We start from the raw sequence: 144,179 nt of genomic DNA, 5'->3' as shown, positions 1-144,179 counted from the left end.
GATCCTCTTGATTCATCTTGCAGTTAATAACTCTAAGTTACTGTTACAGTAAGTGACTGTAGCACCAGACTCTCAAGGTACAGGTTAGCTTGTGATATTTGTTTTGTCTTTGCGGAACATTTCACAAACAAACACACACACACACACTCACACTCTATTCTCCTTGTGATGCTGTTCTTTGGAGCAGTCCCCCAGTCCCAGCACGCTACTGCTGATAAAGGGGAGAGCATGTTTAGCAAACAAGGAACACCTAGGTGTAATCAAACTCCACTTCCCCAATCCCTCCTCCTGCAGCCAGCGCTGATCACACCCCACTACCACAAACTCCTCACATGTTCAGTGCAGATGTCAACAGTCCTTCTTGCCAGTCAAAGCAGAGAGAGGCTTCGACGCGCTGTGACCTCAGCTACAGCAGCCGGGTACTCTGTCTTTTGTCAGATGGCACATTTGAAGGCCTCAAGCTGACGTCAATCTGCCGCAAGTTATTTCTTCTTTTTATTTTGCATGGTTTCCATGGTGCGCAGTTGTTGTGAGGGCTTACTGCTTAATGAACTAACATGAAAAAGGCACCGGGAGCACAAGGATAGGAAATTCTATTTCACTCCTTGACATATGCTGCCGTATATACACAGACCGGGGGATGCAGTTCCTATTAATACTTTGACACCAAATGTGAAACGTGGCTACTAAGAGCACTGATACTGGCTCTCCGTCTGTGTGTATGACCACTGGGCTCCAACCTTTGAATGGGCTCGATGTGCAGTTGTATAGTTAAAGGCTTAGCGTGGTGCATTAAGGTTGCATGACTAAAAATAGTGTCTCAGTCAGTTCCCAGAGCAGCAGATACGCTGCGGAGCCACAGATCGGTTGAGCCACATTTATGCAGAGACACAGTATGGCCTCTCTGTTTTCTCCTCATCAGAACTGTAGATACTCTTAAGTTATTGGCTCTTGTGCTCATCTTGAAAACATTTTCAGAGGAATCCTTTGGATTTGTTTTTTCCAACACTGTGAAGCTGAGAAATGTGCGCTTGTATGTGGAATCAATGATGCCTTTAGGCTCAGTCGTGGGAGACACAAGCTCATCACTTGACCCTTTGACTTGTTAACGCACGGCCCGGTTTCCAGGGATTTGGACACAGATGAGCCACGTCGTCCGCCTTTTGGCATTTCTCGAGGTGGGAAATGGAATCCACATCCCCTCAGTGCAGCTACAGTCTGGGATGCATTTATTTCTTTGAAGAGTGGCTGACAATCTGTGTGACTAAAGCACTCACTGCGCAATGCATCCCCCTCACCCAAGACCCTTTTTTCACAGCGAGATGGGATAATAGCCAAACGGCATCAGAGCTAACTAATGTGACTGCATAATAAACAGATGAGTCAGGGAGTATTCATTTGCATATCAGCCAAACCTTATCCGAGTGTCTATACGGTGAATATCCTGCGATTGCCGGATACAAGCTGCACATCGTCTGCAGCGTCCAAACGGCTGCAGCCCGGTGTTGAAATGGTCGTACTTCTCCAGAGTAGCTGTAAAGTTGTCTCATAGTTGTTAGAAATACCAGCAGCACCCTCCTGTAGCACTTGTGCTGAATGTAATTACTGGGAACGTGTGCTAGAGGGAGCTAACTAATAAGGCATTTGTGAGGGAAAGAGGCTCTTTGAATACAGCTTAGCTATCGTTTTACTTACAATGGAGAGCTACTTGGAATTAAAGCAGAGTAAGTGGATAATTATGCTAATGGCTCAATTTGGATTTAAGATATGGTGGCAGGCTTTATTTCCAACATGATCGCTGCTGCTGCGTTACAGCTTCTCTCACACGGCTTCTCTGGGCATATGTGGGCTTGTATTTTCATATTATCTCACTGGAGATGTCAGATGTTTTGTCCTGAGGCCCCATCTAATACGTCTGTGCATGAGTCCGTGTGTGTGTGTGTGTGTGTGTGTGTGTGTCTCTTCTCCGACCAACTTTTTTCTTATTTTTTACCTCCTGTACAATGAAACAAGAACTCCGGGCAAACTGGCTGAGGACTTCTGCTTCTTGTGACGTTTGCATTCTCTCGTCTTTCCTCCTTGAGCCCCATGGCTATGATCTGTTTAATGAGACAATTTTCATTATCTCATTGCTTGTTAACGCTGCTCACTTACCCTCCCAGGACAGTGTAAGAGTGTTTGTTCTCCCTGACATCAAAACAGCAGGTCTTCCTCTCTAATTGCTGTTTGGACTAGTCGTCTTTCTGCAGAATGCCCTGCAGGATCGAGCAGCTCCAGCAAACACACCGCCCTGCCTTTGCCCCCTAGAAGCTCACCGCCGAGCACCAAAGTTGCCTCAGCCAACATAGGTCTATGTATGTTATGTAAGGCCTCCCTATAAATAGGTTCACCCGCGATCTTTTGTCTTTACCTGATTCGCTCTGAGCCCAACAGTTTTTTATTTCTGGAGAGAGCTGTGGAAGCTAGTGCAATGTAGAGCCGGCCGTTTCCATAGTTACTTTTGTTAGCTGCAAGCTCTTAACATTCTTCATCTGTTTCCTCACATGTCTGCTGTAAGCTAGGCTATTTGTCTGTTGTGCGTCGCATGTCCCCGTTAATGGCTGCATGTGCATCGACAAAGCAGCCGTGGAAACAATGCGCTCTGAATTTTTAACATTCACATCTTTTCATGCACGTCGTGGTGTCACTGGATGGAAGAAAGAGCAACAAATAGAAATCAGTGTGGGTGCAGATGAGTCAGAGACTAGAGTATGTAGACCTATTACCTTCTGTTGGTCAAAAGTACATGCAATTAGTCCCATGTTGCATGATAATGATTTTGTTTAGTGGAAGTTATTGAGTTAAAGTCTAAGGGGATTGTTATTGTATCTGGTGAAGCAAACACTCTAGATTTTTGCTTTTTAACACTTAAATTAATCAAAACATTATTTTTAAATCGGTTACGGTGCAATTTAAAGAAATAATGAAAACCCACTGCCCCTGCTTCATGCATGTCTTTTGAAAATGTACCAGCAGTTAGGTAACAGCAGGTACCAGCAGCTGGAACGCGCCCAAGAATCGGACTGTCAGAGCGCTGCGAGCACAGATCCAACAGAGAAGAGGGCAAGGTGGGAGCCGGGCGATGTGCAGTGTGTGTGTGTGGAGGAGTCTGGGGGCATGGTTAGAGAATCACTGGGGCATTCCGCAATCACGATTGGAGAGCTGAATGTGATTCTTACCCATCCCTGTTGTAGAAGCAAAGAGTACAGGCGGCTGGGGACCAAAGTGGGCGAGTGAGAAAGTATTTTTGGCTCGCATGGGAAACCTGCCACACCAACAGCAGCAGCAGCATCGGGGCCTGGTACCGGGCTTCCCTAACCCACTCCCACTCTCAGAGGAAGAGCAGGAGAGAGAGATGCTCCTTCAAAAGAAGAACCACGCTTCCGCTGCTTTTATTTTTCTTATTTGTGCTGCTCTTCCGTCAATTGCCCGGTGTTTGAGTGTTGATGTAGTATATATAACTATGCAGAGCCCAACATGACAGAGCGGGAGAGGGAAAGAGAGAGAGAGGGAGAGGAAAATAACGAACTTGGCAGCTGAGGCGAGTATCTTGTATTTATAGAAAGTCGTGTTTCCGGCAGAGGTTTCTGCGTTTTTAGCACTCCCAATCCATTTTGCGGTGTCTTTACAGGCCCCATTGTATCCAGGTTTAGATTTAAGATGTTCCCTCATCCAGCGCCTTGGGGGGAGATTTGACTGTGAGACCTGTCAGAGTGTGATTTGGGGGAGGTAGATGGATTTCACCAGCTCTTGTGCAACCCTAGCTTTCGTAGGATTGCTGCAACCAATCTGCTCTGCGTCGACAAACTTTATAAAAAGGCGTTCGTCGAAAGTACCGAGCAGCACTTGAATCCGAATGCAAATGTGTGTGCTTTACGGTTTATCTGCATTTCATCGTCACATGCATGCAGACAAAGCTGTAGCCTACCTTGTTTGTTTTGTATGGCTCTCATAGGTTTGGTCCAGTGTTTCCTGCACAGCCTCTCCAGATCATGACAGGTTTAAGTGCTTTTTTGTATATTTCAAACAACGACAGCCTCTGCATCTCAGTGGATTTCCTGGTATTGATCAGGCTCTTCTGTAATTTACTTTCAAACAATGTGGGTTGTTTAGTTGGTTCAAGTGAGCTAGTATTTTTATTTTGAAGTAAGATTTACAGGCGCAAAAATGAACGTCTTTAAAGCTTGGGAGTAGAAATGAAGATGTGACACCAGAAGCATTTGTCTGAAAACTTGGTCTGAAAAGAATCTAAAGACAGTAGAGTTGTAGCCCACTGTACGCTCAATGGTCATTCCCATTGGAAATCCATGGACAAGAAACTGGCTAGTGATTTTCAATAAACAGTGAAAGTCCCCAGCTCATTCTGATTCTAACCAGAATTATAAATTCCCTTTCAGAACAGAGGGAACAATGATATCCTGAAGAAAAACAAACGATAATGGCTTTTGCAGACAATATGATGAAGGGTGAACCTCACCTCTGGACTCTAGCTGAGACTTGAGTCAAGGTCTCACACCCATGAAGAGTTTAAAAAACTCTAAACTCTAAAACTAGTTTATACAGAATGCATATTAGCTCTAATATGAGACATTGACGTGAGTTTAATTCTGGTCAATAGCTCGACCGTTGCACAGTTTTGCAAAACTCAACGCTGTCAGAATTCCAGCCCCCTGTATTATTACAAGGCCAAAGAACCGTATTAAAATCACAATAAGAAGATATAGAGCAAACGTTCCTGTCCAACCTCTCCCTCATCTCTCAGAGGGCAGTCACTCCTCACTGCCTCTTCAACTCTCGCCGGCTCCCACCTGCAAGCAACCTCCCACACCCTGTCCAGGAGTGAGGCCCAAAATAACACAGCCAGGGTTTACATATGCAATATTTAATTTATATATAAAGTATTTACCTTTCCATGTGGCAAAGGGCTTTCACTTTACTTATGAAAGTCATATTAAATATTGCATGTAAAGCAGGATTGTTTGACAGTTGCAACTGTGCATGTGTCTATAGCTCTTTATATACAGTCTATGGTCTGTGGTTATTTTGATATCTACAAGATGATAATAAAATGATGATATAAGATCATAAGAAGATTTATGCAGACATTGATGCTCCCTGGATGATGAATCCTCATGGCTTCCGTGATCCACTGACTTTTCCTGTATAGCACCACCATCAGGCTTCTGGGGGGTTTGCCTGGATGTTTTGCAACATATTCAAACACTCCATAGAATACCTCATCCTCACTTCATGTAGTGTCACCCTGGTGTTAAAACTGCAAAACTTTGAATTACATTCAAAACAAGTGACATATGTCTCATCCTCTGCTTCACTTTCTGTTTAATGCTAATAAGCATGTTAGCATAGGGCCTAGCTTATCCAAGATGGTGAACCTGGCAAAGTAATTTAACCTTCTCAATGATAGCTGGACAGAATTGACATTGTGAACATGTTAGGCTGCTGAAATAAGCATTAAGCACTTAAGCACAACATAGCATAGCCATAGACTCTAAGACTTGTTTAAAAATGCATTCAGATGCGTGTGCAATAAAGTCAGTGTGTAATTGGATGCTTTTTAATAGCACTTTGTTATTATCAAGTAATTAACTGGAATAGATGGGTGGAAAGATAAGTAGATGTCTGGATTGATTCCTCTTAATCTAAATGAGATAGAAACACCACAGGTTGAGCCTATTAGGTCAGGTTGTTTTAAAGCTTGTTTAACTTTTGCTTTATTCACTTTCCATTCCGTGGAAGTGCCAGGACATCCTTTCATTACAGAAATGTTTCATCTCCTTCCCATAACCACTCTTTGAACCTCTTTTGAAGTCAATGTCCTTTGTTAAAACATGGAGGTAACTTTGTATCGCTCCACTTTCTGTCCCCGCCAACCAAGAGACAAAAGCATTTAGTTGCACTTTTGCTCAAATGTGGGGGAAAAAAAACAAAGGCTTCCATTTAACTTCCAAAGGTATATGGAGTTACCCCTGCGCTATAATGTCAGTAAGTGCTAACATTATATAAATCCATTACTTAGTCCCTGTTCTGTGGCATTTTATGGAGGAGAGAGGTTAGCCACACTGCAGTTATCATAACAGCATCCCGTGATCTGAACTCTGTGTGATCAGATTGGTTTTAATAGACTCTGGATTACTTGGAGGCAGAACCTCAAAGCTAAACATCTCCGGGCCTGGAATTAGAGTGCACATCTGAGGTGAAAACAATTTGTTCCGGAGAATGTCACTGCTGCAAGCAAAGAGCTTATATGCTATTATCATACACTAACATAAAAAGATGACAGGGAAGCGACTCAGAGATCCTTTGATTCTTTGTCCACCGCTCAGCATTGACGGAGATAACACCAAATTTGAGTAGTCTGGTATAACCAGGCTGTTTATTATGTCTGATGGGCACTTTGCATTTGTGCTGCAGCAGACAGAGCACACTTGGTTCCACATAGACAATAAGCTGTCTCACCTTCAGTTAATGTTACCTAGAACAAAGCATACATGGATATTATTCATATGTCCTGATATGTGAGTTAACAGGAGTGGTAGTTATTGGTCAAATGCTGTCAGTATTCATGTGATATGATTTTCTGCTCTACTTTTTTCCCCCTTAGCATATATAACATTTTTACTGGTGTACAGTCATGTGCACTGGTGAAATCAGAATGATTTCACCAGTGCAGTTAGAATCAGAATGAGCTGGGGACTTTCACTGAAATGAAAGCACAATGAATTATTGGCAACAAAATGTACTTTCAATTATCAAAAATGTAAACAATACATTTATGTTGTTCATATTAGTAATAGTGACTGTTGCTCTCCAATTAATATAGCTCAATAAAAGGTACAATTTATTTCCTTATAAATGTAGTGTATACCACTACAGTATTAAATTAATGCCAGAAAGAATACTCAAGTATTCTCCAAGAGGCATATATCTTAATTAGGTCCAGGGTATACATAAGTGTACGTTGTTACTTTGTATTATTGAGAATCACTAATAGTTCACATCACTGATAAAATATTGATCTGGGGCTAACAAGCGCTTGCAGGGTTTGCATAACTCAAGTTATCCCATAAATGTGATACTTGTACATTACTTGTGCAGTATAATGTCATATCTTTGAAACTGCATGACCCCTTCTCATGTTTGCAAAAGGATCTTTGTGATTATCTTGACCGCTGCTTGTGTAAAAAGAAATGCGGCCCAGGTTTGCGGTAAAGTCATGCCAAGCCCAAGATTCCCATGAACATGGAACCGCAGGAACCATTCAGTGCAATGTAACAAGTAAAAAAGTGTTTTATCTGTTGCCGGTTCATGTGTGATTACACAGCTGAATGCTGCACCGTAGCTATCCGTGGTCCTGAACCTCCAACCGGGGCCAGAGGTCTGCTGCAGACGGCAACGTCCTATGAAAGAGTATTGACTTTTCTGTAATAGGAAGTGTAACCACGGAGTGCACCCAGCAACAGATGCGAAACTGGGAAAAAATGCTTTGGGGTTGAAATGTCATGTGAACAGTTGGGTTCAACCACTGAACACCTCAGGGGTGTTATCGACTCCCTTCAATGCTTTTAAAGGCCAGGGGTTCATTTAGACGGGGCTCTGCAGTTATTCATCCTGATGGTGTGAGTGACCATAATATCCAGCAGCCGCATGAGACGAAGGGATTTTGTGAAATTGAATTTCCTGGAAGAGGTTTTTCGGTTTAACGGCTGAAAACTTCTTGTTTTTTTGTGCGATCTGGCCAAAACTGAGGCGAGTAGGGACAGAAGTGTCAGGACACAAATCTGTTGATCTGGACAACAGGTTGTACTTGTATTTATCTCATAGTTTAGTAAGTCACTGCTAAATTGCAGAGATAGATCGATTCCTGTGGATTTGTATTACATCTTTTGATTAATCTTCCTTTGTCATGTTGCTTTTTATTCTTCACTTCAATATATCACAGCCACAGATTAACAATGTGTGGTGTCAGATCTACATACAACCACTAGTTCTGGTCCGGCAACAAAATAAACCTATATATAAATCTTTTAGAGATTTTTAGGAAAAAGAAAATAGATTAATTTTATAACCTAAATCTTCAATGATGACTCTTTAGTATCAAGGGATATATTTGCATTTTACATTATGTTCTTTGTGTATGTTTCCTTGTGTTTAGCATCCTTAATAATGTTCTTCTTTTGAATATCTGTCCTTTATTACTTAGTTTCTTGCTAATACTTTTTAATCATTACCATGTCTTACGTTATTTGTCCAACTTTTTTATACACAAACCTTTATATATGTATGACATTATTCATACCAAGCCTAAAGTTTTGATATGATTGGTGGAACACCTGAACTTGCTGTTTAGTGAAACTCTAACCAATAAATCTGTGCCATTATTTAGATATTTGCTCTTAAATGTTAAATTAGGTTCCCAGGAAGTATATAGCCTTCGTATAATAATAAGGTATAAAGAAATCAAATTCTCTTTTAGTTGACAATGAACCAAAAAAATAAGAAATTTCTTATTACCCAATTTTGATTTTAATTTGAGAGATGTGAGGCAGAGGGGTGTTACAAGGATATGCCTTCATAGTTGTACTTTAATATTCTATTTAATTGAAATGATGAATCGTCAAAGTGCCTAATAAAAAAAATCCACCATTAAACAGTGTTTAGCACTAACCGCTCGTCGCCACTTGTTGAAACGTCAGACTCCATCTCCCCAGTATGGAGCACGGGGAGGGCTGGAGGGGAGGAGACGAGGGGGGGTGGGGGGGACTCCGTCACATCCTCTGTCCTTATATGGGCATGAAGTTTACACGCAGCGGGGAATCCTCTCACTGGAGCTGATGAATGGGGAGGAGGGCCGAGGGAGCTGCCAAAGTGTATATAAGGAGAGAGAGGGGAAGTCGCTGATGTGAAATCCACAGCAAGCAAATACCGACCGAGGAGCAGAGATATAGGAAGCAAAGGAATATACCTCTTTTTTTTACACCTTTTGCCTCTGACCACTTTGGATCATTTGTTGAAAACCATCAAAGGGGGGGTTGAAAGACCAGCAATCATCTGCATAATCTCTTTTACATTTCCCCCCCCTCCTTTTAAAGAAAAGAAGCCTTTTTCCCTGGGAGAGACGGACTTCTCTAAGTGGCATCACTATGTTGAACAATATGGATTTGAATGCGAAAGATTCCTTTTATCCTCAGTTTGAGAATTGCAACAGTTCTTCGCTAGGAATGGAAAACAGCGTGCGCAAAGATAACCAGGAGGTGTACGTCGATGCAGAGCGGGGGGTACCTGCCCAGTTTGGCCACGGTGAGTTCGCATCTTTTGCACGGTCGATTAAAATGTGCATGCATGAGAATTTAATCGTGTATATTGTGAGCACAACAGGGATTAGATAACACGCACTTGTATACATGAAGGCACCGTAAAGGAATTCCTGTGCCAAAATACGCACGAATGTTTATGTAACCCAGATTTTTCTCCATCGCTTAATCTGCACTGATTCCCAAATATATAAACACTCGCGGTGACAAAGTTTTTTCTCTCATTGTGATCCATACAGAAGGAACACCTGCGACCCTCAAAACCGAAGCTTCCAACTCGGAATTTGCTTTTAACCCCTGCGAGTGCCCAAAAGACACCTACACCCTTTCCTCGCTCGCCTACTCCGGCAGTTTCTATGTTGAGGCATCTCAGGGAGCGCCGTGCAGCACCGAAACACTGCTCAACATGATCACCGAGATCGTGGGTATATCCACGCTGCCAATTTCAGAAGTGCAACAGAGCGGCAGCAGTCGCGGAACTTATCCGTCGCCTGCGCCGATGGACAGCAGCAGCGGCAATTTTGGAGACCCCGGCGTAAAGAGGCAAACCTACAGCGGCTCCGGACCCTCTCCTCCGGTGTACTCTCCGGACCAGACGTGCCAGAGGTATTCCGATGACCAGGCCGGCAGCCAGGCACAAGACCCGTCCACTTCCCTGCTCACCTTCGGCTCCCCAAGAGCTCCACACCTTAAGAATGCTGAGCCAAAGTCCGAGGCCGCGTCTTTCCCCGTCGTGGTCAAGAATGAGTTTGATAGCAGCTGCTACGAGTGGGGGGCATTTAACAAGACCGACTGTTTGGAGACGACTTTCCAGACGGAAACCTTCCCCATGTCCAGCGACTTCCCCCCCGATCAGCAGATGGATGTTAAGGAACTTTTGGACACGTTCCCCGCGATTTGTCCCAACCCAGAGATGGAGTTTAAAGTGGAGGGGGGCATCAAGCAGGAGCCGTGTTTCTCTGACACCTGTTCCCAGAGCTACTCCAGCCCCCTGTACAATAATTACCTCCCTCCCCCACCGCCGATGGGCCTCTCCTCCAACTTGAAACCCTTCCCCGAGCCCCCACAGCCATCTAATCCGTGTGACTCCTTATACACATCGCCAGCTTTACCAAGCACCATAGACTCCATCCTGTATTCTTCCTTGTTGCCAGATTCTTTCGCCCAAAGTTACACGACCCGGGTGACCAAGTCCCCCAGGGCCAGAAAGAGCCCCGCCGCCTCCCATGGCCCAGCCAAAGAGAAGCCCTTCACCTGCCCCATGGAGAGCTGCGACCGGCGCTTCTCTCGCTCGGACGAGCTCAACCGGCACATCCGCATCCACACGGGCCACAAACCCTTCCAGTGCCGCATCTGTTTGCGCAGCTTCAGCCGTAGCGACCACCTCACCACCCACACCAGGACTCACACCGGGGAGAAGCCGTTCTCCTGCGACGTGTGCGGCAAACGCTTCGCCCGCAGCGACGAGAGGAAGCGGCACGGGCGCGTACACCTGAAACAGAAGGAGAAAATGGAACTAAAGCCTCAGGTGACCGCCGCCGCGTGGCCGTTCACTCTCCCCGAGGGGATTTGAAGACAAGGCCACGTTCCCCCTCACTCGCACATGCAACATTAGGATCTTTCCGTCTTGGAAGATGAGCCCGCTGACCGCAACTTACCGTCTGAGTTGGTCTGACATGGCGAGTCCGGAGGTTTTGCGCATATTCGCTGTTTTTGTGGAGCAGAGAGGGAGTGAAGAAGTTGTGCTTCGCCTTTTTTTGCCTGCTGTGGATGTGGCTGACTCCAGGCAAAGGTGCATTATAAAAGTAAACAGCTCATCAGTGACTGGCTGCTGTTTGTGTCAGAGCCGAACCTCTCTGCTTCGACATTGCATGACTGCTGTTCAGCACCTCTTCATGTGGACAGCTCCATCCTCCATCCGCCTCCGGGCCTGGATGGTTTGCACTTACAGATTATTAACTAACGCCATTTAAGATTCTTATTTTTGGCTTTTAGCATTCTTAGAGCAATGGTTTGGACGATGTTCCTTAAGATGCATGTTTATGTCAGTGTTTCCTTTTCCTTTAACAACCACTGTCAAGCTTCTCTGTCACTGCACAGTGAGGGCAACTGACATGAATGTAGGCGAACACATTTATGGCTTCGACCATAAAGCTGTCCATCTTTGATCAAATTTAAAAACTTCTTTATCATTTAGATGTCAGTGTTTTTTGTCATTGGTCTTTGTGTTGTGTTACAATTGTTTGGATTATTACAGTTGTGAAAGATATATCATAAATGGGAAATAAATATATTTGTATTACTGTACTTCTTTGTATTTTTATAGCTAACTGTATATTTGACATTTATCACATTTGAGTGTCATTTCTAAGGTGAAATGTATTATAATGAATAATGTCTTGGTTTTTTGAGGGCTACTGTTTAGTAACACAATATTTTAAATGTTACAATTTGATATCAGAAACATTTTTGCACTTCATGCCAGTGTTGGTAGGATGAGTGCTGTTTCTTTGAACTGCTGATGTGGATTTAAAAGGGAGCAGAATGTACACTAGTTATGATGTGGCTTTTCAACCAACACATCATTTGGCAGTATGTACAGAACTGTGTTTAATCAAGTTAGACATGATGAACAAATCATATAATCATTGCTTTTGAGTAAATCAGGTAGCACACATTGCTGCAAGTTTCTGTGGACTAAACCTTGATGATGAGAAGGGTTTGACGGATGATATCTTTTACCGGAAATGAATGCTGAAATGTTCACTTTAGCAAAAATACAAAAAATACAAAATAAGATGAAAAAAATAGTATAAAACTATGTTGAGGGTTTGGTGAAATTGTCACCAACAGGGTATTGCAAAAAAGTAATTTAAATCGCCTTAAGTTATATTAACTGTTCAAGTAAAGATTTTGTACATACATAGTTTCTACAATACTTTAAATTAATATTGATGTTGTTATTTTTATGAAAAGTTTATGAACAAAATAAACATTTTCTGGAAGCAGCAAGTTTCTTGTGCATGGTTCCGATTCATCGACCAACACTTATTTCCTCTCACGCTTTGTCCAATCTGTTTCACACAGTGCAGAGACCCCCCATCGGAGAATTCACATGAGTGTATCTCTTCCCGAAATATACATTCAAACAGGCCACCTGTGGCACCACACTGCAGCCCGAGCATTAGACAGCACAGCTCTGCCCTGTGACTCACGCAGCTTTTGACTCAAGCACATTAAAGTGAATACCCCATCGCTCAGTGCTGTGGTTCTGGAACCACTCGACTTCAAATATCACTTTTCTCATGATGTAAATGCAGAGACGCACACTGAGGACGCCACGATAATCTCTACAGGAAACCTGTTAAACAGGACATTTTCTTACCCTGTCAGTGAGATGATCTGATGCTGTCGGTTTATTCATTTCTTTGTTCAGTCACTCATCGATTTTTGCAATAAAAATATAAATTTCCACTCATTTGCTGGATGCAATTATGGTCTATTATCATGTATTTTTTTTCTTCTCTTGTCAAAACTGCCTGTGCCTTCTTGTAGAAATCTCTCTCTAAAATGAGTAGAAAGACAAGGCAGTGGTGAAAGCCAATACTGCTTCTGTTGTCAATTTCTTCAAAGCAACACAATTTGTACGTGACTATATCAAGGACAGACCCCACTGGCAGTGTATTTTCATATAGTGCAAAAAATCTCACACTTTAAAGCTTAGGTCAAGTAGTGTTTTGAGTAAGTAAATGTGAATATAGTGGAAAGTATACATGAGATTTGGGGAAGAAGGTTGTTGTTTCTAATCATAAAGCACTAAACCCATGCAAACCTAGAAGGCATGTATTACCAGTGTCTCTGTGGCGGTGTACATAGGACATGCATGTGCCCATGACGCAGTCGACTTGCAGAACACAGCCCAGCTTGCCCACGGCAGTGCGTAAGTGGCTGCGTTGTCTGTAGCTGACAAACATACTGGAGCAGTGTGAAAATAAGGGCCGCCACATGGAGCACTGTGAATAGCACGTACCCGTCCTTTGCTTTCCATCACTCATCCTCACGTACAATAGCACATGGTCCGACATCAACATGCCTTCCCTCACCCGTGTTGTTTCAGTGGCAAACACTGTGCAGTGGTGGATGGTTGAGGTTTTGAATTGCAGTGATGTGCAGTCACAGTGACCATTATTCACACACTTGAAGACTGAAGAGTTATTGAACTCTGGCCATTGATGGAATTTCTGCATTTGGAAGCTGAAAATTCACATTTGCATACTGTAGATGGTCCTTGATTTATCTGCAGCATGTGAGCAGGAGAGTTTCAGCTCGTCGTTATCAAATGTGTTGACCATAAAACCTTCCTTTAGGTCTAAAGGCGTAAATCTGATCTTTATCATTGACTGACAGTTTTTTTTCTCTCCTGTAGAAACGTGTAAATTGCCGAAGCTATTAGGTAATTGTGCGGAGAGGTCACATGACATCCAGGTCTCCTCAGAACCTCTGCTCAGAGTGGCACCACAACGAGCACATTAAATCCTTACCATGGTGTCACTAATGCAAACATGTTAACATTAGCGCCGTTGCATCGTGGGGGGGGGTTATCCAAAGTAGTGCTTCTGTGTGACTAATGCATTCCATATGTGACTGAAGAGGAAAACCATGAGCGGATGTGATTTCACTTCTATATTGTCTCATCCAATTAATCACTTGATGGCGGATTGCTTCTGGATAAGTCAATAGGACTATTTATCTGCTCCACCAAACGAACATTTTGGCTCAGGATTAAATAAAAGACAGATCATCCCTAAAAATGACGGTGAAGGATTAGATGAGCACGAAGAATGAGGATAAGTGTCACTGCCGAATGATTTGTACTTACGTGTGCATTACTTCATTACTCTTCTGAATGGCCCAAAAACATAACCTATTTATTTTTGCATCATACACAAGCAAAGGTTTACCTCCAGTACATCTGTATTATATTTTACAGGTTTATATCCGGAGCACGCTGCCCTCCTCGTGGTGAAGCCCATCCACGTCTGTGTCGCCACACCGAGCTTAAGAGGGACTCGTACGGCCCCAGTTCTCTCTGAAGGGGCCCGACACCCCTTTTATCCACGCTTGAACTCCAAACAATCCTACCTCTACAACAATAATCCAATAATGACTTTCAGAGCGTATAAAAAAAATGAATTTATTAGCTTACATGAAGGATCCGAGGCAGTTTCCGTGATTCAAGCTTCAGGTATCAGGTCACCTCAAGTGCCTATTAATAATCACAGTACTACTTGAGACGGCCTATATGGCCACACGGTCTCATTCGCCTGTGGATTGATCCATTGTGGGGTAATCACCGTGTAATTTTATGCGCACCGTTAAAATGTGCACCGTGGCGCGTCATTGTCCTTGGGGTGGACTCAGTAATCAAGGTGCATAATCGCATGGCGGTAATGGCAATCAGCCTCAGCAGATTAATTCCTCGGATCATGCATCAACCCTTCGGTCCCTGTATCTGATCATGAAGAAGGGTGTAGGTGGTCTGGAGAGCGCAGGTGATTAAAAAGAGGAGAACCAAGAAGGACCTCGTTATGCAAACATTTTGGAGTGCCTAATTCCTTCCATTGTTACGGCTCCCAAATTTCTTCATCTGTATTACTGATCAGGTAGTACAGATGTAGAAAAGAAGTTTTCCCCCTTGCTCCTTCGTAAATCACAAGTCAACTCCAAGGTCAAGGCCCCCGGGCTGCCACTTTCATCTGGCGAACAACATCTCTATGGTAACTATGTCAAAGGACTTACAGTGTGTGCTGTACCTTAAGTGAATGGAAAGCAGTGAACATACCCAGCCGGCTGACTGCCTTTGTGGCAATTCAATTACATGGGAAAATGTACAGCTGCCCTTGGAACATTCCAGGTATGAGGCCTGTCTGTGTTGCCACAGCAGCCTGATGCAGCTGTGTGTGTGTGGCAACCTGTGGGACTCAGGAAAATCCATGGAACCATAATTCCAGTCCATATTTGTTTCTGTTTGACCCACTGGTCTGAAATCCCAGTGGGTTGGGTGCTCGTCGCTTCCAGTTTGTGCGGAAACACAGAGCTTTTTCACCGTTTCATAACACAACAAGTACAGACCTCAGCCAAGGGCCCGACAGTCTCCTTAAATTAAATCAAGCTGCCCCACATTTCACACACTCACAGATAACAGATCCCTGAATGAGCCCTGATGTTTTTAATCAAGATCCATGCATACAACGCTCAAACCGAGATGATAGCCAGAAGTTAGCCAGCACTTTACAGAAAACTCATCTTCCAGCAGTTGGAAGACTGTGTGGTTCTTTGACGGGAGGACCAGTGGGAAGGAGTGGGACATATCAGTTGCATATTTCCAGTGTAGCCTGCTCTTGCCGCTTTTCCGGGATTACCAACCCCGGCTTTAAATACCATCTACGAGTGTTTTGAACGACGGCCAGTGCTGAGGCCTGAGGAGAAGCCGGCTTCACGTGTTCACCGGAGCACCCAGTTTAGAACAGCCACGAGCAATAACACATCTCTGCCCACGTACTGGCTGTATGTGGATCGACAATGCAAACACATTGACACTTCACACACAGCTCATCCTCACTGCATCACGTGTGCGTGTACCTGTACGTTCATGCGGTCAAGCCCTGACTGATTGCAAATCAATGACCAACAACACATTGAAATGCAAGCTGTAAATGAGATGGTGCAGATGAACCCATAGAGCTTATAGAACACAGAGTTATCACCTGTGTCTCTATTTCCCCTCAGCACGAAAGGAGCTGGACTGTTTCGCTCGCACAGACCTGATTAGCTTCCTTTCACCTCCTCCCATGACATTCCCTCCCTGACTGGGGCCCAGCCCATGCAGTGCCGAGGGGCCGTGACAGCGGCTTGTTGTGACATACAGGATGACATGTTAACCATTAACCCGATCAGCTGGTGGTAGAGTACTACAGCTTCCTCTGACACTGAAGGATCACCGGAATCAATCATGATACATGTCCGCGGCTAAATCCCCACCTACATGCTCTCATCACATTTCTTCTTCAAACAAAAGAAGCACAAACAGTGAACTGACCGGCTCCTATATGCTCTGACATACAGTATGTGGAGGGAAGATCTTTAGATGCACACACACACACAGACACACACACACACACAAACACACACACACACACACAGATAGAGAGAATTGCACAGTTAAAACCTGCTGCACAGACTGTAATGACTCTGAAGGAAGTTTCTGCTCCTGTATAAAAAAAACAAAAAAAAAAAACGTCCATCATGATATTACCTCCTGCAAACATCCACAGAACCCGGCGTCACATTGGCATGCGGCCGTTTCACAAAGTAGAACCAAAGAAGAAATGTGTTTAAAAAAAAAAGAATGAACCCATCTGCATAACATCACTCTGTACACGCACGACTGTTAACCCCTCTCCCCATAAAATAAATTACGGCGTGACCGTGTGTCCAGTCGAGGTGTGAGTGATTACTTTAGTGCTTTGACATTTGCAGCAGCAGTAATGAGGCATGTCTGTGACAGGCGTGTCACCGCCGGCAGCCCGCGTCTGTGCTGCTCCGTTCGGCGCCGGGGAGGAGGCGCACTGTGGCCAAACACTGGCACTTTCTGGAGATAATGACGGCTCAGCCACAGAGAGACGCACGGGGGGAACGCGTTGAAGTCTGAGGCGCCTGTGCGCATGTGTGCTCCGCCGAGAGAACGAAGGGAGCGAGGGAGGCCGATCCGGAGTGTGTGTGTGAAGTGTATTAGCGCGGGTGCATGTGTGTGTGCATGTGCGTGTGTGTGTGCATGTGTGTGTGTGTGTGTGTGTACATATCTGTCATTGCCAAGATGGAATCAGAGACTGGGAGAGAGGAGGCCGCTGCTGGGACATAAAGACTAGTAGTATGAAAATGAGTGGGCTGAACACGCGCTGCTCGCACCGTGCACCCCCCCCCATCAAGCAGGGCGACGATTTGCATGTTGCACACCAGCCTCAGCGCCAGCTACAGTATGTATTCTGCATCCAAATGAAGCGCCAGAGCCAAAGCGCCGCGCTCCTCCGAGCTCCATGAAATCTATGCAAAATGTAGATACTTGAGCATTAGCAGCAGCAGCAGCCGCAACAGTTGTTTTAGTGCCCGCGGAATTTGTGACACTCGTGATTCGGAGCCATTAGCAAAAGAACAGCCGACAACAGAGAGGCTCATTCCGGTCTGGACAGGAACACGACTGACCTAAGAGGGAGTCACACAGTGGCTGGTTTTAATGGTTTCAAATCACTTCATTTGTCTGTGAGAGCTACTACTTTTCTTTCTTTTTTTATTGCATTTGCTTTAGAATAAATAGGACAGTTGGTTTATACTGAATTATTGTATCTTGTATTCTGTTATGGTTCATTCTATTAAAGTATCTTCTGTACTATATTTGTTCTGTTCTAAATCTATTGTGTGTTATTCTGGTCATTTCTATTCTATGTTGGGTGTCTCTATTCTATTCTATTCTTTTCTATGCTATTCTAAGAGTTGTTGTGTGTTTCTTTTCTATTCTGTTGTATTCTATTTAATTCTATTTTTTTTACAGATATTATTGCAGGTCCTGATACATTTCTATGAATAATAATCCCATCTAGATTTCACAGTGGAGTGATTGCCTTTTAAATGTGGACGGAATATGAATATTTATATGATCACGTCATGTTACAATGGCGGCACTTTACATCATAACGTTGCTTCTGTACTTCAGTCGCAGTACTTGAGTAAATATTATGACCTCAACGTGTTTCTCTCACTCTAAATACTACTGACAAAAGAACAATTCCACTTCAACCCCTCGTGTGAAGTAACTTTTCTTAAATTAAAATCCTGTTGGACCTGATCACTCACATTAAGAAGCCAGTTATAAAAAAATGGGTTTTCATCCAAGTGCCTCAACAGAACATCCACGTTCCCCAGACCGGGCGTCTTTCTTCTCGTCTTCACTCGCCCAGCTCTGGTGAACCAGGATCTGCTGCAGCCTCAGGTTCCTGTTCTGGTCACTGGGTGAATTCGTTTTTTTGCATCATAGACTGGTTTGCAGTGAAGAATTAAGGTATTGGAGTTAACAAAACCGGTCCCCCCCCCCCCCCCCCCCCATCGATGAGGTTAGGTTTTCATCTGCTTTTGTTTGTTTGTGAGCAGGACTATGCAAAGATTACTCAACCTATTTCCGTGAAATTTTGTGTAGGGGTATTGCATCACCCGAGGAAGAACCCATTACCTTCTGGAACAGATCCGGAAATGCAATGTTTTTCCCCCCACTTTATTTAACATTTGAGTGTTTTTATCCAAATTTTCAGGATTTCTCAGAGAATATTTCATAGATCATGATGAAAAAATCGGACGTGTTTAGGTGCAGATCAAAACAACCGTCGGGCCTTGATGGAGGTTTGCACTTTCTGTAATGCAGCACGTTACGGTATAATGTCACAGATTTGTACTTAAAAGTACCAAGTTGCTCTCCACCACTCTGGGTTCGTGGGATGACGCTGCTCAGCACAAATTAAAAGTATTGTCTCTCCATTAAAGACGTGGCTGCTCCCCCCCCCCCCCCCCCCCTCCCAGGTTGGCGGCATAGCAGAGCTGTAGCATCACACACTCCCCTCCCTCATCCCTCACTGTTCCCTCCCCTCGACAGTGCATAATGGCCCCGCTCTGCCCCCCCCCCCCCCCCAGTGGCTTTTAGCTGGTGATGGACTGTCACTTTCACCGGGGGTGGGTGCGCAGAGAGTGACGTCTCCCCTTGTCTGGGTGTATAGGAGCCATGCTGGGGTCACACAGGGACGTATACGCTACAGTATGTTTCCCATGAGCCTAAAAGCACCGACCGTAAATCAGACGGAAGCCGCCTCTGATCTCAAACCTGTAGAGTGTTGGAAACCCAAAGAGACCCGTTTGTGTCCCCCTCCTGTGATTCTTGGAGCTTTAAAAGGGGGCCTTTCATATGTATGAGTCAGATCAGCAGTACACATTTAAAAAATCGCTTTCTCTCACTGCAGGTCCCCCAACTCCCTTGTCTCGTGTTGTAAGCAATCACCATGTGCATTAACAATGTGATTTTACATTGTAGTTTTTGTAATTGCTTTTGCAGCTTTGGAGGATGGTATGGAGGATATGAGCAGTGCTTGAAAGAGTGAACACCTCAGCACTGGAAAAGGGTTTTAAATACATTTATATACATGTTATCTATCTAACTTTTGTCAACCTCGGATTCTGACGTGCATAGTGTTTTCCATTTTATACCAAAAAATCTGTTTTCTTGAATCAAGCCATTTTAAATGATGCTAATTTCAGCGTTGAAGACTCATCAGCACAAATGCCTTGTGTGGAAACAGAAGAGGGTTTCTTGTTAGTCATCCGTGAACCTGTCACTCAGTGCCGTGGCGGCATAGGGTCGGCTTCCTGTTAACAAGATTTGTTTACGGCATCAGCGTTGGTCTCCCACCGTCTGTGTGTGTCTGTGCATTTACACTCCGCGTCGCTCCTCAGGATTGATGCCTCCACCTGTCGGTTAACTATTAACTGGCCAGGAACTGGGGAGACAGATAGGGTCCGGGTCCCCGCTCCTCCACAAGACTCAGAGGCTGAGGCAGGCCCTTCCTTTTGTTATGGAGCCAAAATGGTGCCCAGTGGCAGGATGCTGCGTCTAACCATTAACTAGACCCTCGGCACTGGAGCTCACCAGTGAAGTGACAATTCACCATGTTCCCCCGGAACTGAGCCTGGAGAATATTAACCCTGACTCAGCTGGGGCTCTTCCTCTGTCGTCCTGCGGATAAATGAATAGATGCCGATCCTTCCATCACCATCAGCTTCTCCTTCCTCCTACTCATCCACTCTGTGTGTCTCTTTTGGCACCACCGACAGTGGCGTCTTGTGAAGAGATTGATATGACGAGAGGTGGATGTGCCGCTTCCTGCCTCTGGACGTTAAAAAGATAATTTATGGATCCATCACTTTGCGAGTCGTGAAAACAGTGTTTTTTTTTTTTTTTAGAATAACCCCTCAAAGAAATTATCATTATGAACGAATACAGAAGCGTGATTGAAGTTGAACAATCACTTAAACAGTGGCAGGGCTTTTACAATCAAGGGCTTTAATTTATGTAGCAGATTCTCTTCATTTGCCATGTCCTGCGGTACCTGTGCCGCGGAAAGTCTCTTTTAATTTGAGCGTGTTTCTGTTCATGTGGCTCATTCGCCATGCCCTCAGATGTTGCAGGTCTCCCCATGTTTAACACCTCTGAAATATATTCTCCCTCCTCTCACCAGAAGTTAAAAGGACGACAGATTTAGCAGTTGCCGCCATCATTAAATTCCTGTGGCCCTTCATACAGTCGGCAGACCTCCGATGGTGTCTCGGTCCCGCTCCGTAATGGCCGCTCATGGTCCAAATGAACTGGAGAGCTTTCATGTGTCCCGAACAGTGTACTCGTCTCATTACGGCCCATAGTGGCTCCACATCAAACATCCTCATTATTTTCAATGAGGGAGGAAATCGCAAAAGTACGGGACGAGCCGGAGCTACAAAGTGACTACCAGGTTCAAATAACATCTGCCCCTTTTTTGGTTATGCTATGCAAGCAAAATGGTGAGGAGAGAAGAGAACTGTGTGTCTCCAGCGACTTCAAGTCTCCGCTGTCGGTCGTATTTACACAGGATTCGGGGGAAAGGATGTGAAACCAGGAGCTTTTAAGGTTTTAATGTGAACACTCCAGCAACAAAACTGCAGGAGTAGACCTCATGCACGCTGATCCATCGCGGTGATACATTTAGAATATACTGTGATCCTGATGAATGAGATTACACCATCCAACATCAGATCCTTGGAATATCCAGTATCATGCTGCAGCCTCAGGTTCCTGTTCTCGGCTGACAGGAGAGGAACCTGCTGTCGCTGCTCATCCCTCTGAGGGTTCAATGTGTCCTGCTTTCTGAGATTTCCTTTTTGATCCTCACAATTGTCTATTAGAGTGTTTATATCCAGTAAATATCTGAGTTAACACAGTCTCTCTGTCAGCTTCAACCACAAGCATTCTCCTCTGACACCAACTAAAATCTGTCTGTGCTCTGCCGGTCACTGGGTGAATTCGTTTTTTGCATCATAGACTGGTTTGCAGTGAAGAATTAAGGTAGTGGAGTTAACAAAACTGCCCCCCCCCCCTCAATCGAGGAGGCTAGGTTTTCATTTGCTTTTGTTTGTTTGTGAGCACGACCTACTCAACCTATTTCCATGACATTTTTTGTGTAGGGGTATTGCATCACCCGAGGAAGAACCCATTGCATTCTGGAGCAGATCTGGAAATGCAACCCCCCCCCCCCCACACACACACACACACACACTTTATTTAACATTTGAGTGTTTTTATCCAAATTTTCAGGATTTCTCAGAGAATATTTCATAGATCATGATGAAAAAATCGGACGTGTTTAGGTGCAGATCAAAACAACCGTCTGGCCTTGATGGAGGTTTGCACTTTCTGTAATGCAGCACGTTACAGTATAATGTCACATGAATTGCTTTAAACAATCTGGTCGTTGAAGCACAGCAAAGAATGTTTCGATATCACACAGACCATCATACGAGCTCTGAGTGATGCCTATTTATAGTTTCAAAGCATTTCACATCATTTACATAAAAGGCCTCTATTAGAAGCCTAATTTAATATCAGCTGACAACAATTTGACGAGGAGGGGTCAGAGGTTAAAATAACGCACGGCGCCTGTTAACTCCATTAACATGGAAATGAATGCAACAACTCCACAGCCTGTTGTCATACCTACAGTGAACAGCCTAAATAAGTTGCAATGGAAAAAAATCGCAAGGGCTGTACTTGATAAGACATACTCGTGTTACTATGGCAACATCCATGGCTCAAGCTAGGAATGCAGAGATGTGGATAATCGTTGTCATTGTGATACACGGGGCTTTTTGCAATAAGACCCATTACCATGTTGGGACATTAATACGTTTGCACTCCGCAAGATCCGTTTCCATTCAGAAATCACCAGCAATGGCTTTACATGCACTGGGCTGTCTGCAACACAAACCCCAGTGTCTGTCATTACAACATTAATGCACTCTGTGTGAGCCTTGGTGCAGAAACATGTGCACGTGGATTCTACTTTGCACTAACTGTTTGCACAAATGATGAATTATTTAAAACAGACTCTGCTTTTCCAAGTTTTTTGGGACACAAGACGTAACACTTGTTTATTAGTCTGCAGAAACACAGCATTCACTAGAATGAATACACAGGGCGCAGTATTCACCGACCTAATAATACCCTTTTTTTTTTTGTATAAAGTAGATGTACCAGAAAACAGCTATTTATTGTAGTAATTAATGTAAACAGATCTTTACAAAGTTAAAAATACCTACAAATTATTGTATATGCACTATATCAAATGACTGGCAATGCAAATACATTTTCAATATTTTAATATTTTAATATTTAAATGTTGAATTCTTAAAGTCTAAAGATAGATTCCTGATATTGGAGAAGATTAGACTATAGTTTCTTAGTGTCAGTTTTTTTTCTCGGTCATAGTATTTCTGCAGAACACTGATGCATTTTTAAGCACCAACTGTAAGTAACAGCAGGACAGTTTTTTCTCTCTATTATTATTAAGACGATCTCCAAATGTTTTATATCTTCCCCAGTGTGTGTGTGTGCGTGTGTGTGTGTGTGTGTGTGTGTGTGTGTGTGTGTGTTCTCATCTGTCGTTGCCGGACAGCTCGATGATTAACTGTACAGTTAACAGTCGAGCTGCTGCATTGTCGTGAAGTGAATGTGATGAATATTCTCGAGCTGTAAACAGTCAGTTTCACAATTTTATCCTTTTGGCGAGCACGCCACTTGATGCACTTGTGTTGGCTGAAGTCAGCCTGCGTGTAGTTCCATTGTGTTGCCCTGTGAGTGTTAACAGACGGCAAAAGCCCGTTTGACGAGGTGATGTAACATGAATTCCTCGTGCCTGCAGGAGGCTGACTGTCCTTCATGCTCAGTGTGTGGTCTCCGATCAGGATATTGATCTCCCCAATGATAACACAGGAATAATATGGCAGATGAAGCCTTTACTCAACATGTATTCATTTATTATATTCTCTTAATTATGTTGCTTCTGATAATGAGAGAATAATCACCCTAATGTTTATTGTAATCATGCTCTGAGAACTATGTCGCTCAGAAACTGTCATGTACATCAGCTCATCCTGGCATATTACTGGTGCCCCCTGCTGTTTAAAGCTTTAACTGCTTTCTAGACCCTTTTTTTTATTGAGATATTGATGTTGCTCCATCACAGAGCCATGACTTATTGATGTGTTGTGTGACTAACGCGACCTATTGAATTAAATTGACTTTAAGGTCAGATAGACACAATAACATACTGTGGGATGCTTGTAGGGATATAGTTCCAAAGATAATAATGTAGAATGCAACATGCTTCTTCTGTCTCCTCCACTAAGTTCCCATTTGATGTTGACATGACTATAAAGACAAGTGTTACACAATTTACCAAATGTAAATGTTTAGCTTCGAACATAAACATAACATGAGAAGGGGCCTCCATCTTGTCTCTTCTCCTTTATCACCTTTTCACAGCCTCGCTGCCAAAGTGAAATAAACTCCGGGCGAAAAACACTTTAATTGTACCAAAAAAAAAAATGTCAGACATGTGTTGTGGTTGCTAAGCAAACAGCGCCTAATAATATCTACATGGGAGAGGTTTGCATTAGTGCAGCAAGCCAAAGCACGGCAGTTCTCAGTCTCCACCAATCTAAAGAGAATGAAGGTTCACCACACTGTAATTACCCAACAATGAGTTTGTCAGTCACTGCTCATAAATATGAATAAGGAGGGATGGATAAAGGTGTTCAGTCTAAATTTGCCACGATTTTTGACGCGAGAGCGAGAGAACGGCCCCGGCCTCACATTCATCCTATCAAAGTCTCCTGAGGGAGAGAGTTTTTAAGCTTTTGTGTGTCAGTCTTTCCCTGACAGGACTGGATGAGTGCAGCATGCGGAGGGCGGAGAGCGATAGAGATTGATGTAACAGGTTTTGGGCTTTTACTTTCTAAATTCTGATGGGGTTTTGTTTTATTTTAGAAACCCCATGAAGGTGTCAGCTGTTACTGTGAAATACAGGACGCTCTTATGGACGGACAGCGTGTCTCTGTACAACAGAAAGATTAATTTGATTTATTCATTTAAATGTTAATGTGCTGTATGGAAATCACCTCTTATACTGACGCACATTTCACTTAACATCCATGCAGGGCACTTCGTGTTGATGCATTTTGAAGACTTTCACAGTGGTTTTGTACGTTTTATTACAAGATCCATGCATTAAATATAATTTGTGTATTATACTGTAGAAGACAAAAAGAGCCCTGAATTTTTTGGGTTCATTTCATACTCAGCTAGGACTGCGCAGCACATCCTTAAAACATCTTTAATGCATTTGAGTCAGTCCATTGTTCAGCCGGACACATGACAATAAAAAAAGGTTATTTTTGTTATAGGTGACAAATTGCACTTATATTGTTATTTTTATCATAGTGTACTTCTCTTATCTGACCAGTAAGTGGTGCTTGAGCTCCTAAATGGATCTCTCTCTCTCTCTCTCTCTCTCTCTCTCTCTCTCTCTCTCTCTCTCTCTCTCTCTGTCTCTCTCTCTCTCTCTCTCTCTCTATCTCACAAACGTTATCATATGTCATGTTTGGGGACAGTATATCCTTGCAAATCTATTTTCCTGCATTAACTGCATTCAAATATTATAAATATTGCTAGTTGGTTCACATAGAAAATATTTAAATCTTCGCCGTGACCACTCATTTTTACTTGCAGGTTCTGTACCCTTTCTTTCGAGTCTTGGCTCACAAAGAGGAGAGTTGTTTTACGTGCTTACCCTTTAATGTAGCCTCACTGTTGCAGTCCTCCAGTCCAGCCAGGATCAATCAAGACTGAATTTGGTCGTATCATTTTGAGAGTAGAAAAAGGTTTATCGAAATACTAGAATACCTGCAGAAAGTACACAAACATTTTGGAGTCGCTGGTGCAGAGAACTTCCCCAGGCAGTGATACATGAGACCTAAACATCACCTGGATCATAAAACTCTGAGGGCGGACTTCTTGTTGTGTAGCCTCGTTTCTGTTTTATTTTCTTTCACCACAGAGCAACTTGCTGTAGGATTAGTTGAAAGAGCAATGACCCTGACACATAAACACTGTGTTCTTCTCAAGCTTTGAGGTATCGAGGACGCACGGTGAAACAAACAGCACGCAGCTGAGACCGTGTTTTGCAGTTCAAATGAATAGAAGATGTAATACTACAGTTTTTGAAACAACATACAAGTTGTCGTAAACACATTAAAATGACCTGTAAGTGTTGAACTGTATTTGAGATTTAAAAACCCAACAAGGAGCAGCAGCTGATACACTGTTAATCTGTATGTAACAGTGTTAAACAAACATACAAACAAACTAATCTTTAGCTTATAAGGGAAACACCAATTACTCAAGCTGATGCCACCACGATCAACAGTGACACTAGAGCAATATTTAGGAAATTAGAAATACTGATGCCAGGTTTCAAAGTCCCCCCCCCGCCACACTTTTTTGACAACCAACCCAAAAGAGTCACTAAAAAATTATTCTTCATTAATAAATGAACCTGAAGCAGCAGATGGTTTGTTACACAAATCCATCTGGGAAGGCTTCGGTGGAAACAGCTTGGAGGAGGGCAGGTGCTTTCAAATTATCCTTGGCAGCTGATAGGATGAAACCATCTGTCTATCACTGCCTGTCACACTTGCAAAAGCCAATGGAGAGAAAAGCCAAAACATCTTCTTCATCAAGAGAAGCCTTTGCTCTCCATCTCTGATCGTCTTTCAACCGAGAAATACTCGACAGTTCAGATATAACTGATGCTACTGCAGCGTCTATGCTAACCTCTTTGCGAGCTTCCTCTAGCTGTCGTCAAACCAAAGACGCTGATACTCCCTCATGAGACACTGGTTTGTTTGACTTGGGACTATGTGCTGGGTATAAAATGGAAGTAAACTGCAAGTCCTGAAAGTGAAGCCATTGCAGAAGTGCCTGAAGCCTGTATTCTCTTGAATGACCAGCAGAGGGTGACTCTACAAAACAAACCAAAAAAGAATGTACTTGTCACTTAATTTATAAACTAAACATTTTACCAATGGTTGTATGTTCTAAATTTCTGTCTTCCTCAATACAGCATGATGCTCATTTTGTGATTTATGGTCCCATTTAGACTCAAATAGACGATTGAGCACTATGTGAATTAGGGTGTGGGTATGGTGTAAATGACAGCTAGAACTAGCCAATAGCTGCAGGTGGCAGGTGGAGGTGACTGTGCACAGTGTCCTAAACCTCTCGGACAGGCTCCACCCTCTGTTCCTCCAAATATAATTACTTCTGGCTTCAAAATACCAAGATGGCACTGGACAAAATCCAGAAGTCGAGGCTTCAAAATGGCAGTTTACAAATGAATAGGCGACGTCATGATGGGTGCCAGTTGGTTAGGACACAAATAGCCCGGAGCCTGGCAAGATAGATTGTGACTTGGAAGAAATCTAGCTGCTATTCAAGAATTAGTGTTAATTCAAATGTCCAATATTTTCTTACATCGTCTAAATTCTGCTTCTAAATCCACCATGCAGCAGAAATATTAGGGAATGATGCATGTATTCTTTAGCCTAAAACATTTAAATTCAATACACAAGTACTATAAAATGTCTTAATCAGTCTTTGCTGCACCAACTTTCTCACCCTCATAGATATCAGTCCCTCAAATGTGCCAGATCAATCTTAAAGAAAGACATAACAGATTCCTGGTTCTGCCTCCTGGATCCACACCACATGTAATGTGTTCTTCCCTGACCCACACCACATCCCTCGCACCAAGTTTCGTGGAAACCCGTTCAGTAGTTTATTGTGTAATCTTGCTTCCAAACAAACCGACCAACAAACAAACAGGCAGGGGTGAAAACATAAAGGTAATGAAATGGGAGCAGGATCGATACTGTGCAAGCAGTTTATTAACTCAAAAGTGAACTTCAAGTTAAGTTCCTGCTTTCTTCAAAACAAATGTAATATTATTGTAGCAAACATCTGAGCGTCCCCAAGAAGAAATCCAGCCGGTGCCGCTGAAATGCTGGACTCCTTATGGTCCTCCTTTGTATCAAAGACTGTCTGAGAAAGAAACTGGATGTTCGGTAAGATGTGAGGTATAAAGCCCTGACTCCTGGATGTTTTGGAAGGTATGAACACACGCACATCCAAACTTGATTAGAAGACAAGAAATGTCCAAACACCAGTTGAGGCTACCATAACATTTGTATTACCCTCCCAGGTAATGGTTCTTTTGTGCCTGAAATCTTTCTTAGTCGGAGCCTCAATTAGTGTGTGGACATTATTTTGTCATCTGGATAACAATGATCTGATGTTGATCGACTCTCAGAACCAAGCAGCAGCTGTCCGGACCAGCTTGTGTGAGAGGGATGAATTTTGTGGGTCTGTCCCTCCTGCTTCAGTCTGTTATCTTTGTCCATAGTCCCGGCAGAAGCAGGTGGTGTCCTGAAGATGGGACGGCGTTAATCTCTATTGTACTTTTTTATCCACCTCCCAGGTCACGATTCAGGCTCAGAGGAAGGGGCCTGTGCCGAAATGTTACCTGGAGGGTAAATCAAAAGTTGTTGGGAGTCTCAACTGGCGTGCAGACATGTTTATGATCCTCAGAGCCAAGCAGCAGCTGGCAGGACCCGGCTGCAATTGTGAGAGGGATGAATGGGGATGAATGGGGATGTGTTGTGGGTCTGCACACACCCACAACCTCAGCACACACATACACAGTAATCTGACCTCAATCAGAAGACGGGACGGATTGTTTGTTTTATTCATGATTCATATTTCTGCACACCTCTCCCTCAAACCTCCCAGGGGACACGGGCCCTCCTTTCTTGTTCCGTACATGGGATGTAATCAGCGGAGCCTCAACTGATGGAGGATTCCTCACAATCCCCTGAAGTTGATTGATTCTCAGGGACAACCAGCAGCTGGCAGGACCTGGATGTGTAGTGGCTGTGTCCCTCCTGCTTCCTCCTCAGCCTCAGCAGACACACGGACAGTCATCTGTGCTCAGCCAGGACACCGGAGGTTGTTGATGATGTGCGTTTCTTTTTTTTTATTCATGATTCAGGTTTTTGCACATCTCTTCTCCTCCCTCCTCCTCCTCCCTTCTCCTCCGCCTCCCTGCTCGTCCTCTGCAGGCCTGCTCCTCTCCATGCTGCAGAGAGGAGCTGCGTGACGTCACTGGAGGCTGGAGCGGTCCCTCGCTCGGAGAGAGGGAGAGAGAAAGAGAGGGAGAGAGAGAGAGGAGGAAAAAAATGGGGAGAGGACTGCGAGGTGAGTGAGACGCACATTTCTGTCCTTTCTTTTAAGCCCCGCGCGTCTTACGAGCATATTTGTGTCGTCGTGCATGCGCAAGGGGGAGGCGTGCGTGCGCGTGATTGCTTGCTTGAGTGTGCGTGTGTGTGTGTGTGTGTGCCATGCATGTTTTCCTTGACAGCTCCATTGACGCCGCTGCTCCTGTGCAGAGGATTTTAAACGCAGCGTCGTGGAGCTCGGTCCAGCGACGATGACAAGCTTTGGAAAAACCTGAGCGAAAATCGGGTTCGTGTTCCAGCTGTCGCCACCTCCTCCTCCTCCTCCGGGAGCCTCGGCACCACTGCCACCAGCTCCAGGCCTGTGTGTGCACATATACAATCCTCCCAGTCCTCAGTGGATTTCATCGCATGTGAGATGACATTTGCTGATGGTCCACACCCACATTGATATGCAGCTTGTGATTGATCCATGTGCAGGTATCACGAGTCGTTTGTACGCGTGCGTGTGTGTGTGCGTGTGTGTGTGTGTGTGTTCCTTCTTCTCCAGAGCTGGAGGTGTCAATGTTTGCAGTAACCGTTCGTCATGACTGTTTGAATCAGCGTTTCAGGGCCACAGGAGACTTTGATGGGCCCGTTTGGCCTGAATGTTCCTACCTGCTGCTCCTGCGTGTAGAGATGTGGACAGGAGATGCATTGCAAGTTAAAGCAGTCTGTGTATTTGAAGGGATAGCTCATGCACAAATGAAAAATGCACTCATTATCTACTATGCAGATGGAGTTGGTGGGTGAAAGGTTTTGAGTCCACAAAACACTTCTGGAGTTTCAGGGGTAAACAGTTGTTGCAGCCAAATCCAATGCAATTGAAGTAACTGGGTACTACAAGAACATAGAATGCCTCCATACAGCTCCTGTGGTGTCATCCAAGTGTCCGGAAGCTCCGACATTCATATTGTAGTCGAAACAAGGTCACCACAGGAGCCGTATGAATGTATTATCTGTTTTTTAGTCTGATATATTTTTACTTTTGAAGAATCTGTCACCATTTACTTCAATGTATTGGATTTGGTTGCAACGTTGTTTACCCCTGAAACTCCAGAAGTGTTTTGTGGACTCAAACACTTTCACCCAACACCTCCATCTGCATGGTGGCGAGTAGATAATGAGTGAATATTCATATTTGGGTGAACTACCCCTTTAACGCACAAAAAGCTGCAACCTGTGCATTTCTATTTACGTGGCTACAGATTCATGTTTCTTTTAATTTTTCTCTGAGTGCACTTTTGACTGAAGTGTGAGTGGAAATCAAAACTCTGTGATTTTCGCAATCGAAACCTCATGATATTCCCACAGGACTCCTCTAGCTCTCTTGGTGGGGAAGTGTCATGTGACTGGAGTGCATGAGAGTCAGTGGGCCTCAGCCGGATGTGTTTGTAAAATCAGCATGTGACCAAAGTTTGGAGCAGCCATGCTGGAAAAAAAAAGATGACAAGATTAATACGGACTTGCTTCTTCTTCTGCATGATGAGATTAGCGGTAAGTCCCTGACTGCTCTTGTGTATCTGCACTGCAGCAGTATACAACATGTATTCCATGCCTCTGTGCCGTGCACCCTGACCGGCGCCCTCACTCACTCGTCCGACACCGTTTTTTTGATAGTGGAAGCTACCTGCAGTTTCCAGCACGTGTGCATGAACATCACTGCAGACAGATGGTTTCCCGGCAATCACATGTCAGCAGCAATTCACACAGATGCAGAATCTGTTGATATGTGTATTGAACAGGCTTCAGCATTGAATATTCCCACTGGGGAGTGTGTAGTGTTTTGTTACTGAGTGTTTTCAGTCGGTTTGAGTGTGTGTGTGTGTGTGTGTTGGTGTGTGTGTGGAGCTTAAAATTCCAGTCGTGAATCCCATGTCAATGAAGTATTTGTGCTAGTCTGGGAACATGCTGCTGTTTACATTTCTGGGACACAGAGTCAGAGTAAGATGTCCTGATACTGTCAGTCAGTTCATGCACACAAGCCACAGACACACATTGAAAGTCAAATATCAGATTTAAATGTAGGTCAATGTTAGAAACCTAGGAAGCATATTTATTGGTCAAACCTGGAGATATTCTGTAGTTTTGTTATTGTCCTACAAATTCCATGAAAAGACCAAAACTAACATATAAACACTCTCTGATCCGAGACCCTTTTCCTATTTGCAGTTATGAAGACAAATCTTGAATAGAAAGGAATTCCCTGAAACTCCTGAGCTGTGTTGTTAGCTCCGAATACTCGGACAGGAGTAAATCTTTGTATTTCTATATTTTATACCAAGATGGTGTATGAAGGATCAATGGTAAATAAACTACGGCACTTCTGTTATTTATTACAATGAAAAGAACAGTTTGACTGATGTGGTAATGGAGGTATATAGCATTAATATTTGCACAGATCCCTTTCCTTTTGTCTGTCCAAGGGTCGGAGTTATTTAGATGATGAAACAAACAAACAGTAAATCCTCACATTGGTGGAAATGACAGTCTTTGCCCAAAGCTAGTCAACTAATCAATTGATTTCCTAAACCTTTGAAGTTAATTGATCAATCATTCCAGTAAACATCAGCAGCCTTATCTTTGAAAACAAGAACACTCTGACCTCTGACAAATCTGCTCAAGTTTACAGTTTGATTCCTGATGTGAAGCTTCATCGTTGTCCAGTGGCCTGCTGTATTTGATCTCTCTCCTGTGGTCAAACTTATAATTAATGTACAACTTATTCTCAATATTCAATTCTATTATTGTTTTGCCCGCCTTCAAAATGATGTCCAGCCAACCATCACTTAGAGATCAAGGATCAACCTTGTGATTCTGGCCTCGGGGCGTTCAAACTTTTCTGACACACTGTTAAATGCTCTCTCATGCTCTCTCATTTGAAACCCTCCCTGCTTATCAAACAGAGTGCCATGTCTGCTCCATTCAAATATGAAATATTTAATCTTCATATTTCCTCACTCGACCAGCAGCAATGTGAATATCGTGGCACCACAGGCTCAGGATTAATGAGTATAAGAGGACCTCAGAGACGGGGGAAATGCAGCTACAAATCATAGAGGCCATTTTCTGCATCATTTCCCACACACGTCCTCCGTAGAAGCTCCATCCCCAATCTTGTTTAGGTTAGCACAGTGAGCTTCATGTAAACACACGAGAACCTTTCTAATCCTGAGGAAGGAGAGGTTTCTGATCCAGCTCCGATTGGATAAGAAGCTGTAGAACTCAACTCAACTATCTGCACAGCCAACACTAGCTGAGATTGTTGCCACTTAATGCTCATTATGACTTATTAATGGTTCTTATTACTTGTCAAAAGCACTGCAAGATCGATTAGGTTGTTATAGTCCTTCATTAACAAGTCAGCCTTAGGTTGTGGGATTTAAAAAGTAAATCACAACTCGCACTGTCCAGAGTAAATCGTCTCAGATGAAAAGCCAAATTTCACGAATACGTGCTCACAGTGTACAGACTCATTGTAAAGACGCATCCTGAATGCTTATACTGTACGTGCTCATTGCCACCTCTCGAGAGGTCTGGCTATTTTCATTTAGATTTCTATCAGGAAGTCACAGTTTGTTTGCTTTCGCTAACAAGGGAGAAACGGGCTACCTTGATCATGTGAGCCTGACAACACGTCAAATGAAACGCAGAGATACCTCTTGAAAGGACCACGATATTTTCTGTCCAAATGACCCATTTTGTTGCAATGTCCTGGTTTCGTTTTCATAGTTTTTATGTTTCCTGTAGGTGTCGTGAGAACAGAAGGCTCTGAACTTGGGGAATCGACCCGTGACTATAGTTTAACTGTACAAGAGCCTGAAGATGGCCGACCATAATTTCTCTAAAATCAGTCGTAGGTGTTCAGAAATTGGTGTACGCCCAGCTTTGGTGTGGGGACATTAACATAGCATACCATATGGATTTGTCCACATTCACAGTGAGAACAGCAGGGACCAGAGCCGTTAGCGTGTTTAACAACATCTTCCTGCCGTGCACATGTTGAAGGACAACCGTTCCACTGAGCAGCCGTCTGGATCAATAGTACACAGTGGCTGTCCATCAGCTCGCATCGGTGAAAGTCCTTCCAGCTCCTTCCCTCGCCCAGCCTCATCCTGACCTGAGCTCCTGTAATGATGCTGATTGAGGGTGTCACTGCAGTGAGAGCTTCAGCTTTCTTTCTCTGCTCGGTCTCCCTATGGTCCCTGAATGTTAATACTGCCTCAGTGGGTGCCGGCTGCGGCTCCTTCATAAAATATGAAAGAGCATTAACACGGTGTCTTCTTTGCCCTTGCGTTAATGAAGTAATGGCAGAATGATAGTTAGCATACAGTAGACGTTAAACAGTTACTAAGTGCTGTTTTTTCTGGACGGAAACAAGGCTGAAAAAGTGGGGTGATTTAAAAATATATTGTTACATTCGTTTTACTCTTTGAATGGAGTGATTACTGGGCCTTGAATTACAGAAACGATCTGTTACCTTGAACCTGCTGTTGATATCACAAACAGTTGTTTATTTACATATCCAGCTGTTATCGAGCTGACAGTTGTTTGTCCAATCATAACTTGTGTGTTAGCTCTGTTTTTCGTCCCCTCCAATCAGCTGGACCTTTAACTCTTATATGCTACACCACATTGACTAGCTAGTTGCTTTAGGAGCCTGTCTGCCATTTGATGCTGACCAGTGTCCAGTGGGATTTCTTTTATTTTTCAATAAAAAACATCTGCTGAACATCTGCTTGCTAAAGCTAAAAACAAATAATAAAGGTTGGACAGGTCAACGATTGGCTGAAGCAAAGCCACAAGCAGCTGCGGATAAAGGTGATAATTCTCTATTCAATGAGCAACTTCTGTCACAATGTGGTTAATAATAAATCTGATGAACAACTTTCCCGAAGTATTGCATCAGGATGTTTGTAGCCTCATTTTACAAAAGCTCAACAATAATACAACAGAGTCGCCTGTCAAACTGCCAGGGAACACTAATAGAATTAAGTCAACGCCAAGCAGATGTAAAACCTTAGGATGGTTTATTATATTTATGTTTAACCATTAAGAAATGACTTCAACCACAAGGACAAACTAGTGAGTTCTACAAATGTATGAAGACAGATTGCCTCAACTCCAACTAAGAGCAGGACATAGTGGTTATGGTGAAAACTGCTAGAAGGCAGCTCGATGCTTTGTAAACGGTCACACAACTCAGTCCACTGGCTAATAAAGATCCTTTACGTGATTTTTAGTGGTTGTGTTGTTTTAAGTGATTAGTGGTTAGCACATCAAGAGGGTTCCTGGCTCACTTTCCATGTTTCTCCTCTTGTCAGTGAGTACTTTCCTCTGACAGACCAAAGGCATGCACATTGGATTTAGGTTAATTGACCGTAGATGTGAATGTGAGTTGTCCCCGTGATGGGCTTGTGATAGAGAATGTCTGAATCGATGGTAAATATAGTATCTCTGCCAGGTGCTATCCAAAATCAGATGCTGCAAAATAGTGTTGGTGTAAAGCTGTCACAGAAGATGACAGGTTTCATTCTGGTCTTCTTCCGAAGGGGGCGGTGCTTTGTGTAATTCAGTGAGCTGAATATCTTCTGACGTGCAGTAAGTGGTCAGATTTGCCCTTTGCTGTCAGGTGAGGAGCCCCAGGCTGTGAGGTTGTTCTGTCATGGGAGTCCCATGTCTTATTCATGACTGACACATTTTGACATGTTCCTATAGGAGGCTTGAAGACACCAGATGCTTTCACTAAGCATTTTATCTTTCACTTTAGGGAACAGTCTCTCGTCTGTTGTGTAGCCTGTTCTGGGAACAGGCTTGGCGGCTGTCAGGATGCTTCCAGTCTTTAATACATTTTACAATGATGCTATCTTAAAGAGAAAATTGAGGTTGAGCAAAGCTATTCTTTTTCTTGCGATGTTTTTGTTTTCTTGACTTTCTTGTAAAGTTTTATTCTGGCGTTGGCGGTCAAAAAAGAGATAACACTGGAGTGGGAGGAGCACATTTTTCTCATGAGACACACCAGCAGTGATGACAGCTCCATTGTAGGATGTTGCTCGTGTCACACCTCGCACACAGACCTGGCCCCCTCAGATCCATGCACAGCGCATTGCTAACAGCCAGTTTGAGCTCAGTGCTGCAGCATCTCTGGGTGGAGCTGTGCAGAGGACTGGCAAAACAAATCTTTATCAGAGGGCACAGGCACACAGGAATACATCTCACCTGACTGAGATAGAGCCCCACAGCTGGGCCTGCTGAACCAAGATTGTGTGAAAGTGAGTTGCTTTTTGTTTGTAACTGATGAGTATTATGATTTGTGAATGGGTTCAGAACATTTGGATAGTTGTTTGTTCAATCATAATCAGCTGGACCTTTAACTCTTATATGCTACACCACATTGACTAGCTAGTTGCTTTAAGAGACTGTCTGCCATTTGATGCTGACCAGTGTCCAGTGGGATTTTTTCAATAAAAACATCTGATCATCATCTGCTTGCTTAAGCTCAAAAACTAATAATAAAGGTTGGACAGGTCAACAACTGGCTGAAGCAAAGCCACAATCAGCTGCGGATTCAGGTGATGCTTGAACAGGCACATTAGTGAAGCCTGAGGTCAGCTGAGCTGATGCTTTATGCACATGGTGCAGAGTTGAAGAATTCTGCTTGCGATGACTGCGACACAGGCGACAGCAGAGGTCTGGTCCCATGACCTGGATACCAGTCATACATACTTATTCAAATTAACAACATCTTAAAAGTTTTGTGAATTGACTTAGACTTGAAAATACTTGTTACATTTCACTGTGCCTTAAGAATAAAAAGTTGATCTGTTCATTCCCAACAATCCCCAGATCCACCACAGCATCCTATCAATTTGCATTAGAGAACTGATGTAAACACATACATAAAAGCACTTTTAATCACAGATTAACAACATATACAGAACATTTAACATTATGAAGTGATAGCAAAACATTGATGGAAAGACTATCAGCTCAGTAATAGTAAGTGTACTGTCAGGTTATAATGGTATCACTGAACACCATTCAAGTTAATTATACTTACTTGGCCTTATATCTTACATATACATAAATAGGATTTAACAATGGATGGAAAAACATGCATTGATGCAATAAATCCTCAGTGAATCACAAAAGGATACATTATTATGATTATTGTTATAAAGTATTAAGGAGCACAGAACAAAGTGGATTAGACCTGCACTGTCCAGCTTTTGACCATGTGTGGAGAAAGACAAAAACTTTAAGTCCATGTAAGTAGAAGAAAATGACCTTGAGTCAACGAGGGATGAACCTGAGAGACGGTTGAGCTTGTGGTGATGAAATATTAATACATCTATTAGCATGGATCTGCAAAGCTTGTGGCTTGATACCAATGCTACCGGTCGCTGGCCTCTTTCTTCTACTGTTCAGTATGTTAAATGCTGCTGCGCTCAACACAGCAGCACAGCCGGTGCAGTGAGGAGGTTTATATCCAGAGCTGCAATAGAGTGTCCCATCCCCTCTATAATTAAAAGGGCTTTGTGTACACAAAGTGTTCACCAGTGACCACTGACCCGTAGTGCTTGGATTTTAAAGTAGGAGGCATCTAGGGAGAAAGTGACAATACACTGTACAATATACAGTTTGTATATGATTTAATTCAGCTGTTGTCAACACTGCTCTGACTCTGAAGCTGGAGGTACAAGGTTTTCATAGCTGTTTTTAAAAGGTTTTCAAAGTTTTCATAGCTGTCTGTTGTCATCTGTCTGTTAGCACTTTTCCATAAAATAACCACTGAATTGATTTTCTTGAAACCTGGTGGAAGGCTGGGGTATTGGCCAAGGACGGGATTCGTGTAAGGATTTATTTTTCTCTCTTTCTTTATTATTGCGAGATTGGGGCGTTTCCCAGGGAATAATTCATATCCTTCAATGAAAAAAAAAACCTCTGGCAAATTTCAGGGACTGATATCTATGAGTTTGCTGCAGCTTGATTGAATTTGATGGGGCTTTGGGGCTTTGGAGGAGATATGCGCTCTGCTGATTGTCATTCCGGGTTAGTGCTAACTGAAGCCATGCTTGAACCACACCAGAGACCAAATCCCCGTCCCTCTCAGTACAGCGCTTGGTACGTTCCACCATCCAGCCCACCAGCCACATCCTGGAGTCTCTGACAATAAATGTAGCATCTCTTTGATTCTGAACATAAACCAGTCAGTCATTACATTTGCCACCAGAAAGCAATGCTGTTATATATAATGTATTAATTGAATTTGTAGAAGATCAGAATCAGAATCAGAATTATTTTATTTGCCAAGTATGTTTGCTCATACAGGAAATTGCTTTGGTGTTGTTTGTTGGTGCACTCAAGATAAAACAACATAATGAAAACAACAATATAGAACAAAATATATACAGTAACAGAGTTGAAGACAGGAACAGCTTCTTCTTAGCCACAGTCATTCAATTAATACCGTGATATTAAAGTTTTTACTTTGAAATACAGGCTCTACTGACAGTAATGATGTCATTGATTCAAACAACATGGAGATACTGAGTCTAGCTGTTCAACACCGTAAACTTTTACCACCTGGCAGTGTAGCAGTGACTTTTCCTCTCACACCTTCACCTGAATATGATGGATTTTTTGACTCTTTTCTGTAAAAAGTCAGAAGGTTATCTTTTTTTCCCAGATGTGAGTCAGACAGACCTGGAAGGATCTGGTCTCTGATCTGTTCGGTTATTGGTCTCAATAGTTGGCTCGCATGTTTGGCCTTTTACATTCCTCTCTTGCTACAACTGCTTGCCTTTCACTTCTGATCTTGTAAAAAAACAAATCCGACTTCCTGTGAATAAGGGGATGTACCGTGTATTTTCGAAATGTGTAATTTCAACATCTAAAATTTAATTATCAAGCTCTCTTTGTATATTTTAACACATTTAGTTGTTATCAACATAGCTAGTCACTCCACCAAACCTTTTCAACCCTGGTTCTAACATCGCATTCCTATGCCTTTATTCTGTGTGTGTGTGTGTGTGTGACCTCTCTCCTGTGACTCCGCCCTGACTTCATGTTCAATAATCCTTTTTTTCCCATTTTCTGATAGAATGGACTCTAGGCCTCTGCAGCGTCTGTAAACAAGCCTCAGGTTACTGCCCTGTTGTAACCAGCAATAGAAATGGAAGCTTTATGTCCTGATAACGTCTGTCTCACCCGTGACCTTGTTGAAACAGAAGCAGGAAAGCAGAAATTGAAGCACTCCTCCGTTTAATGTGAACCTGTAGACACAGAGATCGGACTTGAACGTCTCATTTGAGCATCACGACGAGAGCAAGGCTGTTATAGTTTCCCAGCAAAGAGCCTTTCAAGCATAGCTTTCAATTATACTCCTACAGAGTTGGGGTTTCTTATTAAATAGAAATAAAGCTATCAATTAGGCTGATGTCAAACAGGATATGTCTTTTAGCGGTAATAGTACTTAGATCTCTACTAATGCCTCTGTGTTCCCGTCAGCCATCACATATACAGTCCACACAAGAGATACTGGAGGAAGGATATACTTCATCTCTTAATGCAAAATCATGTGCTGTATCATTAAATTGCTAATCCTCAGAATCTGACAATATCTGTATGTTGTTTTGCACCGTGACACAAAATGTGGCCTTGAGATTATGGTAGCTTTTCCTCTGATTGGTGCGGGAATAATAATAAAATGCATTTGGTGGTTATATTTTAGAGGTGTTTGGGTATTCGGATACAAAATAATATTATACAACAAATATTCGATTCATCATAAACATCTCCGGGTCTTGAAAATAAGGGCAGCCCTCGTTTCTTGAGTAAATTTGATGCGTGACAAAACCCAACTTGCAGTGAAGCCCCTCAGAATGTTTATGTCCTGCAGTAGAAAGTAAACAGACAATTTGGGAAATATAAAAAACATAAAACCACTGTAACCATAAAGAGTGCTTCTATAATTGGATTTTCCTGGATCCCTAGTTATTGTAAATGTGGTGCATGGCAGAGATGAGGTCTCCTGGTGCTGTTCGGTTCTGGTAAAAAAGAAGTTAAGTGAAACGACGAGTGAGTGTGTGTCTTGTGTATGATTCACCCATTCTTCACTGGTGCACATTAAACACAGTCCTCTGCGACGTCTCCACTGAGCTTCACTGGCAGGATGTGACATGTGGCAACCAAGCAGCCTCACTTCCTTCCATTTCCTGCCTGGTTAAATACCCCTCGTAGTAATTTTAAGCAGATGGGAACGCCGGCTGTGTGCCGTGTTGCGACTGCGTCTGTGGAACCCTCCTTCTTTAATAAGTGGCCATGACTTGCCAGTACACTCCCCGATCCAGCCTCACCAGACTCCTAATAACAGTCTCCGTGACTTCTGGGGATTTTCCAGTGTTTGAGCCCTCTGTGAGGAACGGCCTATGATTTGTGATTACTCTGCCGCTGTCTGTGCCTACAGCTTCACTCATTACCGCTTCTATAGAATGTTGTGAGAGAGAGAGAGACACACAAAGTCTGTCCTGAACAGTCTTAGCTTGGCGCACACCATCACGTAAAAGTCCAAATGTGTTGATATATAGATTGTACACACTGCAGTTGATGTGCAGACCATGTGTACTCCTTTTGTATAAATTACAGTAATGAGGAAGAGGTGATACGTTCAGCATTTATCAGTGCTTGACAGTCAGGTTCTTTTTTTTATTGGAGGAACAACTCTGAACGTGATGTATGATGTGTTTAGCAGAGCCGTAAGGATTTATTAACACGCTCTTAACATCGAAATGGATAACGACACACAACCACAACCATCTTAACTGTTCATTTTTTGTCTTTAATCTCCTTTAATTTTGTTTTTGTAGAGCGGATGGATTTATCCGTTAGCCAATAAAAATCTGCCGTTATGAGCCTTATGAGACATTATCTGTATCTGCTGTAAAATATCAAGCGCAATTACATGTCTATATCGTCAGGGTTTGATAACAACATCTCAGAATCTATTGCATTGCTTTACAGCATTTATATTGGCCGATATAAAGGTGTTATATTTTATTTACTATGTTTTAAACTCTGACCCACCTGGTTTTTTACATCAACTTCTTTCTTGTTAAAGGAGAATAATAACTCTAATAAAGAAACGTTAAAAAAAATAGTGACCATAATTGAACCGATAATAGATGGAGCAGTTTCTATCCTGTGTGTTTCTTTCCTTTCTCTGTTGGTTACTGGAGCGCTTAATGAAGGACTGTGGGACTGAGGAGACATGTCCAGTCCGACATCGTAGACTTTCCCCTGACAAGCTCCCTCACTAATGGACCCATTTCCATATCTCCAGCCTTCCTCTCCTTTGTGTCACTGTCAAGTTGTGCTGCATGAAGAAAAACATAAAATATCCAATCAACAGCTGTGGGAGGCCTGCAAGAAGCGCAAGAACATGGAGTGATTACTTTGCAGAAAAAGGCTCCCATGCACCGGTCCACTCGAAATTATCATTGGTTTCCTACCTGCGATTTTTTTAATACTCAATAAAGCTGCATTTGTTTAAATGGTTTACTCCAACGGAGGTTGTACCAACATTCACAGCTCTGAACTCACCTGTGTTCTCTCTCTGTTTTAGGGCCTCAGGCAGAGGAGCCATGAGCGATGAGGTGTTGCCACGATGTGTGGTCATGTCTCTTCCACGGAACCTGGGATCTCTCTTCCTACTGACTTCCTGTAGCTGTCATGTTGTCGCCATGAGAGGATCGGTCAGACTCTCGACTTCTGTGCCCTCATACTGGCGCTACCGTTGCGCTGCGTGAGTGCCCCCCCCCCCCCCCTCTCCTCCGGCAGTAACTGCACGGAATGGCCTCTCTGGACCTGCCGTACCGCTGTCCTCGTTGCGGGGAGCACAAGCGCTTCCGAAGCCTGTCGTCCTTACGGGCCCACCTGGAGTACAACCACACGTACGAGACCCTCTACGTCCTCTCCAAGTCCAACAGTGTGTGCGACGCCGCTGCTCTGCTGCCCCTAGTGGCCGAGGGAGCCCTCCTCGCCCCTGCCAACAATAACGACCCCTTTGAGCCACTGCGGCCTTCTGCCCTAAAGGAGCGGCGCTTCCCTTGCCGTGAACTTCCTTGTGTGGACGACCTGAGTTTGACCCCTGCTAACTCCAACAGCGCAGCTCGGTACATTCCCAATGTGGAGTTTCCCCTGGGGGAGATTTTCATGAAGACAGCCATGACATCCACGGACTCGGGTCCCCATGGAAACCCCAACACAGCTGTAGCCGTGGCTGCTAATGTAGCAGCTAGCGCAGTGGAGGCAGCCTATGAGGAAGGGCTGGCCAGGCTGAAGGCACGAGCGTTTGAGCGGCTGGAGCTGGATGAGAGGCTGGAGAAGTTGTCTGAGGAGGTAAGGATGATCTTGAGTTTGAATATTTCTGACTTTGGCGTCCACTAGTGGTCGTGTCAAACATTGCATGCTGATACATGACCGAATCCCCATGCAGTGATCCATAGGGTCACAGAATTTGATAAATAAAGATATACACAAATTTAGAAAAAGGTATATATGTTTTAATAGATAAATTAACTTTTATTTTGATAATACCGTATTTATTTAGTCATTCTTCATACTTAGCTGACCTATATCCACTAAAGCTGTGTTGCAACAATTAGATAGTGAGTGATGCAGTATACAATCGCTTTCAGTCACCTCCACATGAACAATAGAAATCACCTCCTTTGAAAACCAATTTCTCCGGCAGTTGAATACGTTGGAGATTGTGGGAGAGGAGTAAAATCAAAAGAGCGGAGTGAGCCGATTGTGTGTTTATGAGAATTGTGATTGAGTGTTTACTGCAGAACCTAAAATAGGAAAGATGAATTCACAAAGAAAATAACAACTTCAAGATTGAGTAAATCTCCTGGCACACAGTTTGAGAGCTCTGGAGGGGATTTAATAAGGACTAGTGTTTCTCTCCCGACGCCTGAGTTTCACAGTTCAGAATCAGACACAGCACAAAGGAGAAGGTGTGTGTGTTTTGGTCCATACTCCTAGAATTGCGTTGTGGAGGCTGTTTAGCCAAACTCACTGGTGAAGTTATACATTAACAAAAGGGACCGTGAGGTTAAGTGTAAGAATGACTGAGTTAAAATGATCAAATATGATTATTAGTTATGGTTTTGATGAAACCTTTTGTCAGGCAACCACTGAAAATTTGTTTAAAACCTGATTAGCACCTCTAGTTGTGTTTTCTAACACAACACAGTGACATTAAGAAGCTCATGTGCTTCCACGTCTTGTAGGTGGAGCAGAAAATAGCCGCCCGTGTCGGCCGGCTTCAGTCCGAGCTGGAGAGGAAGAGCTCCGAGCTGGAGCGGGCCAAGCTAGAGAGCGAGCGGCTGAGCCAGGAGAAACAAGACCTGGAGGACAAGGCCTCGGAGCTCTCTCGCCAGGTGGACGTGTCGGTGGAAATGCTCGCTAACCTCAAACAGGATCTGGTGAACAAGGAGGCGGAGCTCAACCACAAACAGCAGTGAGTGAATTATACATCGTCTGCTGGATGAAAATGTGTGTCACAAGTCCATGCTTCATTACACAGTTCAGCAGGATTGTTTTATCATTTAAAATGCGAAGTGTTCACAGTGTTTGAGAAAAAACAACACAAGTGTGGATGATGATTATATTTTTAAAGGGAAATGTTTTTCTTAGACAGGCTTTTCCAGATGGATTAAAGATATAAGATGTAAACATTCTTCCTTAAAAAGCCAAAAAAAGGCCGAGACCTACGTTATTGATTTTGTCGACTTGTGAACATTATCCAAAATGTTTCCAATATTGTTCAAACCCAGAGAATCTCCCAATTTTGTTCAAGGTAACAGGAAGTTTTGTCTCTGTTGTAATCTCTGGGGCGAACAACAGATGACGAAGGAAAAAAAACACTGTTGGCGAGTCAGCTGTTTTTATACCACTGTTTTTATTGGTCACTCGCAGTGAAATTTAAATACATGACCTCATCCATGTACATGGTTTGTAGAATTTTATCAACAATGTTAATGAAGACATCAACTCCCATGATCCCACACAATAACATTCTAATAAGAAATGAGGACTCAATGGGTTGTATTGTGCTAATTATAAGAATGTAGAGAGTTGATGTAGTTGAGAATTTCATCCCCAGATTGTTCAATCGAGATGTAAGGTGAAAGCTTTGAACCACTAGTTTTAGTTTGTCGTACTTTCAAGACGTTTTCTACCACAACCACAAGCCCCTGTTTTTTTTTTTTTCTTTCCTGAAACAATCATCAGATGTTGACAAGCGTCACTTTGAGGCTCATACTAAAGTCGTCCTGTATCTTGTGTCATGTCTTAATCCGACGTGGCAGCGAGCCTCGTCTTTCTCCGCTCCTCTCGGTTTTTATCACTTTCCCTCGGTCTCCTTATCAGGCCTGAATGTCGACAGTAGGTCAGAGGCAGAGGGGCTTTTTTCCCAAGGCCTCTAATCTCATCACAGACGTTCCACGGAACACGGCCCTGCACAGCATGTGTGCTATTCACTGATTTAAAAAGGCATCACTGACAGCACACACACAAACACGCACATACATATATTTATAATATAGGATTACCTTCTGGGCCAAATAGAGCTGTAACCAATGCTAGTTTTCAGTATTGACTGATCTTTTGGGTAATTTTAGAAACAACTGCAGGTCTATAATGTGTTGATGTGTCAGGTAACAACATCGTCATTTCCCCAAGCACAAGGTGACAGCTTCAGTTTGTGATCAATAAATAAAACAGAAATATGTTTAATGTAATCGACTGAAAACATTGAAAAGAAGCAAATCCTCACATTTGTTCAAAGTAAATTGTGAAAATGTCTGGACTTCAGTGCTTGTCTATTTGTTTCACATTCCCTGAATCCATAATATGAATTAATAACGGCCACATATCAAGTAGATATGTAGATACACAGTAGCCAGTTGGGTCTTTGCAGGTTAATTGATAGAAGTGAGATATTTGTCTCCTGTTCCTAAGTGTCACTCAGTAGTTTTATGAAACAGACAAAGTTTTGTCGGTTTGAATGAGCAGAGGACAAATGTACTTTTCTTCTATTCAGTCCCTCCTGTTTCTGGTGAAGGTTACAAGAAGAAGGACGCTGTAACATGACCACATCTACCTGGCAGCATCAATCTGAGAAGGTCTTAATCTTAAGAACCTCCTCGTCGGGGCTGTGTGAATGCCTCCAAGCTATGCCAGCAGCTCCCAGCCTCACCCTCCGTCTCTCTCTCTCTCACACACACACACACATAGACTCACTCGCACACACTCTTTTTCCCTGTCTCTCTGTGGAGAAGCTGGCAGTCAAACAGTCGGCTCATTCAGAGCAGAGATGGAAAAAGAGAATCACACTTGGTGAGTGTTCAGCAGCGTTGATGACTAGGCTGTACTTAACAAGACTCAGAGCCGCTCATTGGCTTTAACATTTATTCCCAGCCACTGCATATACTCACACTTTTCTATCTCAGATATTTTGATATTTTTGGTATTTTAAGAATGCATGCATCAGGTTATAAAGCAGCGGTGTCAGATGTTAAAAGTGTGAGTCACAGAGGATGCTCGTACAAAATGGCTCTTGCTGCTGGTGGTGGCAGTAGAACGCATGAGAATGAGACCCAGACCTGAGCATTCATTCTACAATTTATTCAGGAACACTGTGAATAATCAGGGGACGTGGAAAACGCCTCAGGTACAGTTGTTCAATTCAGTCCTGTCTTTATTATTATCCCAGCGTGCAGCACATTCACAAACAAGAATATGCAGAGAAAAGCTATCCTACCTAATACTGTATAACGCTGGCTGACAATAATGATGAATATCAGACTGTAGCTGCAGCCGTCAGGCCTCTGGAGCACGGATGTAGAAGTGCTTCAACAGCAGCTGGAATCAGCAGAAACTGGAGCCTGAGGAGACATGAAAAATATACACCTGATGACACACAACAAGGTTTATTAGTTTTTTTTTTACAAAATTACTACAATTGCTATGAAATAGGTTGATTTCTCCTTATTGCTCCAGTGGATCCATTTAAAGAGTGGTTTGCAGTAACTGTGATCTTGTCTGTAGCTTTTAATAAGGCAGTTCAGTCAGAGGTCCTTTTGACGTGGAGCCAAGAAGATGGTGTGATATCGAAACCGAGCGCCGCTGCAGGACGACGTAACACTGCCGCTCTTTTTAATACTTAATTGTTTCTCTTCTCTGGGGAAGCGTTTGCGTGAGATGTTCAGGGTGTTTGATAAAGCGTCATTTAGAGGGTAATGGTAAAGCATAATGGTTTGCAATCCAGTTCTCCAGCCTGGGAAGAAATTAGAGCTGAAAATGATTAGATGGTTATTTGAGAATAAATTAACATTTCACTTTGTTTAGAGATAAAACAAAACAACTGCCCTACAAGAGAAGCTTTTCTTTGTGAAGCTGGTTTTGCATTTTTGTAGCATTTCTATAAAAGGTGTGGTCATTAGGCAGTGTCATGTCAGATTGTGCTATACTGTTATTTGCATTATGACTCTTTGTACTATCTTCTCTGTGATACCTCAGCTCAGGGTTTCTACTCCAGCTCAACAGGGAGAGACTCAGCTTTGCAGTTTGCAGGTGCAGATTGTGCCGGGCTCCATGATATTGTATTCATCCTCTGCATAGTGATGAGAGGAGACTGGTACAGGGATAACAACTCCTGTGAGGTTTTCACATCATATCCACACACAATCCTGCAGTACAGGCCTCAGCCCTGAAGCTTGATTTATTCCTACAAGCACCCATGATATAGTAAGAGCGGCCTTGTGTTGCATATGGAGCCGGGAGGAGTCCTGCTTTTTCACTGTCACTCTTTCAGAAAACACGTTCACTCCTCAGCGAGCAGCAATCGTGAATGCAAAGTGAGGCTGTCAGGGCGGAGAGAGAGAACTCGCCTCATTATCTGCAGCCTCTGAGAGAGAGAGAGAGAGAGAGAGGGAGAGAGAGAGGGAAGCACGCGGGGGGAAGCACCGCGAGACTTCTAAGAAATCTCTGTAAGAACGTGATCTGCAGTGTATCACAGAAAGATTGGAAACGGTTAGGACCTGCTGTAAAGACGGATATTAGATCCGAGGCTGTTTGTTAACTTGAACGAAGGGGGGGGGGGGGTAGCCAGTAAATAGTTTGGATCATGGTAAATATTGAAGTGCTCATGCCAGCACAGAAAATGCATGCATGATATGTTAAGGCTGTTATGTTTGGATGAAGCCAGAGACACCACATTGTTCAGCCCCGACATGAAGTGGCTTATAAAGGCTGTGTTTGTTGTTATCTGAATCAGGATCGTCGTGTTTCTATGATCCAGTGGATGTTAGAGCAGAAGTTAATGGGCTGTTCATCTCTGTCATGTCATTAGATGAAAGAAACTGACATGTTCGTCCTTGAGGCCGGATGAAACCATCTGAGCAGGGAGGAAAAGGTAGAGAGGAAGGATGATGCAATCGCTCGTTCTCTGGAGACGTCTCCGCGCCGGGGAGACAGCTAGTGGCCTGAGACATTATGTCACCGGGTTTGTCCGTCTGACCCCCCCCCCCCCCCCCCCCCTCTGTAAACACTAAACATGAGAACATAACAATTTTAACAAACTGTTCATGTGCTCATGTGAAGCTTTGCTGCTTTTCTCTGCCTCTGTCCTTGGGCTTTGGAAAACTTTGTCATTTTTCAAGAGGATCTGACATTTTATTGACTAAATAGACTAAAAATGAATCTTTAACTCCTGAGGACAATTTTTTCTTAAATTCAAACAATTGATATTCGGGTGAATTTTTCAACATTTTCTGTTTTCTCAGGGAATAATTCATGGATCTTGATGCAGAAGAATCTAACACATCCAGGGAAGTGTTATCTATGAGTGTGTGAAATCAGGTGCAGCTTGACTTTAATTTAAGAGGTCTAGGAGGTTTTTGCTCTTCGGGTACCATACTATAGTGAATGTAGTTTTTTATCAGGCATGTTAAAACGCTCTTCATCGTCATCTTTCTGCCGTATCCCTGGTTGACTCAGCCGTTTTGCGAGCGTTTGAGCTGTAATAAAATATTTACACTCCTCTGATTGATTTGAGCCAAGTCCCGGATTAGAGGCTTCTTGGGAAAACCAGTCGTGCATTTTTATTCCTCAGGGTTTTGCAAACAGCCCATTTCAGCCTGTGTCTCTTTCATCATCCCTTTTGTCCCCCTTTCATCCTGCTCTCTCTCACATCTCACCTCGCCATTCTCTCCAAACAGATCCTCAGGCTGCCGTCCTTTGTGTTGTGTTACGTGTGTGTGTGTTTGTGTAATGCACAAAAAAATATTACACAATGACACGGTTTTCTGTCTCATCAGAAAAAAAAGACACCATTGGATCCAGGTGTCAAGACAGGGAGACCCACACGCTTTGTTAAGCTCGTGCTCGTATCACATCCTCCTCTTCCTCACGCTGCTCTAAATATTAATGAGGAATATTTTTTGAATTAATGGCCAGAGACGATGACATCGGTGAAAGGAAGCTGACCAGTGATTGTAATTAACATTTAAAGAGAATCTTTCAGACGAGCTGTATTAATCACGCCTGCTCCAGCGCTGTGTCTTTTTGTTGTGGCTGTTAAGTAGAAGGGAAATGAAACATGGCTCCGCGAGTCATTATTTCTCTGTGCACAGGCAGCAGGAGGTTTTTATTGAGGTTTTTTCCAAGCCCAGTTTTATTCGGTTGATAAAAACAGTTTAGATCATTCTCAGCTTGAACTAGAGAGAATATAAACAAGTACTATAATAACAAAATAAAAGCCCTTTACTTACATCAAGAATTTTCTTTTTATACAAAGCTCCACTTCACCTGTATAACCTCACTACATGTAGGCTTTATTTGACAATTTATTCTGACAGTTTACAATATTCAGTCTCCATCAATCAATTCTTTTCATCAACTCATTACACAATTAAAACCTTTTGATAAGAACCATTAACGGCAGAAAAATAAACGTGTCCGTGATTTTTGTGGAGGCACATAACATCATTCTGTATATAGATATATGTTTTATCTATATCTATTGCAGTGTATTTATGCTTAAACAATGTTATTTGTGGTTATCATGTGTATGAGTCAGATGCACAGATCTGAGTGACATCTTAGTCTGGAAATAACCTGTTGTTTATTCACACGTTTGAACTTGATGCATCATGAGCGTAATTGGTCACATGTTCCACTAGAGGGCACACTGCAAAACTCAGACCATAAAGAACTTGATTTGCTTTATGTAATTAAGAAACATGGCAACAGTTGAGGTCACGTGCTCCCCCTATGGTTCATGTGCGTATTGCATCTCAGCATTCAATTCTGAGGTGCACAACTGAAAAGGAGGCAGGATCCACCAGGCAGCCATGTAGTTGAAGAATGTGACCTGAAGGGGATGATATAGATCCCGGGGGGGGGGGGTCCTCCGCCTGTTCATTTCCCCTGAATCACACCTCAGACTTGAACAACCTGTTCATCAGCCAGAAGAAGATGGCTGTTTGCCTCTCCAGCAGCATCTGGGTGAACACACTCACATGTTAGTCACCTTGAGGCTTTAATTCTAATTCTAAAGTGAAAACGTGTGTATGTGTGTCTATATGTGTGTGTGTGTGTGTGTGTGTGTGTGTGTGTGTGTGTGTGTGTGTGTGTGTGTGTGTGTGTGTGTGTGTGTGTGTGTGTGTGTGTGTGTGTGTGTGTGTGTGTGTGTGTGTGTGTGTGTGTGTGTGTGTGTGTGTGTGTGTGTGTGTGTGTGTGAGAAATTAGGACTGACAACAGGAAGCATCCACATCCCATTCCTCTCCTCTGTCAAACCTCCAGTTCTCTCTGATTTCACACGACTGCAGATTTCTCTTTGCCGTCTGTTGCTTTAGTCTCTGCAGTGTTTTTTCTCTCACGCTCTTTCTCGCTGTTTGCTATTTCTCATTTTTTTTTTAATCAGCTCCACTTCTCCTTTTCTCCTCCCCTGTATTTCCTGTCTCACCACTTTTGCGACTTCTCTCGGGAGATTTGCTGTTTCTTCTCTTCCCTGCTGCCCACCTTCCACCGTGTCTCTCATCGTATTTCATCTCCCGGATTCTCTTCCTTCTCCGTGAGGAATTTCACATATACAGGCTGAGGTTACTTCAGTTCAGTGGTTACACAGCCAGGCCCTCTGGTTCATCTGTGTGTTTCTTCCTGTCACGGAGGAAATGGAGGTAAAGGGTTTCCTGCGTTGCTTCCAACCTGTGGGTGTCTCTGTCTCGAGTAACAACAGAAACCTGCTACAGTTTGATTTATAGTTGATGAAGACAAATTGTGCATATGAGGACATTTAAATGGCAAAACGGAAATGGTCTAATTCAGAGCACATCCAAGCCAAGCTCAACAACTGCTCCTTCAAGGGCTCACAAGGAAGCTGTTTGAAGGCTGAACTACACTCTATTCACACTGTTCTCTGTTTATTAACTTAAATACTGAGCAACCATTGCTTCAGGCTGCCTCACTATACATCACATTAGGTACAGCTCAAAATATTAAACCAAAATAAATGTGACTTTTATATTGGAGAGAAAAAAGTTCCTCTTTTACTTTTTTCATCAATTCCCACCATACGTTTGTTTTCAACAAGTCTCTTCTGGCTCACGGATAATTCACTGACTCCATTTCTCTCTGACGCAGTGCTTCTGTTGTGGCACTGTACTTCAAAGATAGATCTTTTTATTTCCACAATGAGAATTGTCGTCTCAATGCAGTGGAGACTGTCTTCTTTAATGGGCCTGTTTCAATCCTTTGACATGACTCAATAAGCCCAGCGTAGATAAAAATCATGTTATACTACATGATGAGCAATTACCGAGAAAGAAGCTCTGAACAAGTTTGATCCAAGAAGAGAAGAGAAGACTTAATGGAGACTCAATTGTCATATCATTGACTGACACAGATTATTTACTCATAGATATGATGGCACGTTGGCCTCCCTTTCTCCCGACACTCGCCTGGGTTCTTTTCGGAGTTGTATTTTTGTAATATTTGCCTGAAGAGGAGGAAAGTTAACTGTGCCACACTCCAAACTATTTTTACCACAGAATGTCCCCGTTTCAAGAGCGTTTACCTTGAGCGCTGGAACCGTTTTGAGATGACTCTGGATTGTGTAACAGCCATAAGTTGTGAGTATTTTATAGTGGGTTGTTGCATTAAAACATCCCTCAATCAGCCTTCTTCACACAGCATGTTGAAAACAAATGCTTGTGTGCGAGAAGCTGTGGATAAGCACCTTATTTAATGACGTGTTATAAATGTTGGAAATAGAAAATGAAGAAATGAACACAGCTTTTTCTCTCCGTGACTCTCTGAACCCTGTAACGGCTCCTTGTGCTTGGTCAAGGTCAGACGACTGGCCCGCCTTGTTAATCTCTGCTGACTGCATTGTTCGGCCAGCGGAGGCTCAGCCTGTTTGTCAGGACACAAACATAGACACACAAAAGAAAAAGAGAAAGGACTCGAGGACGTTTGAGCTTCTGGGAATTGTCGGAGTCCCACGTGGAGGCAGTTTCACCTCAGGCATGAACAATATAAAGGAGAGAAGAGTGGATGTGAGACTTTGTGTTGGGTGGAGACAAGATGTGAATGTGAAAAGGCGTCTAGATGTGAAAGGTAATGTTTATAGCTGGAATACAAAGATAAATCATCAACATTTAGGATATTTGTTTAGTTATTAGATGCTGACTGATCAGCTGGGAGCAAAAACACGTAATCTCCCCAGCTGAGTTTATCAGCCTCCTGCAGATGTATCCGTCATGTTCTGCCTCCTGCTGCTCTACCCAGGCGCTGCCCTTCACCTGATTGGTTCCAGACACGCTCATGTTGTAGTGAACGTGTCTGACCTGAGCTGTCTCCTGTGGTTTTCTTCATATGTTAAAGACAAACTCTAAAATATCAGCCTATGTGTCTGATGTGCTGCTCGGGTGAAGTTTATCTGCATCCCATTGAGCAGCTGTGTGTTTTTCCCTGCACCAGATGTCACTGAGGTTAAACTACAACATTATCTGTGGGAGCGGTTTGACTGATTTGAGCTTTCACCGGGTTGAGGCCAGTTTCCATTATTACAGAGGCTTCTCATTGGTTTCTCATTTGTTGAGTTGATGTGATCCGACCGATTCGATCTGAACATTCAGGAACGTTTGCGACCAGAACATTGATCTGAACAATCATGCACACGCAGTTTATTCAGACGACACAAACAGAATGACTGCAGGGAAAGATGGCTGCAGACGAACCCTAACGTCTCCTGACATCCTGGTTTGTTTGCCTCTGTATCTGAGGAGCACACACTGTCCCTTAGAAGGATGAACTTAGCCCTCCTTTGCCTGCGGTATGAACATATCCAGCTGCTCTCTCACCATCCATTTCTTTGCTCTCTCGCCCCCTCTCTTTCTCTGTTCTCTCTCTTTCTCTGTGGGTTTTGGATTGTGTATTTATCTCAGTCACCAGCCCCTCAGTGTGTGTAAAGTGCAGGACGGCAGCTGGTGTGTATGTGAGAGAGGTTTTGTCCAAGTCCTGAAGTCACGTAAGGACCATTTGCTCTGTATGTGCAGGAGTGTTTCAAGGGACTTTGGGGGCCTCGGGCAAAAGGGAGCTAATAATAAATAAGTTTGAGTGTACAGCCACCACCACCCCCCCCTCAAGCCAAACCTCTTAATCCACACCAAAGCTTGTGGCATGGAGGCTTGTTTGGGGGTTTCTGACCATGCTGACGTTGCAGTTGTCTGTACATAGATGATCATAGAGTTTAAAGTCCTTCTCACAAAATTCTTGGTGCTGTGGATGAACATAATCAAGGCGTGAGGTAATTGTCTCCCCCCCCCCCCCCCCCCCCCCCCGTAGCAGTGCCCCTCTTCATGTGAGCTGTACATTTTTGGTTGAAGAATGTGGCAATAATATAACCATTCCCCCCACCCCCCCTCTGCCTGCAGGGAGGTGGCCCAGATTGACCAGTTCCTCCAGGAGACGGCGGCGCGGGAAGCCAACGCCAAGGTGCGTCTGCAGCAGTTCATCGAGGAGCTGCTGGACCGCGCCGACCGCGCCGAGAAGCAGCTGCAGATCATCAGCAGCTGCGGCACAACGCCGAACGGGAGCCTGGGACGCTGCAGCCTCCAGGCGAACAAGGGCAATGGACGCCAGGTAATTTTATTAAGAAATAAGTCCTGAGGTCTCATCGTTACATGTGTTCTGGCTGTTTTACCATTTTGCAGCCTCCATCAAGAAGTGACAAACAAACTCTTGCTGCTAGTAGATGAGGTAGAACAGAGATATTTTTAATTGAGCGTCAGGTTTTGCAATCTTATTATTTTCTGTTTTATTTTGACATCTCTTACGTGTCTGGTACTTCCTGGTTTCATCTGTTTTGCCTGCTCTTGTTATCGTCTGTCCTGCTGGGTTTCACCAGTGTCCATTCATCCCCGTCTCCCTCGTGTGTTCGGTCTCTGTGCTGCAACTTCGTCTCCTCAGTTCTACCTCGTGTCTCTGTTCTGTTCCCCGGTGGTTTTCATGCTTCTCATGTTTTTGAGTATAAGTTTTTAGTTTGGATGCCTGTCTGCCAACTGCAGCGTCTGTAAGAGTAAGTTTTTTTATTTTTTCATTTCCACATTATATGTTCTTTACTACCCCTTTTCTGTGTTTGTCCTATTTCTACCTTAAATCTCAATAAAAGTAAAAACATCATATTCATCATGGGCAGTGATCATCATCGGAGATTTTGTCCAGCAGCAATGATCAAGCACATGCAAATGTTGAAGCATTTTTAGGATTACAAAAATGTGATGATTGCTTTTACACCCAGTTTTAAAAATAGAGGTTTAAATGAGGAGATTTTCACTTTAAACTTCACCTCAAGCCCTAATCACTTTGAGCTGTTTGTTAAATTTAGGCCCAGCGCTCTTTGCAGGCAAATCGAGTCCTTTCACACTGATTTCTGAAATCCATTTCCTTATATATTTGGCTCTGTGCAGTATTGCAGCTCCAGACCGAGCGTGCACTAAGGTGAGCCTGCAGGGAGGTCTACATGTATTAGACCATAACGTTAATACTGTATCTGCAGCGTGTTGCTGTTTAATCAAGTGCTGCTCGTCCACTGGTCATATGTGTGGAGGACTTTTGTTTGCAAGGTGAACCGGAGACCAAGCATTCAGGATCAAAACAGTAGAAATACGAAGGCTGTGGCCGATCCTGACCAGAGGGTGCACTCGTATAAAAGCTTCCTTCCTTCTTCAGAAATCACACATCTGATCTCTCTGCTCTGCCTCGATGATTTAGAAAAATAAAAAGAAAGGCACAGACCACGTCTGTTCTTATAAATGTCACTTATTGAAATATTTATTCGACACCTTGAAGAGGTGACCTGGTCCACACTGTGCAAATGTGTGCTGCCATGGAAACCAGCACTTGCTCTCGCTCAAGGTTTCAGCTTGATTTTAAATGAGATGTAATGTGGTGCAGATCTGCTCGAGAGAAACTCTGCTTCATTTTCATCAGTCTAAAGGAAACATTTGTCCAGTTGCACACCAAATTATAATGGGTTCTTTCTTGGCCCATGTCCTGTCCTCCAAGATTTAAGGAAATCTGTTTCGTAAATGTTTTCATAATTTTAAGAGTTTGCTCTATTGTCCCTAACCAGTTTTTCCAAATAAACAAATACCTGACCAATCTTATGTTGTGCAAATAGCTATGGATGATTCATTTGTTTAACTGTACAACCCACCAATGATCAACAGCAAATAATAGGAATAATTTGATCTGGGACTGAAATGTTGCCATGATCTCTCTAGATTTAAAATCAGTTGGTTAATTGTCATGTCTCTTCATGTTCTGTTCTTTGATTGCGAGTAATAAACATTTCAATGTTTGGAGTCAGACAGTGGTCGACGCATCTATCCACACACCTTCACCACCTGGCTCTCCATCTCACTGGTATCAGCAGGGTCACCCTTTACCACCCGAGAGACTGGTTTTACAGTCATAGAGGTAATTTAGGACCGACAGCCACTGAGAGCAAGGAAGAGAAATAGATTGAAATATTTAGTTATGGACCAAATTTGATTTGTTTCTTTTATTTCATCCATTGTGTGAGATTTGTCCGTCCTTTGCTTTTTACTGCAGCCTGGTCAGAAAAAAAACATTGTTTATGTGTTTGCCTCTTTCCTCCATGGTCCTGTTCCACTGGCACTAAGCCAGAAACAAGCTGAGCAAGTAGAACGGAGAGAGAGAAGAGAAGAGAAGAGGGAGAGTTTGAGCACATTTTCCCTCTGTGACATGTTGCCAGTCTGGTGCACATACTCCCACCTGGCACCACTTCACACATACACATGGATGTACGCACACACGTACAAACACTACACTCAGCATGTGAGAGGAACAAGGAGCGTTTTGCTCTCGGGCAAACAGAACGAGTGAGAGTCAGATTACACACTAGATACACTTAGGAATATGGACCTGCTTTCAGAGCTGCAGCTTCGTTATGTGTTGCTGGAGTCAAGTGTTTAAGATTAAGATTAAGATCCATTTATTAGTCCCAAACACATGCACAGACATGCAAAGGCACACTCATGCAGGTAGGGAAATTGAATCTCTGACCCATCTGGTGCAGGACACAGAGCAGTGAGCGACCATGTACGGCGCTCGGGGAGGTGCCTTGCTCAGGGGCACTAGACATGGTAGGGAGACTCTTGGATTTTTGGACAGATCAATCCAGGTTCGTCTTTTGTTGTCTCTCCGTGGAGTCGAACCAGAGACCTTCTCTGTCCATAGTCCAAGTTTCTGCCACTAGACCACTGCCTCTTATATAGTTCCTGATTTCGCTGAGATACGTTCTTGGCTAATCAAGTCAATCTCAACTGTCAATCATGAGGTTTCAGCCTATTCTGCAAGCAGCCACCAGGGGTGATCAAGAGGATTTGGCTTCACTTCACTGGGAGGTGTTTTAGCATCCATCTGTAAATACAGTGTATAGCTGGAACATGCATTTCATCTCCTGAGCACATTCATGCGCTCTGGTCATATTTCATTAGACTAAAACAATCTTAACAAGCTTTGTCTTGTTTAACCACCATCTTCGTCTGATCATCGTTTACATCAATGTGACGCTTTAACCAGCTGCCATGTTTGTGCTCAAATCTGTAAACTGAAGTGAGATGAAACCACCAGACCTCTTATCAGAGAACAAACTCTGTGTCTCTCTTTCAATATTGATTAAAACATTTGAGATGTCGGATCCTGTTTGACATATTTGTAGAAAACCTCCCCATGATAATTTCATGACAACACATTCCACTGTTAAATTAGCTATTTGATTTTATTATTCCCTTTCAATTATAATTATATGAATCAGTCTGTTTGATAGACACAGACAACTGGTTGATAATGGTATTACAAGCATTTGTTGCTTAAGTTTCGAGTTTATTATCTTTCATTATATTATTGAATATTTTAAAATACAAATTTCTCTCATTAAAAATGCTAAAACTCTCATGTACTGTAGATTTCCATCGGGAAAAACCGAAACATGGGAACATACTTGCATTTGGCACAACAGCCACATCTCTGCGTATATGATACCAGAGCCATGGACACATGTGAGGAAGTTGAAAGTACTGAGTCATTGTTATGATACCTCCTTTGTGTCTCTGCAGAGAAACTCCAGCCTCTCTGGAAGCACAAGGGGCATGTACCAGGTGTCCGACCGGCGTTCGTCCCCCAGCACAGGGTAAGTCAGCACCTTGCTCTCGTATATCCACATTCATGAACGATCCCAAAACCTTGATGACCTTGAAACCCTCGAGTCTGAATTGAAAACCATCCCAAGTCTCACTGAGCCATGTGGAGCTTAATGAGACGAGTGGAAACCCTCATTTACTGGTCCTCTCACTAACAGGAAGGACAGAGAAGATGACCCTAGTCCCCAGCTGCCTTATTACACATAGTGTTCTTTAGATCCATCCACCTATTATTTGTACAGCTTATCCTCTGAGGCTCTCACAGGGACTGGAGCCGATCCCAGCTGACACTGGGCGAGAGGCAGGACAGACTGACAGGTCACCAGTGTATCACAAGGCCAAACAAACACAGGCAAACCACCATTCACACTCACAATCACACTTGAATACATGTTAGAGTCTCGAAGTGTCCTTGAGCGAGATATTGAACCCGAATTGCCCCCCATAGAAAAAAGTGCTGCCCGTAGATTCACTGTATGAATGTGTGCGAAGAATGTGAAGCGTTATATAATCACAGATGATTTAGCTTTTACCACTATTTAGATAGTAATACACATTTTGGTATCTTCTTTAATGCTCAGCTGATAAGGGAGCGGTGAAATGTGTTTATTTGAAAAGAAAACTGTTTCCTGGTCCGGCTGGAGATTTTGTGGCTTTTTCCTGTCACATGAATTCGTTGCACTTCATCTTTTCTTTCCTGTCGCGAGCTGCTGCAGTGAAACTGTCACAGAGCTTGTAACCACTTTCCAAAGCACTGGCTGCTGCTGCTGCTCTTCAGGGGAACACTGGTCAGTCCAGTGGGGGTAAATGTTGACCAACACGCCAGCAGCAGTAAAACAGTGACACCAGTGGATTTGCCAGAGTTACAACGTGTGTGACCGATAGGCACTTCATAATTTTGCCTTTCAATAAATGTTTCAGACTTTCAAAATCAAGACATAGTTTTGTAGATATCTCCACAAGCACTTTCTCAGCAGATAGTATGTTTCAGTTCATTGGGTTCCTGCAGCATCAACAGCACTTAGGTTCCAGATAAATAGATTAGTTGATCAACGGAAAAATTATTCATGGTCCTTTTTCATAATCAACAAATTGTTTGTTGATTATTAAGCAAATTGCTGAACCATCAAATGTGATGATGTGCTCCTTTGCCACGTTTGAAATGATTACATATGAACATTTTAATACATTTTTATCATATTTTTTTGACTGAATACTTAATAGATATCGAGACTCTTGTTTGTTGTCGCTCTAATTTATTCACGCAGTAACAGACGTAATTAAGAATCATGTGACCCCTCCTCTTACATCCGTTTTCACCCTCTGACGTTCAACATTAATATTCAGATGCACCAGAGTGTCGGACACTAATATGTGATGTAATAGATCATGTTTTTAGTCCCAGACTCTCACTGAGTAACAGCACTGAGATGCAGATTGGACATGAGGTGTGACTTTTAATAGCCCGGTCTCTGCTGGAGGTTTCAGACACATGGCGCTGCCATTACACCCTGACTAACACGACTGTCATCCCCAGTTTCTACGTGAACGTGTTCCCTAATGTGATGTCACACAAAACCTGTCGGGCCTTCCCCTCTGAGTCATGGACACACACACACACACACACACACAACCCCACAAACAGTGGCCCAACAACATCCCTCCGAACCTCCTGTCTCATGTTATAAAAAGATCTTCATCAGTGCAGATATTCCTGTGACTCGCTGTAGTAAAGGTTATCATCTCACATGTGCAACAGCTTGAGTCCTTCATTGATTCTGATCCCATTAACAATGGAAGCCACATTCACCAATGTACTTGTGGCAAATTTGCAAAATATTTTTACTTTTTGAAATCTCTATATTGATCTCCTGTTGTATTGTTTTTTATATTTGTATTATTATTATTATTATTTGTTACATAAAGACACAATACGTATTTTTTTTTTGATTTTTACACTCAGAATCAATACAAGTGTCTGTGTGTTTCTTCTCCTGATATCCGTTGTGATTTTCTCTCTGATGCTACTGAGCACGTGCTGGAATGATTGATTAGCAGTTGCTGCAGTAATCACAAGCTTGTTATGATCTGAATCACCCAGTATCCTTTGTCTTAATGTTGATTTAATGCTTCCCAAACATTAGTATCGTCATAAAGTTTAAGAATTGGCTCATTAGCCTATACTTACGTGTTTAATTTGTGGCTAGATGTATATATTTCCTCATCTGTGTTTAACTTGTTATTGTTGATGTGGGCTACACCTGCAGGATCAGACTCTGTTTCTCTTTTACTCCCAAAACGATTTAAACAGATGATTTGACTCTTCTCATTTTGAGTTCTGAGAAAAAAGGGAAATGTCCCAGTTGTTCAGAGGCAGATATTTGTAACCGTTCATTACTTGTGCCGACTCTGAAGTTATTTTGAGCCCTATCCCGGCACATATGTACAAAAGCTGCCCTCGTTCTACTATAAATTCTCTGAGATGCTGCTGTTCTGTGTCAGTCGGACTGCAACTCCTGCTATAAGAAGTGTTTCAGTCAAATGAAATAGCAACACCCCTGTGTAGAGACAAGTCTTTACTGAAAACAGTAAACTTCAAAACCCTAAAAAAAATTGTATTTGTGAAAAACAAAGACAAGAAACAAGAATAGGGCAGATTGGGGTTTAACCGAGGTTCAAGTGAGTATCTGCAGGTCACTACCCACAAGACCTTGAACCATATTGTTTTTACACAGTGGTTTTTGATATGTGGATTACTGATCTTGAAATGTGTGTTCAAGTGTATTTCATGACCTTCAGTCGGAGACAGACTGTTTCCAGGAAACTGTCTTTAGCTTTAAATTGATCGTAAAGACAGGAGAAAGTCAGTCAGACACAGAACAATGTGGTTTATTCAGTCCGATTCAACAAGGTTTACTCCGACCTGGAGAAACTAAACATCAGAAACTGATGACACAGCAGAGGAGAGTTCCTCAGGCCACGACTCAGCAGTTCACTCACATCTCAGCAACAAGGGACAGAAGATGGTAATGTTCGTAGTTTGGCCACAGAATGGATTGAAAGAGGAGTGAAAGAATCCATCTTTGTCAACTGGGAAAAACCATCACTTAACAGAGGAGGTGGTTTACAGAACCGACTGTCAGCCTCCAACAATGTGCTAGAGTGAAAAAGTATTTGTTTTCATGTTGATCATGTTTTTACCGTTGATGTCGAAAAAGGGTTTTTCAATCTTCCACTTTAATCACATTTCAATTGAATTCCTTATTATTTTTAATACTACAATTTTAGATGACGTTTAAAATAAAAAAATGAAGCCTATTATCACAATGTAAACTTTATGCCTCCAGAGATTTGTTATCTTAGCTATTCTCTCCGAGGGCTTTGTGCAGTTCAAAGCAAAACGGACAGTGAAAATGATCCTTTTGTCATCGTAGGAGCAAAAGCACTCGTTTCGAAAAAAAAGTGTAATGTCTATATTTGTAGAATATGTCTCAGAGCCGTGAACACATCAGTTCAAGGGCAGTTTTCTTTTCTCGTGCACGCTCTCTTAACCTAACCCTATATCATTAACATTTAAGCTGAAGACATGATTAAGGTTAAGGTTAGGATAAGGGTTAGGGTGGTTTATAGTAAGTCTACAGACTTGTGCTGTTTCCCAAGATTATATCTCTACAGCCCTATTGTGTAACAGACTTCTCATGTGTCGGATGTGTTCTCTTGTCAAAAAGAACAAAATCTTTCAATCATCTCTCCTGCTCAACTTCCTCTCTCCTGCTGCAGAGCATCAGGGCGGATCAAGTCGGTGTCGCAGGGATCGGGGGGTTATGACAGTGACAGCGTGGAGATGCATCCCATGGAGGACTGTCCCGAGGCTCAGTACTATCACACGCAGTGCCGGCTGGGCGAGGGCTACGAGCGCTCCCCTGGATGCGGCTCCAGGAACTGGGGTCTCCGTAAACAGGCGATCCAGAACTGGCAGCGGCGACCTTACAGGAACAGCACGGAGGGCGAGGAGGGGGACGTGTCGGACGTGGGCTCCCGGACGACCGAGTCTGAGGTGGAGATGTGGGAGCAGGACAGGAGAGCCGTGGCTGAGGTGCAGCAGTCCGCCGCGCCCTATCCCCACCACGGCAGGACCGGATACCGCCCCAACATAGGTGAGGCCTCGCTGTGGAGTCACTCAGAGCAGATGAGCTGGTGTTTTTCAGAATTCCAAACACATCCTCTCACACGCTCCCTCTGGTGTAACGTCAGAGCTGCGGCTCAGACTTTCGGGAGCCAGGAGTCACAGAATGAAGGCCGGTGGATTAGGTCAGATCCTGCTTCAAACTGAGGGGGGATCAGACATGTGCATACATGGTCAACTGGGAGGGAGTCGGCCTCATGGCTGCTGCAGTGTGAAAACACGACAAAACAAAAACCCTCTTCCAAATGTTTTATTTTCCACAGACTTTTTCAAATTCAATTCCATTTTCAAAAAGTGTAGATAGACGTTGTCGTAAACTGTACACTGTTTGAAAAGACTCATTTTGGTTGTGTACAATAACCTAAAATAACTCAAAATTTAGGACTATTTTAAGCACAGACCATCACCATCACTTTTTCAATGGACTGTTTGAGGGTTAAGACTTAGTTCAGGTCAGACTAAGGGTTAGGCATTTCGTTTGGATGGTTAAGGTCAGGCTAGGAGGCTGGGGAATGCATGATGTCATTAACTGTCCTCACTTAGATACACATCATCCAATTACTTGATGTTTCCGAAGCTTTCCGCCACAGTTACTCCAGTTTCTTAATTCCCATGGTTAGGGTTATGGTTAGGGTAATGATTTGGGTTAGGGTTATTTATATGATTCTTTGTGAAACCGTTTCTGCTGTGAAGAATAAACGCAAAAAAGCCAGAAGCTAAATCTCCAGTGACTTTGGATTTTTTTTGTGTATAATTTGCACAAAATGGCAGACGCAGAGTGAAAAAGTAGAACCCTTTATTGTTAACGACGGCATACTGTTTATTTTTTTTAAACACACCTTAATGTAATTGTGCTGTGCTCTTAATTTAGTTTTAAATGATTTACTAATAAACTAACACTGTTTAGGGCTGATAGACTGTTAATATGGTTGCTTGTAGTGATTATAACAGGCATTTAATCAAAAGCCCCCTTTTTCCCTGAGGTGTAATTACTTTATTCTCTGCATGTTGTGTCGGTGCAGTTGATGAGTTAAGTCGTACACTGCAGTGACTCCTCCACTCTCTGCTCTGAGGTTCTTTATTTTAAGACATTGAAGATCTTTGTAATTGTCCGACGCCGTTTGTCTGTTGCACCGTCTCAGTTCCTCCTCCGTGTGCGGTCTGTACTGAGCCATGTAAAACGACCGCTAATCATAACGCCACATTTCTACAGCTCCACCACAGATTGTACATCTCTCTGTTCACTTCCTGCTCTGCCAAGATCCTTAAACTCGCTGCTGCTGCTGCTGCTGCTCTCCACTTCTCTCCGCCTGCTGTCGTCTTCGGTCCAAATAGCAGGTGGAGCGATGCAGTCTGGGAAGCAGTGAAACTGGGCCAGAGCCTTATGACAAATTTGCATGACTGCCCCATTAAGCTGAAACGTTTTTCCTCACATATAACGCTCAACATGTTTACTGGCGTTCCTCCGGTCTCTGACGTAGCTCTCCTTATTGGGAGAGTCCCTGCCAGGTTGGATCAGATGGTCTGTAGCTACATGCACACTTTTCCCTCAGCGTGCGACACACAACGCGGCTTTTTTAGTTCATTTTGCGGTCTTGAGCGTGGGCGGTGTATGTGTATGTGTGTGAGAGAGAGAGAGAGAGAGAGGGAGAGAAAGAGTGAGAGTGTAAGCAATGGTTCATAGCCCTGATGGTTTTGAACAGACGCCTTCCAAGGCCAAAGATGAAATGAGTCATCCAGGAGCGATCTTGCTGGGAGGGATGAGCTGAGCCTGCACCGAACACGTGGTGTCAGCCAATAGATAGACACCGATAAATATACTGCGAGAAGAGAGAAGAAAAAAGAAAGTAGTGTGTAGTGTGTTGACTTGTTGAAGGCTGGCGCCACCATGTGACAGAATGTCTGTTCATATTAAGTGCTCTTTAATCCGCAGAAAATCAGCTCGTCTACAGAAATAGAATGAAAATAAATCTCTCCCGGGAGTTCAGTTCAGTGAAATCACTCATTTTACACAATGATTATCCTAAAGATTATATATTTAGCGTGATGATGGTTAAATTGTAGTTATATTAAATGATAAGGGCAGTTGTGGTTTTAATTTCCTCCAAGCATTATGGGTTATTGCCTGCATTTGTTGTTTTGTCTGTTATTTTAGGGCAAAAACTACTGGACGTATTTCCCCAAACCTTATATTTTGGTGTGGATGCAGATCAGGGGTCGGATTCAGCTATTTAGATTTTTTTTTCACATTGTTTAACTTTGTGAGATTAGGGCATAGGGTGTTATTCAACATTTATCTTGATTTCACAGAGAATAATTCATGGCTTCTGATATAAAAAAAATCAGGCATGTTCAGGAGGCTGATATCATTGAGTTTGTGCAATATGGGGCAGATCTAGATCAAATCCATTATCCAAAAACATGAGTCTCTTTCTATTTAACGTTTTCCTCCTTTGAAGTGTTCATCGATTTCAAAGACCTGGACGTTTCTCCACACAGGTCGGTCAGAAGGACTCTACGGCAAACCGTGCCGTTATGAAAAGAGCCCGTCCAGATCCAACGAGGTGATCAGCCCGGAGATCCTGAAGATGCGTGCCGCCCTCTTCTGCATCTTCACCTACCTGGACACCAAAACCCTCCTGAGAGCCGCGGAGGTCTGCCGGGACTGGAAGTTCGTGGCTCGCCACCCGGCCGTGTGGACCAGAGTGCTGCTGGAGAACGCTCGCATTTCTTCCAAGGTGAGCACAGTCAATAATAATCAGCAGGGTTGTAGCAGCAGGAGCATAGTTGCTGTGTATTCTGAAGGTTTTCACCTGTCGCCGCGTGTTTCTCTGGTAGTTTCTGAGCACGGTGTCTCAGTGGTGCACTCAGACGCACTCCCTCATCCTGCAAAACCTCAAACCGCGACAGCGAGGCAAGAAGGAGACCAAGGAGGACTACCTGAAAAGCACACGGTGAGACGCACATGCAGGGAACAGCTGCACTCGGTTTTCCAAATCAATGGGAGGCACTTAATATTTAGTGTACTGGTATTGATGTGGATGAGAGGAAGCCAACAGGAGGAGAATATATGATTGCTCCCAGATGTTTTTGAGCCATTTGATAATGATCAGCATGTAAACTATATCAGTTTTCATCTCCTGAAATAAAACAAGTTGAGGTTTGACTTGAGTGGAAGAGTTTTAAATCCTGTACAAGGGAGAAAGTGTTTTCTATAGGTTGAAGATGCTCTTACATTGATCCACTTGCAAGCAGCATATTGCCACAAACCTTTTCTGGAACATGTACCATAAGTGGCAGAAGTGCCTGCTCTGAAGGACAGGAGAATTACTGTACTTCCTCTGTCTCCGTCTCCGTCTTTTCTCGTTGACCTTCCGTCTAAGTGGCTGTCTGGAGGAGGGTCTGGAGGCGCTGCTAAAGGCCACAGGAAGCAACCTGCTGATCCTGAAGATTTCCCACTGCCCCAACCTGCTGACGGATCGCTCCCTGTGGCTGGCCAGCTGCTACTGCCGAGCTCTGCAGGCTGTCACCTACAGGTACAACACCTCTGCCTTATCCTACCTTAATAAGACTATACATTCATATAGAAGTACAGCAGGTTTCATATTTATATTAATAAACCTGAGTTATGTCATCCACTGTGTTGCAGGAGTGCCACAGACCCGGTTGGTCAGGAGGTCATCTGGGCCCTCGGAGCAGGTTGTAGAGACATCATCTCCCTACAGGTGGCGCCACTACACCCATGGTAATGTACAGAAGTATCTCTACAACTTTAATAAACGCTATATGTGTTGTGATTAGGGTTGCAAAGGGGCGGGAAATTTCCGGTAAAATTCCAGAAACTTTCCAGAAACTTTCCATGGGAATATTAAGCTCGGGAATTTTGGGGAATTTTGAAAAAACAAAAAAAACATAAATGAATGGCTGAGCACTAAACACATCATTCAAAACTCTATTTTAAAGATGTATGGAATGCAACACACGCTGCACGTTGAATTTCAACCCTCCACTGCATTTCTCCATCACATGCACAGATAACTGCCAGCATCCTTCACACTATAGCAGGGCTATTGAGGCCTGCTCTAGTGTGCAGGACTAGTCAGGTAATTTTCTATGATATTACTTGGGAAAATATATTAGCATGCTGATTGAGGATGTTCATCTAGCCTATTTCTATTTATTTATCCATCAATTGTAAAATATTTAAAAAATGATTCTAATTGGCCAACTATTTATATCTCTGCCATTGCATTAGTGTTTTTTTACAAGCTTTTTTCTCATCTTATTCTACAGAACAATTCCACGTGCACTATCTCATGTGTGGAGACATTTCACCCCAGCCAATGTAGAAGGAAAGGCTGTGTACATTTGCAAATACTTTGCAAAGACCTATGTTAAGAATGACACAAAGATGCAGAAGCATATAGTCAAGTGCCCACAGTTTCCTCAGGGCTCAAATCAGCCTATGACAAAACAAAATGTTTATATTTATGTCTGTATATGACAAGGTAAATACAGTTAGTATAAATTCCGTTATTTCCCGTTAATTCCCGTATATTTCCTGTTAATTCCCATGGAAAGTTTCCAACTTTGAATATTCCTGGAATTTTGCAACCCTAATTGTGATAACCTAACGGTAGTTAAATCATTTCTTGTATATTGTATTTCTTGTCTCTTTCAGCCAACAACCGGCGCGTTTCAGTAACCGATGTCTGCAGACCATTGGCAGATGTTGGCCACACCTCCGGGCTCTCGGTGTGGGTGGGGCCGGATGTGGCATTCAGGGTTTGGCCTCACTGGGTAATTGTTCCTTATAAATTCAGCTTGGAGTCACATCTTTACTGCTGACTTGCGCACATTTTTGTGCCATGACTGCAGTGACTGAAATGAACACGGTTATCAGTGTTATCCTAGTTTTGTTAAAATGTGCTGAAAATGTAATTTCACCAGGTTTTGTATCCAAACAAACTCTTAATTATCAGCTAAAATGTTAATGTTGCATCAACGCCGTATCAAATGTGCTGGATATCCTCCCCCAGCGAGGAACTGCATGCGTCTGCAGGTGCTGGAGCTGGACCACGTGAGTGAGATCAACCAGGAGGTGTCAGCAGAGGTTTGCAGAGAAGGCCTGAAGGGTCTGGAGATGCTGGTGCTCACCTCCACACCGGTCACCCCGAAAGCCCTGCTCCACTTCAACAGTGAGTTGACGATAGATACTATAGCTACTGTTTTCGCTATGATTGTAAATGCCCTTTTTATTCAAATCCGGCACCAAGAAATATTTTGCGTTCTGTTTAAGGCAATGGTTCTAAAAATGTATAGGTTCTGATTTCAAGACTTTGAAAGGTGCATCTACAGACAAATAAAATATTGCTGATGCAGGAAAAACGAATTCCTAATAAACACCTAAATCCTCTGTCCTCTCATGTAGGTGTTTGCCGCAACCTGAAGTCCATCGTGGTGCAGATCGGTATCGAAGACTACTTTGAGGACCCCAACAGTCCTGAAGCCAGAAAACTGTTTGATGAGATGGTGAACAAGCTGCAGGTGAACGGTGGCATCACACATAACACTCACAGGTTCCCCCGGAGTAAGAAACGTATTGTTTTCAGTCAGCTCGTCACACTCCCCTCATTTATACCTTCAAGTTCACTAATGTCCCCTGCTCTATATGGCCCTTAAACGATTCCACACTCAGAAACCCTCCAGTACTTAAGAATTGAGATTATTAGTGATTATTCACTTGACAGAAAATTAATAGGCATAAGTTTTGACGCTTGATTTCTACTGAACTCTCCTGGTTTTATTAGTAATTACTTATTTAAGTAATTCCTGAAATAGAAATGCTCTAAATTAGCTGATAGCACGATTCTGTTCAGTGAATATTTGAGAAGTTCCTCGTCATCTATGATAGTAATCATAGAATGTTTTTTTGTGGGATTTTTCCATTACCTTCAGACTTTTAATAAATCCATTGATTATTAAAGATTAAAATGGCACTTTGCTTTTAATCAAGCTGTGCTCTTACAAACTATTCTTATAACTTTATTTTATTTATTTTTATTCCTTTTCTCATGTGTGCTCTAATGCTTTTAGTTCTTCAAAGCATCTTGCTACTGTGTTTCGAAAGGTATTATTCAAATAAAGTTTATAATTATTATTACTCAGTAGAGCTCATGCCTTTGCCCAATTGTTCCCTTAAATCTGATCATAATGCACCAAATTTCAAACACTCAGTAGAGAATACAGATAAAAACCTATTGTATCTGTATTCAGGACAATACCAAAGTTTCAATGTGTTATTTTTTGGTCCATCCACATCCTTCTTCGAGATTTGTGGAAATCCACTCAGTAGTTTCTGTGTAATCCTGCAGGAAAAACCAACCAACCAACCAAAGACATGGGCTTTTGAGGCTCTGGGGTTCTGGGCCCCCCTTGGCCATTGCTCACATGGTATTGCATACACTCATTCCTTTATTGTATAACTACTCCTCCACCCATCCAGTGCAGTCAGTGTTGACTGTTTGAAGGTAATGACTAACACAGATTGTCGATCTGAAAACACATGTCTGAACTCTCTTACGCATCTTTTATCCTGTTTCCCCCCCCCACCACCACTTATCAACAGTGGAGCTAATAGTTGCTCAGAGGATGAGCTGCATCTATTTTTACTGCAACCACTCACCATTTAAACCATGACTCAGGGGTTGAGGTCCCAGTGTTCAGCTGCTGGTTGTGGATGTCGGTCAGTTCTTTTATAGCTGACCACACACAAAAACAAAACATAAGTAAAACCTGGGAATTCACGGCTTTTTTAAAAAAAAAAAAGGATCTGTTTATGAGTCAGTCTCTACAGTGTGTTCTACTTGATGTTATACTCAAGATGGTGCGCTTGCTCACAGCCATTAGGTAACCTCACCAAAAGCTGCAACCAGCCACAATGTATTTTTATCTATCGCTCTTTTTCTCTAAAGAGAAGCCAAAGTTCTCCTCATGCTCTTTCTGTGAAGCAAACTCTCTATTGGTAAATTTCATGAGAGAGAGAGAGAGAAAACAATATTTGTCCTTCAGGTATTGCGAGAAAAAAACAATAAAGCTTTTTATTGAAATGACGTTAAGATATTTGAATATCTTCCATCCTTTTCTTTCAGGCTCTGAAGAAGAGACCTGGCTTCTCCAAAATCCTCCACGTGAAAGCAGACAGTCTCTGCTAACGTCTCGTGCTCAGACTCTTCTTCGTCCTGATGAGGCGCCATCTTGGCTCCAGTCAGTCAGAAAGACCCAGCTGTGTGGGGCTGAATGTGTCCGCGGCACCGACAAAAACCAAACACACGTTCAGCATAATGGACCAGTACCGAGGCTCAATGTAAAAACTTGACACAGAAACATTTACTTTTTCCAGGTGTGGGAATCGACGTCTCCCTAAATGTTGGTTCTGACAGAAGGAAGGTCGGAGGCCTATTTGGACATTTTACATTTGAGATAAAGGGCCTCGCACTCGAATAACAACAACACAAGATCCCCGTTTCTCAGTCGAGTTTTTGCGTTCACCATAAAACCGGATCACGTTGTCGCACAAAGCCCAGACCCCAATATTTTGAAAAACCGCCTGGAGCTGGGTGACAGTGCTGTATTTAACCGTCTGCATCCACATGACGCTTGGTGTAAAATCAAACCAGAGACGACCTTCACCTCAGTATACAGCAAACACACTCGCCACAGAGAGGAGCAACAAATGGCAGGTTTAAGCAGTTCATTTTCTCCAAAGCTCTTTAATGATTAGAGTCTTGAAACAGGAGCTCCATGTTTTGTGTGCGCGTGGAATCGGATACGTGGTTTCCATCCCAGTTTTTCACTACACAACTGTTTGTGGAAACCCGACGATGCTTCCTGCTTCCACCCAGAACAGAAACGTGCCGCACCAGCTCCAGGCACAGCGGCGGACGGCCTCAACCGTGACACACAGACCTTCTATACAGTCTCAAAACCTCTGCATGGCGATGATGCATTTTGCCTCTTCTACCAATCCTCTGCTTCCTCGCGGGAACAGGATCATGTCACAAACCTGGACTCGGCGCCTTTTCCTTATATTAAATCACTGTAGAATCTGTGATCTGAGAGAACGAGATGCAGCGTCCGATTTTTGTCTTCAATAAGCCAGTGGAAATGGTCCATAATGCATTTCTCTCAAAAACCAGTGCCATTCGGAACAATGTCTGTCTTCAGTCCCAGTGAGCGTCTTCTCCAATGTGCCATTAATGAAGGAAGAAGAAGAAGAAGGAGGATAAGTGCAAGCAGTTCTCTCTGCGTGTTGAGTTTCCTGTGAACATGGTTTCCAAGTGTTGTTGTTGTGTTTATATATCATGAAGGTTTCATACTTATCATACTGGATCGTGCCATTCCTCGTCACAGGGCTTATCATGTATTTATCAGCTGACACCCTCTGGCTCCCTCTTCTGGTGATGCCAGGCAGCTACAGAGCTGGCTGCCAGCTGGTGTGATGTGACACGTGTTCTCTTGGCAGATTTTGAACAAGTATCATCTTTGGTATTTTTGGAGATCTGCAAGTCTCCAATGTTATCTTCGAGGCCGCAGTTTGGTTCAGTGTGCATCGCAGGAATTCACAATAAGTATGAGTAGCAATACTTTACAGTGGAGAAACAGAGTGTGCACGCCTCTGTGGTAATTTAAAGGGGTGCTCAAGTTGTGCGGGTTACAACTCAGCCTGTCATAAATCTGTTTATAAGAATAATTGAATCAAGATAATCTAAAATCAGTCTCTGAGTTGAGACAACTGTTGTCTAATGGTGAATTAGCCTCTGGGGGGACTGGCCAGTATTTGGGGGCCTCTGGTGTAAACACAGAGCTTTTGAGGTGTTTTTGGTCCAGACGACATTTCCGTCTCTAAAAAACAGTTATAATACAGATGAATGAAAAAGCTGGTCTCCACATGCAGTGTTCAGCTGCGGGCAACCCAAGCCTGCTCAAATGAGATTGGTTAAACTAGAAATGGAGACCAGAGGGCTTCTGTCCCCCAAGACCCGACCGTAGCCTTTAGATTCTACAGTGTCACACGTGCAGAATCTGTTTATAGAGATTATCTAAGAGGGGAGATTATCAATTTACACAAATTATAAATTTACTCGCAAACAGATGCAGATGTTTACAAGTAAGAGATGGTCAAATGACAAAAGAGAAATATAGGGAAGTGTATTTGGAGCTTTGCCTTCTGCTGCATTGATCTCTCTCTCTCTCTCTCTGTCTCTCTCTCTCTCTCGCTCAATGAAAGTGCAATACTAAATCAGGGGGGAAATCATGCTCTCAGTTTTGAAGCCGGTTTGCAAACTAGTCACACATCCCATCTCTTACCTTGCCACACATTAACAACTTGTTATTTTTACCGCCTGGTCCGTCTCTGCAGCAGATCTTAACATTCATGGGAGGAGTGTGTGAGCGAGGTGACAGTTCCATGAATACTGAGCAGGGGTTAGTCTCGCGGGCTCCCGGACGAGGAGAAGCCGCTAGCTGCTGCCTTTCGGTCTCTCCTTCAGAGTCCACAGGGTTTCTGGGGACTTGTGTAGCTGCATTTTGTAGTGATGATGTTCGAAGGTCAACGTGTGAGAACAGTCGGGGGATGTCCATCTCTTCACGTTCTTCCAGTAAACTGCATATTTATATTATTCTCCTACACTGGTTCTGATTACCTGCTCGGTTCCGTTGAGGTGTTTTGGGGAAAAGGTGTCCAAGCCGACACAGAAGGGATGAGACAAAAAGCACTTGTTGATTTTGAGTTCTAGACAATCCTGCCTTCGCTATCAGCTACTCTGTACATAATGTTTGTAAAGAAAAGAGAAGAAAATCACCAAAAACAAGAAAAAAAAAGGACCAACATTTGATGTTATATAATATATAGGTCATAAATATGAGTGGAAAACGTTGACTTTTACAGGTCTTCATTCTGTAAGCATTTTCTCTCCAAAGTCGAATGAAAGCAACATAGAGAATTATATTATGTATAACAGTAGTGTTGAAATTGAAGTTGTGTATTAGATACTTTATATAAAAATTGTGCATCAGAGTCATATACAGATGGGAATTATTTAAGAAGAGGATTAAGATGATAATTCCGCTATTTATTTCTATATAGAGAGCGATGTGTATAATGTTGGCATGTTTGTGTTTCGAGCATCAATCATTAAGTTGCCTTCTTAACTGTTCTGCTACTGTGGCAAGGAAATTATTCGATGTTTAAAGAGCTTTGATTGCCTGCAGGTTAATAACGTTTCTGTTTATTTGATCCAGTCTGTTGTTGCACTAGTGAGAAAAAAAAGAAGATATTTCAGATGTTTATTATAAGAGTGTTGTTTTTAATGTTTAGCTATTTCTCAGTATTTGACAAAATATGATGCACTTTTTTCCTGAGCGCTTTTAACCGAATATTTATTTTTCTTTTTTCTTGTGAGGGCTGGGTTCCCGGTGGCATCTTCTGGTGTAGAATGAAAAAGTAACTGTTCACTTACATGTTTGGGAAGGTTTGGGAAACGCAGAGACGATGTGTGAACACTTTCCCTCTTTTCTCTCACGCTATCATCTCTCATGTCTCTATCGGTTGGGAAGTTACACAGATTGAATCTGATTCAACTACATGCAAGTGCTTTGGAGGATCATTGCCAAAAGGACCTTATCATCACCTTTGTGTTTATTTCATACCGACACTACATGAACCCGTTTGTGAAAATGGACCTGCTGACGATTTGGCAGAGCAGAGTACCCCGGAATCACTCCTCTGGCTCACGTCTTGATTTTCTGAGTCATTTCTGATTTAATTTATTGATTCAGTCTGAACCATCTATGTATTTAAGTATTTAATTTGTTCAAATCAAACTTAGTTGCAATGACACAACTTCATTATACTGTGCAACTGAGAGACGGTGTCCGAGTGTTCATGTACCTCTCTGTACATAATTTATGTTTGAATGATTGTACTCATGCCCGTTCATCTGAATAGTATTTTACACATTACCTCAACACTTATCTGGGCAATTAAGTGTGCAGTTTGTCTTTATAAGTGTTTATTTTTGTCGACCATCACCAGGTCTGCCAATGGATCCATGAACTTCGCCCTTGTTGCTGAAAAAAACAAACGTTCCCAAAAAATAATCAGCCTTCTACGATGACTGCAATAGATGGAAATGTTTTACGGCTCATTTTCACCCATTTGTTGTCATCAATAAAAATTGCTTTAAATTGTATTTGCTCTCATTGTCATGCACTTTGCAAATCTAGTAGAGGTATCACCATCGCACGACACAGTGCTGATGTGCAAAAAGCCAAAAAGACACCAGCTAAGAAATGTTATTCACCTCCTTCGGGTGGCAGCAAAAATCTCAAAAGACGTCTCAAACTGAAATAAGACCAAAGTTATATATAGCTGCTTTCACACATGCACTGAAGTCCACACATATTTCCTGAAGGTTTCCGGAGGGGCCGAATGTGAGAATGTAAATGTCACAGTCCGATTGAACACTTTCTGCCAATCCTACAGTAAAACGCCCGAGGGAGCCCCTGTGAGAATACAACGGGAAAGAGTCTGAAAAATGAGCAACGAGCGAATGGATGTGTTGACATTTCAGACACCCGACTATTGCAAAACAAAAACAGACTAAAAGGATAGAATTACCTCAGGTTGTAAAAGAAGTATCTAACACGTAGAGGACGCTGGCAAAGATATTAACTTGGAAAGACATTTGAGAGCTTATAAGGCCCGACACCTCACAACGGTATTTGAGTCAGGCCTCTCACGTTACGGAAATTGTTCTAGAATTGTTCACGTCTCTCACTTGGCTCTGAGGATGCCGGTGAACAGAAGAACTTTTTGCTGAATGTTTGATACATGTATGAAAAAAGAGGGAACTTTCTGTCTGTACTCTGTCTGTTTACTTTCTCTATATTTATACACATTGCAGATATGGATGCAATGGAGCAGCACTACTGGAAATCGTGTCACTTTGCTGTGGCACATGGACCAACGCAGCATTATCGCATCCAGCCATTTGTTGTTGTCAGAACGCTTGACTCTGCGCTGCCCTCTAGTGGATGTTTTGCTTAACAACCATGCCAACGTTAAAGACAAATGAAAGTGAGTGAGCAGTTACAACGTTTGAAATGGTCATTTAAGAAACGTAATTGAGGCTAAAAACAATCGCTGGAGTTGCCTCTCTTCTGTGAGGTGTCTGATGTCAGATGGTAGTGATGATGACGAAGCTGCTCGTGGATATTTTGCGCAAAAACAACTCGGTCAAACACATCCTCACCTTCAGAAGTGTCATACACGGCTGTCAAAGACAACAAGTCCCAACTCAAATCCTCCTTCACACAAAATGTGTTGTTAGCTCACAGGTGCATTCAGGTGCTAAACATGCAGGACCCGTGAGAATAGAACAGGAACCAACCTGGATCAAACTGTATAAGACTACTGTACATGTTTTGCATTCTCGATCCACCACGTGCTGGAGATTTACGCCAAATTCATGCAGAAACCATTCCCCTTAACAAACCAGTGAATTACCCTCTGTAATGCAAAGACTGATTTGTCATTTACTTCTCTGATGAATGATACACGTCTTGAAACAGGACTTTAACCGGCTCACCCCCTTTGCACGTGGTAGCTTACATTTGGGCCTCGGGTTCAAACTTCCCATCACTAATTCCTTCCCATGGATTTGTTTGCTTGTTTCGAATTTCTCCACTGGTTTTTAACCCTTCCCTGCCTCACCATGCCACAAGCCTGTGCTCCCCTCTTTGTGATAAATCAGTGAATTGCACAGCTCTCCCTCTTTGTGGGTCACGGGAGAAAACACTCTGAGACAGGGATGAACTCACTGAATCCAGGTATAGCATTAAACAGGTAAAAACTAAGTTAGCAACTACTTCTAGCTGGTAAGAACAAAAGGTCAGACACAAAATCCAACACTAAGACCAACGCAGTGCACCTCTCAGGAGTCGGACCTCATTACTTGTTTCTCAATGTCCTGCTTGTGTATAATTGGTTGTGAGGTCAGTGTTCAGTGTACCTCCATTTCAGCTGAGATAAAATAATAATAATGGCAGATGCATCACTGAAAAAAATTTCTAGGGAACTTGTGGGTGTTGTTTCAGTATTTTAGAAATCAGAAAACAGGATATCAAGTATCATGGACATTGACAAATTATAATAGCTAGCTACAAGCTACCTGCCCCACAAAGGTTATGTGCTCTTTAAAAATATATATATTTTGATGGATAATTCAATTTACAAACGGAATATTTTCTACTTTTCAAGTTCCTGAGCGATGCATGCACCTATAGTTTTATCCAGCCAGATTGTTGGTGTCCTTTAAGTTTTATTGTGAAAAGTAAAATGTCTTTTTTCAGAAAGACGGTTATGTTTAAATCTTCTTTAGAACTACTTCATACTAAAGACAAATAGTCAGAGTGAAAAGAGATGATATAGGTAAGTCAATGTAAATAATGTTCTTTAATTTAATCCATGTCGCATCTCTTTTTTGGCTAGGAACCTGGGCGTAACACTCGACAGCCAACTCTCCCTTACTGCCAACATTACTGCAACAACACGGTCCTGTAGATTCATGCTGTACAACATCAGGAGAATACGCCCCCTTCTCACTCAGAAGGCGGTGCAGGTTCTGGTCCAGGCTCTGGTCATCTCACGTCTAGATTACTGTAACTCCCTCCTGGCAGGTCTACCTGCTACTGCCATCCGACCTTTGCAGCTCATCCAGAATGCAGCAGCTCGACTGGTTTTTAACCAACCTAAATTCACTCACACTACTCCTCTCCTCCGCTCCCTTCACTGGTTACCAGTGGCTGCTCGCATCCGGTTCAAAACACTAGTACTTGCGTACCATGCTGTGAACGGATCCGGTCCAGTCTACATCCAGGACATGGTCAAACGTTACAGCCCACCCCGTTCACTCCGCTCTGCTTCGGCCAATCAGCTCGTTGCTCCCTCACTGCGAGCTAAACACTCATCAAAAACACAACTGTTTGACGTCCTAAATGGTGGAATGAGCTCCCCATTGACATCCGGACAATGGGGAGCTCATTCCACCATTTAGGAGTTTCAAAAAAATTTTTTGAAACTAACACTTTAGTAGCACTTAAATGGCACTTACTTATAGCACTTTGTAGTTTTGCTTTATTTGAAGAAATTGTACTTTCTTGATTCTTGTCGTCCTTGGTATGTACCCTCGGGTTTGAATGCACTTATTGTAAGTCGCTTTGGATAAAAGCGTCAGCTAAATGAAATGTAATGTAATGTAATGTATTTTAATAGATTTCAGTGTGTAAATTAAATCAATTTATATGTTTTATTACAGAATTTCAGTTTAATTTATTCTTTGTACAAAGATAAAAGGAATTACCTCTTATGTTTCGGAAATTGCCACTAACTCTATTCAACCGCTGTTCATTAATGTGCTTTGTTTTTGAGTGCTGTTTAGTTTCCTCCCGAGAGCCCCCCCGTCATGTCCCGTTTCCTTCTTTCTCCCAGTCTTTGAAAAAACCCTGTTTCCAGATGTAATGAGCAGCTTGTGTGAACAGAGCAGTGAGACAAACGACTTCACCCTCTGGTGATGGAGCTGCAGCGGAATGGTTAAGTCCTCTGGCCTCTGCAGCCTCACGTGTCCTCCTGCTGCAATGGGACTCCTGCCAGAACTTTGTCCCCGTGTTTCCCTCTGTGCTCTCCAGCCGTCTGAATGAAGGAGGAGAGAGGGAGGGCGAGTACACTGGCCTCACAGAACACAAGGTTTCAGCTGCAAAGCCTCGTACACAGACTCAGCATAACAACCCCTCCCGCCCTTCAGAAGTTTGTCAATGAAACAAGTTCATGTGTTAAAGGTGCGAAAAATCAATGGTTCCACACTAACAAGACAAATGACTGTGTAACTGAAAGAGTGTAATTTGTCTTTTTAAGAGGTTTATTCACAGTGATGTAAGTAAACAGGTCTCTGCAGCTGTTTAGGCTTTTTACCTCGGCCAAGGATAATAATAATAATAATACATTTTATTTCACTGCGCCTTTCATGTCACTCAAGGACGCTTTACAATTTAAAACAGGAGCAAACAAATAACAAAACAATTAAAATTAAAAGTGCAAGTAAAAACAGCATGGCAACTACAGTGTGAATGCAATCCTGAAAAAGTGGGTTTTGAGAGAGGATTTGAACTGAGGGAAGGAGTCAATGTTTCGGATGTCAGGTGGGAGTGAGTTCCAGAGTTTGGGAGCAGAGCGGCTGAAAGCTCTGCTCCCCATGGTGGTAAGCCGGGCAGAGGGGACAGTTAGATGGATGGAAGAGGAGGATCTGAGGGAGCGGGTGGAGGTGGCAGTGTGAAGGAGGTCAGACAGGTAAGGAGGGGCAAGGTTGTGGATGGCTTTAAAAGTATGAAGAAGAATTTTAAAGTTGATACGGAAGTGAATTGGAAGCCAGTGGAGTTGCTGTAGGATGGGGGTGATGTGGTGGAAAGAGGGGGTGAGGGAGATGATACGGGCAGCTGAGTTCTGGACCAGTTGGAGCTTATGGAGGGATTTCTGGAGGAGACCAAAGAGGAGAGAATTACAGTAGTCGATACGGGAGGTGACAAGGCTATGTACAAGAATAGAGGTGGTATGGGGGGTGAGGGAGGGACGGAGGCGATTTATGTTACGGAGATGGAAGTAGGCGGTGCGGGTGGTGATGTTGATATGAGATCTCTTTACCTGGGGGGAGGGGGAAACTATGGAGCTGTCAATTGAGAGGGAAAAACTGTCAACTTTGAGTAGAGTGGATGTGTTGTCATCTGTTGGTTTGTTTTTTGTTAGTTGTGCAAAAACTACAAAACTGATTTCTATGACATTTTGTGGAGGGGTGGGGCATCACCCAAGGAGGAACTCACTCAATTTATCCAAATCAAGCCAGGAATCTTTTCGGGCAATTTTCAACATTTTCCTCGATCGCTCATAGAATCATTTATGTATCTCAATGAAAAAAGTGTGGCACATTTAGGAGACTGATATTTATGAGTGTGTGCAATTTGGTGCAGATCCAAATTAAAATCCCGATCAAGTGAATCTAAATGTGGTTTCATGTCAGGCGACTGTTGGGCTGCGGAGTTCACCTGTAGTCAACAGAGAACTCCTTTTAGTAACTGTATTGATACATTTATTAAGATAAGTTTAAGATTGATCAATTCTTTCTAACAGTTTCTGTGTCATGTCCCGGTCTGCTCCCTGGGTTATGTTCTTCATTATATCATTTTCTCCTTGTTTCCTGTTTTATTTTTATATACTCTCCTCAAATCTCATCTCATTCTTCACTTCCTGCCATTGTGCGCTTCCCGTCTGTGACTGTGCGTCCCGCTCTGATTAGTTTCATCCGTGTCCTTGTGGTCCCCTCCCTTAGTGTCAGTTGCATTTTAACACCAAATGTTCCAGCCCGTTCCTTTTGTGTCTTGTGAGCCTGGTTATTGACTTGTTAGTTTCCCGTGACCTTGTCTTTGTCTCTCACAGTCAGACGTTTGCCGGAACCTCTGACTTCTCCCCTGCGAACTGAAACCGTCTTCTCTTTTCCTTTTGCCCCCCCAAGTTTTGTTAATGTATCGTGGAAGAACATGTGTATGTGTTAGTAAGAGTTGTGTTGCAGTCCCAAAAACAGATGGGCCAAATGCATTGACACAGAAATAAATAACAATTAGATTAATTTTTGCTACTGTCTTATTATTACCGGTGTAAATTATAATTATTGTCATTATACCAAAAAGTCTTGGCAGTATCTGTTCCTGGTCTCTATCTCCTCTCTCTCCCATTTCTCTTTTCCTTAATCTCTCTCCTCCCAAACCAAATGGTGGAGACAGGTCACAGGACGGGGCTAGAGCCAATCCCAGCTGGCGTGTGGGGGGGGGGGGGGGGGGGGCGGGATCCACACTGCACAGGTCGCCAGCGTATTGAACGGCCAACAAGGAGAGATAAACACAGCATCCATGTTCACTTTCACCCTCACGGCCATTTTTAATCTCTAATTATCCGAACCCACATCTACATGTCGTGCTAGGAAGTCGGAGCATCTGGACAAAAACTCCACACAAACACTGAGGGCACATGTAAACTGAAATTTTACAAAGTCAAAAGACAATTTTCTCCATTATTTTTCAGTGAGCACATAACAAAATGGAAAATTAGTAAAACAATTGTTGATTTCCTTTCACCTTGTGAACATTTAAAAAGAAATATGTAGCGTACAACTGTGAGTTGGAAGGAAATTGTTCCGTAGCTAATTAAAACTCTCCCAGTTCTTCTCAGCGTCTGATTGTGTTTTGTCAGCGATGAGGAGGATTAACTCTGTTGTCCAACAGAAGTGAGGACTGGGCTGAGGTCTGTTCCAACACCATCTGTCACGTTGGCACAGCTTTACACCACCGGAGCCTTTTCTTTTTCTCTCATGGGCTATCACTTTCTGTCTCTCTCTCTCACTGATTCAAAAAGTGAAGACGGTCAATCGTTGACTGAATGGACAACACAGAGCTGCTGTTGCTTGATGATCATAGAGTTTTTATTTTGTTAAAACTTATTTAGTATTTTCCTTTTTTTTTTTAAAGAACATAACGTTACATACAGAAGGCACTTACAAAAACAAGTACAATTACAGAAGCTGTTATTATAATCATTAAATTACTGATTTAAAAAAGAACAACATAAGACAAAATGATAAGGACACAAAAATGACAGCACCATTGGAAACGTTTGACCAGTACATCCCAAAGAAAATTTGCATGTCTTCAATCTACAGTACAATAGAAACAATATTCATTCGTTAACAATGTAATAATGCCCGAGCTATGTTTTTAAGTATAACTTAATCTTCAAAATAAAAAGATTAAAAACCCACAGTTTTCTATTGTTTGTGTTTTTATTTTTCAGTATTAGTCAGAGGTTTGTATTATTTACATATTAGGCTTCGTGGTTTGAGCTCTGTGCAGGTCCTGGTACATCTCTACCAGGTGAGTGGCTTCCCTCTGTCCTGACAGCAAAGCACCATGGGTAGTGGAATAGTATTTTCTATGGGTGGCCTCTCCAGCGAACAGGACCTGCAGAGGCTGCGGACGAGGGAAGGGGAGAAACGAGCAAAGAGAGAGAAGGAGAGAATCTTTTTAGACGAGAGAATCATGATCTGTCACTGTCAGCATATTCTGGGCCTCTCGTGCTGAGGTATTTTTATATTTCCATCAGTGATTCCCTTGTTAGCGCTCGACGTGTAGGAGGCTACAGTCACTTTCCTCAGGGCTTAAGATTTCAGTTTGACGGGGGGGGCTGAAGGCCGTCAGCGGAGGGGTCATACCGTTCCATCGCCAGTCTCATGTGAGCAAACAGAACCTCAGCCCCCCCGGCCTGCCCTTCACCCAGAAGGTGTCAGGTTTCATGGTCTAGACTCCTGGCCAGGAGTCAGGATTCATTACCCCCCCGACACCAGCTGTACTTGCTCTGCATGTGCTGGTATGTGACACTATCGCGTTAGAGTGAGATGCTTTCAAATGTGTGAGCAGGGATTGTAAACAACTAGATGTACAGTGACCTTACAGGCTCTCGTAGAAGATACACCCCGATTCGTCTGCACCAGTTCTAAATTATTAAAAAAATGTAGATATCATAATTATCTTAAAATGTACTTATATTATAACAGAGTATTAGAGCCATAGTGAACAAAAACTAAATGAGATTTTGAGAATAATGTTTGAGTAAATATTTTTTGAGAAAAGGTCATAATATTGTGAGTTGAGAATAAAGTAATTCAGATTGTTTCCCCCTTTAAGTGCACTAATATGCCGTCATATTTTATAATATATGAAAGTAAATATGATAAAAACAAAAATGACTTCAAAGATGTTCAGGGCAAGAAAGTTTTTCGTTTTTATCTTAATTAAAAAATATTTGAAAATATAAACCCCCTAGTGGACAAATGCAACATGCATCAATATAATGGAACGTCAACTACAAGAGCACAACTACCTCTGTGGGAAGAGTTTCCATGAGGTTAATGATTCAGTCTAATGTTACAAACTTCACAATGGTAGTTACTTTCAGGAACTGCATTCCATGGTAGAGGTGTTTATTACTATTGTGTACACTCCATGTTTTGTGTTGTGTGTTGTGCTGTGGTGGTCTCACTTGAGCCTTGGTGCTGTTGGCGTAAGGCAGTGGCATGGCCAGTCTCTCACAGTCCCCCCCGCTGGAGCCCACCCTGGTGAAGGAGTAGGACCCTCGGATGAACGGGTTACTGCCCCACGAGGAGCGCAGGACACGCCGGGGCTTTGGAATGTCAGGGTTCCCTGTGGACGGACAAACAGACGAGAGGCGGAGAGAGAGGGAGTCAGTGCAGATGGTGGAGGGAGAAACTTAACGACAACCATGGACAGTCTGTTTTATCCAACATCCAGTTCATCACAGATCCAAACCAGTTCCAACTAAGACTGTGGCGGCCGTCAGCTGAGGCCTTTCACTGGGAAGTCCCATCTGTCGGGACTAATCAACTTGTGACCCTCTGTGAGCGGAGAGGCACCAGCGAGTCTATATGTAATTAAGCAACAGCTGAGAGGATTAAACCGCAATGACCTAAATGTGTGTGTGAGTGTGTGATTTACAGTATGCATCCATAGGTCCAGCGACCTCATCACGACAATGACAGTCGCTCTTTCTGCTCTCGCACTGTGACCCATTTCTGAAGCGGCTACAGAAGCCCAGCAGGCAAGAAAACGCCTTTTATTCTTGTGTGGACAAGATAAATACAAATTTATAATCATGTTGGCACAAGATACAAATATCTTAGCGCACAATGAGAATAACACACAAGATAAATAAGATAATTGACTAGAGATTAGAATTATCTTGTGGACTCAAGTTATTTCCTTGTGGGTACAAGTTATTATCATGTCGTTGGATATTTTCTAACATGTACACTCGAGATAAAACAAATTTATTCTACACAAGAGAAACAGTGACTCATTTGAGTGTGTCACAAAAAGGTGTTATGATCTAGTCTTCATCTTATCTAACACGTGATTGCTCCTCTTGCTCAGTGTTGCTTCTGTGAATGGTGACACTTTTATCACTGAACACAAAAACAGACGCCTGAGTCATCCAGCTGTATTATCTGTCAGCCTTTACGCGTGAAAAAAGACACTTACGTCATAGCCAAGGCTTATTTCATTTCCTTCAGAAGAAACACAATGACCCATAGTTGTGCCACGGATCATATGAGTCACTGAACTAACAGGCTCAGTCAGCTACGGCTGTTGTTTAAGCCTTAGATTGCTGATTCTTAATAAAATGGTCAGAAATGACAAAGAATTACAAGGAAAAGTTGTCTTTTGTAAAGAATATTTTATCCTTTGAGAGGTTTTCTTTAATTCAATGATGATCAAATAAAATCAAATATCAAATAAGTGAAGAGTTTAAAAGAGGGAGTTAATTCAATCCCACAAGGCTTCTATAGCGTGAACAGGAAGTAGGGTGGGGAACCAGAAAGCTTTGTTTCCTGTGTGTTCATGTCCTGACCTGTAAAGCGCCTCAGCAGCTCAGTGCAGGTCTCAGCCACTGTTTCGTCATCACAGCGCTCCATATACAGTGCCTCTTGCCCACAGATCCAGCCGCTCAGCATGTAGCCGTAGCGTTCGGGGGGGTAGAGGACGTCGAAGCTGCAGATCTTCTTGTACCACAGCTCCTCGGGGTAGGCCAGCTGTTCCAGCTGAGCCTCATCCTCCCACACAAACTGGATGCTGTTGCACTCCGGGCTCCAGAAGGGCTCTTCAAACTCCAAGAATATCTTGTCGGTGGTGCTGATGCCCAGCTTCTCTATGGCGAGCACCTTGTCCTCTGGCAGAGACGGGGAGAACATGGCTTCGTGGTTCTGCTTTAGTACGCCCAGAGAAGCTGTCACGATCACGTGATCGGCCACGATCCACTCCTCGTCCTCGCACTCCACGCAAATGGGGCGAACCAGTGGCAGCGGGTCCTGAGGCTGGCAGGTGTGGTTGTTCGTGTTGTGGTTGTTGTCCTGGTTGGTGTCGCTGCTCTTGGCGATCACCTCCTGATGCTGGGCTGAATAGTTCCAGTGGATACAGCGGACCGGTTTGCTAAGGCTGATGGTGCGGGAGGGAATGTCCCGGGCCAGGAGCTCCACGATCTTCATGAAGCCCTCAGGAATAACATAATGGGCCCCAGGGATCTCTGTCCACTCGCCAAACTCACTCAGAGACACCTCATCCATACTGGGAGAGCTGCTTTCACAACTCTCAACCTGAAACAGGAGCACATTGCACCATAGAGAATTAGATCAGCTACTTGTCAATCATCAGTTTAGTGTTTCATCCATAGACAAGATTTCCTGGAGACACAACCTTTGCAATGTAGGAGACATATGATGCTTTTTCAGCTCTACCCTTTCCCCTTATTGTTCTTGTGTATATACAAGATCTGCAAAGCTAAACAAACCGAAGCCAGTGGTAAACAGAACTCCGCTCCAGCTAAGAAAACACCTGAAGCTCCTGAAACGCCTTGTGGATGATGCGGCCGAAACTCCCACCTTTGCGTAATGCGCACCTACTCTAGCAAAGCCAGATGAAGTGAGAGCTGAGGCCGACATTTCACTACATGCACTAGAATCGGTTGACCAATCACAATAGAGTGGATCAGCTGGCCAATCACAGCAGGCTAGGCTTTTTCAGGAAGGGAGGAAAAGAAAGAAACAGGAGCTAAAACCAAGTGTTTTAAGAGGCTGAAAAGAGGAGCTGCAGCAATGGACAGTCTGAGGAGGGAGATGTGTTTTCTGAACATTAGAGCATGAAAACCTTTTCAAATAACAACACAAATTAAAAGGATCAACCTGAAAATAGGCAGAATATGTCTCCTTTGAATCCGTATATTCCTGTCGGTACTGTACTGTTTTCTACAACAACTCATTTCTACAGCTACAGCTCTGGACTCACCAGCATCATTAAACCGGATTAACCATGTTGTTTTATTTAGAGGACACATACTGGTGGGGAGTTATTAAAACACCAAATTATGCGACTGCCACGGACTCGTTAGCTGCTGAGCCAGTGTGGTAACAGGTACCTGGTGGATAATGTGCCTCCGTCTCCTCTCTGCTGCATTTAATAACACACTCCAGTGTGTTTCTGTGTATGTCAAGAGATAAATAACATGATTATACTTAATAGCTTTTCAGAATTAAGTCTGTATGAAGACTGGATTTTTTGACATTGTATTCAGGCTCTCAGAATAAAATCCTACTGGTAAACAACTTCTGAATAAACAACAATTTGCCTGAAAAAACAGAAAGCCCAAGTCTGCATATTTGTCTGTGGCTATCTACAAGAAAAATAGTAAGAAGTAAATAGATAAATATAAGCTTAATTACTGTCTGATTAATAAATCAATTTTATTGTAATTAATAGCAGACTATTATCTAATAAACCTCAAATTTACAAAACCAGTAGGAAAACAGATTAGATGTGAAGGTTTGTTAAAGAACTCTGTTATTATATAATTAAGGTCCTTTTTTTAAAGAGCTGTAGCAGAACATCACCAAAAGAGAAACCTGTGTCACACACTCACAGACACAGTGGACATTGAGAATACACACACACACACACACGCACACATACACACACACCTTGAGGTACTGTTGAAGCATGGACAGCTTGAGCTTCTTGATGCTCTCTGAATCATCGGGATCCAACATGATCTTCTTGCGGACCCCATCTCGTGTGAAGATGCCAACGCTGTTCTGGCTCTCAGCACAAACTGGCTTCCCGTTCTGGAAGAACTCCTGAGTCAGCTCGTACACCTACAGCGGGGTGAGAGGTGGCAGACAGGGTCAATGAGGAGCAAACCGAATGAGGAAGGATGTAAAGAAAGCATAAGACACAAAAAGAGGAAACAAAGAAAACCAGTTTGGTTCAGTTCAGAGCAGATGGGGCCAACGTCTGATTGTGTCAATTCTGTCAAATGTTGAACTCTGCTTTGACCATCACAAAGAAACCACCTGAAGATAACTAGAAACGTTTGCCTACAACAATGATTTGTAGTGACCCTCATCTTTGACGGCTAAACTCAAATAAGTTCATCCTTGATTCCAAATGGATGTTTTTGATGGAAGTAAATAAAATTCCCTTCAGGATTTTCCGAGATCTTGTTCACAAGAGCACAATGGATGCACCGACAACTCAAACACATGTAGTGACAAAATACACTACAAAAATAGTTGATTGTTGAGTTTCATCTCCAGGACGTTAAATACTAACACTTTTGGATGGAGTATCATTGTCCTGAGCCCCTCACACTGAACAAACACAGGCAGATGCATGCGCTTCACCCACACAAGTTTATTTGCATTTATTGTCCGACTTTTGGCGGTTGTTGCTAATGGTGGAACAGCACGTGCATGTGCAGCTGCTTAGTAGCACGAGAGTGGAAGTGGCAGATTCCCATTTCCATGCAATTGTGTCTCCATTCGTGAACCAATGTGTGCATATGCGTCCCCCTCACCTCGTTGTACAGGTCACTGAACTCCTCCACCAGGTCCTTGGGGATCCTCTTCCCCACGTTGGTCTGGTAGTGAGCGACACCATTCTTGGTGTACAGGCTGATGCGTCCCACGCTCCTCTCCCCATCTGTGGTGTGCTCCAGCAGCCCGTTGTCCTCTGCCAGGTGGTACACTGGGTTCCCGTTGGCGCCATGGATCCAGGTGGCTCCGAGCTCCAAAGTTGCTTCACCTGCAAAGCAAAGAAGAAGCACAGAGATCCGTGTGAGTTTGAAACAAACGTAAAGAGCTGTTCGGAACTAAAGGTCTCCCGGGTGGCTTTAAATGAAACAGAAGATAAAGGCTTTGCAAAGTCAGTTAAGTTTTGGATAATTAACCTGTTTGAGAGGAAGGTCAATACAATTAACATACTGTAGTTACTGAAGCCCACTGGGATAACATTAATTATATCATTTTTCTAAAGGAAGGATTATTCATTCATTCTACAATAAAAGACAGATATGACTCATAACATTCCTTGACAACGAAAGCAGTATTCGCATTAAAAGATGCATTTTTCAGACATATTTTTATACATTTGCATAAAACTGTTGTATAAGTAATTTCACTTGTGTTCTGCTTTTAAATCTACCTACAGTATCTTACCCTCGAGTCGATCCTGTTCTCATTTGTTTGTTGTTACATGTTTAAGGAGATTGTTCTAATCAAAATCACTTGCACTTCTTGCCTGTTTTGGCAAAATGTACCAGCGTCACTCAAGCAGTTCGAGTAAAAGCAAAAAAAAATCTCTTAAATCTGAACATCATTGATATTAATCAGGGGAACAATGTGAGTGTGTGAATGAAAGGCTGATTGGACAGCTTTCCATGTTATTATGACATTTTATTAGAATGATTTCTTCTTCTTCTTCACCTTCTTACTTTTATTATTATCATTATTATTATTTTGTATTATCATTGAGATATGTTTATGTATTAGTTTCTTTTATCTATTTTCATTAGGTTGTTATTATATACTTAGTCCAGCGTGTTCATTTGACCTTTTATATTAAGCAAGGTGTAACAATCAAAATTTAGCTGTATTTATGTACTTTGCAAAATGTTGCTACATGAGAAATAACTGCACTTATTCATGAATCCTTTTATCACAAAGTTTGAAGGTAGAATGAGGTAAACAGGGACAGGTCCTCTCACCGTGCTGAACGCTGTGGACTCTTCCGCCGATGTGGTCTGACGCCTCTAGAACCGTGACATCCGTGAAGCCGTTTCTCAGTAGGACCCGAGTTGCAGCAAGGCCGGCCAAGCCAGCGCCAATCACTACTATTCTAGGCTGTCGATGAGTGTGTAGGTCGCTACTAAGAGGATCATCAGTGCTGTCTGACGAAATTTCACAACTTTGCATGCCGTCCAAGCTCCTCTTCGATGGAGTCTGAGGGGCAAATAATAACAAGGAGGCACGTAAGACATGGCACACTCAGCACTGAGTCATCAGGTGACAGACACAAGAACAGCAGAAGATAACAGTGAGTGAAAGACAGAAAGATCTACATATGTTTGTGGTTGTGTGTCCTATAAATGACATATGAACATAATACTACTAGTAATCATTGCTTATCTAAGCTGCTTTGCAGTTAAGAAGGATTTTATAACTCATGTTTGTAACTAGTTTAATTGTAACATATTAAACGGAGAATCAAGATAAAGGAATTTATAATAGCAGTGAACAAATGCTCTTAAAATTAAGCAACAAGAACAAGCTATAAATACATGTTGCAGCCAAATCTGTGCATCCATCATTCCATCCATTCAGTTCCTGTCACTTCCTGTTGCTAACTCTGGCTCAACCCCCTCCCACCCTTCAGCCACCTGACCCTTCCTCATGCACCTTCTCCTCCTCTTTATTCCTTAACCAGCTCCTCATTATAAATCCCATCTCTGCCCCTTCTCTGCCACACAGTCCATTGTGCCTTCCAGGCTGTAGCTTCACAGTGTTGTTTATCTGTTTTTTTTCTGCTTGAGCATGACTGTTCTCAACGACTTTGCAATTTCAGAATTTTGGCTGCTCATTTTGTTGCCTTGTTCTTGCCTGATTTTAACTGCTGATTCTTCCGGGAGCAGATGCATGTCTCAAAATCCTGGAAAAGAGATAAATCTAAACTGTCATCATGGCTGCTTAACGTTTTATCTAATTGAGGAAAATGTGAGCCTCATTTTGTTCAACTACTGACCACACAGACCTCACTGAGCATTGGACGAAAGCAGCGGTCCCACCATGACTGTCATTTCTATCTGCACAAGGACTTGACACACTCACACGCAATCAAATAAAAAGATTTCCTTTTGGCAGCCTCTCTTCTTCTAGGGAAACTGCTCAAGGACAGAAACTCTAACAGTGATGAATACACAAGTGACCTTGTTAATCCGGTACACAGGGCCGCTCGCTCTGAATGTATGGACAGCTGTGTGTAAGAACAGCACAGTGGGAGTCTATTCACAAGACGCTCCTGATAGCCCAGTAGAGAACTGTACAAAGAGGCGACATTGTGGCAGTTTTCCATGAAAGACCTGTAAAGTTGGAACTGTTGTGAGGCGTTTATTGTGAAATGTTTTCCCTCGTCTTGACGTGGAAGGACAACAATTTATCGACAGCAAAATCCTGCCAGTTTACGCAGAAAAAATGGCCTTAAATATCAACACTCATATGTCTGATAAATAAGCCGTCCTGTTTATTTGTTTATCCTCAAATCATCTTCCTCTGAATGGTCAGAGATCAACACATACACCACAGGTTATTGGGACACATGATGTAGCTCATAGTCACACGTGTTTAACCCGGATCCTGACATTTGAGAAACTGCTTCGCAATCAATTCGTCTCCAGATCAACAAGAGCTGACAAAGACGGTCAGAGAGGAAACCACCAGTCAGCACCTCAGTGTGTGTGTGTAAGCTGAAATATAAAAAGAACATATGAAGAGGAGATGCTGTGCACAGTCTTTTCTGTGAATTTCTCGCACTTCTTGGTTCAACACTTCCCAGATGAGCGCCGACCTCCAACACAGATGTGGGTTAAACCAACTAATCTGGACGCTTCAACACCTGACCTCACCTCCTGACCCTTGTCCCCAATGTGGGACAGACACTGGATTTAAAGAGCAGGTGTTTCTACTCGAAGTGCCAATACAACAACACATAGAACACATTTCTTCTTTATCCATATTGTTTAATCCTGGCAGACATGTGCTTGACTCTTTCTAATCAGACTCCAGTCTGCACTTGTAGTTCCCTTACGCTGCTGCTTGAACCACAGATTTGTAGTGAATTCGTTTTTTGCATGGACCAAATAAAGCTTCAGTTCCCGTTTTGTCTCCCTTCGGTGAAACTAAAGCTCCGCAATAAATTTCCACTGCTTACATGAAACAAGGTTTAAAGACTCATCAGTGGGATTCTTAGAAAAACTGAGGCTGAAATATTGATACAACAACACCACGATGAATAGACTCATTATTGTGCTTCAAGAAAAAAGGATGTTGTTGAAGTGAAGTAGCTCCTGTTTGTTTATTACTGGAAGGATCAAATATTTATAGCACAAACATCTAATATAATGGTTGTAAAATTAGACCCATTATAATGTCTCACAAACAGCCCTCAGGCTCAAAAGGCCTTTTCTGTGATTGTTGGGTGTTATTTGCTTTTTGATGTCGGTGGTCTTGAATCTCGTGTGGGTTTCCTACACTCCTACATGTTGTTATAGAATAAATGGCACAAACTTATCACTGAGTGTTGTGAGTATTCTTCCTGCTGTGGTTGCAGCTCCTTTATATTCTGCAGCTGCTCTGAGATGAGGGTCACAGGGGGACACAGTTTTGTGGCACAGAGCTGGCGTATCCAACGTATCTGACAAAAATGGATACTCTGATATTAGCATGTATGTATTTGCAGCAGGTTTTATAAGTATTCTTAATTGATAGTCACTGGTACTTAGGCTCCCTAGGCGGTAGAAGACAGGTATCCTTGATTTCCAAACATTTGCACGTACAAACACGTCCCACCTCTGTGTAGTAATTGTAAATTGACATTGGATAATAGCATCAACTTCTTTATTTCTCATGATCAAACTAACCTCACAGCGGAACTGGTTCGGCCAAATATCTGAATATTTTCACATTGATCATTTTATTAGCAGACATTTCCTGTTTGCCTGGTTTTCCTGCCTGTTGTCGATTGCTGCCTCGGGTTCTGACTTCGCCTGCTCTAATTGCTGAACAGCTTGAAAATGTATCAACTCTGCTGAGTTTCAGAGCCGCTTAAAACGAGGAGTTTTAAACTCTAGGTCTGCGAGGTCATTGTAAACAATGACGAAGACACTCCCAACCCCTTGGTGATTAGGGGCTTTGGTCAACGCGCCTAACCCTCTGTGATTTGTCAGGATCCTATAAACCTCAGGGTGAAATGCACTTGTTGTAGGTCGCTTTGGATAAAAGCGTTAGCTAAATGAAATGTAATTTAATTTAATGTCTAACATGACCTTATTACAAGAATACAACCGGCATTAGCCAAAGAGAAGAGTATGGATGTAGCTTTAAAGAAAGTGTTGTAGGAGGTCTAAATGCTAACTGTTTTCCTTCACTGTTTTCCCTTAGACGTGGATGAGGTCTTGCCACATATCCCTTCTCTACTTTCAGAAACAGCATGACTAAGAAGTTTTGGGCTCTGAATTTCTTTATCAAATTAAGGTCAGGAGAAATAGTCCCTTTGCCGGGATACAGAAAAAGGAACATTGATTATAACGAATGAATGATTTATCTCATTGAGAGTGTTTAATCGCACACTGGCCTCGCTGACAGACTGCATCCATCCCATCCATACACTCTCAGCACGCCACGCTCTCTGCAGATTAATTTGTGGGCTGGGCTTCGGTAGAAAGGCAGAAGAGGACTAGGCGGAAGGGGCAGGGGGCAGGTGGGGGAGGCGGGGCTACCACTGACCTAGAAATGGCAATCTACAGTGCAGTCAGAGCATCTGCCTGTGGCCTTCTCGAGAGCAGGGTCAGCCTTGAGCAGGAATATCTCTAATGACTATGTGGCTTTCACTGGAACGAGTCGTGTCCACACGCACACTTGTCTGTTTCCATTATCAAGCCCATGTCACTGTTTGTATATGAGAACCTACAATTCTGCTACCATACATTGAAAAAACCAACAACGATCTCTGGGAAGTAGGGGGGTTGTTCCAAAGGCCAGAAATTCCACACCTCTCTCACAGATCTGGTTTTCCCAAGATGAGATGATGAAGTGACAAAACACACACTGACACATTCACACACACACACACGCACACACACACACACACAAACACACACACACACACACACACCCACACACACACACACACATCTCTCTGTAATACTGTACACCACATTGGATTTCCCCCTGGTTCATATACAGAGGAGAACAGTGCCCTGAATGATTACTATTATATCCAGTTATACACACAAGCTACAGAGGAACACGCTCGGAACAGGCTCAACACATTCAGTCAGAATAACAGTATGATGACCGGCAAATTATCATTACTAAAACGGATTATACACTAGATAAAAAAAGAACATAAATAAAAAAGAAAGATAGACGATGCCAGAAAGGTTCATTTTAGGTCGATATAAAAAATACACGTTTGAATGAAGAAACAGAGACTCCAGTTGAAAGTTAAAAATCCCTTTCGATAGTTGATTTAATGAAGCCACCTGGAGCCGGGTGATAAAACAAAGTCAATGTAGTGTTACTGCTCATAAGAAGTTTTATTATTGAATAATAAAACTTCATTACTATTATAAGAATAATTATTCGTATAATAAGAATGACCAATTTCAACAGATTTCTATCTTGATTTAATCTCGGCGGTATCACCCAGCCTTAAAGCCATTAATTATCAACTTGTTGACATTTCCACCTGCAGCTTTGATTGGATTAAAACCTTTTGGTTAAAGACTTAACTGACACCTAAGTACGACCTGGATGGACCTCGAACTTATTGTCATGTTGATCTATCTAACGCATTAGTGGTCGGCCAGCATATTAATGGCCTTACACTAGAAAAGGAGGAAGTGAAAACCTAAGTAATCACAATAAGGACTAAAAGTTAGAACGTGTGATGGTCCAGAGTTGAAGAGATAAATGAGAGTGATAGAGAGTAGGACGCTGTCTCCACGCTGCTGAATGCAGCTGGACAGGAGAAGCCTTCAGTGCCACGTAGAAGCGCTGCAGCCCGAGTGGCCGCGGGTCGGGACCCAGCAAACTTCACCAACTAACTCGCACTAATTATCATCACAATAAAATCCTCGACACAATCTCAAACACAACGCGTTTTATAGCGGAGGACACAGAAAAACACACACACACACACACACACACACACACACACGCACAAAGCAGCGGCAGAGTAACGTGTCCTGTTACATCGCTTGTACATACACACACAATTACATGAGCGGATCTACAACACATCCGTGTAAATAACGTTTCTTCCGTTGTGTTCGCGTTTATCAACACGAACCACTGCGTGACGTGGGGTAATCTCCCGGGTACACAGCTCGTCTACTGACAGCTACCGTGGATCAGCTGCTCGCACTGTGTTCCCAGCCTCACACTGAAATCCGCCTGTTTTATCTGGTACAAATCTGTACACCGTCATAATAACACCGCTGTTAGAGACGAGGCGCACGCGCGTGTCTGTCTGTGTGTGTGTGCCGTGAGTCGATCAGCTGGTTACCTGACTCTCGTGTTCTTCAGCTTCTTAAAAACACACACAACCTCAGGACTGCTCCTCTTTCCTTTGTGCCCGTTTCTCCCGCAGACCGGCTCCGCTTTGTATTTATGTCTGGAAACCAGAAGCAGCCAGTTTTCCTGCGAGGACACCGCCTCCTCATTCACTATACATGAGCCGCCATGACGACACACTCACACTCACACACACATATACATATACACACACGCACACACAAAGCCCTCCTCCTCCTCCTGAGTCACTATCAGTAAGTAAAACACACACACACACACACACACACACACACAGCCCTCCTCCTCCTGTGTCAGTATCAGTAAGTGACACACACACACACACACACACACACTAATGCTTCTTATGTTCTACTGTGTACACTGTTAGCCCCTAACCCCTGAGGGCTAATTGTAGCCAAAACCTAGCCCTAGCTCTATCCCTAACCTTAACCCTAACCTGTTGCAATTTAATGACGGGTTATACAGGTGGTCATACTTTCGGATCTTTTCTGCCAAACCTTCTTCTATTTGGTCCATATTCGTTCTTCTAAATGTTTCGGTATTATGGGGCATGAAACCCGAAATGCGACTCCTGAAAGGAGGCTCCCGAAAGGAGTCGCTTTTCTAACCCTAAACCTAAGACTAATCCAAAACCCTAACCCTAATTGCAACCCTAACAATTCACAAATTGGGTTTCTCCCTTTCAAAGGTAGTAGAAGCTCGGGGATAGTACCAATCGATCGGGAGTGCCCCGCATTAGTGTGGGTAGAGGCTACTCGCAAGTCTCTACGACCTTCTTATCCATAACCCTAACCCTCACTCTAGCCCATAACCCTAACCCTAACCTTAAATCTCTACGACCTTCATATCCATAACCCTAACCCTAGCCCATAACTATAACCCTAACCCTAACACTTCACAAATTTGTTTTTTCCCTTCCGAAGGTCGTAGAAACTCGGGGATAGTACCAATTGATTGGGCGTGGGTGTAGAGCCTACTCGCAAGTCTCTACGATCTTCTTTTAACCCTCACCTAACCCTAACCCTAACTTAATCCTAAACCCAACATAAACCTAATCCTAAAACCAAATCTTAACATTCAAACAAGTACAGGAACACACAAACACACACACACACAAACTTATTTATTATCTTAATCTCCTGGAGACTCATTTTAAAACGTAACCATCATTTATACCCATAACCAGACATTTGCCCTAACTTTATTTACATTATGGAGTCTAAATAAAGACAATACGTTCCCATAAGGGGAGAGTGTATTCAGATGTGGGTTCCCACATTACCTCAACCACACACTTTGCATATATACATAAATGATTTAAATAACACCCAAGAAATGACTTATCTTGTTTCTTTCAATATCTATACTTAACCAGATTGCATTGCACACACCATGGGAAGGAAGTATTAATTTACTTTAATAAAGGTTAATATCACACAAACTATAGCTATAAATACCCCTAATGCTAAGCTGTTAAAATCATTCCTCAAAGCTAAATAGCCCCTTAACTAACATTATTTCAGAGGCAACATTGCACAATGTCAGATTTAATGGCTGCTTCTGAAATACCCCACTCACTGACGCTAACTTTATCTATAGGGATCTATATGTAATCGACAGCAAAAGATGCAAAACAAAAAACAACGACTGCCAGTGGGAAATCGGCCGGTAAATATTAAATGTTTATTTTTCACACAGTATGAGTATGTTCAGGCAAAAGACATGTTGAACGTCCATCTTTAAATGTAGAAATAAAATAGTTTCTTGTAGTTTGTGCTGTGATGAAAGTGTCTGAATGTTTAGTGACAAAATATCACTAAACATTCAGACAACACTAAAAAATGGCAAACTCAACATGTACTGTCCGATGTAACTTTACAGTATTAGTTTGATTGTACATGTAGAAGGTCTAAGTAAAGAATCTCATAAGAATTATTATCGGAGGCTTTTCTGCTCTTTCCAGTAGAAAAGACTCATTAATAACAAATATTGGCACGAGTTACACTGACTTCCAAGTACAAACAAAGAACAAACCAGATTCCTTCTCACAAATTCCAATGATTAAACACGACAAATCAGGCTCAGTGTTTAATCATTGAGCCAGATTGCTCCAACATAAAGAAAAACAACTTTAGAGTAAAACACAGAGAAACAGTAATTGACATAATTTAGTAGCACCAATGCAAATGGAGTTATCATAATTTAAGTTCAATCCAATTACAGTTATTCTGAATGACATATTGCCTCATACTAGAAACCCATAACGCCATTGAAAGTGCGGTCAAAAACTATAAATATGTTTTATGGTATTTTTGGTATATTTTGTGCCATTAACTTGTTTAAATACAGCAGAAGTTAACAGTGTAGCACTACCACAAATGTCTTAACTAGTATAATATTGGATATTGCCAAAAATGTTACAGGAAATTATGGACTTTCTCACAATGCCTTGCAAATTACGGAAACTAACTGTAAATATGTTTTATTGTATTTTTTACTGTATATTTTGTGGTATTAAAGTGTAAAAATACAGCAAGGCTGAACAGTTTACCTAACCCTACCTCCCTTCCATCCTGCAACTGAACAAAACCAGAAATCATAAATCCCCCCAAAATATATCAGTCACCAGACATAACATAAATCTTGTTTTTATGGTGGTTACAAAAAAACTGTTTTTATTGAGTCTTTTCAATGACAGGACATAGTATTCTAAATTGATGTCTGTGGCGGATTTGTTTCATGTTTTCGAGCAGGAAATCCCTCGGGAAGCACAGGCTCTGTTTGTTTTGGTGGCTTGACCCTTTAACTTTTCCAAAAGGCCACCCCAGCTGTTTTGTCTCCAGGTCCAAACCCCTAAATCAACAGGAAGTCATGTGCATGATTCAGGGGTGCAGCACACCTCTCGAATGTCATCACTGTTTGTCTGTGCTCGGGCCAATAATCGCTGAAATTCATCTTGCAGGGTTGCCTCCCTTCCTGTTCCTTTGTCTGTGTATTGTTAAGAAGGAAGGTTGTCAGACAATCATTTGAATATTCAGCAGAAAAGGACACAGTCTAAAGTTTGAAGTTCAACACAACAACAGGAATTAAATATAGAAACTAAATACATTACCAGTAATATTTCCAATCTGTGCATTGTGAATAAATCACAGCTGTCACACAAAATGAAGATGTAATCATGACCTTGGTAATTCTACAATCAGTATATTAACCATATTTGCCATAGTTTCTGAAGTGTCACATAAACTATTAAATCCACTGGTACAGTTGCAAAGGAGTACAAAGTCCCCTGAGCTCTTTCCTGCAGACAAGCACAATATATCACACCTAAAGTCTTATTGATAACGATCAGCAGACTGACAAAATTACTAGAACCATTGGCTTTCTGCTTCTATGAAGGACTGGAGGCTGCGGTAAAACAAAGCAGTCATTTGCTGTGATCAGTGGGTCATTGATTTTATTGAATTCAACAACTTTTTTAAATAGATTAAATATCCTCACATGAGACTTTTGTACCACTACTACTGACTTCAGGATTGACTTTCAAATACCAGATGAATGAATGAATTCATTCATTCAAAGTGCACAAAATCACTTGTATGACGGTGCAAGGACAATAGAGAATAGTTGCTGGCAATACTTAAACTCCAGTTTAGACAGATAAATCTGATTGCAAGATGTGTTTTGTTAATGAACCTTAAATTTGGAAAAGTGAGTTGTCTCAATGAGGCCACAGTTTTCATCTTTCAACTGGTCCTTTACCAGCTGGAGTTGGCTCCTTGTTGGCTTTAATTGAAGTGAAGTGAAATGCATTTTATGTTGTATGGTTACTATGCTGTAATGGTGAGGTTACTATTTTTTCAGCTTGATCGTATGGAAGCCTCTATGGACTCTAATGCTTCCATAGACACTAAACTTTAGCGATGGTTTTGCATTAAGACAAACTGATCACATTCACCGAATACTAACATAGAGCTCATGGCCCAGACTCGGCTGCATTTATTAATTCACGTTGCCAAACAAACTGTTCCGCTAAAGCTAACGTCAAGACAAAAAAATATCCTCACTCAAATATCTTGTCCTGCACCAAAGTTTTATTGGTTCTTCCTTTGATCATGCTATCAAAGAATTCTGCAAAAAGACAGACAAACAAAGACATGGCAAAGAAAACACAACAATGTTTGTGGAAGTTGTGAGAGCATATAACATTTTAGGTTTCTGTTACAAATTCACTTGAGTACAGTACGGAGTACAGAGCTCTAAGCTACGAGTGTAGTTTAGAGCAGTTAAGGTGGTGAGTGACTGACACAAGATCTTTACTCACATACTCCAATATTGAATGAGCAGAATGAACACATCATTTCTTATTTCTGCTAAAGTCATAGTTCAACTTACATAAGAGTTGGTTCAATTATGTTTATTTAATTATAAACTCACTTGTAGCATCAGCACAGTATTATCATAGTACAATAGGTCAAACACGTGTTGATTACATAAACTTTATGTAGCTGGTATATTAATAATATGGCCTAGTCTTGTTGTTTGAAAGGTGTGCACCACTCCATACTCCAAACTGAAAATACTAAACACATTTAGTGGTACAAACGTGTTTTATACCCGGCATATATCAAATGAAAGTTGCACTAACAACATCTCATTAAAACTTTCACTTAGTTTTTCAAAAACTTGTGAAACAGGGAACTGCCAGCGTAATCTTAAGGGACTTTGTCTGTGTGAACTTTGGGTTTTATTGATTCGCCAACTGCTCCAAGATTAATACATTGACTTTTTACATAAGTTGTACATAACGAAACTGACAAATTTTCATGTAAAAGGACGACCAGATAAAACACACTTATTCTTATTAGGTCCCAGAGAGAACATAGGCAAAGTAAGGCAAAGCAGCACAACAGCAGCATGGGAACACAATCTGTATAGCAGTGCATGGTAAGGAAATGCAATGCTTTCCACACCACAAACACACAAGTATGTGTTAAACTTGCAGTGAAAGGCTGGCATTACTCTTCTGGCAGTGAAAGTAATTACACAAACTCTCGACGCTCTTCAGCGAGGGAAAGCAACACCAGTGATAATCCCTGTTTGAACTTGTCATCACTTTTTTGGGAATTAAATCATCTGAAGACAGAATTTATTTTTATCTGCTTCACAAGAAACTTAACGTAGACGCTTCTGAGGTTTTTCAACCATGCACTGCTTCTCCTATGTTGCTGAAGCCTACTCCAACTCCATCTGTATTGCTCCCCTCTTCAGCCCTGGCAAACCATTATCTGCTGGTTTATACAACACAGAGAGTTTGATACTGGTGGTCAAGCCTTGGAAGGTCACAACAGATTCACCAGATTTAAAACTGCAGGGTATTACAACATTGACTTACCTAGCGCTGACGCTTAGTGCATTTTGTGAAGTAGTTTGACTTGGGCTTGAATGTAACAGAGGATAAATATATACGTAAATGTCTCACATCACAAGACAGAATGTAACAGAGACAAAAAGGCAACATTATAATTTTATTGCATCTTGTAAGAATACAATATATAGTACTGCTGTCATAATTATTGTAATTATTGTAATGAACAAGCAAATATCTATAATGTTATGAAATCAAACCTATAGTTCATAATCTATAGGCCCACATTGGTATTTCCAACACTAACCTTATAAAAAAAGAATTTGTGCATTAATATGATTGTTGTCTCTACATGGGAAACGAGACCTGCTGTGCTTACTGAAGCTAAAATTGTTGTGGCACAGCTGGACATCCTCCGGGTCCTAATCAGCCTCTCTTTTATTGGAAGAATTATGTAATCACAAGACAGCTATGTGCGCTCTGTTTATTGGTCCCATGGGGTCACATGGTTCTTTTGCAATCTTAATTACTTTACAGGGTGTCCTGGCCGAGGTGACGTGATTAGCACGCGAATATGCATGTGTCTGCTGCATAATTAAAGTTCACAGCAATGCTGGCGTGGGATTGGTGGAGCAGTTGGATCACGAGAAAGGCCTCTCTGTCTGTTGGTCCACCAGGACACAGAGACCTCACATTGTGAGTCCGTCCAGCGTTGGGTAACTGTATTGTCCATCGTTTTCCCACCTCCCTTTTGCTCTCCTGCGCAGCCACGCACCACGGAGGGGGGAAGAAAGTAGCTTTTCATCGATGGGTCAGTTGGATCATGCAGAGGAACTCAGCGAGTAGGGGCGTCAGTCAACTGGTGACAACTGCCTTTCATGACCTTGAGCCATTTCCCAGCAACACAGCAACCTACATGAATGCAACTCATTACCTCTATTACCACCATGACGCTGGGAAGAGGGTACAGAGGACCAACAAGGCTGTACTCAGGCTGAGGTTATGAGTCCAAGTTAAAAGAGATGGTACACACATATGTGTTTTTAAGTGTCAGACTAAATGATGTGAGTGTTCTTTGATGAAACAAACTCGATATTCATATCAACTCTACCTGTATGGGTTTAATGCGGCTCACAATGCCAACCATTGTTTCAAATATTGGATTTTGCCCGGCCAATGCTTATGTAGAATCAACCATTTAACATTTAAATCAAGAAAACCAGGCTCTTTTTCAAATCGATGAAAATGAAACCACCACAGTGTCTATCATTCATGTGTAGATGATATGGTGAAGTCAAATGAGGATCCATTTGAATTCATAACAATTTATTTAGTAAAAAGAGGTTTTAAATATAAACTTGGTGGCTTCATGTATGATACTGTGCTAAAGGCTACACGTTCCAATACAAAGAAGTCAGTATCATCGGTTATATTTCATGTCTAAAACATGGGAAGGATGCGGAATGGGTCATCCACCGTGTATCTGGATCAGGGGGCAGATGCAGGACTTTCTTTACCATTTTGAGATAATTTATTTTTCAACTTTTTCACTGTTTTCCCGTGAATAATTCATGAGTCTTGATGTGGGAAAAAACAGGCAAAATTAGAGGACTGACACCTATGAGCATGTGAATGAATTCCAGGGGACTATATTATTATTATTTTTCGTCCTCTTACCACTTCCGCTCTGTCGCCCCTTCCTCTATTTCACTGCCTTTGTGCACCTGATCACACTACCGATTGCGCAACAGGTCTTGGCCAGTGCACTGAGTTCTCTGTCGTTATACAGTAACAAGGAGCTCTGTCACAAAGTGTTTTGGCCAAATCCTCCCCTCCTTGCTCACAGTGACTCCTCCCCCGACTCTCAAGTCTCTCTCAGAAGCATATATTTAACCAATAAGCTGCCTCTCAAACCAGCTTAATTTGTATTGCCTTAAAGGTGTATATACAGAAGTATTACACATAAACCACGCCCTATAAAAAGCCTGAATCATGATAAGGATGGAATTTAGAACAATTGTTATGCTGATGTAGGAAACATTTGAATCAAAAAAGCCCATTAGAGAACTGAAAATGTCAAGATTAGAAAAAAAGCACAAGGGCAGAACATTTATATTGTCCCATACTAATTATTTTTTTCGCAAGCTTGTGACCATCTATGGAATTTCTATGTATGTGCTGAGATGCTGTTCTAAACACGGACTAGGCCAAGATTGACCACAGCACTTTTATGCTCTTACTAAATTCAGCTTTTAGGAACCACTGTGTTGGCCAAAATCCATATAAAGGATATACACAAAACTATAAAATAGACATTAAACCTTATAGATTTACATTTTAGGGTCAAAGATGAAGACGCTCTGACACGGGATCTGCTACTTTGGTTTGAGACAAGTCAATGTTGTATTTTTGTCAACTCATTACAAGAAGCTCACAAGATGGAAGATTACAAGAGTCAAAATTTGTTAAAGGTGTGCCTGGGCCGGGTATGATGAGTTAAATGAGTCATGACATTCTCATTTTTACCAGAGACATAATGTACAATATCTTGCAACAAGGAAGAAGAAGAATTGCCTAACGCCCAACCAATTGCATCAGAATTGATAAATATAAAACAATTCGAAACTAGTTTGTCTAATGACATTTTCTAAAGAACTATTTCATAATCCATCTGAAAGCTGTTAAGAATTTTTGATAAATTCAATTTACAAAAAAAACAAACACTTGTTGTGTTTTCATATAAATAAATGTCCACATTTCCCAGGTTCCATGGGCCAATTCTGTAAGTTATTTATTATAAACATAACAAAAAACCTAAAAAATTGTATTACTGGCACCCTTTGATCCTCAAATGTTGCACTTGTTTTTCTTTGTAATTTTGTATTTTCTTAACCAAATCTACCAATTCTAGATTCTAGTTTTACTCAGTAAATTCAATTCCTATAAATCCATTTCCACTTCTCTATCTGAATCAGCAGAACAACAAACTGCTAATCCTCAGTTGTCTTTTCCACTTGAACTGTCTGGTTTGAGGGAGGAAAACAAGTTGCTAACAGGACAGAAAAGAATGCAAATGAAAAAGGAACAGATCAGGTTTAGTACTTTTTATTTTCACCCCAATCGATAAAATGTTACTTTCGACTCAAAGAAAGGAGTACATCATACATATTCACTCACTACTTAATCTATTGTGAAAATTATTGAAACTCTCTTATAAGATGGTAATAAACAAATGTGTAAATTTTTCAGAGTTTGTGCACATGGAGAGGGTCAAAAGCTCTCTAAACACATATACTTGTGGCTATGTCCACGATAATATACTGTTTGACTCTTACGTTATCATCTAAAGTGTGTATTCTACAACTCCACCTCCAAAAGAGTCTTTTATATGATTCAAACAAATAAACAAAGCCCCTCGGTTGAGCTCTAACAGGCTGAGGATTTTTATCCTACCATGTAATTGAGAATCTAAGTAAAGAGAATTATGGCTTTAAAGGAACACACTTGCTCTCCTTCTTGCCGAGAGTTGGATGAGAAGATCTGGCACAACTTCTGAACGGCAAATACAATTAGCTTAGCTTAACACAGGACAATGGAAACAATTGGAAAGAGCTAGCCTCGCTCTATTCAAATCAAAGTAAATCCTACTACTGACATCCTTTAAGCTCATTTGTCAACATGCCATAACTTGAGTTTCTAATCCGTCTCAAAAACAAAGTGTTATATGTTGACATGGACTTAGCTTGGTACAATGACTTCACAAAGGAGTCTTTTTTTTTATACATAAAGAGTAAAATGTTTTTAATCTGCCTGGGGAGCATTCAGCCTGAAACTCTCCCTATATTCTACATGTTAATCTCTTCCACCTATCGCCAATTTTCCATTGAGTCAGGAAGCAACCACAAACAGAGACAGCAAATGAACAAGTAGCAGGAAGATAGATGTTGAGCTCGTAGGAGGGAGGAAGCAGACAGGGATAGACATGAAGAGGGAGGGGTGTGAGCATAAATATCACTTCCTGCCTTTTCTCTGGCCTGGAGAACAAAAAAAAGTGACGCATGTAATTACATTCGTATCGAGGCCCCCTGCTGTGTGTCATCCGGTGGTCCTGCAGCGAGGATAACCCTCCGACCTGTGCAGCACGTGGAGGTTATTTCAGACGTCCAGGAAAGGGATGAGACACCAACGCCCTTGATCCGGTCCCCCTATGACCTGGATGACCATTTTTCCGTTCTGTTGCTGGGGACAACTTCTGTGGTCTTTTGGAATCATCACTTACATAGACAACAACATTTTTGGAACAGCAAGATGTTTCATATCAGCAGTTGCTAAAATCTTCCTATGATATAAAATAAAATAACTTTCATTTATTATTTTTAATCCTTGTTATTTTGAAACTGACCGATTTTCACAGTTTTCACAGATTTTTATAATAGCAATTCATGGATCTTAATGAAATAAATATCAAGAGATATTTATGGGACTCATATTTATACATTGAGTTTGTGCTATTTGGTGCAGGTTGATTAAATTGAAGGGGACTGTTTAACCTTGGTGGAGGCCTTTGCTCTACTACCACTCTACCATGGTTATCAATGTTTAGGTTTACATTTTAAAGGTCCGGTAAATTAATCTGCTCCTCTTTGCTCTTTAGATACACATTGTGCCATTTTTTCAACCTATAATGAGTCGATTTACAAGTGATTTATCAGTCGCCTGACATGTGCTATGTTCACTGACTTGATTCTGTAGATTCTAGATTAGTCTGATTAGTCTACAGTGGTCTAATCAGCTATGAAGGGAAAAGGACGCCCCCTTATATTATATTAATCCTGCCTGCAAGCTCTGACTGAAACAATGGATTTATTCAAGCATTCCACTGAAGCACCTGCCTGCTGCTACAGTTTGTCTGTAAAAAACAAGAACAAAAATAATGGTCTGTTTGTTCATCATATGAGTGACTACCTTCATTACATATTTCATCCATTGTTATTATGAAATATGATCACTGCTGCTTTAAGCCTGAGGTAATTATAGCTACAATAAAAAAAAAACAATATTAGAATTTGAAAACACTATTCATTTTAATAAAAAAACAATGACATGAATTAAAGAAAACAGCACTGCTGACTCCACAATTTTCTATGTGAGCTCAGTAAACATACTCGCCTGTTTTTACCTTGCTGCCTCTCCACAGACCGCTCTGGTGATGTGATTCTCAGTGGGAGAACCGGTCGAGCTGGTGGAGTTCGGGAGAGTTATGTGACCATCGACCTCTCCTGTTCCAAAACATATACTGCAACCCAGCAACCTCACTGGTTTTAAATGGAGCACAGGCTGCAGAAGATGCCGACTCTCCCTCCAACGGACTCTTCATATTTTCAATTTGAGTTTGTGGGTTAGGGTTAGACAATTTATCCTGAAAGCAGTTAAATATCAACATTATTTTCTTGGCTTTGTGGACTCATATTAATTCCTGATATATTTTCATATCACCCAAATGAGATAAAAAATAAAACTCAAGAAACAAAACTCAGGATTGGAACAGAAACCAAAAGGGAGACACAGGAAAAAGCAGAAGATCTTCTCAGCAGCTGCTACATACGATTTATAAGAATGCATTGTGTGCAGCATTTAAGAAACTCAACAAAGTTGTGTGTCAAGTTAGACGAGCGCATTGAAAACGTCTGCTCAACAGGATTTAATTTGTTATTACTTCATCGTTTATAAGTAAGCAACTGGTCAGTGGCACATTAACAATGAGCCACTGACAGTAAAGCATGAATCAAAACAGCTGATAACCGATCAGCTGATGCAAACGCAGGATCAATCCTCTGACTGAACTGAAGCATTGTTCTGTTGATACCGTTCACACAACTCACTGTTACATCATACACCGCAAATAAGTTGTCCTTGATTCTTCATATATGTAAATGTAGATGAAAATATAACCCCCATGAGGAAAGAGCATTTGAAAGCAAAGATCTATTGATAACCATAAGAAACTGTCTAACCATATCTAACAATGTGATTATTCTTAAGAGCTTAGTGAATAAAGCTTATTGAGCAATGTTCACATTGTTCTTTACAAAGACATTTTTAATTTATGTTAGCATAAAAGATCCAGATTTCTTTTTCTCTTAATTTCTCTATCATGTAAAGCCCTCAGGTTCAAACTCATTTTGTTAAATATGAATATAATCTGATATTGATCAAATCATGATATCAGGTTTTAAAACTCCTGACTGGGCCGTGGTAGCCATTGTCTGAACCACCTCCCACCACTGTACCAGTTACATATGTGATAAATGTTTCACTGAATTTCGGTACTTTTACAGGTTCATCTCTGTTCCCCCTCTGTTTAAAACAAAATCTACACTCAAGTTTAGAATCCAGCTCAAGTTTAGAACCATCGACTGGTCTCATAACTTATCTGAGGATATCTATAGAGTGGTTTCTCAGAATTCCTCTTGAATGCTCTCCTTGATCCAAATCAGTTAGACTTTAAGATCAGCCATCCCACTGAAAAAACTCTGTTGTCTATGACAGAAGCCCTCAGGGCTGCTAGAGCTGCAACTCAGTCCTCGTTTCTTCTTATCTCGCTGGACCTATGATCTGCGTATGACACACCGAATTACTGCATCCTGCTGCTCTGCGGTCTATGTTATAGGCATCCCTGGTAAAGTGCTTCACTGGGCATCCCTTCCTTCATGGGTTCTGGCAAGGCTAAACGTCCTAATTCAAACCCCTACACACAGGGAGGACTCAAGGCTTGGGGCTGAGGTTCTTGTCCACTCACATGGCTTTTCACATCACTGCTATGCAGACGACTCCCAACTATTCCCTTATTCTTGCCCAATTATCCCAATGTCTCAATGCAAATCTTGGCTTGTCTCTCAGACATATCAACATGGAATGAAGAACACAACCTGAAGTCTTCTAAACCAGTCAATGTCTCCATAACAATATGACATCTGACAGGGCCTTAATCTTAGCTTGGAATGCGATTGTCTTGTTTGATGAGCAGCTAACGTTCTCCTACCATGTGGGATCTCTTTCCCATTAATGGCACTTTGTATTATACTACATAAGAAAAATCAGGCTGAGTGCAAGCTTTGGTTTTCTCTCACCTCGACTGTAACCTGTGCTGGAACCTCCTATGGGCCTCAGTTCATGTGCCATGACTCCTTTACAGATGGTCCAGAATTGGATGGTGGGTCTGGTGTCTTCAACAAGTCTTAAAAGGGCAATAGTCTCTTTGCTTCTTATCAATTTATATTGCTCATCTGCCGTATCCATGCCTATCCTTGGCTGCCAGAAACAAATTCACATGACTTATACCTTCTGACTTCTGTGTCAGCTTGAAAAGCCGAAAAAGGGCTCATGCTTCTTTTCAGCCATTGTGGTCCTCCATTGAAGTATTTTCAGCCATTGTCAACCATTCGCACAAGGTAATCACACCCCAGTCTGTTCTGGTGTTTTGTTCCATAGTAGTGGAACAAGCTACAGAATGCTAGAGATATTCCTATCTTATACCTATCTCTAACAGCACTTTCTTTTTTTACCTGATCTCTGTTTTGAATAGATTAAGCACCTTGCACTCAAGGTCTGGTACTGACCTGAAGCTAGCGTAGGCCCTAAAGCTGTAAGTCACTTTGGATAAAAGTGTCTGCCAAATGAATAAAGTCAAAGTTGAGCTTTGTTTCTATAAAGATGGAGCAGTCCCGAGATCTTCTTGGAGATTCCTCTAGATACAAAGACCAGTTCCACGAGCTGAGAGGTTGAGTGCTTCACATATAAACAGTACAGTGATTGTTCATTGAGATATGGAATAGTGAGCTCTGCTTCAGTTGTCCCTGGTCATAACTCTAATGTAAACTGAGTGGGGACTGTGCGAGTGTGCTTGACAATGGTTCAGTCCCCGTAACATTATCATGACATCTCCCATTAATATAATAAATGCTATGGAGGGAATAAGTCTCGTTTTTCAAAGTACCACTCCTTGAGAGTGCAGCTTTACTAATACTGTTCATTGTAGACAGCAAATCATGATTTACATAAATCCTCAACTGATTTCTTTCATCAAATAGAAAATAATATATAAAAAACATCAACACAGGTTGATAGTCCTTATTTCAGTTTTAGTTTGTTTAAACATTTAAAGGAAAAAAATGAATTTTCTATTTGTCATATGGATAACACTATATATCTTAGAATATATAAATATATTTTTGTTTGGTGATAGGAATAATGTCACTTATAAAAACACACAAAGAGCAACCTGGGTGCTGGGGACATGGCACTCATGTAGGTTTGAAGCCTCATGCCTTTCACATCTAGTGACCATGATCTGAGTGTGTTTTAATACCTCCCATTTTTTGTGTCCTGCGTTGCAGCGAAGCAAATAATCTAAATATTTGATGCTCTAGGATCACCACTAGAGGGTAGCAAATATGCATTAATGTAACAGCACGTCTTAATAAGGAGTTAAATATTTATACTCTAAATACACGTATCACAGGAATATATATTATAACCAACTGTTCAGAAAATAAAATACTCAAATTAACTCCCAATAAAACTTTGATTTATAACTGTGGAATAATCGTGGTAAACATTTTTTTTTAAACCATGGTTTAATAGAGGATAAGGGAAGGAATGATTAAAAAAGGAAAAGAGAAGTACAGCAGTAGATACCGGTAATGCAAAATTAAATTTCCAACAAACCGAATTAAGAAGAAGGCAGTATTCAAGGAATTTCATGATCGTAACACAATTAAAGAAACATAAGGTTTTGATGTTTTTTGGGCATCTGTGAATTTGTAAGGAGTTTTTTGTTGAAATGTTTTACAAAAATGTAATAAGATGCTAATGGGCACCACTAGATATTTGTAATTAAAAGTTCATGCTTATTAAAAATACATATTATATGAGTATGCAAGTTAAATAACATCACTCTCATGCGATTTCTTTTTGCCTCTAGAAATGTATTTTCTGCCAAAGAGGCATCTGGAAGTCGGATGAGGTAATAACACAGAGCAGGTTGTGGTGGATGCACGGGTCAAACACATGACTTTCTCCTCTTCCTATTTAACTTGCTTAAAAATTATTGGTTGTCTGTGTCTTTATTGGTCCTCTATGTGTACCATGTGTCATTTGGGGTGTGCATGGGGGAAATTTTTCTTCAGGGGGTTCTGGTACAGAGACCTAAATGAAAAATACCAAATAGGCTAATAGTCATAAATAATACCCTTGTCTCCTTGATGAAAGTTCTTTGCTTCCTAAAGCAGAAAGTCTCCATAGATAGCACATATTTATGATTTTGGGTTGATCCTTTGGTTAATAGCATTCATTGTCATCAGTTATGCTTCTTATAATTATTTCCTCATCTATATTAGCTTCACAATGAACGTTGAGCCTTGTCATATAGGACAAACCATCTTCTATGACAAATTCTAACGTTGAATAGTCCTTACAAAACCACAGCCTATTCTTGACTGTATGAGCAAGACATAGCAGTTAATGACATTAGACAGTGTATTAAGCGGACTAAGTTGCCCTCAATAAACGAAGGAAGTGTAACATGGTGATAATAAACCTCCTCTCCAGTTCATCAGAAATAAACTCTCCATTCAGTCAGTACCAAGCAGCAGCCTCCTCCTGCTGTCCCATGGAAGGGAAGGAGGACCAGTGCCAGTCTTGTACCTAGTTTGCGATCCTTCAATGGGCCTTTGTGGACGCTGCCATCCTTCCCCCCCGGCCAACCCCCGGCAGGCCTTTCAGGAGGGTCACATGGCACTCCCACTCTGCACCCATCTCACAATGCAGCTCTGTCACTTGCACCTCATTGACATGCTCTCGTAGTGATGCGCATCGGGGAATGGTCGTGCTCTTCCACGAGTGTCAAAGGAAGTGAAGTGTCGCGCTGGGTTGCCAAAGTGTGGCTTCCTGGATACGGTATTCATATTTCTTCAGAGGAAGTGTGTGTGTGTGTGTGTGTGTGTGTGTGTGTGTGTGTGTGTTTCAGGAGTTGGCACACGTTTAAGAAAATGTGCCACACCAACCTCCCACACTGTCATGGTACTATGAGAAAATGCTGAACATCAATAAACTAGTTAACACCATATGATACAAGAGAGACTGGACTAATGGAAAAAGTGACCTTGATGTGTAGGTGGTAAGGTTATAGTAATTTTTGGAAACATTTACCTTTGTTTGTGTTAGAGTAAGAAAACGGGATTATATCAAAAATTTGGTGGAGATTTTCTGCCTAATTTTAAGTTCGTAAAGTTTGTTTGTTGAACCTACACAAAGGCATAATTGCACTGGAACGACATCTACAGATATGTGAGTCCAGCCGAGAGCTGCTTTCCCAGCTTCATTGATAATCGTGTGAGCTGATGTGAACCCATGTGGTAAAGATGTATTTCTTTCTCCTTCTAGTTTTAGTCAAAACTCATTCAGCAGAGATTTGAATTCATTGTGGCTGATTTATTGTGTTATTTGGTTTTAAAGAAAGGAGAGCGTTACAGTTGTCTTTTATAGGCACTCAATATATATCTACAAAACAGGAAAACTGAACAAATACAGAGATCTGCAATTTAGATGCCTCTTTTTCGAAATATGTTGCTATTAAGTCTATAGGTCACCTCAGGTTGAAGATATAGACTAATAATGAATTATCCTCATTCAGGGAAATGGGGTTGTAACGTCTCTGAGTGTCCGACCTACAAATGTCTGCCGAGGTCTCTTGGCTGCAAAGGAAATCCCAAACTGGATTCTGAATTTCTTGCTAAAATGATCCGGAACTCCATTCAGTTTATTTGAAACCCTGGTGTATATTTTTGAAATGCAGGCTTATTATGGTATATTCCCAGGTGTCACATGACATGTTTCAAAAGAAAATGACACTGCTTTTATTGTTAAATAACCAACCTCATCACTCGGAATTAAAGCTCTAAAATAGCTGTGACATCCAGACATATTTAATAAGGGACTTTGCAGATATAAGTGCTTTGCATGCCTCTGAATCTCAGACATCTCTGAGTGACACGAGAATCACCGGCGTCATGATTGAGAAAGAAAAACAGAAAGAAAAACAGCGAAAGAGAAACACTGCTTCTGCTATTTCAACCACTACCCCTCAAATGCTTTAGAACCAATGTTGGTTCCTAAAAATAACCTTAATCCTTCGTGTGTTTGGTGCTTGAAATACATGCAATCATACTTTTTTCTTTCAGGCAACCATCACAAACATTTTTACCACATTAAGTTATTGGTTCGTTGATGTTTGCCATTGATAAAAAATGTTTACGTAAAATATTTTAAAACGTTTTTTTAATCTAAAGTTAAAATATAATACATATTAAAATGGCCCTTGCAAACCAAGTACAATGCATTTATAATATCAATTTGTGTCCATGCATTTTCACAAAACAACTTTTCAGATTCAAACAGACAACTTAATTAATCCCAGAAGGGCAATTGGTTACACTGTGCAGCCTATTAATGTCAACACATACTAATAAATTAAACACAACCAGAACAACATGCCAGTGACCAGTGCACAGATCAACAGCGATCAACAACTCGTAGCATTTAGTAACCTGATGAAGATGTTAGTCACAGTTTGAGATCATGTCATCGTGGAGCAGAACTTAAAAATACGATGTAAACAGCTTTTATATGTTGATAAAAAATTAGAAAAAATACTTGATAACCAAGATCAATGAAGTTTGTGTTAATGCTTTTATTTGGAACCACTATTGGTTCTAAACTTGAACCATTATTTTAAGGAACACTTGCAATCAGCTACGTGACCATGGACACCCTCTCCCTTCCTCCTGCCTCTCTCTCTCTCTCTCTCTCCTCCTGCCTCTCCTTCCCTCTCTCTCTCCTCCTGCCTCTCCCTCTCCCCCTCCTCCTACCTCTCCCTCTCCCCCTCTCCTCATCTCTTCCTCTCCCCTGCCTCTCTCTCCCACTCTCTCTCTCTCTTTCTCTCCCACTACCTCTCTCTCTCTCTCGGACTGGCCAGCATCACCCTCAACGTACACACTGTCCTCCCTCCCGCAGCATTCTTACCCGCTTCTGCCTGTGTGTACGCGGGGCTGACCCTGAGGAGGAGGAGGTGACATCTAGCCGCTGGTGGTCGTGGGCTGGTTAGAAACGTTTACGTGCGGAACGTGCAGCAGCAACAGCAGCAGGAGCAGCAGCAGGAGCAGGAGCAGGAGCAGGAGCAGGAGTAGGAGCAGGAGCAGCAGATATCCAGCGAGGAGGAACCATTAGTGCTGTGTTTTATAATTCAGGAGGGGGAAGTCACGACAACAGAAGCCCCCTATCACCGGCTCACATTTGATCCGCTACACCGTCGTGTGTTATTCTTTCTGCCTGTTAACTCCGCTCCAGACCCCGCGACAAACCCCCCGACCGCCACAGCCGACACCATCGTCCCCGATACCGGCGGGAGCTGTGTGATGAGGTCGCCCTGCAGCAGCGGTTCGCTAACTCCAACATAAAACGGCTGTTTTTCGGTTGTTGCTGTCGGGACGGTGCTCGGCGTCAGCCCGGGCGCGTGAAGAGGAACACCGCAGGGCAACGAAGCTGCTCCTGGGTGCTGAGGGAACCCGCCGGTGAGTGGATGCTCCAGTGTCTCTTTACCTCGGTTAAACCATCGCTGTTCATTGGCGAACTTGATACCGACGCTATCACATAACGGTTAAACGTGTCATGTTGAAACTCTTCAACCCCGCGAGTCGATATAGATATAATTTTAAAGGACTCCCCGGGTGTGTGTGTGGGGGGGGTTGGGGTGCGGCTGTCCCTGCGTGGACTTCACCTCTTTAACGGTTCGTTTGATCTCAGCTAACTTGCTCCGCTCGTTAACGTTGAGTGAAGCTATGCTGCTGGTTAGCCCCCGGAGCTGCTAGCTGCCGAGCCCACGCCCAGCTGTCGCCCCCATCCTGCAGCGAACCCACCGATCGAACCCCGCCAGGAGTCGGTCAGCCGCGACCGAACCATCCCAGAGAGAGACACAACAACACGGGGCAATCGATGCAATTAGCGCCCGATTGTAACCGATAACCGATGGTGCGGTGGCTGTCACGGTCCAAAACCAGCACATCCTTCGTTATCTGTGACATGCGGCCGCTGTGGTTTAATCCGCTGCTCGACCAGCGGGGGGGGGGAGTGCACGGTTGGGAGACAGTAGGTCTGTCTCTGGGTTTCCCACGTCAACACTGACAGCATTGTGTGAGGTGCAACAACGCCACAGCCCCCGACACGCTAATCCCCAGTGGGCAGTGGTTGGCAGCAGTGCAGGTGTGAGTCTGTTCACGTTCAATGTGTCAACGCACTCATCAAACTTTCTATTGTATGGCACCCACCGCCCACGTGCTGGTCTGGGATGACAATGACTGGGATGCAAGTGGTGTTAGGTGCAGCCTTGATGATGGACCTTCTTTTGTTAGCAGAGGCTGAGTTGAGGGTGTCCTTCCCCCAGATAATTCATCTCAACCCCATCTATAAAGAGAATTTATAAATAAAGACACAATTGAGTCTTCATCCAGATCGTAAAACGGATCATGAAGCTGCTGAAGGCAAATCCCTGCTCTCAGATTTCTGATAGAGGCGAGAGAGGATTGTTGACTGTACACGGCAGACGGTGGCCCCAACCAAAAGTTCAAATCCGTCCAACTTTCTGCACATTGACCTCCTGAGTGTGATACAAGGGGCGACTCTGTACACACGGCCGTACCAACGTTCCCAACGCGGCACAAACAGAGTTGTGTTTTGTATCAATTTGTAATCGAGCACTCAGAGAATGTCTCCATTTAACTAGCTGGACACACGCTAGGACACACGACTCGATGTCCAGACTGGGATGAAATATTGATCAGTGGTGTTCCTACTGAACTGTGGATGAACCTGGCAGTGCACAGTTTGTCAGAAGGATGACTCACAGGAGCACGTATCGCATGATTGTGTTTATGTTCATCAAAGGTCTGAGGATAGAGGTTTTCGTGCTTCATACCGATTTTTTTGATTTTTGACCGTATAAATAAATTGTACTTGTATTGAAAAGGGGATATATGATTAGAGGACTGTAGAGTTTAAGGAAGACTGCACTGCAAAAACAGTGATACCACTGAAAACTGGTTGTCATCCTGAATTTCCTGAGCTCAATAAGCGAAGCAAGCAGACTTTATTTATGCAGGTCTTGTCAAAGCAGAGGTATTTATTCACAGCATGACTTGCTAAGAAGCACACAGAGAATAAAAATGAATGAATGCAACCCTACCTTTTTCTCAAATGTGCTGCTGGTTTTCCAAAACTTCCAGAAATATTCAGAACTTCCCAATCCCCATTCTCGCATTAGAAAGGTGTAGGACCAGCTGACAAGGATTTTGGATCACGTCTACTTTCCCTATCTGTCAGTCAAACACTTTCCAAAGCAGACAGCAACCCGCCCGATGGTTTTTGTGACGGTACGGTGCTGCTTGTCCTCTGACTCGACAGTTTTTCTAACAGAAGATTGTTAATGGTTGTTCTGGTATTTAGAAGACTCCAGCTAAACGTCTGTGGAAATCTGAGGGATCAGCTGTCTTTCTTGACACCCAATATTACCAAATGTATAACCATCCTCCTGTGGGTAAAGGGATTATTTATAGTAAGATTATCTTGCTGGTAAACAGCTTGTGAACATCCACTTAAAAGGAGAACTAGTCATCTACAGCTTAGGGGATGTAACTTCATACCACTTCTTTGTTAATACTAGTTGTGTCATTTTCCACCTTACATGAAATGTGCACTACTGAACACTCATGAGGTTTAAGGATCTTACTTAAGAGCAATTGTGTGTCACATTGAAGGCAGAGTTTAAATATTCAAGTACCACAGTCCACAGAGTTTATCGTCTTTTTAAACTGTCGTGGTCCAACATGTTCTAAATACACATTACACTTGAGACATGTGGGATCCAAGAGTGCTCCTTCTGCCTCCTCACACTCCTTCAGTACAGCCAGTGCTCACATATAATTTAAAAGACATTATGAGCATGAGGTTTTAATCTCCTTCACGGAGGATTTGTTTTTGCTTCTGTCTGTTATTAAGCAAAAACTTTTGAATGGATTTATGAAACCTGGTGGGATATGGGTTAAGAAATTTCCCTGTAAATTTTGGCCTGGATCTCGGGGCAGTTCCAGGAATCTTTATCACTTCCTTCTTCATTTGGAGGTATGGCATTTTTGGACATTTTCACAGATTTCTCATGGAATTGCTCACAGAGCTTGATGAGTATGTGTGATTTGGTGTGTGGGGTCTTTGCAGAGGTACGTGCCCTACTCAGTGACATTCGAGTTATCTATGAAATGCAGTTTTGCCTTTAGGTTAGGTGCCAGGTCATTGGTGGCTTAATGGATTTACAGTTCACTCAACCCATGTTGGTCGAACTGTGAAACCATAACAAATCAAATTACCCTTTGTGTTATTATTTGGTCGGTCAGGCTTTAACTTTCAGGGGTTAACCATTGCTGAACATACAATTTGCTTTGATGTGGTGTGCTATGACTGGGTGGCAGCTAGAATGTGAATAAAAGAAACGGATCCACTATTCATTAGGTTTTTGCTCTTTGCCTCAAGCACAAAACACCTCAAGCGCTGTCTGAAAGTAGATGATAGAATATTTTCAGATTAAGTCAAAGTGTGTGAATTATGTCTGTTTTGTCTGGGTGGGACTATTTGTTTATTTCCTGCCAGTCAGTAACCGATAAGCCAAAGAACTGATATGGCCTGTAGTGGGTGCGGGTTGTTTTCATGCTTCAGCTTGACTTACTCACCCTCACATGACTACAGGTTTTATTTTTAGTGACTTTGACCCTGGACGTTGTAGACAGGGGGTCCTGTTTCTAAGGTAGCCTTAAAAAGACACTGTATAAGGCTAGTTACAAATTGAGTATCTTTTTCTGAAGTGATACAGTTTGAAATGTTTTTTTATTTTTCATTATTCAGTACTTTTATTTTAAATTTCAGACAAAACATGAGACAGGAAATTAAGAAGAAAAGAAAGTAAAGGCCTGACAATCAGATAGTTCATGAGGTGACGTAGAGCATTGAAAGTAGGAAAAAACCTTAAGAATAAAGCACAGCAGTGGGAGCGGGAGACAAGAGTGCTGTGGGACAGCTGTGTGTGTCAGTTCCTCTTGTTTGTGTCAGCTTGTGTTACTGTCAGAGTCCACTTGGGCTTCAAGGGGAGGGAGGAAGAGCAAATTCAGAAAATATTTTAGTTTCCATTTAGATGAATTCAGTGGATGATCAATCCTCCTCTTTCACAGTCTGTATGTTTTAGTGAGCTGTTGATGGTTTGACAGTTTATATTTTACTTTAGAAGTTAACATATCCAGCCAGGTAGGGATGATTACATAAAGTTCCAGGATGTTTAGTTAGTATAACACATACATGTATTCTGACAACCTGACAAGTCCCGTCAGACTAGAAGTACCTACTTACTGGGAGCTCAGCATAGATTAAGAGACAATTCAAAACTAGCTTTACTCTGCGCTTGACTATATTTGCAGAACAGGGTTAGGTCAGTGTTATTCTGGAACTAAATTAAACGAACAAACAGATAACTTCAGCCTTTGAGTAGGGGTGTAACGGTACACAAAATTCATGGTCACAGTTTGGTAGATTTTCTTACATTTTACATTTTTCATTTTAGTTTTTTTGTTACAGTAGAAACGAGAACCTGAGTTCTCAACAACAGAGAACAATCATATATTTGCCTCTGTAAAGACATCTATGTTGCTCGTTATTGCTATGACACGGTCTGAATTATTTGCCACACAGCAGACTTAAATGATGATTCACACCCCTGTTTGTCTGCGGTTGTTATGACCACGAGCCTACAAACCATCAGGTACTTTGCTTAAGTTGTCCCTTTTGAATTTGAGAAGTACACGAATATTGTTGTTCTTTAAGGCCGATTGCCTGTACGAAATAACCAGTTACTGATAACGTTAATGTGACACTTATTAAAAAAGACCAGTGCCTTCAGTAAAAGCTTTTTCCCAGTAAAGTCATGGTAACATGTACCATTTATTATACGCCAATGCAAGTGCTTGCCAGTACATTGAGTGATATTGAATGTAAATCAGGTAATTAGAATTCTATAAGCAGCTGACATTACGTTGAGCCTCTACTCAAGTCCTGTGTCTCTCACATCACCATAACTGCAGTCATACTTACAGCGACCTACTTACTGTAGAACTTGGCCCAGGAGAACAAGCTTTTTGTAATGTAATTTCAGTGCTTGAAGTGGAGACACTGCCGGCTACTTCCATACAGTAAGTAATGGAGTGCGTGATCATCAATATCATCATAATTATTCATCTCAGGAGGAAGCATATCCAGCTCTGTGCATTATCTCAGAATTTAAATGGAAAAATTAGTTTTTCAAAGTGAGAAAGAAAGAGAAAACATTTTTACTATGGTCCAATTATTGTAAAAGAACAATAAAATGAAGCTTTTGAAGTGTGGTCTTACATTTTAGGACAGACAGTCAGGGGACCTCAGATACCATGTTCCTTTCTTTCAGTAAGGAACATTGTATCCCCCTTTTTCTAACGTACATGTTTTTGTGTATGTATATATGTACGTTATTGTTTGGTCTGGGTCAGAACACTTGGACTTTTGGACCCCACTGTGTGTGTGGGTGTGTGTTTTTGTACTCATTAATGTTATCACTAGGGTCTTTTCCAACATAAACACTGACCTTGTCAGGACCAGTGGACCTCATGGGGTCCTAAGGCCTAAGGAGGCAAAACTTAATTTGTGTTTGAGAAAACCATGTAGAACAATTTACAGAATACATCAGATATAACAGTGACACCCCCTTAGGCGTTATGTACATTGCAAAAAAGGCTGAATATCACTCGATAGGTTGTATAGCATAGGCTCAGATGTACGAAGTGAAATACTTTGTTGCTGGGCTGAAAATTTGCTATATGAGTCACTATCATGAATATGGAAATGTCGGTTCCCACAGCCAGCCCATTTTGAGGAGTCTCTTGCTCTGCCTCTGAGGCCCTGGTGTTTGTTGCTACCCTTTGGCATATTAAGTTTCAGATGTGCAAATCTCATGGCCAGCCCTGGTTGCTAGTGGAAATTTCCACTTCTAATTCTGACTGCATCTTGTGGATGTGATGTTGAGGGCTGATCACATGGGAATCCTCAACAGAGCAGATATTTTTGGATTGGGAAATAAACTCTTTTGGAGGATCCAATGTAGGAAATACAAATGGACAGAGGCTACTTTTTCCTGCAGTATTCCTCAGCAGCGACCTGAAACCCATTTTCTCACACGACAAAAAGATTCAGAGGTCATCATTTGAATATGTAAGTGTTTAACAATGGTCAGGCCATTATTGGTAATGATCACAGTGTAGACGAGTTCTGAAGAGGATGATGGGTGGATGAACAGCATGTTCGTTATGTTTGATTAAGCTCCACAGACCTCACCCTGTATGATGCATGTGTCATATAATACTGAGCAAGGAGAAAAAGGAGTGTCCTTTGATTCTATGTTAAAGATTTATTGTTGAGTAGCTTGTTGAAAGTATTGAGTGTTACACAATTATGTCTAGCCGTCGTGTATGTAGGTCTGTGTTCGAATGGCTGTGTAATGACCCGTATAGGTCGAATTTTTGTCGAGCCTGACTACATTGTTACTGGCTAATGTGTAGTACGGAAATGACTCACAAAACCCATGATAGATGTCACGTGAAAGCTCAGATGTTTAGTCTGGAAAGGATGGTTATGAATAAATCTTTCCACCTACACATTTTGGGAAACTAATAATTATCTTTGGAACAGTCTGTCGATTGGTTTCTTAATCAATTCAATTGTATATACAGTAAGACAACAGAAAAACATGAGATCATGAACTGCTCATCACTATTTCCCAACGAAATGGTTGACAAGCACTTGTCAAGCACAAAAATAATGAAATGAAAGGTCTTCTTTTGCCCGATCAACAATACAAACCCCAAAAAATGTTCAGTATATTCATTTTACCTTAATGTTAGACAAATAACAGCAACAAATGCTGACATTTCAAAAGCTGAACCCATCAGAATTATGGCATATTTGTTTGAAAATTGACCAATTCTTTTATTTGCCAAATAACTTTGTTTTTACGGATGAATAGATTTATAACCATAGTTTTGCAACTCTACATCTACCAAAGTATGCTTGCTTAAAGTTGAGTGTCCAAACATGGGGTTTTATATGCTCTATATTTATCTACATAGTTTGAGTTAATGCTGGTATCCTCACTGCACTGGGATGTTCATTTATCTTTTGAAAACGAAAGCCTGCATACCAACATGTCAAATTGAAACCTATCTGTTACACAAACCGGTAATGACTCACAGGGAAAGGTCATAAAGTGATTAAGGTTGCAGTCAGAGCTAGTCAAACATATGAAAAGTGAAACTACTAGCAGCAAACAGATGGAATGGTGTTACACTGGGGCATTGTCGTTACAGTAGAAACTTCCCCAGCTCAGAGTTCGCATGGACACCAGCAGCACATGACGGGGTTCTATTCTGTGAAGGTTTCATTTGAAATGTCTCTTAACCTAAACACTATATAATTTGTATGTTAGACAGTTTCTCACCCTCATGTAGAAGAGTGGAGGATAATTTATAACAAGAGATAGATAGATAGATAGATAGATAGATAGATGGATACTTTATTAATCCCGTGGGAAAGTTCAGCGACCTCAAAATACAGTGGTAAAATTTGAGGGATGTTGTGTATCTTCTGTATTCTGCTGCACTTACTAAATTTTTCAACCACAGGGCGCTGTTTGTTGCCAAGTCATCACATTGATTCATAATCCTGTATTATCCTCGCTGTGATACACCTTCAAAATATCATCACATTTTCCATTGCGCTATTCACTTTGAATGCCTGGTTTCTGCACATATAGAAGTATAAAACAAATTGCTGACAAATTAAAGTAAGCTTAGAATCAAATCTGCTTTATATTTGTTTCTTCACAAACTCATACAGGGCATTGTTTGTCATCTCTCATATCTCTCCATTGTTCCAGAATAGATACTACAAGAACTTAAATATCATATTATTCAATGTCCTAATGACTCTGTTCTCGTTGTAGAACGTTTCTTATCCTTTTGCAGCCACAGTTTGGCAGAACACATGGCTTTATCTTGTAGCTCTTTGTGGTATGTGGGTTGTTTACTGCAAACAGGTTGGATTGCTTGATGTACCCAACATCCTCTAGGTCAGCGACTCTTGATACTATATGGGTGGGTGCTGCAGGGGAGAAGACTTTTGAAATCCCTCCTTCAGTCTAACCTGCATTTGCAATGACCAGCATATCTGCTATGACATACTAACACAACCCTAACACTTAGCACCTGATTGACCCACATGTCTATCCCATAGGATTTATGCAGGACTGTTATACCCCGTGTCTGCTGTAGCTGCCTCGGATGTAGGAACTGAGTTATTACTCAGCATAGGGTCAACCTGTCAACTGTAATAGCACCACTCCAACAATTTATGGATCTGTCAAAGATCATGAGGTCATATGATGCATTCAATAATGTATGTATACACAAGGTTGACTGTGTTTTATGAGGTACAGTGGGTTGTCTACTAACATTCATTCCATACCAAAGTGTCAGAGGGCAAGACACTGAACTCTTAACTACTAGTCTGTGTGAATGTGTGATAGTGAAGCGCACCATATAGTAGCTGTAGTGTATGGGTAAACAAGACTTGTAGTGTAAAGTGCTTTGAGTAGTCAATGACGAAATAGAAAAATGCTGTATAAAGCAGTCCATGCACATGCATGTATGTAAAATGATTCTGTTTACATTCTTTTATGATAATGAGCAATGTCTGTGCAGGATTGCTTTGTTATAGCCTTCGGATTATTTGCTACTTTTTCTCCATGCAGGGTCCAAAAGTAACTTTCTGGTCTGTCTGCCGTTTGGTGGAAAACCTGAAAAAATGTATTGACCAAATATTTTTCAGTCAGCCACAGAAAGTGTAAGGCCCCGAACAGACAGAGCTTCCAACCTGCAAAATATGAGGTGCAGATCGCACTGGCCTCTTTGTTGAAGCCTACAAATAAGGGAAAAACAGCAGTACAGTGTGAGTTAGGTAACCAGCGAAACACCTGTCCTTCAGGCTGACTGGGATTTTGTCACAGTTAACTTGAATACCTGTACATGGTTTTTAAATGTAGACACTACATAACTGAAACTTGTTATATTGCAATTTAGACTAGCCATTTGCTTACATCAGTGGTTCAGGCTGCAGTGATTATAGAAATAATGAGATACAGGCAAAGGGTTTGAAAAGGAAAACTACTATTTGATTTGATTTGAACTAAAATCTACACAGTATACATTGACAATGAAAGTTTCTTATTGTACAAAGTAATACAAATTACAAATGTTCTTTCTGTCTAGTCCTTAGAGGTAAGATGGATCGTCATTGTTGGTCTCAAATCTCTCCAAAGGCACCTAAGTGTATTGAAATTGTTTGCTCTACAACATGATTGTGTGCACAGATAAGCAGGGAGAGGATTGCTGTGGGTCTGTTAAGATAGAAACATCACAAGGAGTCAGAGACAGAGGGGACACATGGAGCCTTATGAACAGGACAGAGAGAGGCTTTGGTCCAATCATGTCCAAATACAAGAGCCAAGCCCCTGACAAGGCTCTCAAGAACAAGTCATATCACCTTAAGGTCTGTGTGATAGATTTATTCACTTCTCCACTCTTGAGCATGAAGGCACCACTCAGGTATTAGATACAAGTAGTAGTTGTTACTTTTTTGAGGTCAACACCAATCTTTTTGTTTTTAAAATAGCTAGAGAAGAGTAAATACATTGTTAATATATTGACAAACGTCTACAAGATTACCTCATTAGCCACAGTGAATGTTAGTTAGTGGGAGATACATTTAGCTCCATATAACAGCGTGTTCAGATGAGCAGAGGGAAAGGGTGTCGCCGTGTTAGGAGGAATGACACTGACCGGATTTTAGTATGAAGTGTTGAAATTTGTATGTCATTGCATAATTCTATGGAAGGGAATCTCTTGGTACATCACACTTCAATTCAATACATAAAATGGTTATTGACGCGTGCACTTAAAAACAATATTAATTCAAATAATATAAATCAAAAACAGGGTAGGAATTCATTTATATTTTGAATTAAGTTAAAGGAGATATACTTTAACTTAATACTTATATTCACATTCATTTGTGTTATTGTACATATATTTATAACCACTCTTAAGTCACAGTAGCAATCCTATTTGTTTGTGTGTTTAGCAATCTCTTGTTATTAGCTCCAAGCTGTGCATGGACACAGTCTTCCAGCCTCCACATGAACCTCATGGATGTGAAGGTTCTGTCTTTTGTTTATGTTGGCTCCAACATCAGCAAAACATACCAGTGATATTTACATTCAGTGCATGCACACTGTGCTTTATTTGAACAGCGCCAAACCATTTTGTGGCCCTTTACCCTCATATTCTTTCTCTTCTGTTTACCAGTGACTGCATTTGTTCTGTGCATTGAGAGCTCTTTTTATGTAGTACAAATAGTAAAATAAAGCAATCTGTTAAACGAAAGTCATAGTGAGACTGAGACACTAAAGAGAACTGAGTTAAATTACAACTGCTCTCCTCCCTGGTGTCTGATATCACGAGCCAGCTGTTTGACCAAGAACGCTGTCCTTGTGTAAAGTTCAAGTAGATCTTAAATGACCAGATGACACCATGCCAACTCCTTTTAGGGGAGACCAGTGGATCTGCACTGATGCGCCCCTCATGACTGCCAATATCAGCAGGAGTGATATTATATTGAGGCTTTTCAGGATAATTTTCAGAGAGTGTCCTGTTTCCCATTGTGAGACACCTCCCTTATATAACTGAAAGCAAAGTTTTGGGTCACTGTGATAAAAGCATGATGCAATCGTGAGCAGGAGGGAATGTGGCCATGGCAAAACCCACAAAACTTTCCACTGTCCAGCAGAGTGAAGAGGAGTTAAGCTCTGGGTGCTTGGAATGGGAGGGGCACCAGAGGGGGTTACCAAATAAAAGTTGTTCCTCTCCTCGCCATGTCTTGTGATTAGAGGTGGCACAAAGACTGATTAACTTCAGTAACACATTACTTTAGTTTTTCTGATGTGTTTGTCATGCTGGTCTCTGAATAGATATTTTATTTATTATTTACATTGAGATTGTGCAATAACAGATAGCTTCTAACGGTGTGTGCAGGAGCTAGCCCAGTAGCCTGTTGTCATCCACAAGTAAACATGTTGTTAGTTTGGAATTTGTCAGTTTGTCACAGTGAGTAAATCCTCATGATTAACATCAACCAGTAACTGTTTAACTTTCTGCTCACTGCTAAGCAACACCGTTTCCTGTTGAGTATCTAGACTCTGGCGGCCTGCCATATCCTAATTTGTCTCGCCACAGTTTCATTATGGACCAAAACTTATTTTTACACTTCTCAAAATAACATGAGAGATTTCTATCCTGGTGTATGCAGCACTATCTGCCGAACGCTAGCTTGAGCTGTTGCACTACCGGTTGATCGAGCTACTGCATGCTCCAATTATGGTCAATAAGGTTTTTACCGTCCATACAGAAAAAAAGGCCTGCAATGCAGTTGATCTTTCACTCTTCAGTCTGTGTAGCTTTCTTCCGGAATCTGTTGCCAGAGTGTCCTTTGTGCATTGCGTTTAATTAGTTAATCAACTACATGAAAATCTGCCTTAGATAAGACGGGAACAGAGTAAAAGCGAAAATGAGGGCGAAACCAGAAAAAAACATGTTCCTGTATGTTGAAATTAAATTAATTTGGAGACGTTTTACAGTTGACCTCTGTCATTTAATCCTTTTTGTTTAATTTAGTGTGTTGAGATACTTATTTGCTGTTTGTCATTTGTCTCCCCCTATCCAGAATATCCATGAGCTCCGATTTCCCACACTACAGTTTCAGGATGCCAAATATAGGGTTCCAGAACCTTCCCCTTAATATCTACATTGTGGTGTTTGGGACAGCCATCTTTGTCTTCATCCTCAGCCTCCTCTTCTGCTGCTACTTAATAAGGTAATACCACGCAGCTTTGATTTAAGCTTAAACTTTTTTGTCGTTGCCTTTTTTGTGTGGGTTAGTGGAAAAGTGTCATACAGGTTTTTTTCCCAAATGTACTTACCCTCATTTCTCAACTTTTTATAAAGGTAAAAAATGAACGTGTGGAATTACAATTCCCATGTTTTTGTGCTGTCTGACCTCTTCTGACAAGCAGGCTGTCAGTACCAATACTTACGTGAGACCTGAAAATAATAATGAGAACTGAATTTTTATTCTCACACACTGTTATTATGCAACAGTCCTCATAACAGTCATTTTTACATTTCAGGTGACGTGGGTTCATGTATTATTCATCCAGAAGTGTCCTTGTGTATTATTTGACTAGCTACTGGAGGGTTATTTCTATTTATGCATAAACAGGGTACATTTTCAGGTTCTTAATGTAATGGCTTTTATTAATGAGAACACAGTATCTTGTAGTATAAATAGCAGAAACCCTGCAGTGAAGATCAGCACCGGACAAGTCTGCATACGAACAGTTTTATGAAAGACCTAACATTTTTATATTTTCTATACAAACTACTGTATGACACTTATCACCATGGCTTTTAGCTGAGTCTCAGCTAAAAGCCTTTCTCTGTTTTTCTTTTTAGAAATGTCTTTTTTTGTATGTGTTTTCTTGTGGTTCTTTCACATAAAGGAAAATGTTTCAACAGCACAGTTTGGAGATGGTAGCTACGATACTAAATTTGGTGACTTGATCAACTGAATTGATAGTAAAAACAGAAATATGCTGAGATTCAAAGCTTGTCGACATTATCATGGTCATGGTACTTGACGTCACAGAAAAATGTAATAACCCTTTTTTCCCAAAGTGCCACTTTACCTCCCTAATTTTCTCACCATATTCCTACATTATATATTATATACTGTGTTCCCACAATTCCCTCAAACTGAGAGATGCTTTGATGCAGTACCATGATTCAGTACTTGTCAACATTGCTTTTTGGTATTAAAGGTGAAAGACAAAAGGCATCTAAAGATGCAGTCTCCCAAAGGAACACGCCCCAAATTACTTAAATCACATGTCCCATTAGTCATTTAGACACACAAGACTCATTGCTGATCATTGGTTTTAAACAATTAGTTAAACTGTTGGTTAAATAAACAGTTGATCAGTTAAAACTTCATAGACCACCTGAAAGTAGACGTCGTACTTTTTAAAACAATTATCATCACTGCTTTTTTCCCCAAGGATGGGTGATTGAATGGAACGAGGACTTAACATATTAGAGTTGACATGTGATGGGTTGTTAGGTCGACATAGACAAATATGCACACAGGGGTTGACAGAGCGAAGTCACTCACAGAAATACGCAATCACCTCTATCAGTGAGTCCTCAGGCCACACACACACACACACACACGTGAAATATGCAACGCAGCAGGCAGCAGGAGTGACAGGTTTTTCCTGAGCACTTCTGTCTTGAGGGAGCAGAAAACCACATAAACCGTTTTCAATGTCTCTTGTTAAGAATTGCAGAGCAGTTGCTGAATTAGTCACCTAATATAGTCCTTGCTTTTCCTGTAACATGTTATGTGTTTATGAATACACCAACACACCACAGACTGTAATTGGAACTGACTTTTTTTATTGTCAAATCATGAACATGATGGTTTAGAGAGGGAGGTCAATTTGGAAGCCTGTTTTAAATTTTCAGCAGGCTTTAATCTTCACACACTTAAAAAAAGGAGCCATTTTGCAACACCCACACCATTAATCCATGACCCCCTCACTCTTGTCCACCTGTGTCCTACCGACCCCATGGGAGTCTCTGCACCTTTACCTGCTGACCTCCATCAAAATGTCAGTTTCTCTCCTAGACTGTGCTGCTTGTTTTACAGATCCCTCTCACTCTGCTGCGAGAGGTTAAGGTTACTTGTTATGGAGGTAAATCTTACAAACCTATGAATTTCTTTTATCTGTCTTGCTCTTGTTTTCTTTCCTTTTCTCTGTATATATTTTATTGTCATCCTCAGTACCTAGAATCACTTCCTGTTTTCCCCTTCATTCATTTAGTTATTTTGTTTTCTGCTCAAGAGCTTGATGTTAACTATTAACTTCACTTTTAAAATCTGATCAATGTATTTTGGGAGATATTGTGAGTTAAAGTTCTACACTTCAGTTCAGTGTTTGTTTTGACAAGAACTCAAGTCCTAATGCAATCCCAGAATGATGCAAGTTCATTTGTATCTTGGCTCACTATTGCATGATAAAGCAAACAAACATTTAAAAGTTTAAATCCTAAGTCTAATTTTATTGTTATGTTTTTACTTCTTTCTTCGATTACTTAATCCAGGCCATATTTACTCAGTAATTGGCTTAAGGTTGTTTTGCCTGAAGTATGTCTGAGGCAGAATATGTCTTTGTAAGATATAGGGCAAGTATATATATATCTATAGATATATATATGATACTCTGTATGGACTTTTAGATTTTAATGCTCATTCATATACTGGTGTATAAAGGCAAGTATTTCTTAGGAGATGACATCAGTGTATGTCGTTTCTCACTTTTTCCCCAGGATGTATGGATAGATTTTGTCGGTTATGATGTCTGCTGGAGATGGTCACTCAATAATCAAAAATATGCTTTTGTTTTTACTTTTCCCAAGGTTACGGCACCAGGCGCACAAAGAGCTATATGCATACAAACAAGTAAGCACTCCAGTGACAAACACGTACACATCACACAAACAAGCATATGATGGATGACTAATAGTCTAGTAGAGATGAAGTGTGAGAGTGATGTATATGAACTTGTGTGGAGTCTATATTCCCCTCTGGTCCCAAAAGGTCTGTTCAGCTCTAGCAGTATTTCATTTTTTGGAACTTCTGTTATTTTCCAGGGTTCAGCTGCTTAAACTATTTCAAAAATTGTTAGTGCTATTTGGCAAGCATATCTGTAATACCAAATATTCTCAATTACACTTGAGCCGAAGGGAAGCAAGTGGCTGTGCTGGAAAAGTACAATTCACAGTTCACTGGAGGTGTTTGAGAGCTGGGGGCGTTTCAGAGCTGGGGGTATTGCCTGAGAAGAGGGAGTGACGGACGATTCTCATATCCTGCTATTACGTAATACCAGCATGCAAAGCCAACCAAGCATTTCAGAGTTAGTCACGTGTGCGTGTGTAGGTGCCAGAGTCATCGCCAAGTGCTTTAACTAAAGTATTTTTTTTTCACTGCATAAATTATTACCTGTCAGCTAAAAACATAAACTCGTCCAAATCCTCTGTGAGTTACATAAGACCATCAAGCTCATGTAGTACACACAGACACTGACACACACACACACTTGCTAGCAGCTATAGTATGTTATAATAAATCGTATCATCTTTTGTGTCCTTTATTCAACCTGAATGATCAATTTCTCATCACACACTTGTTCTATCTGTTAGTGGCTAATCTGTCCCTGTCTCTTATTATCCCTCTCAGGTCATTCAGAAGGAAAAAGTCAAAGAGCCAAATTTGCATGAGGTAAGCGCTTATCTTGTTTGTTTAGTTATTTTCAGTTGATGACACTCGAATTGCCAAAAAATGTCCTTATAATACACAGAACATCTAGTGGGCACAACGTACTTTAATGCAACTTGACAAGTACAGAACGTACTGCTTTATCACCGAATTCTGGACTAACTGGTCATGTTTTACTTAATTTGAATAATGCTTCAGCCTTAATATACAATACATTTAATGTAGGTCATCCTTTCTTGGTTACGTTAATTACAAGGAGACCCATAATGTACTTGTTATAAATCACTGTTTTGTAGTTTGCATCAGAAGGGAACATATGTGTAATGTCTGAACATCTCAAGGCACAAAACTGTTTGTGCGATCCGTGCAGCTCTATAAACCTCAAGGTTTCTGCCATTGGGTGGGCCTCTGTTTTCAACTGTTTCATTGGCTTTATCTTGTTTTGCGACAGAAAGGACATACGTATTATCTTTCATTTAACATTGAGTAAATTTGCCTTGACACGGTGTCATGTGAAAGCAAGCATCTTGTGGTTAAGTCATGAGCGTCCTCCCTACCGTTTCTGTTACCGTTACATAATGCTGTGTGTCAGCTCAGCTCGGTCGGAAAATTACGAACAGCGTGTAAAGCAACAGCGCTGGCTCCGCAGCGGAGAAATTGTCATCGCCAGCCAAGAGCACCGTCCAATTTAACACAGCAGTGCAAATGAGATGTCACCTATAGCATCCTATAGCATCACCTATAACATGCTTACTCTTGCACAGGGTGAAATGCAGATTATCAAAAGGAGTGTTGGAATTTCTCAATGTTCCTTCAGGCTTTTTATTATTTATGTTATTTGTAACTGGTAGAAAGCATCAGAGGGAGTCATGTGAGGTAAGGCTGTGACAGAATAGCCAAGCTGTGCTTTTTTTAAAGACAATAACATACACACACCCGCGTGGCCGCATGACCCAGCTTTAAAGACTCCCACACCAAAGGATCTGCACAGATTCAGTCTTTAACAAGTGTATGTAGAAGGGGAGTGATACTATGGGATCACTTTACAGCTCAAGTCATGTTGAAGTTTGAAGTGTAACCTGAGCAGTTAGGAGTTATGAGATCACTGATCTTTTTTTACTTTGAGTTAAACCCCTGTCTTCCTTTTACTCACCCATAGGTTTTGTGCAATGAATTAGATTAGATTAGATTAGATTTCTTTATTTATCCACACAATGGGGAAATTCACTTGTTACAGCAGTAATAGAAAAACAGAATTAAAGTAACAGTGTCGAAGCACTGTAAAAAAAGAAGTACACTTCTAAAACTACACATAATAGGAGTATGAAAACAAACAACCTGCAAAAACAGACACTGTACAAAAAGCAGGTGCTGGGGATAAAGTGGAATGATGTTAAGTGTTATTGTAATGAAAATAGAAAAATATGAAACAGTAGTGACCATGATACAGAAAATAATTAAAAATAATTAGAAAGTAAGTGACCATAATATAAATAATACTACAAGATAGCATACTCTAATTAATAATTCATGTTGTAAAAAATGGCTTCAGAGTTTACATTAGATGCTCATCTCAGTTTTTTACAGTCTCATTTACAAGCGTACATGTTTGTAAACAGTCGGCACAAGCAGCAGATACTCAAACACCAGAGCCCTCGAACAACCAGGAAACAGATTTACAGTAAAATTCCACTGATGGTGATGTGCCTAACAAAGGAGCTAAGCATTTTCCATCCTTTCATTGAGCTGCAGTTAAAACTGTAGTGCAATCAGTGTCTGTATTACCTATAGTCAGCAGATCATGATTAATCAGTTAATTTGATAATCTGCTGTAATTTTGAGCAAGAAGACATGGTTGGATTCTACTGATGTAAAATGAAACATAAAAGATAACTCAGAACAATACAACACACACCAGGACAACAATCCATACTCAGGTTAAGTAAATCAAGTGAAACTCTAATGTCACTGGGTCAGTGTTGTCAGTTTTATTGGTATTAGATTGTAGGTCTGTTGATGTTTACTGTCCGGACATTAGGGAAGAATCTATCACTTTGATTGTGAAAACTTCTAAAGGGGTTTTGGTCAATAGTCTGCTGTTGCTCAGTTTTTATTTCTCAACATCTTGTGGCATTTTGAATGTATGCATTGGTAACCAGAAGGTAAGGTCAGTGCAGCTTCATGTATTTGTACAAAGATTTCAGGAGATTAAGCAGTTCTGTAAGACTGAGTTACAGAAATGTTCTCTAGGCAGAAATAAAAGAAACAGAAAAACATGGAGGCAAACATGCAGATGTAGACAGACAAAATGAGAATCAATGAGTAGTAATTTACCTGGTAATTATTCTTTATCCAACAGACAGTAATATGAAAGTGAGTGTGACTGATATAGAGTTGTTGCCATGGAGCCAGGCAACGATGTCCTCATCATTCGAGATGCAGAGGGAGAGGACACATCTGAACACACATTAGTTAACTAGCATCTATTCTGACCCCTTATTTTTTACGAGGATTATTCTGAGCTCTTTACTCTTCATCTTTTCACACTTGCTCTGTTACTTTATAACTTATTTCTTCACAACCTTTGTTGAGTTACTAACTTGTAAATCGTGTTTGGTGCTTGACATAGAAAACATTTGATTCCTCTGAACCTTGATTCTTAACATGTAAGTCTTGATGGGCATTGGTTAACATTTTTACTTTGATCAAATTTGTGATCTGGTTAAGATTTCCCCCAAAATTAAGCTCATAATTTTTAGCTTACAGGATTAATTGATAATCGGGGGAAAAGAGTTTCAGTCAACAGTTGGCGAAGGGTTCCGGATTTCAACTGTGAGTGAGACACCGCAGACAAGGCACTGAGCAAAAACACAGATCTATTCAGGATCGCTCTGTGTCCAAAAGTCCTCGGGATAGACAGCTAGGAGCCCGCACGCTGCTCTTTTATCCTCACTTGTCCATCCACTCCCCATAAAACAGAGCTAAGAAAAAGAAAATCTCTGTGGCTAAAAGGGGTAATTGTTGCAGAGTCAGACAGCCACACAAACCTGCTTGCCAAATTAAAAGCTCTTTCATGAAAGCGTTCTCCCCCGGCTGGATGAAGTTTAGTGTGAGGAGATTTCCTGGACTCTGCTGATTATTGTCTCCTTTCTCACAAATTCATAAATGTATATCCTTATGCATAAAGTTACACATTCTCATTGTTACTACACATTTTTGTATAATATAATACAATATAAATATATTGTGGATAGAGTGTAGTCGGATATGTGAAGAGGAAGCTATGTTATCTACCAAGGAGTCACCAGTGGAGCAACAATAATGAAAACTTCATTCTTACTCAGCAAGAGGAAGCGATTATAGAAATAAAACATCTGACTATATCACCCTTTATCTCGATAAACAGATTCTGCATGTGAATATTCAACAGACGAGATTTTGGGGCTTGTGGGGCTCTGACCTATCAAGTTGGAGCAGGCTTTGGTTGGCTGCAGGCAAACATTGACCTAACTGCATTGGCTATCGGTTTTTTTAATGACCTGCATTCAAACGCAGATAACTGTTAATGGAGATCTTCCCTATAAAATATCACTGTTTGTGTAGAGAAACATTTGAAGCTTGTAATAAGACTCTAAATAGTGCACGAAGAGTCCTAGCCTGGATATCTGCTGTTGACATTTGAATTGTATGACCCTTATCTACTTATGTTGACATTGTCACAGAGTCTTGAACACTAGTGGATCTGTAACAGCGAAGCTCTATCTATGTCCTAACTCATTGGTGAATCACGAAGGCCATGCTCTTGTCTTTGCCTTCATAGACTGATATGTGAAGATTTTATAATTGGTCTGATGTGCGGTCTCCATATTAGTCAGCTGTCGTGTGGCAGAGTTTTGAATAAATTTCAGTTGATTAATTTTGTCCTTCTGCTAGTTGTAGAAGCGTGAATTAGTCTCAGCTTTGCTCCTAGTGCTCAAAGTTCCCACAGTCTGTCTATGTGACCATGACGTTTCATCTAAAGATTTTGCTTTGTTGTTTGTTTTTACTTTTGTGCATGTTGGCCAATTGTCTTCTGCCGTTTGTGCTTGACCTTTGCTATTCGGATCATTTGTTTCCAACTCAACAACACATCAACACAAAACCAGGATTAAGACTGAGAGTGACAAACACCAGAGAGGAGCCAACGTATTTAAAGATGTTGCACCGCCTTCTGAAAATATCTCTGACTCCCCGTCTCCCTTTCAGATATGTGCGGTGTGCTTGGAGGAGTTCAAACAGAAAGATGAGCTGGGGATTTGTCCATGTAAACATGCCTTTCACAGGAAGTAAGTGTAAGGTTTTGTTGACTTTCATGTACCTGCACACACACACACACACACACACACACACACACACACACACACAGAGAGTAAGAAGGAGAGTGAAGGACAAATCGCAGCCCACAGTGAAACGATGTGAGGAAAATAACCTTTCTGCCAAAACAATGTGTGCAAGTGCAGAGTTGGTTAGTGTGCAATCACAGCTATGACAAAAAGGTAATGTGTGTGTGGTAGAAACTACACATGATAGATTGCCCGAGCCAACTTCATCGCACACCTCCCCCTGTTTCCCAATCATTTCAACTGACTTGTTTATATCAGCACGACACCCCCCTTGACCTAGTTTTTTTCCCCCAGTCGCAGCAAGACTGGTCACCGCTCAATAAATCTACTGTATAAACACTGCTTTTAGTGTGTGTGTGTGAGTGTGCTCTTGTACAGCTTCTTTGTGAGGACCGGTTTGAGTCTACAACTTACAGGGGACATTTTGGGAAAGTAAGGAACTTTTAACCAGTCCTCACTTTGTGACGCCCCTTTTATGGACTGTCAGGGGTACAAGACTTGATTTTATGGTTAGAATTAGGATTAGGTGAGGGTAAGGGTTAGAGTTAGAGTTAGGCATTTAGTTTGGATGGTTAGTGTAAGGGGCCAGGGAATGCATTATGCAGATAAGGGTCCTCACTAAGAAAGCTGTACAAACGTGTGTGTGTGTGTATAAAGCCATGTTGTTTTACAGTGACGACCAGCGAAGAGCATGCTGGCTTCTCATACTAATAATCATTTAATGCTCACTCTACATGTGCTTTTGAAAACCACCACTCAACTTTCAAGAGCTCACATTGACAGCTACATTACTGTTTTGGTCGTGAGAAGCTAAATATGTTATAGCTTGGTGACAATATTGATGATTTTAAAATCCAGTATGATGTAACAATAAGTGTTCAATTAAAAAACAAACTAAATCCAGGTTACATTTAGTTTCCTCTGCTCGTGTCTGTCGTCCTCACCTGAACTCTGTCCCTGTTGTGCCCTCTCACCCCCAGGTGCCTCATTAAATGGTTGGAGGTGAGGAAAGTGTGTCCATTGTGCAACATGCCCGTGTTGCAGCTCGCTCAGCAGGCCGGAGGCATGGAGCCCGCCTTGCCAATACAGCAGCCTCTGCCCGGCATCGAGAACCTGGTGTAGCAGACTCCCATCCGGTCTGACAGTACACCACAGACACACAAACGCACATCCCATCAGTCATGCTCTCACCTGCACAGGTACACTTTGATACGGGATGGCGGACAGACCGGAGAAACTGGAGTTACAGCGGCGGCCATGGTTGACTCTGTTGTCTTTCCATTGGTTCACAAGAGGATTTCCTGTTATCAGCTCGGACTGATAATCAACCGTTGTCATGTTTTACTTTTTCGCGGAAAATGAAGAAGAGTTGATCTAGAAGAGGCTTCTTTCTCGGCCATGATGTGGTCAATAACTTTTTCACAACCAAAGCACTTTTCTGGGAACACCAGCTGAAGACCTGGATGAAGAAAAACACAAAAGCCAAGAACTACACTACTCTTATATATTAAAAAAAGAAAATATATATATATATATATATATATATTTTCTTTCTTTTTTTATTTAACAAGCACTTTACAAGAAGTCAAAACTTAATTTCTTGTGATCGTAGTAGCAAGGTCATGTTTTTGTATTTTACCATTAACTATTATTTGTGCAAAGCCAAGTGTTTTTTATTTTAATTCGTAAACAAAGTTTTTTTAACAAAATCTTAATAAAAATAACTATTATTTGCAAAGGGACAACAATATTTACCCCGGTAGATGTCAGGAAATTTGGACATCGGTTTCTTTTCGAGTTGCACATACGAGACAATAACCTGAAATCAACCTCAAGACTTTACATCTGACTAAATGTGAATGTGTTGAAACCCACAATTTTACTAAAACAAACAAAAACATACTGTTTGTCATTCACAACAATGTTTGCATTGTGATAATACTTTTGTTATCTTACTGCCTAAACACAATGGTGATACGGTTAACACATTTTCATCTCACTAAACAAATTTACCTGGAAGATAAACACTCAAAACACAATTCAGGACCTTTTTCCATCAGAAAATCAGTGATTATCTGAGCAACCTGGTGCTTTTTGCATAAACCAGTTGTACAAAAATCCATTATATGACCTAGATGTTTTAGGTTTACTTTTGCTCTGCTGCTGCATTGCTTTGTTTTATGGAAGCAGAGCTGTGTGAATATAATGATGGCTTGACAGTTAAAACACTTAACAAAATAAAGCAACAAATGTCAAATAGTTATTTTGATATATAATAAACTAGCGTCACATATCCTGCTTGCCAGGTACTGACAGTTATTTTTAGGAAGGGATCAGGAGGAACCCCCTCTTTGCTTCTACCGTTCAGTCCAGTATTTCTATTTATTAATTTTTTTTTTAATTTATTACAATTTCTTGGTACAGCTAAATTGAGTTGGAGGATCTGAAACCTGCTCTCGGCCAATCATCAGTATATCCTTTTGCTTAAGATACACACTGCTGTGTAAAATACAGACACATGCACCAAGGAAGAGGCAGCCTCCCCCCATACTCACACACACACACCTCACATGGGCTGCCAGAGAGTCAGTGGTCAGCAGATTGTAATGAAGCAACACACACACACACACACACACACAGTTCAGCTTTTCTGTCTGCAGTATTCTGGTGCTTTCGCTTCTCCCTCTCTCTTTCTGTACAGTGCAGGGAAGCTTTTTGTTTCGTGCCACAAACACAGGAACCCGGAGCCTGGCTATTGTGCATGTTTTTGTTTTTTTACCTCATCTCTTTTTAGAAGCATTTAGTAAATGTGCAGTTGGGTAAAGCGCTGATGTGAAAGGCAGCTTAATGAGCTTAGGTTCACAGTGATGAACCTAAGATGAGTTGGAGATTATCAATAACCTGTGATGGGATAATCAAATATTATATTTAAAGGTACAATCAGTGATCTGAGCGTAACTGAAAAAATAGTCCCACTGACTGAAAAATGAAAACGGCAATCAAATACATTAGACACATTTTTAAACAAATGTTAATTCTGAAGCTGTCAGAGGTTTGTGTTGTTGTTGAAATTAACAACAAAACAAAACAAAACTCCTTTTTCCACTAAATGTAATTACCTCCACCAAAGTCCAACAGTAGCCTTATGAAACCACATTAGATCCACATTTCTATTTGAAATCAAACTAAGTCCCAGTCCCCTAAACGTGTCTTATTAATTTCAAGAGGACATTAGCATAATCCTGCTAATTAATAAACTAACAAACAAGGATGAAAACATAACCTCCTTGATGGAGATAACTAAAACTCTACGGCTTGAAATAACTTTGCGAATAAACAGCACTCCAGATTTAGAAATTTAAATATAACCTGATTGTGTCTTTAATAACACAACATTTCCAATAAGATTATAATCTCCAACACCAAATTATTTTATGGACATATCTGCACAGGTTCCCATCATGTGAGCGTGTTAACAAGTGACAACGCATTTCACCGTCTGCGGCAGAGAAGCCTTGTTGCTCTCACCTCTGTGGTTTTAGTGTCGGCCCGCAACGGACTGCGACAACTTCGTGACGGGGTCAGAGCGTGCAGTGAAGTGAAAATGTCAACACTCGGATCAGAGCAATAACGGGACTTCTTTGTGCTGTGTGAATCATTTCCATTGATAGTTATCATGCCCTGAAAGATCCTCACATATTCTGCTTTGCTACGCCCTCTACTGCTGAGAAAACGATTGACGCCTACATACAAATATGATCGATGTTGCCCACATTAGCCTTATTTGAACCAAAACTGCCTCAATTACCAAACAAGAGACCAGGGCTGCGTTAATTGGCCATATTCCAACCTCTTTAATCGACTGTGTGTGAATCACTGGAAAGGTTGTGGTTTTATGTTGAAGAAAATATGCAACATAAGGGCCTTCTGTTGTGTGAATTTTCATTTGGAACCTTCTCCCTTCTCAGACTTTGGTTATGAAGAGGCTGTGACAGTCTTAAAAAACTTAACCTCTCACAGCAAACAGGGAGTGGTCCTACATTATAGCCCGACACTGTACATAAGTTAACAATCCTGACACTTGTTACCAAACCGTGACACATCAGTGCTAATTACAGAAGTCTTAAAGCTATGTTCCTGCTAAGTGTTTCGTCTTTTAATGTAGGGCTCACGAGAGAAAGAAAACGAACACGAGGACATTCAATGTGTGAGCATGTTACCTTGCATTGTTAAGTTGCCACTGATATTACCATTGTTAAGTGTATGTAGACAGTAATGTCAATAGTGAAAACGGAGTGCCAACTCAAAATGAAGTGTTGTCAATGCCAATGAGAGAGAAGGTCCTGCAGTATGAAAATAACGGGAAGGGGGACTGTACGGCTTTAGCCAAAAAAAGAAAGCAAACTGAGCTAGTGGTGAATACAGTAACAACTTGCTTCCCACCAGTAAAATCACCATTAAGGTCAGTGCTGGCTCTGACTCCACTAAGATGAGATAGTTCCGTCACTTCACTTGAAAACATGACCGGTACTCTGAGTAGAAAGTGACGGGCTGATTTATTAACAAACAATACGCAATTGGTACATTATACTTCCAGCGTCCAGAGCATGTAGGATTCTCTATCACTGCCTCCCTGATGTGAACTTTCTTGTTTGTATTGTGTTATTTATTCCTCTGTAATACTTGTGGTACCCTGCCAATTCACAATCCCCCCCCCCCCACACACACACACACACTTCGTCCAAACCAACCCTGTCCTCCCTCTGCCCTCACACCTTCCCTGTTGTTGTTTTTTGTTAACACTGATTATGTTTGTGGACTCTCACAGACATTGTTTGTAAAACTAAAAATTCTGAAGCAGAATGTTTTAAGAGATAATTGCTGTACAGTATTTGTAAGTTCTATTTTTGTATATGGTTTTTTTTGGAGAAAATAATTTTTCTTTTCTTTTGTTGTTTTTTGCTAATTTCATGTTTATTCATTTTAGGAAAAAAGTTGCATGTGACTGACTTGAACTGTAAATAAATTTCCAGGTTTTGGAAAGATGTGAGGTTTTACTCTCATGTGTGTTCATAATGTATTTATTTAAAGCTTTGTCCCTGATCATGATCTAAAGATAATAACAGTTTGTTAACATTGTAGAGGGCATTGGAGCCACAGTGTTGATTGGTTAATACACCCATTTATATAATGCAGCTGGGTTTTGCAAATTATATTAATTATGATTAGAAATTATAATTCCCATTTAAAATAATTTAATTTAAAATTGAAAACTGCATAAACCCTGGTTGAGATAACTTCTGCATATAAATTCATCCCCAGAGTTTCAAACTTTTTCAAGCTTGTAGTCTTCTCCTATAATTGATGCTTATATCAGATTCTGTGGAGCTCATCTGAAGAATTCTTTGTTCTCCACATGCAGTGGTGGTGGCTATTAACAGACTTCAAACTCCCCTTTAAGATATAAAGGACTATTTAAATTCTCTTGGCTGTTCCCTCAGTGTGAATCACTCAGGGATCATTGATGGCACGACATTTACACACCCATGTGCACACAATACCTATGACTGACATGTCTCACATGACTGACATCAGTCACTCCTTGTAATTAAAAATAAGGCTTCTAGTTACAAGTATTTAAAGTGCGCAGCATGTCAGGTTTTAAATTATTTAATCTATGAACATATATTTTTATGGTTTACTTTATTTTCTTTATTATGTGTTCAGTTGCCTTATATTTTTATTCTGTGTTTGTGTTTCACCTCTAACTGATGCAACGCAAAAAACACATGTAAAGAGTTATTCCCTGGAAAATTTGGAATACCTAAAAGTGCCCTATATTTCAATGTTAAAGATTAAAAGATCCTGGATCTGCCTTCATATCCATATCCATATGTTCCCTGACCCATACCATGTCATTCCACCAAGTTTCACAGAAATGCGTTAGTAGTTTTGTGTAATCTTGCTTTTAAACCAACCAGCCAACACATAAAGGGACAGGGGTGAAAACAGAACCTCCTTGGTGGAGGTAACAATGTAAATGATGGTCTTTTTTTTGCCTTTTTCTCGAACTGTGGGTTTTCAGGGAGACTCATGGTCCGTTACATTCTCTCAAAGCCTGTTACTGGTGTTTGAGACGAGAACCACTGAAACCATAGACTCATTAAGTTAATGAAACAAATCAGCAACTCACATTACATTAGAGAATAACGCACACTTTCTGGAAATGCAAATATTTGAGTTTTGAATTGTGGGACAAATCAGGCTGTTTTAAAAGTTTCAACTTGGACTTTCGGGAAACTGTGATATAGACAAAACAATTGATTTATCAAGAAGACAATTGGCAGATGATTCAATTGTGAGTGTAATCATGAGGTGCATCCCAAACTTTCAGTGGAGGCATTATGTTAAAGATTTGTCCACTAGGACTCATTGATTGATCAGGGTTGGGTGGTCAATGGTCAGGTTATTTTGGCCTCATGTATGTTTTTGACTTATTGAACAAGTCTTTTAAGTAATTTCTTGAGAATTTTGACCATATGTCACTTGGACCGAAAGATTCACAGATATGTAGCGTTAGGTTCATAAGTCATAACACAAACAATAATTAAATTCAGACGAGTCAGAGGTTCTGAATGTTTTCTGATGTGACGAGGAGCTGGGTGTTGTGCAAAAATCTGACGTATCTGCAAGTGAACACAATGACACAATCCAACCATGAACTGTCACATCAGATGATAGTTATCAGCCAAGTTAAATTAAAGTGCTCAAAGTCATATTATAATGTATAAAGTCAACTAAGATCATCACATGAGCAAATTAACTGTAATCTATGGTTAAAGTTCATTAATGGAACTCTTCTCTGACCAGAAACACACCGGTGAAGGTCAGGACACATGACTGTACAATCCCACATCTACGTAATACCCTAGTTAGTTTGGAGAACAGGTAGGACACAAAGGCATCCAACTTTTCCTCCACCTTTATTATCATTCCTTTAGCTTTACATGGCACATTTTTGGTTTAGGTGCTACCTTCCCATCAGTAACTCTAAATCGTCATCGACACTGTGACGTCTTTGTGCCACGCAGTGGAACAACTTCCTCAGTTCATCATCAACATATTTGCTTTGTTGATCCTTCAAGGTTCAGCAGAAAATGATGCAGGGATAAACAAAGCTATTTGTTACTCTGAGGCCACCAATGGGAGCTCTCCCCCAACCTTCTTAATGTCAATCGTCAAACATATAAAGGTTGTGGCAAACTGAGGTTAAGTTACATCTGAAGGTGAAGTGACACTGGACTGAGGCAGCTTCCATCCCAAGACAGCTACAGACACACAATTCAGAGAAACTTTGTAAGTACAATATTTTTTCTTTTGATAGAAAGAAGAAAAACGGTTCATTGTACCGCACAACTTTCATCCTTTTCGTTTTGGAAACTGTTTAAAGGTTTTCTTTGATTAAGTGAGACAATATTTTGCTTTTTCTTTTAGGTGCAAAAGAGATTAAAGATGCTCCTGATCATCCTGATTCAACTCCTGATCGTCGGTGAGCAAAACCTGTTCTTCTCACAGACAGCAGCAGTTTTGGGAAAAAGGAAACTCTTATTGACTGATGTTTTATGTTTTGATCAATAGCATCAGCAAATGCCCAGGCAACCACCACTGTAGCACCTACAACTGCTGCACCCACCACTGTAGCAGCTACAACTGCAGCACCCACCACTGTAGCAGCTACAACTGCAGCACCCACCACGCCGGCTACTGGTGCCCCCACCACCACCACGGCTGCTGGTGCCACTAACACTGCTGCACATGCTGGGATCGTATCCGTGAGCAGTCTGGTGTTCTGTCACTTCAGTGTTGTTCTCTTCATGTCCCTCTGTACAGTGTGACTTGGTTGTACTGTTTTTTTTTTAAACACATTTATCAGTACCCACAAAGCATTATTATTTATATTTAGACACACACTGGTGTTGATAAGATTAACAATCCATATGATACAAAGTGTTAAAAATAAGTTAGTGCCTATTTATTGTAACTCTCAGAGTAAAGTTACTGATAACTTATAAATTCATGACTGATGAATGACTGTTGAAATGATGTTAACCCAGCTAGACTGGTATCAGTGTTTTCTATTGTAGGAGCAGTGCTTCATTAAACTTTTCAACTATTGTGGTTGATAGAACTGTTTTCTTTAAAGTGTATTATAACTTATGTGAAGTGACAAATCTACTTTGAAGCCAGAATGTGGACGGATTATTTATTTGGGTCATTGATTTTTTATTTCACAGCAGATATATAAAATGACACAACAACAAACCTTTAAAAATATCTTTATTTCCTTTATATAAGATCACGTCTGATCTGAGTGGAAACTTCTTGTCCTCTGTTTAGTCATAGTTTGAATTCTAGCTATGGTTTTACATAATTCAACATATATTTATTTATGTTGAATCAGGCAATGAGAACAGGCTCTGAGCTTGAATGCATCTTAATTCTGGGTGACACCATACATCAAAATGATTTGTTTAGACTGACATTATTTGCCATAATGACCTCACCCACAGTTAAAGAAAAAGGCTTAAAAAGACCATCATCTACATTGTTACCTCCACCAAGGAGGTTCTGTTTTCACCCCTGTCCCTTTATGTGTTGGCTGGTTGGTTTAAAAGCAAGATTACACAAAACTACTAACGCATTTCTGTGAAACTTGGTGGAATGACATGGTATGGGTCAGGGAACATATGGATATGGATATGAAGGCAGATCCAGGATCTTTCAATCTTTAACATTGAAATATAGGGCACTTTTAGGTATTCCAAATTTTCCAGGGAATAACTCTTTACATGTTGTTTTTTCGTTGCATCAGTTAGAGGTGAAACACAAACACAGAATAAAAATATAAGGCAACTGAACACATAATAAAGAAAATAAAGTAAACCATAAAAATATATGTTCATAGATTAAATAATTTAAAACCTGACATGCTGCGCACTTTAAATACTTGTAACTAGAAGCCTTATTTTTAATTACAAGGAGATACTGATGTCAGTCATGTGAGACATGTCAGTCATAGGTATTGTGTGCACATGGGTGTGTAAATGTCGTGCCATCAATGATCCCTGAGTGATTCACACTGAGGGAACAGCCAAGAGGATTTAAATAGTCCTTTGTATCTTAAACGGGAGTTTCAAGTCTGTTAATAGCCCCCACCACTGCATGTGGAGAACAAAGCATTCTTCAGATGAGCTCCACAGAATCTGATATAAGCATCAATTATAGGAGAAGACTACAAGCTTGAAAAAGTTAGAAATTCTGGGGATGAGTTTGAATACAGAAGTTATCTCAACCAGGGTTTATGAAGTTTTCAATTTTAAATTAAATTATTTTAAATGGGAATTATAATTTCTAATCATAATTAATACAATTTGCAAAACCCAGCTGCATTAAATGGATGGGTGTAATAATCAATCAACACTCTGGCTTCAATGCCCTCTACAATGCTAACAAACTTGTATTATCTTTAGATCATGATCAGGAATAAAGCTTTAAATAAATACATTATGAACACACATGAGAGTAAAACTCACATATTTAAAAAAATTGGACATTTATTTACAGTTCAGTCACATGGAACTTTTTCCTATTTTCTCCAAAAAACACGTACCAATATAGAGCTTACAAACACTGTACAGCAATTGTCTTTTCAAGCTTTTCTTTAACTGTGGGTGAGGTCATTAGGGCAAATAATGTCAGTCTGAACCATAACATGTCATTCCACCAAGTTTCACAGAAATGCGTTAGTAGTTTTGTGTAATCTTGCTTTTAAACCAACCAGCCAACACATAAAGGGACAGGGGTGAAAACAGAACCTCCTTGGTGGAAACAACAATGAAAAATGATGGTCTTTTTTTGCCTTTTTCTCGAACTGTGGGTTTTCAGGGAGACTCATGGTCCGTTACATTCTCTCAAAGCCTGTTACCGGTGTTGGAGATGAGAACCACTGAAACCATAGACTCATTAAGTTAATGAAACAAATCAGCAACTCGCATTACATTAGAGAATAACGCACACTTTCTGGAAATGCAAATATTTGAGTTTTGAATTGTGGGACAAATCAGGCTGTTTTAAAAGTTTCAACTTGGACTTTCGGGAAACTGTGATATAGACAAAACAATTGATTTACCAAGAAGACAATTGGCAGATGATTCAATTGTGAGTGTAATCATGAGGTGCATCCCAAACTTTCAGTGGATGCATTATGTTTTAGATTTGTCCACTAGGACTCATTGATTGATCAGGGTTGGGTGGTCAATGGTCAGGTTATTTTGGCCTCATGTATGTTTTTGACTTATTGAACAAGTCTTTTAAGTAATTTCTTGAGAATTTTGACCACATGTCACTTGGAACGAAAGATTCACAGATATGTAGCGTTAGGTTCATAAGTCATAACACAAACAATAATTAAATTCAGACGAGTCAGAGGTTCTGAATGTTTACTTCAATTGTGACGAGGAGCTGGGTGTTGTGCAAAAATCTGACGTATCAGCAAGTGAACACAATGACACAATCCAACCATGAACTGTCACATCAGATGATAGTTATCAGCCAAGTTAAATTAAAGTGCTCAAAGTCACATTATAATGTATAAAGTCAACTAAGATCATCACATGAGCAAATTAACTGTAATCTATGGTTAAAATTCATTAATGGAACTCTTCTCTGACCAGAAACACACCGGTGAAGGTCAGGACACATGACTGTACAATCCCACATCCACGTAATAGCTGAGTTAGTTTGGAGAACAGGTAGGACACAAAGGCATCCATCTTTTCCTCCACCTTTATTATCATTCCTAGCTTTACATGGCACATTCTTGGTTTAGGTGCCACCTTCCCATCAGTAACTCTAAATCGTCATTGACACTGACGTCTTTGTGCCACGCAGTGGAACAACTTCCTCAGTTCATCATCAACAAATTTGCTTTGTTGATCCTTCAAGGTTCAGCAGAATATAATGCAGGGATAAACAAAGCTATTTGTTACTCTGAGGCGACCAATGGGAGCTCTCCCCCAACCTTCTTAATGTCAATCGTCAAACATATAAAGGTTGTGGCAAACTGAGGTTAAGTTACATCTGAAGGTGAAGTGACATTGGACTGAGGCAGCTTCCATCCCAAGGCAGCTACAGACACACAATTCAGAGAAACTTTGTAAGTACAATATTTTTTCTTTTAAGAAAGTAGAAAAACGGTTCATTGTACCGCACAACTTTCATCCTTTTTGTTTTGGAAACTGTTTGAAGGTTTTTTCTGATTAAGTGAGACAATATTTTGCTTTTTCTTTTAGGTGCAAAAGAGATTAAAGATGCTCCTGATCATCCTGATTCAACTCCTGATCGTCGGTGAGCAAAACCTGTTCTTCTCACAGACAGCAGCAGTTTTGGGAAAAAGGAAACTCTTATTGACTGATGTTTTATATTTTGATCAATAGCATCAGCAAATGCCCAGGCAACCACCACTGTAGCACCTACAACTGCAGCACCCACCACTGTAGCAGCTACAACTGCAGCACCCACCACTGCAGCACCTACAACTGCAGCACCCACCACTGTAGCACCTACAACTGCAGCAACCACCACTGTAGCAGCTACAAATGCAGCACCCACCACTGTAGCACCTACAACTGCAGCACCCACCACTGCAGCACCTACAACTGCAGCACCTACAACTGCAGCACCCACCACTGCAGCACCTACAACCGCAGCACCCACCACTGTAGCACCTACAACTGCAGCACCCACCACTGTAGCACCTACAACTGCAGCACCCACCACGCCAGCTACTGGTGCCACCACCACCACCACGGCTGCTGGTGCCACTAACACTGCAGCACATGCTGGGATCGTATCCGTGAGCAGTCTGGTGTTCTGTCACTTCAGTGTTGTTCTCTTCATGTCCCTCTGTACAGTGTGACCTGGTTGTACTGTTTTTTTTAAACACATTTATCAGTACCCACAAAGTATGTAATTTATATTTAGACACACACTGGTGTTGATAAGATTAACAATCCATGTTGAAATGATGTTAACCCAGCTAGACTGGTATCAGTGTTTTCTATTGTTTGAGCAGTGCTTCATTAAACTTTTCAACTGTTGTTGTTGATAGAACTGTTTTCTTTAAAGTGTATTATAATTCATGTGAAGTGACAAATCTACGTTGAGGCCAGAATGTGGACGGATTATTTATTTGGGTCATTGATTTGTTATTTCACAGCAGATAAATAAAATGACACAACAACAAACCTTGAAAAATATCTTTATTTCCTTTATCACGTCTGATCTGACTGGAAACTTCTTGTCCTCTGTTGAGTCATAGTTTGAATTCTAGCTATGGTTTTACATAATTCAACATATATTTCTTTATGGTGAATCAGGCAATGAGAACAGGCTCTGAGCTTGAATGCATCTTAATCCTGGAGGTGTCACCATACATCAAAATGACTTGTTTAGACTGACATTATTTGCCATAATGACCTCACCCACAGTTAAAGAAAAAGGCTTAAAAAGACCATAATTTACATTGTTACCTCCACCAAGGAGGTTCTGTTTTCACCCCTGTCCCTTTATGTGTTGGCTGGTTGGTTTAAAATCAAGATTACACAAAACTACTAACGCATTTCTGTGAAACTTGGTGGTACTATTCGACAAAGATAAATATAAAATCCTCACATTTCCAGAACATGTGTTATTCTCTAATTAACATGCAAATTCAGTGTTTGTGGAACAATCCCTCTTCTTCAGAAACAATGAATGAATGTATCCTCTTCATATGATCTTTATAGATATATACCTGAACAGTAAGGTTGTGTACCTCCATATTGTCTTCGGACAGATTATTATGAAACTTAGAAAAATATTTTCAGTTTCTTTACCATTGTGGAATTAGTCGTATTTCAACATTTTTGGTTTCTCCAGGGACTAATTCGTGGATCTTTATGAAATAAATCTAACATATTATAGGGCCAAATAAAAAACTGGATCTAGTGAAATTAAATCTAAATGTGGTTTCACAAGGAGACTGTTGGGCCTTTGCCATAGTGTGTCCATAAAGAAAAGAACAATGACCCCCCCAAAAAAATGTAGATATCTAAATTAGTTTTTCATAGAATAAGCAATGAAAATATATATTTTTACAGACTAAGGAATGTGGATTTTTCTAAACATCAATATCTGTGAAGGGGCATTTTAAAGTGGAATTTGTATGTGTAGTGACTAAGAGCAGGTGGAACGAGGACAACAAGCAAAACCTGTTTCGATGACAACATGAGCGCCTGACTTTTTTAAAATAGATTTGGAACAAATGTGAACCCGCCATTAAACAATAACAAAAACATAATACAACCTCTTGTCCTCACACGTCATTCACTGTGAATGATGTGTGAGGACAACAGGTGGTTCATTCATAAAAGGTAAACCAGAGTGGAGGTGTGACTTGAAGCCAACTTGAGTATTAAAATACAAGCCAAAACATTCTGTGTTTGATATTCAAAAGTATTGATCAAGAATTTTTTATTTTCTATATACCTTATATAATATTGCTCATGCATTGTATAAGAACAGTGAGGAGTTATAAAACTTAATCCAATAACCCTCGAAGTTGTAAAACTTTCACATTGTCTTCTCATAAAGTCGAGATAAAAACCAAAACCTTCATTCGGGAGACTTAATGTATCGTGATATCTATCGATGTCAACTATTCAACCATGTTCTCAAGTCCTATTTTAATGTGAAATCAAAGATGTTTTTCTAGTTATTAGCTTGAATTTGGTTTGTTTACTTATTTTAAGTGTCTTCGAGCATTGTTAAAATAGCTTTATAAATCAAATGTATTTTTATAATCATTATTGTTGTATATTTATCTGTCCACAGTTTTACAGATGGAGGATTTTTTGTAGCTTCTCTCGCCACAGGAAGTCCAGAGTGTCAACACAGAAAAACCAGTGAGGTAAAAATGAAGTAGAAGCTCAAGGCTCGGGAGGCTTTACTGACCCCTGGTGAGAATAATTGAGATTTACCAACAGTAAACTGAAACCCGATCCAAACTGGATTTGTATGGCAGATACTGTAACTGAGAATACAAAAGTTCATGTCAGGTAATGTTAAGATAAACACATTTGTGACAGTTTTGCTTTACGCTGAATGTACTGAGTGACAGCAGCTAGACTTAAAATGGAGGGGTTTAATCACCATGGTTGTTATGAAGCTAGCGTAAGTTCAGTCAGGTAGACTTAACCTGCAGACAATCAGCTGATCAGGGGCGTTCCTAAACATAGGATAGCCCATTGGAGGACTTAACCTGCCTAGTGATCAGCTGATTGGGGGTGTACCTAATCATCCAATCAGGTCGGGCGCGGTCTCGTCAGCCAGTCATTCAGCAGCTGTCAAAGTTTAAAAGTCCCTTTCCTCTCTTCCTCAGCCTGCCATCATTCAGCGACTCGCGAAACCCCTCCTCCACCCCATTCTCCTCCCGGCTCGAAGGACATTCACCTCATCCGGATCCCGCACTTCTGTCCATCCTGGAAGAGGGATCCCTTGCATGCGTCTCTTCCTGAGGTTTCTACTTTTTCCCTGTCAAGGTTTTTGTAGTTTTTCCTTACCCTTGTGAGGGTTGAGGGCAGAGGATGCCACACTAGCAAGTTCAATAGGACTACGAGCATAAGATTTGCCTTCTAAACATACATTAGACGATAAACCACCACCAGTGTCTAGACCCCGGGGGGTATTCCTGTTCGATGCTCTGCTACACCCCCTTCTAAATCCTGATGACATCTCACAGGGGTCTAAAATGCCAAAGACTGTTTAACATTCACATTTCTGTGCGTGTATAAAGAAAATAAATAAAATCTGTTGAATTGGAAATCAAGTCTCTCCTGATTGAACTGTTGGTAGTGTGGCCTTTTTAACTTTGTGTGCAGCTTTCCTCTACGTCCATTTGTGTGTAAGTTTGATTAGAAATAAAGATCTAATGTTAGTTAATACCAAGTCATCATATCAGGGCAATAGGGAAATCAATGATAGGAAACTTAACATGCAAAAAGATTATTTATTCATAACTATTGAACATCATGTTTCAAGTTAGAAGTATTTAAAGTGCGCATCCTGTCGGGATTAAAATTATTTAATCTATGAACATATATTTTTATGGTTTACTTTATTTTCTTCATGATGTGTTCAGTTGCCTTATATTCTTATTCTGTGTTTGTGTTTCACCTCTGACTGATGCAACTCAAAACACATGTAAAGTGTTATTCTTCACATGCCAGAGGCCGGAAAGGTACGAAGCACGGGAGCTCCTCAGGAGGACGGCCCGGAGGCCGGTCAGGGACAGTGTTCCGAGGCTCGTGAGGGCGGCGACCCTGGCCGCTACGGGACAGAGTTCTGAGGCTCAGGAGGACGGCACCTTGGCCGCTCCAGGACAGAGTTCTGAGGCTCAGGAGGGCGGCACCTTAGCCGCTGAGGGACAGAGCTCTGAGGCTCGGGAGGACGGCGCCGTGGCCGCTCGGGGACAGAGTTCTGAGGCTCGGAAGGGCGGTCAGGAGACCAGTGCGGGAGCTCCACGGGCAGGTGGCCCAAAGACCGGTCAGGGGCAGAGGGCAAGAGCTCCGACCTCAGCCCCGGACGTGGGGCAAGAACTGGAGCTGGCACTGCAAGGATCTCCGATGCCGGAACCAGAGTGGCGTCTGCTGGGACCCTGCGGCGTTGGACAGGGACTGGAGCGGGGACTGGAGCTGGGAGCGGAGCTGGCCCCGCTAGGATCTGTAGCAGACGCCGCTGTGAGGACCACTGATGTCGAAGAATGAGAGACGTCAGTTGGGAGCCTCCGTCGCGGAGCAGGGACAGGAGCTGATACCGCAAGGTCCTCTACCGACGCCGGAACACAGGGGAAGTCATACGAGAGCCTCCGGCGCGGAGCAGACACTGGAGCAGGGACTGGGAAAGCCACCGCTGTGAGGACCACTGACGTCGGAGAATGAGAGACATCAGCTGGGAGCCTCCGGCGCAGAGCATGGACTGGAGCCGGTGCTGGAGCAGACGCCGCTGTGAGGACCACTGACTTCGGAGAACGAGAGACATCAGCTGGGAGCCTCCGGCGCGGAGCTGGTACCGGAGCAGGTGCTGGAACAGAAGCCGCTGTGAGAACCACTGATGTCGGAGAATGAGTGACATCAGCTGGAGGACTCCGGCGTGGAACAGGGACTGAAGCAGGTGCTGCAGCAGACGCTGCTGTGAGGACCACTGACGTCGGAGAATGAGAGACATCAGCCGGGAGCCACCGGCGCGGTGCTGGGACTGCAGCAGACGCCGGGGTGAGGAACACTGACGTCAGAGAGTGACAGACATCTGACGGGAACCTCCGCTGTGGAGCAGGGACTGGAGCCAACGCCGGTTGTGAGGATCTCCGACACCGAAACACAGGGGACGTCAGTCGAGAGCTTCCAGCGCGGAG

At 41.7% G+C, this 144,179-nt stretch overlaps 5 protein-coding genes and 1 long non-coding RNA gene across 7 annotated transcripts; 5 read left to right on the top strand and 1 right to left on the bottom strand.

Annotated features, from left to right (window-relative positions):
- Positions 1-9,002: 9,002 nt before the first annotated feature.
- On the top strand, positions 9,003-12,839 carry LOC133953347 (early growth response protein 4). The gene is made up of 2 exons (XM_062387231.1): positions 9,003-9,357; positions 9,611-12,839. Exons 1-2 carry the CDS (start codon positions 9,201-9,203, stop codon positions 10,942-10,944), a joined length of 1,491 nt encoding a protein of 496 aa, XP_062243215.1. The 5' UTR covers positions 9,003-9,200; the 3' UTR covers positions 10,945-12,839.
- A 15,958-nt stretch (positions 12,840-28,797) lies between these two features.
- On the top strand, positions 28,798-71,122 carry fbxo41 (F-box protein 41). The gene is made up of 14 exons (XM_062388818.1): positions 28,798-28,866; positions 40,507-41,282; positions 42,179-42,408; positions 51,890-52,097; positions 55,601-55,674; positions 59,465-59,841; positions 62,370-62,608; positions 62,709-62,824; positions 63,254-63,406; positions 63,520-63,615; positions 64,552-64,670; positions 64,910-65,068; positions 65,302-65,417; positions 67,022-71,122. Exons 2-14 carry the CDS (start codon positions 40,734-40,736, stop codon positions 67,082-67,084), a joined length of 2,499 nt encoding a protein of 832 aa, XP_062244802.1. The 5' UTR covers positions 28,798-28,866; positions 40,507-40,733; the 3' UTR covers positions 67,085-71,122.
- A 6,306-nt stretch (positions 71,123-77,428) lies between these two features.
- Positions 77,429-90,355, bottom strand: smox (spermine oxidase). Its single transcript, XM_062388517.1, has 7 exons — positions 90,213-90,355; positions 84,637-84,871; positions 83,449-83,675; positions 82,574-82,747; positions 80,455-81,196; positions 79,069-79,229; positions 77,429-77,999 (listed from the first exon to the last, which is right to left on the bottom strand). The coding sequence occupies exons 2-7, from the start codon at positions 84,842-84,844 to the stop codon at positions 77,847-77,849; spliced, it is 1,665 nt and encodes a 554-aa protein (XP_062244501.1). The 5' UTR covers positions 84,845-84,871; positions 90,213-90,355; the 3' UTR covers positions 77,429-77,846.
- Positions 90,356-107,595: 17,240 nt separating this feature from the next.
- Positions 107,596-132,726, top strand: rnf24 (ring finger protein 24). 2 transcript variants are annotated; one of them, XM_062387216.1, is made up of 6 exons: positions 107,596-108,238; positions 119,619-119,768; positions 122,429-122,471; positions 123,249-123,290; positions 127,533-127,612; positions 128,650-132,726. In XM_062387216.1, the coding sequence occupies exons 2-6, from the start codon at positions 119,626-119,628 to the stop codon at positions 128,789-128,791; spliced, it is 450 nt and encodes a 149-aa protein (XP_062243200.1). In that variant the 5' UTR covers positions 107,596-108,238; positions 119,619-119,625; the 3' UTR covers positions 128,792-132,726. The 2 variants fall into 2 exon arrangements, with proteins under 2 accessions (XP_062243200.1, XP_062243201.1); XM_062387217.1 differs by lacking the exon at positions 107,596-108,238 and adding an exon at positions 113,819-113,999.
- Positions 132,727-134,927: 2,201 nt separating this feature from the next.
- On the top strand, positions 134,928-135,991 carry LOC133954383 (uncharacterized). The gene is made up of 3 exons (XR_009920780.1): positions 134,928-135,025; positions 135,164-135,218; positions 135,308-135,991. It is a non-coding gene; the product is annotated as an uncharacterized LOC133954383 (long non-coding RNA).
- Positions 135,992-138,795: 2,804 nt separating this feature from the next.
- Positions 138,796-139,962, top strand: LOC133954332 (salivary glue protein Sgs-3-like). Its single transcript, XM_062388702.1, has 3 exons — positions 138,796-138,884; positions 139,021-139,075; positions 139,165-139,962. Exons 2-3 carry the CDS (start codon positions 139,039-139,041, stop codon positions 139,644-139,646), a joined length of 519 nt encoding a protein of 172 aa, XP_062244686.1. The 5' UTR covers positions 138,796-138,884; positions 139,021-139,038; the 3' UTR covers positions 139,647-139,962.
- Positions 139,963-144,179: the final 4,217 nt, after the last annotated feature.

This window comes from Platichthys flesus, chromosome 5 (assembly GCF_949316205.1).
Source record: "Platichthys flesus chromosome 5, fPlaFle2.1, whole genome shotgun sequence".
In the NCBI taxonomy this organism is placed as follows: Eukaryota; Metazoa; Chordata; class Actinopteri; order Pleuronectiformes; family Pleuronectidae; genus Platichthys; species Platichthys flesus.
Note: the sequence above shows the minus strand (reverse complement) of the source record. Positions and strands in the feature narration are given on the sequence as shown.

Coding starts and splice junctions, on each gene's coding strand:
- rnf24 (XM_062387216.1), top strand. CDS start 119,626: ATGAGCTCCGATTTCCCACACTACAGTTTCAGGATGCCAAATATAGGG. Junction 123,291..127,532: donor AAGAGCCAAATTTGCATGAG/GTAAGCGCTTAT, acceptor TCTCCCTTTCAG/ATATGTGCGGTGTGCTTGGA. Junction 127,613..128,649: donor AAACATGCCTTTCACAGGAA/GTAAGTGTAAGG, acceptor TCTCACCCCCAG/GTGCCTCATTAAATGGTTGG.
- smox (XM_062388517.1), bottom strand. CDS start 84,844: ATGCAAAGTTGTGAAATTTCGTCAGACAGCACTGATGATCCTCTTAGT. Junction 83,676..84,636: donor AGTCCACAGCGTTCAGCACG/GTGAGAGGACCT, acceptor TTTGCTTTGCAG/GTGAAGCAACTTTGGAGCTC. Junction 81,197..82,573: donor TGCTTCAACAGTACCTCAAG/GTGTGTGTGTAT, acceptor CTCCTGTTTCAG/GTTGAGAGTTGTGAAAGCAG.
- fbxo41 (XM_062388818.1), top strand. CDS start 40,734: ATGGCCTCTCTGGACCTGCCGTACCGCTGTCCTCGTTGCGGGGAGCAC. Junction 52,098..55,600: donor ACAAGGGCAATGGACGCCAG/GTAATTTTATTA, acceptor GTGTCTCTGCAG/AGAAACTCCAGCCTCTCTGG. Junction 65,069..65,301: donor AGCCCTGCTCCACTTCAACA/GTGAGTTGACGA, acceptor CCTCTCATGTAG/GTGTTTGCCGCAACCTGAAG.
- LOC133953347 (XM_062387231.1), top strand. CDS start 9,201: ATGTTGAACAATATGGATTTGAATGCGAAAGATTCCTTTTATCCTCAG. Junction 9,358..9,610: donor ACCTGCCCAGTTTGGCCACG/GTGAGTTCGCAT, acceptor TGATCCATACAG/AAGGAACACCTGCGACCCTC.
- LOC133954332 (XM_062388702.1), top strand. CDS start 139,039: ATGCTCCTGATCATCCTGATTCAACTCCTGATCGTCG. Junction 139,076..139,164: donor GATTCAACTCCTGATCGTCG/GTGAGCAAAACC, acceptor TTTGATCAATAG/CATCAGCAAATGCCCAGGCA.